The sequence below is a fragment of the Pararge aegeria genome, chromosome 24, assembly GCF_905163445.1.
Source record: "Pararge aegeria chromosome 24, ilParAegt1.1, whole genome shotgun sequence".
Classification (NCBI taxonomy): Eukaryota; Metazoa; Arthropoda; class Insecta; order Lepidoptera; family Nymphalidae; genus Pararge; species Pararge aegeria.
This window is the reverse complement of record NC_053203.1, coordinates 10,845,632-10,989,810: the sequence shown is the minus strand read 5'-3', so window position 1 is coordinate 10,989,810 and position 144,179 is coordinate 10,845,632. Positions and strand designations below refer to the sequence as shown.

At 35.1% G+C, this 144,179-nt stretch overlaps 3 protein-coding genes across 4 annotated transcripts in view; 1 reads left to right on the top strand and 2 right to left on the bottom strand.

The window, feature by feature from the left end:
- The first annotated feature begins 35,685 nt into the window (after positions 1–35,685).
- LOC120634517 (NACHT and WD repeat domain-containing protein 2) lies at positions 35,686–82,365 on the top strand. Its single transcript, XM_039905192.1, has 32 exons — positions 35,686–35,788; positions 45,966–46,054; positions 51,694–51,839; positions 52,421–52,595; positions 55,352–55,496; positions 57,405–57,630; positions 58,192–58,302; positions 59,175–59,350; positions 59,914–60,068; positions 60,501–60,704; positions 61,357–61,496; positions 62,335–62,446; positions 64,210–64,308; positions 65,225–65,394; positions 66,548–66,711; positions 69,654–69,817; positions 70,580–70,749; positions 71,708–71,927; positions 73,389–73,601; positions 73,946–74,006; positions 74,252–74,404; positions 74,944–75,131; positions 76,101–76,230; positions 76,560–76,675; positions 76,852–77,006; positions 77,412–77,630; positions 78,508–78,712; positions 79,275–79,419; positions 79,690–79,852; positions 80,018–80,149; positions 81,277–81,501; positions 82,221–82,365. The coding sequence occupies exons 1-32, from the start codon at positions 35,686–35,688 to the stop codon at positions 82,363–82,365; spliced, it is 5,019 nt and encodes a 1,672-aa protein (XP_039761126.1).
- Positions 82,366–84,766: 2,401 nt separating this feature from the next.
- On the bottom strand, positions 84,767–122,219 carry LOC120634463. Its single transcript, XM_039905067.1, has 28 exons — positions 121,880–122,219; positions 117,603–117,777; positions 115,426–115,504; positions 114,811–114,942; positions 113,578–113,650; positions 112,710–112,852; positions 112,175–112,298; positions 111,413–111,580; positions 110,471–110,653; positions 109,359–109,508; positions 108,386–108,485; positions 103,136–103,200; positions 97,808–97,936; positions 97,136–97,279; positions 96,883–97,021; positions 95,035–96,161; positions 94,472–94,699; positions 93,901–94,011; positions 93,260–93,439; positions 92,164–92,313; positions 91,455–91,612; positions 90,606–90,701; positions 90,100–90,227; positions 89,071–89,210; positions 87,717–87,861; positions 86,345–86,465; positions 85,784–85,905; positions 84,767–84,962 (listed from the first exon to the last, which is right to left on the bottom strand). Exons 1-28 carry the CDS (start codon positions 121,926–121,928, stop codon positions 84,800–84,802), a joined length of 4,722 nt encoding a protein of 1,573 aa, XP_039761001.1. The 5' UTR covers positions 121,929–122,219; the 3' UTR covers positions 84,767–84,799.
- A 12,077-nt stretch (positions 122,220–134,296) lies between these two features.
- LOC120634587 (sodium- and chloride-dependent GABA transporter 1) overlaps positions 134,297–144,179 on the bottom strand; it is a 15,015-nt gene continuing 5,132 nt past the window's right edge. For both annotated transcript variants that reach the window (XM_039905311.1, XM_039905310.1), the window contains exons 2-13: positions 142,350–142,607; positions 141,773–141,861; positions 140,435–140,617; positions 139,964–140,065; positions 139,441–139,612; positions 138,988–139,178; positions 138,651–138,831; positions 138,242–138,366; positions 137,770–138,014; positions 136,840–137,043; positions 135,845–136,012; positions 134,297–134,966 (exon numbers count right to left, since the gene is read on the bottom strand). In XM_039905311.1, coding sequence (XP_039761245.1) covers positions 134,877–134,966; positions 135,845–136,012; positions 136,840–137,043; positions 137,770–138,014; positions 138,242–138,366; positions 138,651–138,831; positions 138,988–139,178; positions 139,441–139,612; positions 139,964–140,065; positions 140,435–140,617; positions 141,773–141,861; positions 142,350–142,420 — 1,821 coding nt within the window. In that variant the 5' untranslated portion in view covers positions 142,421–142,607 and the 3' untranslated portion in view covers positions 134,297–134,876. The remainder of the gene's footprint in view (positions 134,967–135,844; positions 136,013–136,839; positions 137,044–137,769; positions 138,015–138,241; positions 138,367–138,650; positions 138,832–138,987; positions 139,179–139,440; positions 139,613–139,963; positions 140,066–140,434; positions 140,618–141,772; positions 141,862–142,349; positions 142,608–144,179) is intronic.

Below are 144,179 nucleotides of genomic sequence, written 5' to 3'. Positions count from 1 at the left end.
CCTTGTATTAAAAACCCCAAGCCTCAGCAACATTCCTGTTCCTATTTAAATAGCCATAACAAAATAAAAAAATACATTAAAATAAGTAAAATAATTAAAAAAACTCAAACTTTAATAAAAAAACAAAGGGCTGGCACAAAAAACCTGGCATTAAGAAAGGAACGCTCAGTTTTAGTAAATAAATTAAACACCCTTTCATTATCCTCTCAGAGAAGTAGAGAAAACTATGAAAGTGAAATTCAAAGCCTCAATGATGTAATTAAACAATTGGAGGACTCACTTAAAACTGTAACCATTAAATATGAGCTATCACAAAGGCAGATTGATGAACAAATTCTGGCAGCTGATGAGTTGTTAGCCCTAGGTACCTACAACATGGCTCGCTTTGAGTCTTTAGCAAATAAATGTAACTGTACTCATGAGATACCTATGACTAACCTAAAATTATGTGATACAGTATCTTCCAACCTATTAGAAACATGCCTGGAGCAGTGCTCAACTGTCATACCAGACCCTTCACCTTTATTAAAAAGTATGCCTGAAAAACAGACAATTATATTTTCCGACATGTTAGGTAAAGGTTTTGGACCTATTATGAACCATTACCTTGATCACTCAGTGACTAATAGATGTTCACCGGGGGCTAGTTTCGATTATCTTATTAATAGTTTGAATAGTGACTATTTAGATGTAAATAAAAATGTTGTTCTCTTAATAGGAGACAGTTTGAATGTCAAAAAGCATCAAATTATAAGATGCATTGATAAATTACTAGCTTTACATAGTAAAACTCAATGTAAATTCGTTATGTGTGCCTTTCCTTACTGTGGCACATTTAGTTCAAAGCAGAATGAACATATTTATAATTTAAATTTATTAATTTATAACCTGACATGCCGTCATAGTGACGCAGTTTTTTATTTTGACATCAATAAATCCATGTCATCCCTATTGTCTAGAGATAGTTTAATTTTATCTAAGAAAAGTAAGCATCACTTGGCATCTTTACTAGCTTACAACTTAAATGATACTGTTACAAGTATTGTAACTAAGTCTATTGACACCTCTACATATTGTACTTCAAGTACCACCAATATTTCTAATATTGACCCTAGTACTTGTTCTAGTACTATAATTAATTCAAATAGTTATTTAAACTAGACAGTGAGACAACGGGGAAGCTCTGTAATATGAACATTGTACATCAAAACATACAGAGCTTCACCGGCAAAGAATTAGAAATAGAACTGTTTGTTGAAAAATTCAATATACACATATTGTGTATAACTGAGCATTGGCTCACTGGAGCACAAATAGCAGTTAACATCAATAACTTCAAAATGTCAAGTGTGTTCTTTAGAAAGACTGCTATTCATGGTGGATCCTTAATTTTTGTACGCAATAATATAACATGTAAGGAGCGAAAAGATATAGTTAGTCTTTCTGTGGAGCGCATAATTGAACTGTCTTGTGTGGAGCTGGAGCGTTTTATAATAGTGTGTGTGTACCATCCCCCCTCAGGTGATTTCAACCAATTCGAGGATGTAATGGAAGATGTCCTTAAGCGATTGTGTATGTCTACTAAAAATGTAATAGTATGCGGGGATTTCAATGTTGATATCTTATTACATAATACTACTACGACTAGGTTGTTAAACTTATTTAAATGCTTTAATTTGAATAATGCTTTCGATGAACCTACTAGAATCACAGCAACTTCAGCATCTTGTTTAGATAATATTTTTTTTAACTGTGATATCTTAGGTAAATCGATATTAAACAATTTAAGGTCAGATCATTGTGGCCAACAAATTACTGTTGTTGGTACAAATAGAAATAAACATATTGTTAAGTACAGGCCGATAACTCAGAGTAAACTGACGCGATTTGAAGGTGAAATATCAGCCAAAATTCCTGCTCTCTTTTTTGAAAACTGTCATCCCGACAATCTTTATCGTACGCTTTTCAATGAAATAGAAAGTGCATTTAATAAAGTATTTACTTTTAAATACATAGATTCTAATAAAAAAATGAGGTTTAGTGATTGGGCGACAATAGGCATTTACAAAAGCAGGGATAAGTTGTATGAGCTATATGATGAAAAACAATACAATCAGACTCCAACCTTCCTTGAATATGTAAAAAGTTACTCCAAAACATTTAAAAATGTTTGTAGACAAGCTAAGTCGCTATACATTAAAGATCGGATAGTAAAATCTGAAAACAAAATACAAACAACCTGGAAAATTGTTAATAATGAATCTGGGAAAACTAAATCTCGAGACGGAAATTTTGAATTAATTATTAATAATAATATGGTAACTACTGATACAGAAGTTGCTAGTACTTTTGAAAACTTTTTTCAGAATGTTCCTATTTTGTTAACAGATTCACTAAATTCCTCACCTACTGCAGCTCAGAATTTATTAAGAGGCAACATTAATGAGTGCAAAGTTTTATTTCATTTCAAACATATAGATGCATCGGATATCAGTAAAAACTTCAAGTTGTTAAAATTAAAGAAAACAGGTGATATATGGGGAATGTCGGTAAAGGTAATATCTCAAATTATTGACGTCATTGCTCCTCTTTTAGCCATAATTTTCAATGAATGTGTTGATTTAGGTACTTTCCCGAACCTAATGAAACATAGTAAACTCATTCCTCTATTTAAATCTGGTAATAAAAATGATATAAACAATTACAGACCTATCTCAATCTTACCAGCTCTTAGTAAGATATTTGAAAAAATTATATTAAATCAACTCTTATATCATTTTAATGTAAATAACTTACTACACCCTGAGCAGTATGGCTTCACTAAAGGTCGTAGCACAACGGACGCAGGCGCTAAACTTATAAAACATGTTTATGATGCCTGGGAATGTTCACAGAACGCCATGGGTGTTTTTTGTGATCTATCTAAAGCTTTCGATTGTGTTGATCATAAAACCTTGCTTCTTAAGCTAAGCCACTATGGTATCCAAAACGTTGCACTAAATTTGGTTGCCTCTTATCTCAGCAATAGAACCCAAAGAGTTTGCATAAATGATGCAAAGTCTCAGGGTTCAAATACCTCAATGGGTGTCCCACAAGGCTCGATTTTGGGTCCTTTTCTATTTTTAGTGTATATAAATGATCTACCGTACCATGTCAGTGGAACATGCGACATTGTATTGTTTGCAGATGATACATCTCTAATTTTTAAGACTGATAGGAGTAAAGATAACTCTGACGAAGTAAACCGTGTTATGTCGCATGTGTCGCACTGGTTTACAGTTAACAACTTACTTTTAAATGCAAAAAAAACAAAGTGTGTCGAATTTATCTTACCAAATGTAAAGAAAATTGATAAAAATATAATGATAAATGGTGAATCACTAAAAATAGAGACTTCCACAGTTTTTCTGGGCGTGACCTTGGATAATAAGCTACAGTGGGGTGCCCATATAGATTCACTAGCGGGTAAACTAAGCTCGGCTGCCTACGCAGTCAGAAAAATTAGACAGATTACTGACGTTGAAATAGCTAGGCTAGTTTATTTTGCGTACTTTCATAGTGTTATGTCCTATGGAATCTTGTTATGGGGTAAAGCAGCTGATATCGAAACTATATTTATATTGCAGAAAAGAGCTGTACGGTCAATATATAAACTTAAATCACGCGAATCCCTCCGTGAGAAGTTTAAAGAAATAGGCATACTTACTGTAGCTTCACAATATATTTATAACAATATAGTATTTGTAAGACAACATATTAGTCTTTATACACAAAAAGTGGACATAAACAGTCGACTTACAAGAAATGGTCATAAATTAGTGTCATCTGCATATCGTCTGCGTAAGGTACAGGGATCATTTGTGGGATTGAGTATACGCTTTTATAATATGATTCCTAAGGTGATTTTGGACCTGCCAATGCACAAGTTTAAAGAATTTGTTAAAACACATTTATTAGAGCGAGGTTACTATACAATTGATGAATTTTTTAATGACAAGGTTGCTTGGAAGCATCCGGCTCCGCTTTCAGCTCTCACAAGATAGAAAAATGAATGTTAAAATACAAAATGTAAATTGTTGATGTTGGAAAAGAGCAACTGCTGAGTTTCTTGCCGGCTTCTTCTCGGTAGAATCTGCCTTCCGAACCGGTGGTAGAATCACTACAAACAGACAGACTTGACGTTTCAAAAGTGCTTATATTAGGCCTACTTGAAATAAATGAATTTTGAATTTTGAATAATGTACTTAAGTATATAATGTACTTAAGTATATAATGTACTTAAGTAAATAATATACTAAAGTTTATAATGTATTTAAGTATATAATGTACTTAAGTAAATAATGTACTGAAGTATATAATGTATTTAAGTAAATAATGTACTTTAGTATATAAGGTATTTAAGTATATACTGTATTTAAGTACATTATATACTTTAGTAAATAATGTACTTAAGTATATAATGTAAGTAAGTATAAAATGTATTTAAGAAAATAATGTACTCAAGTAAATAATGTACTTAAGTAAATAATGTGCTTAAGTATATAATGTATTTAAATATATAATGTATTTAAGTATATAATGTACTTAAGTAAATAATGTACTGAAGTATATAATGTATTTAAGTAAATAATGTACTTAAGTATATAAGGTATTTAAGTATATACTGTATTTAAGTACATTATATACTTTAGTAAATAATGTACTTAAGTATATAATGTAAGTAAGTATAAAATGTATTTAAGAAAATAATGTACTCAAGTAAATAATGTACTTAAGTAAATAATGTGCTTAAGTATATAATGTATTTAAATATATAATGTATTTAAGTATATAATGTATTTAAGTATAAAATGTATTTAAGAAAATAATGTACTCAAGTAAATAATGTACTTAAGTAAATAATGTGCTTAAGTATATAATGTATTTAAATATATAATGTATTTAAGTATATAATTTATTTAAGTATATAATGTACTTAAGTATATTATGTTTTTAAGTAAATAATGTACTTAAGTAAATAATATACTTAAGTATATAATGTAAATAAGTATATAACGTTCTTAAGTATTTATTTATTAGTAAATTAAAAAAATAACAAAATTTATAAGTAAATAATGTACTTAAGTATATAATGTTTTTAAGTATATAATGAATTTATTGTACAATGTACTTAAGTTAATATTGTTCTTAAGTAAATAATTTATTTAAGTATATAATGTATTTAATTGTATTATGTACATACGAAGAAATGTACTTAATTATATTATATATTTAAGTAAATAATGTCCATAAGTATATAATGTACTTAATTAAATAATGTACTTAAGTATATTATGTATTTAAGTACATAATGTCTATAAGTAAATGCCATGCATCAAAAGTGCCACCTGTGGGCCTACTTGAATAAAGATATTTTTGACTTTGACTTTGACTTTGACTTTAAATTATGTACTTAATTAAATAATGTACTTAAGAATACAATGTTCTTTAGTTAATAATGTACTTAAGTATATAATGTACTTAAGTAAATAATATACTAAAGTTTATAATGTATTTAAGTATATAATGTACTTAAGTAAATAATGTACTGAAGTATATAATGTATTTAAGTAAATAATGTACTTTAGTATATAAGGTATTTAAGTATATACTGTATTTAAGTACATTATATACTTTAGTAAATAATGTACTTAAGTATATAATGTAAGTAAGTATAAAATGTATTTAATAAAATAATGTACTCAAGTAAATAATGTACTTAAGTAAATAATGTACTTAAGTAAATAATGTGCTTAAGTATATAATGTATTTAAATATATAATGTATTTAAGTATATAATGTATTTAAGTATATAATGTACTTAAGTATATTATGTTTTTAAGTAAATAATGTACTTAAGTAAATAATATACTTAAGTATATAATGTAAATAAGTATATAACGTTCTTAAGTATTTATTTATTAGTAAATAAAAAAAATAACAAAATTTATAAGTAAATAATGTACTTAAGTATATAATGTTTTTAAGTATATAATGAATTTATTGTACAATGTACTTAAGTTAATATTGTTCTTAAGTAAATAATTTATTTAAGTATATAATGTATTTAATTGTATTATGTACATACGAAGAAATGTACTTAATTATATTATATATTTAAGTAAATAATGTCCATAAGTATATAATGTACTTAATTAAATAATGTACTTAAGTATATTATGTATTTAAGTACATAATGTCTATAAGTAAATGCCATGCATCAAAAGTGCCACCTGTGGGCCGGGCCTACTTGAATAAAAATATTTTTGACTTTGACTTTGACTTTGACTTTAAATTATGTACTTAATTAAATAATGTACTTAAGAATATAATGTTCTTTAGTTAATAATGTACTTAAGTATATAATGTACTTAAGTATATAATGTACTTAAGTAAATAATATACTAAAGTTTATAATGTATTTAAGTATATAATGTACTTAAGTAAATAATGTACTGAAGTATATAATGTACTTAAGTAAATAATGTACTTAAGTAAATAATGTACTGAAGTATATAATGTACTTAAGTAAATAATGTACTTAAGAATATAATGTTCTTAAGTTAATAATGTACTTAAGTTTATAATGTACTTAAGTATATAATGTACTTAAGTAAATAATATACTTAAATTTATTATGTATTTAAGTACATAATGTACATAAGGATATAATGGACTTAAGTAATTAATGTACTTAAGTATATAATGTACTTAAGTAAATAATGTACTTTAGTAAATAATGTACTGAAGTATATAATGTATTTAAGTAAATAATACACTTAAGAATATAATGTACTTAAGTAAATAATGTAATTAAGTATATAATGTACTGAGCTAAATAATGTACATAAGTAAATCAGTATATAATGTATTTATGTATATAATGTATTTAAGTACATAATGTACATAAGTAAATAATGGACTTAAGAAAATAATGTACTTAAGTATATAATGTACTTAAGTAAATAATGTATTTAGGTTTATAATGTTCTTAAGTATATAATGTATTTTAGTATATAATGTACCAAAGTAAATAATAGACTTGAGTAAATTATGTAAATAGGTCTATAATGTATTAAAGTATATAATGTACTTAAGTATATAATGTTTTAAAGTAAATAATGACCTCAAGTAAATAATGTACTTATGTATATAATATATTTAAGTTAATAATGTATTTAAGTAAATAATGTACTCAAGTAAATAATCTACTTAAGTATATAATGTATATAAGTATATATTGTACATTAGTAAATAATGTTCCCAAGTAAATAATGTAATTAAGTATATAATGTTCTTAAGTATATAATTAATTTAAGTAAATAATGTATTTAAGTATATAATGTACATAAGTATGTATTTAAGTATACAATGTATTTAAGTAAATAATGTACTTAAGTATATAATGTACTTAAGTAAATAATGTACTTAAGTATATATTGTACATTAGTAAATAATGTTCCCAAGTAAATAATGTAATTAAGTATATAATGTTCTTAAGTATATAATGTATTTAAATATATAATGTATTTAAGTATATAATGTATTTAAGTATATAATGTACTTAAGTATATTATGTTTTTAAGTAAATAATGTACTTAAGTAAATAATATACTTAAGTATATAATGTAAATAAGTATATAACGTTCTTAAGTATTTATTTATTAGTAAATAAAAAAATAACAAAATTTATAAGTAAATAATGTACTTAAGTATATAATGTTTTTAAGTATATAATGAATTTATTGTACAATGTACTTAAGTTAATATTGTTCTTAAGTAAATAATTTATTTAAGTATATAATGTATTTAATTGTATTATGTACATACGAAGAAATGTACTTAATTATATTATATATTTAAGTAAATAATGTCCATAAGTATATAATGTACTTAATTAAATAATGTACTTAAGTATATTATGTATTTAAGTACATAATGTCTATAAGTAAATGCCATGCATCAAAAGTGCCACCTGTGGGCCGGGCCTACTTGAATAAAAATATTTTTGACTTTGACTTTGACTTTGACTTTAAATTATGTACTTAATTAAATAATGTACTTAAGAATATAATGTTCTTTAGTTAATAATGTACTTAAGTATATAATGTACTTAAGTATATAATGTACTTAAGTAAATAATATACTAAAGTTTATAATGTATTTAAGTATATTATGTACTTAAGTAAATAATGTACTGAAGTATATAATGTACTTAAGTAAATAATGTACTTAAGTAAATAATGTACTGAAGTATATAATGTACTTAAGTAAATAATGTACTTAAGAATATAATGTTCTTAAGTTAATAATGTACTTAAGTTTATAATGTACTTAAGTATATAATGTACTTAAGTAAATAATATACTTAAATTTATTATGTATTTAAGTACATAATGTACATAAGGATATAATGGACTTAAGTAATTAATGTACTTAAGTATATAATGTACTTAAGTAAATAATGTACTTTAGTAAATAATGTACTGAAGTATATAATGTATTTAAGTAAATAATACACTTAAGAATATAATGTACTTAAGTAAATAATGTAATTAAGTATATAATGTACTGAGCTAAATAATGTACATAAGTAAATCAGTATATAATGTATTTATGTATATAATGTATTTAAGTACATAATGTACATAAGTAAATAATGGACTTAAGAAAATAATGTACTTAAGTATATAATGTACTTAAGTAAATAATGTATTTAGGTTTATAATGTTCTTAAGTATATAATGTATTTTAGTATATAATGTACCAAAGTAAATAATAGACTTGAGTAAATTATGTAAATAGGTCTATAATGTATTAAAGTATATAATGTACTTAAGTATATAATGTTTTAAAGTAAATAATGACCTCAAGTAAATAATGTACTTATGTATATAATATATTTAAGTTAATAATGTATTTAAGTAAATAATGTACTCAAGTAAATAATCTACTTAAGTATATAATGTATATAAGTATATATTGTACATTAGTAAATAATGTTCCCAAGTAAATAATGTAATTAAGTATATAATGTTCTTAAGTATATAATTAATTTAAGTAAATAATGTATTTAAGTATATAATGTACATAAGTATGTATTTAAGTATACAATGTATTTAAGTAAATAATGTACTTAAGTATATAATGTACTTAAGTAAATAATGTACTTAAGTATATATTGTACATTAGTAAATAATGTTCCCAAGTAAATAATGTAATTAAGTATATAATGTTCTTAAGTATATAATTAATTTAAGTAAATAATGTATTTAAGTATATAATGTACATAAGTATGTATTTAAGTATATAATGTATTTAAGTTAATATTGTTCTTAAGTAAATAATGTATTAAAATATATAATGTATTTAATTGTATAATGTACAAACGTTGAAATGTACTTAAGTATATAATGTACTTAATTAAATAATGTACTTAAATATATAATGTACATACAACAGTAATGTTCTTAAGTATATAATGTATTTAGGTACATAATGTCCATAAGTAAATTATGTACTTAAGTAAATAATGTACTTAAGAATTAAATGTTCTTAAGTTAATAATGTACTTAAGTTTATAATGTACTTAAGTATATAATGAACTTAAGTAAATAATATACTAAAATTTATAATGTATTTAAGTATATAATGTACTTAAGTAAATAATGTACTGAAGTATAAAATGTATTTAAGTAAATATTGTACTAAAGTAAATAATATACTAAAGAATATAATGTATTTAAGTATATAATATATTTAGGTAAATAATGTTCATAAGTAAATCAGTATATAATGTATTTAAGTACATAATCTACATAAGTAAATAATGGACTTAAGAAAATAATGTACTTAAGTATATTATGTACTTAAGTAAATAATATACTTAAGTATATACTGTATTTAAGTATATAATGTACTTTAGTAAATAATGTACTTAAGTATATAATGTATTTAAGAAAATAATGTACTGAAGTATATACTGTATTTAAGTATATAATGTAAATAAGTAAATAATGTACTTAAGTTAATAATATACTTAAGTATATAATGTACACAAGTATATAATGTGCTAAAGTATATAATGTACTTAAATAAATAATGTAATTAAGTATATAATGTACTTAAGTAAGTAGTGTACTGAGGTATATAATGTTCTTAAGTATATAATGTATTTTAGTATATAATGTACCAAAGTAAATAATAGACTTTAGTAAATAATGTAAATAGGTCTATAATGTATTTAAGTATATAATGTACTTAAGTATATAATGTATTTAAGTAAATAATGACCTCAAGTAAATAATGTACTTATGTATATAATGTATTTAAGTAAATAATGTATTTAAGTCAATTATGTATTTAAGTAAATAATGTACTCAAGTAAATAATCTAATTAAGTATATAATGTATTTAAGTATATATTGTACATTAGTAAATAATGTAATTAAGTATATAATGTTCTTAAGTATATAATTAATTTAAGTAAATAATGTATTCAAGTAAAAAATGTATTTAAGTATATAATGTACATAAGTATGTATTAATGTATATAATGTACTTAAGTATATATTACCTGTGTCAGGAGGCCTTAATGTATTTAAGGCCTCCTGACACAGGTATTTTGATGCTTACTAGGAGGTCTTCACAAATGTATCATTTACAATGTAAGAAACGAAATAAACGATTTTTATTTTTTTTAATTTTTAAATGTACTTAAGTAAATAATATACTAAAGTTTATAATGTATTTTAATATATAATGTACCAAAGTATATAATAGACTTCAGTAAATAATGTAAATAGGTCTATAATGTATTTAAGTATATTATGTATTAAAGTAAATAATGACCTTTAGTAAATAATGTACTTATGTATATAATGTATTTAAGTAAATAATGTACTCAAGTAAATAATCTACTTAAGTATATAATGTATTTAAGTATATATTGTATATTAGCAAATAATGTTCCCAAGTAAATAATGTAATTAAGTATATAACGTTCTTAAGTTATATACTTTTATTTATTTAAGTTAATAATGTACTCAAGTAAACAATGTACTTAAGTAAATAATAAACTTAAGTATATAATGGATTTAAGTATATAATGAATTTATTGTACAATGTACTTAAGTTAATATTGTTCTTAAGTAAATAATGTATTTAAGTATATATTGTATTTAATTGTATAATGTACATACGTTGAAATGTACTTAAGTATATTATATATTTAAGTACATAATGTCCATAAGTAAATTATGTACTTAAGTAAATAATGTACTTAAGAATATAATGTTCTTAAGTTAATAATGTACTTAAGTATATACTGTTCTTAAGTAAATAATATACTAAAGTTTATAATGTATTTAAGTATATAATGTACTAAAGTATATAATGTATTAAAGTATATAATGTACTTAGGTAAATATTGTTCATAAGTAAATCAGTATATAATGTATTTAAGTATATAATGTATTTAAGTAAATAATGTATTTAAGTAAATAATGTACTTAAGTATATAATGTACTTAAGTAAATAATGTACTTAAGTATATAATATATTTAAGAAAATAATGTACTTAAGTATATAATGTACTTAAGTTAATATAATACTTAAGTATATAATGTACACAAGTATATAATGTATCAAAGTATATAATGTACTTTAGTATGTAATGTACTGAAGTATATAATGTATTTAAGTAAATAAAGTACTTAAGTAAATAATATACTAATGTATATCATGTACTTAAGTATATAATGTTAAGTAAATAATGTTATGTATATAATGTATTTAAGTAAATAATGTATATAAGTAAATAATGTACTCAAGTAAATAATCTACTTAAGTATATAATGTATTTAAGTATATATTGTATATTAGTAAATAATGTAATTATTAGTAAATAATGTAACAAAATTTATAAGTAAATAATGTACTTAAGTATATAATGTATTTAAGTATATAATAAATTTATTGTACAATGTACTTAAGTTAATATTGTTCTTAAGTACATAATGTATTTAAGTACATAATGTATTAAATTTTATTATGTACATACGTTGAAATGTACTTAAGTATATTATATATTTAAGTTAATAATGTCCATAAGTATATAATGTACTTAATTAAATAATGTACTTAAGTATATAATGTAAGTGTGTATGTTCATAAGTAAATCAGTATATAATGGACTTAAGTAAATAATGTAATTAAGTATATAATGTACTTAAGTAAATAATGTACTTAAGTATATAATGCACTTAAGTAAATAATGTACTTAAGTATATAATGTATTTAAGAAAATAATGTTCTTAAGTATATAATGTACTTAAGTAAATAATGTACTGAAGTATATATTGTATTGTAGTATATAATGTAAATAAGTATATAATGTACACAAGTATATAATGTACTAAAGTATATAATGTACTTAAGTAAATAATGTACTTAAGTATGTTATATACTGAAGTATATAATGTTTCAAGTACATAATGTACTTTAGTAAATAATGTCCTCAAGTAAATAATGTACAGAAGTTTATAATGTATTTAAGTAAATAAAGTACTTAAGTAAATAATATACTAATGTATATCATGTACTTAAGTATATAATGTTAAGTAAATAATGTTATGTATATAATGTATTTAAGTAAATAATGTGTTTAAGTAAATAATGTACTCAAGTAAATAATCTACTTAAGTATATAATGTATTTAAGTATATATTGTAAATTAGTAAATAATGTTCCCAAGTAAATAATGTAATTAAGTATATAACGTTCTTAAGTATTTATTTATTAGTAAATTAAAAAAATAACAAAATTTATAAGTAAATAATGTACTTAAGTATATAATGAATTTATTGTACAATGTACTTATGTTAATATTGTTCTTAAGTAAATAATGTATTTAAGTATATAATGTATTTAATTGTATTATGTACATACGTTGAAATGTACTTAATTATATTATATATTTATGTAAATAATGTCCATAAGTATATAATGTACTTAATTAAATAATGTACTTAAGTATATAATGTATTTAAGTACATAATGTCCATAAGTAAATGCCATGCATCAAAAGTGCCACCTGTGGGCCTACTTGAATAAAGATATTTTTGACTTTGACTTTGACTTTGACTTTAAATTATGTACTTAAGTAAATAATGTACTTAAGAATATAATGTTCTTTAGTTTATAATGTATTTAAGTATATATTGTACTTAAGTAAATAATGTTCTGAAGTATATAATGTATTTAAGTAAATAATGTACTTTAGTAAATAATGTACTTAAGTATATAAGGTATTTAAGTATATACTGTATTTAAGTACATTATATACTTTAGTAAATAATGTACTTAAGTATATAATGTAAGTAAGTATAAAATGTATTTAAGAAAATAATGTACTCAAGTAAATAATGTACTTAAGTAAATAATGTGCTTAAGTATATAATGTATTTAAATATATAATGTATTTAAGTATAAAATGTATTTAAGTATAAAATGTATTTAAGAAAATAATGTACTCAAGTAAATAATGTACTTAAGTAAATAATGTGCTTAAGTATATAATGTATTTAAATATATAATGTATTTAAGTATATAATGTATTTAAGTATATAATGTACTTAAGTATATAATGTTAAGTAAATAATGTTATGTATATAATGTATTTAAGTAAATAATGTATTTAAGTAAATAATGTGCTCAAGTAAATAATCTACTTAAGTATATAATGTATTTAAGTATATATTGTAAATTAGTAAATAATGTTCCCAAGTAAATAATGTAATTAAGTATATAACGTTCTTAAGTATTTATTTATTAGTAAATTAAAAAAATAACAAAATTTATAAGTAAATAATGTACTTAAGTAAATAATGTACTTAAGTATATAATGAATTTATTGTACAATGTACTTATGTTAATATTGTTCTTAAGTAAATAATGTATTTAAGTATATAATGTATTTAATTGTATTATGTACATACGTTGAAATGTACTTAATTATATTATATATTTATGTAAATAATGTCCATAAGTATATAATGTACTTAAGTATATAATGTATTTAAGTACATAATGTCCATAAGTAAATGCCATGCATCAAAAGTGCCACCTGTGGGCCTACTTGAATAAAGATATTTTTGACTTTGACTTTGACTTTGACTTTAAATTATGTACTTAAGTAAATAATGTACTTAAGAATATAATGTTCTTTAGTTTATAATGTATTTAAGTATATATTGTACTTAAGTAAATAATGTACTGAAGTATATAATGTATTTAAGTAAATAATGTACTTTAGTAAATAATGTACTTAAGTATATAAGGTATTTAAGTATATACTGTATTTAAGTACATTATATACTTTAGTAAATAATGTACTTAAGTATATAATGTAAGTAAGTATAAAATGTATTTAAGAAAATAATGTACTCAAGTAAATAATGTACTTAAGTAAATAATGTGCTTAAGTATATAATGTATTTAAATATATAATGTATTTAAGTATAAAATGTATTTAAGTATAAAATGTATTTAAGAAAATAATGTACTCAAGTAAATAATGTACTTAAGTAAATAATGTGCTTAAGTATATAATGTATTTAAATATATAATGTATTTAAGTATATAATGTATTTAAGTATATAATGTACTTAAGTATATTATGTTTTTAAGTAAATAATGTACTTAAGTAAATAATATACTTAAGTATATAATGTAAATAAGTATATAACGTTCTTAAGTATTTATTTATTAGTAAATTAAAAAAATAACAAAATTTATAAGTAAATAATGTACTTAAGTATATAATGTTTTTAAGTATATAATGAATTTATTGTACAATGTACTTAAGTTAATATTGTTCTTAAGTAAATAATTTATTTAAGTATATAATGTATTTAATTGTATTATGTACATACGAAGAAATGTACTTAATTATATTATATATTTAAGTAAATAATGTCCATAAGTATATAATGTACTTAATTAAATAATGTACTTAAGTATATTATGTATTTAAGTACATAATGTCTATAAGTAAATGCCATGCATCAAAAGTGCCACCTGTGGGCCTACTTGAATAAAGATATTTTTGACTTTGACTTTGACTTTGACTTTAAATTATGTACTTAATTAAATAATGTACTTAAGAATATAATGTTCTTTAGTTAATAATGTACTTAAGTATATAATGTACTTAAGTATATAATGTACTTAAGTATATAATGTACTTAAGTAAATAATATACTAAAGTTTATAATGTATTTAAGTATATAATGTACTTAAGTAAATAATGTACTGAAGTATATAATGTATTTAAGTAAATAATGTACTTTAGTATATAAGGTATTTAAGTATATACTGTATTTAAGTACATTATATACTTTAGTAAATAATGTACTTAAGTATATAATGTAAGTAAGTATAAAATGTATTTAAGAAAATAATGTACTCAAGTAAATAATGTACTTAAGTAAATAATGTGCTTAAGTATATAATGTATTTAAATATATAATGTATTTAAGTATATAATGTACTTAAGTAAATAATGTACTGAAGTATATAATGTATTTAAGTAAATAATGTACTTTAGTAAATAATGTACTTAAGTATATAAGGTATTTAAGTATATACTGTATTTAAGTACATTATATACTTTAGTAAATAATGTACTTAAGTATATAATGTAAGTAAGTATAAAATGTATTTAAGAAAATAATGTACTCAAGTAAATAATGTACTTAATTAAATAATGTGCTTAAGTATATAATGTATTTAAATATATAATGTATTTAAGTATATAATGTATTTAAGTATAAAATGTATTTAAGAAAATAATGTACTCAAGTAAATAATGTACTTAAGTAAATAATGTGCTTAAGTATATAATGTATTTAAATATATAATGTATTTAAGTATATAATTTATTTAAGTATATAATGTACTTAAGTATATTATGTTTTTAAGTAAATAATGTACTTAAGTAAATAATATACTTAAGTATATAATGTAAATAAGTATATAACGTTCTTAAGTATTTATTTATTAGTAAATTAAAAAAATAACAAAATTTATAAGTAAATAATGTACTTAAGTATATAATGTTTTTAAGTATATAATGAATTTATTGTACAATGTACTTAAGTTAATATTGTTCTTAAGTAAATAATTTATTTAAGTATATAATGTATTTAATTGTATTATGTACATACGAAGAAATGTACTTAATTATATTATATATTTAAGTAAATAATGTCCATAAGTATATTATGTATTTAAGTACATAATGTCTATAAGTAAATGCCATGCATCAAAAGTGCCACCTGTGGGCCTACTTGAATAAAGATATTTTTGACTTTGACTTTGACTTTGACTTTAAATTATGTACTTAATTAAATAATGTACTTAAGAATATAATGTTCTTTAGTTAATAATGTACTTAAGTATATAATGTACTTAAGTATATAATGTACTTAAGTATATAATGTACTTAAGTAAATAATATACTAAAGTTTATAATGTATTTAAGTATATAATGTACTTAAGTAAATAATGTACTGAAGTATATAATGTATTTAAGTAAATAATGTACTTTAGTATATAAGGTATTTAAGTATATACTGTATTTAAGTACATTATATACTTTAGTAAATAATGTACTTAAGTATATAATGTAAGTAAGTATAAAATGTATTTAAGAAAATAATGTACTCAAGTAAATAATGTACTTAAGTAAATAATGTGCTTAAGTATATAATGTATTTAAATATATAATGTATTTAAGTATATAATGTATTTAAGTATATAATGTACTTAAGTATATTATATTTGTAAGTAAATAATGTACTTAAGTAAATAATATACTTAAGTATATAATGTTATCGTATTTAGGTCTCCCAAATACGATGAAATAGGGAGACCTAAATACGATGCTCGATGGCCTCAGCAGAGCTTCTCAACAGGTTGGCCTACGAATGAACATGAGCAAGACGAAGATTATGTCTAATGCTCATGTTCCGCTTCAACCAGTAATCGTTGAGAACACTGCACTCGAAATTGTTGACGAATACGTATACCTAGGACACACGATCCAGTTAGGTAGGTCCAATTTCGAGAAGGAGGTGAACCGCCGAATCCAACTCGGATGGGCAGCGTTCGGGAAACTCCGTGCCATCTTTTCGTCAGAAATCCCTCAGTGCCTGAAGACGAAAGTCTTCGAACAGTGCGTGTTGCCAGTGATGACCTATGGCTCTGAAACATGGTCGTTAACTATGGGCCTCATAAGAAGGCTTAGAGTCACTCAGCGGGCGATGGAGAGAGCTATGCTCGGAGTATCTCTACGCGATCGAATCAGAAATGTGGAGATTCGTAGAAGAACCAAAGTTACCGACATAGCTCAACGAGTCGCGAAGCTTAAGTGGCAATGGGCCGGGCACATAGTTCGGAGAAAGGATGGACGTTGGGGTCCCAAGGTGCTGGAATGGCAGCCCCGTACTGGTAAGCGCAGCGTTGGTCGACCCCCAACGAGGTGGACAGACGACATTAAGCGCGTCGCAGGTAGCCGTTGGATCCAAGCGGCTCAGAATCGTGGAACTTGGAACTCCCTACAAAAGACCTATGTCCAGCAGTGGACGTCTATCGGTTGATGTGATGATGATGATGATATAATGTAAATAAGTATATAATGTTCTTAAGTATATAATGTATTTAAGTATGTAATGTACATAAGTAAATAATGTACTTAAGTATATAATGTATTTAAGTATATAATGTATTGAAGTATATAATGTACATAAGTAAAATAATGTACCCAAGTAAATGATGTACTTAAATAATGTATATAAGTTATATACTTAATTTATTTGTAATGTATTGTATTTAATTGTATAATGTACATACGTAAATAATGTACTTAAGTAAATAATATACTTAAGTATGTAATTGTGCTTGTCACCACATTTGAATGACTTTTTACATACCAAAGGCATTTTGCCCTGCATTAAGGACTGTCTAAATAATAATACTAAGGAATACGCCAGCTGATAGCAACAGCTTTTCAAAAATATAGGAGGAATACAATCGGGTCCTGCTCCCTTACTAATATCTAATTGTTTTAAATACGAAGCTTCTAGGCGCACGCTGAAAGAAACAGAATTAACAAATATTGAAGTGAACGATGTTAAAGACTGAGTATCTCTAGGATAGTGCTTATTTTTGTCAAAAACCGAATTAAAATGACTATATTATTTAAAAGTATTTTTTTTTGAGAGTGGTTAAAAAAAATTTAGCGAGCGATAATGGGATTAAATGGGAATTTAGTGAGGTTGGGGACAAGTATTTTCGCATTATAGTATGTATGAACTTGTAATAAAATCTCTTTGGCTATACTATTTGTATCTGGGGTTTTGGTATCATTAAAAGTTAAAATTTTAAAGAAGATAATTCCAAATTCAAATTGGAAAAATGTGTGATTTTTATTTGTTTTTCGTACTGTGAAGATGAGCGAATCTAATGAAGAAATTAGATAGATTTTAAAATGTTACTACAAAAAAGTTAAAATGCAAAGCAAGCCGCACCTAGTGCATCCGCCGTATAGTCTTGACCTTCAGATTTCCACATGTTTCGGTCTCTTCAGAATTCTTTAGGCAGTGTCGGGTAAACACCACGAGAGGACTGCCAAAAATACTTGTCGCGGTTTTTTGATCAGAATCCCCAAAATTTCTATAGCAATGGGATTATGCCCCTACCTATAAGATGGCAAAAATTTATCGAACAAAATGGTACCTACATACTCTAGTTAAATGTAATTAAACTATATTAGAAAAATTTTAGAATTTTCTTAAAAAATGCGAAGAAACTTTTTCCCCAACCTTAACTGAACGGTATTTTGTACATGTTCAATACCAAGTTTTTTAAATATTGGTAAACTTTTAGTGTTAACGATTATCTCAGGTAAATTATTCTACCACAGCACTCCCTCATACATTTTCTTTCGATAAATGGTTCTAGTTTTAGATAGTAAAAATTTAGTTCGATTCCAGTAAAATCGATATGAACACATGAAAATTGATACCAATCCGCACGTAGATAATGAATAGGCGGAGTGTTGTTATCTGTTGAAAGTTTACGGGAACTAATCGCTTACGTAAGCACAATTTATAATGGTGCCAGGCCGTGTCTTAGCATATATAGCTGTTTGTAGCCAATAGCTTCGGTACACTCGCTATTAAAAGTCTTAATATGAATTTCTCTTACATACATTAAAGCGGTAATAGCCTAGTGGGTGAGGCTTCGGCTGCCCTTTCTCGGGGGCCGAGTTCGATCCCCTCTTTCAGAGTTATGTGCGTTCTAATTTAAGCAATTAGAATATCACTTCAGAAGGTGAAGGAAAAAACCGTGAGGAAGAGGATCTGTTCTTAAAGGCGTGTAAAGTCCGCCAATCAGCATATGGACTATAGTATTTTTTTTATTTAAACTATAAATTTACTTATTTATTTATTTTTATTAGGACTACCAACAAAATAACATGTATTATAGTTATGAATAAAGCTAGCCTTAGGTTACAAATGACACATAATTTCACTTATAGGTAGTCACAGCATGCACTGGTTAGTATGTACGATAACTCAATTTTATACAAGCATTATTAAAAGATATGTAAATTTATAATAATAAAATTTAAACAGAAAGCTTCATAAGTGCCTGTGATAGGCCTACATGAATAAAGAAATTTTGAATTTGAATTTGAAATAGAAACTAACATTACTAATGTTAATATTTTAGGAACTTAGAAAACAAAGTTGAGGTACCTATTTATCAGATTACGAGTCACCCTCTAGCGAAGTGCCAAACGTTACCTTTTACGTTACGTTAACTTTTGTGAGTTACGTTCGTTTTAAGCAATGAAATGTCACTTGCTTTAACGGTGAAGGAAAACATCGTGAGGAAACCTGCATGCCTGAGAATTCTCTGCGCTTAAAGGCGTGTGAAGTCCACCAATCAGTACTCGGACATTGATGTACCCAACATTATTTGTTCTGGGCATGGTAGGATAAAACGAGCTTAGGGTAAGCAGGGGGCTTACACTCGTAACGTATGTTGTTAGAGTACTGAGGGGACAAATATGTAATGCTGATGTGTTACGCCTGGTAAGCCTGCGTGCGCTGGACCGGTATGTTTGGCGGAGGCACCGGCCATCGCTGCTGGCGGTGCCGAACGGGCGCACCAAGCTACTGAAGGAGGCGCCACTGACGCGCGCACTCCGTACCCTCAATGTGATAGCCGAGAAGACGGATTTATTTTGTTGCACTCTGAGTGAACTCACAAATATAGCGATTTGGATTTTATCATAATTATACATTATAGTTATATATATTATTAAAATTTACATAAAATGCTGCATTGTCGTATAAGGATAACTTTTTCCTGTAATGACAAAAATGTAAGATGGGAATAAATAAATAAATAAATGTGCTTTGCTTTTTAGGCTTCGGTAAGTAGACTACCATCGCCAGTAAACGGAGCATAAACTGCTTAAATTTAAAACGCTCATAGCTCCGAATTGACAGATGCGTGCCGAGCTCTTACTACTAAGATATCAGTAAGCAAATCCCTTTGCAATTGATTTTTTTTTGGCAATTCTTAATGCATTCCATGAGTCAAGTATTTTATTAAACAAAAACTAAAAACCAAATTCCATTACGGAAAAATTTTCCATGCGAGTATACAATAAATAGATCAACCTCAAGTCTTCTAGCGTAAATATATTCGGAATCACGCCAGTACCTATTCCAACTTGACAGCTGCGCTATGCGCTATTTTTACGTATGGGGCACACTGAACTACGTTTAGGGTTCTGTACCCAAAGGGCGCCAACAGGAGTTCTTCAGACAGCATTCCAACAATGCTGCTTTGCAGCAGATATAAGCATAATTCCCCGGATGAGCACTCACAATTTTTTTTCTATAGGATTTATTTCGGAGAACGTGCTCAAGAACGGTTTGATCTATTTTCCCCCTCGCCTTTTTATCGAACCGCGAGGCACCGTAAGGATCTGCATCCCTACGTGGTCGACATACCGCGGACGCGTACGAAGCGCTTCACATCTTCGTTTCTGATCCGCACCGCTAGGATCTGGAATGCTCTTCCAGCTTCCATTTTCCCCAGTTCTTACAATATGAGTACCTTCAAATCAAGAGTGAGTGAACCAGGCATCTTCTAGGCAACCTTAGGCTGCATCATCGCTCACCATCAGTGTGATTGCAGTCAAGCGCTTGTCTATAAACATTTAAAAAAAAAATCTTCTACCGCTTTTATGTGCTGTATAATTAGGTGCTTATTTGACAGTGCCTCACACCGCGTAACTAACGGTGTATAGAAATATAAACGACGGTATGGTTATATGTTTTAATCTGTATCAATATTTTGTCAGTTTAACTATGTCATAAAAAGGGTATTGCCGGTAAAGTCGTAAAAGTATGCATATGGATTATTCCTGCACGGAATAAATAGTATGTATTTTAACACCCCTTTGAGGGGAAACATCTTAATGCGTAGTGTGCGTGTGTATGTCACTGAACTCCTCCTAGACGGCTGGACCGATTTGAATGAATTTTTTTGGTATACGTTTGGGTGGCACCCTGGATGGTTTAAATTCACAAATTAGCCCGACAGATGGCGCTGGAGTCCGCTTGTATAACATATAATAAAATAAAAAAATTAATACGACAATACACACATCACCATTTAGTCTTAAAGTAAGCGTAGCTTGTGTTATGGGTACTAAGATGACAGATGATTAATTTTGTAAATAATATACATAAATACTTATAAAATACAGATAAACACCCAGACTCTGAGGAACATTCATGTTCACCACAAAAATATTTCCAGTTGTGGTAATCGAACCCAAGGCCTTGGACTCATAAAGCAGGATCGCTGCCCACTGCGCCAATCGACCATAAAAAATTCGTAGAGGAAAACAGTAAGGGAAAAGAAATTAATAATAGGTATTATTTATTTATTTATATAAATTATTTATTACTATATAAAAACAAGGTTTACTATGACCCACAAATATTTGAATACGTTAAGGTAAAAAGGCGTAATTTGGCCATGGTGTGGGTGAGTATCTGACTCTTAATTAGTTAATACTGTATTTAGGATATCACATATTCTACCGCGGACTAGTGGCACGAACAGGATTCAAATTATAAATACTGTACTTATAAAACGCATAACTTATTTCTTAAAATTAAATAACTTAGTACCAAAACATAATTAAATAGTAGGTCTAAAAACGCAATAAACACAAAACTTAACAAACTGATATTAAAACAGAGAAAAACACTTTACTGCATTCATGTATATTCATATAAATATCCATCAGTCATCTTAGTACCCATAACACAAGCTACGCTTACTTTGGGACTAGATGGCGATTTGAGTATTGTCGTAGTATATTTATTTATTTTTTATCAATACCACAATAAATAATCTTTAGCTATGCAATAAAAAGCTCTAAATTTGCATTTGTTGATTATAATAAAGCATTTGATTCTTTAAAGCACACATACAAGCAGTTGAAAGTAAGTATATAGTCTAGAGACTTTTAAAACCTGGAGCCTAACGAAACAAAATATGCACAAACTTGAGCACCTATCAACACAGTATGGAGCGAAGCATGCCTAACGTCATATTAAAAGACAAAATAAATTTAGCAAAACTAAGGAATGTAACTAAATTTAAAGACGTTACATACTGCATAAGAAAACTAAAATAGAGGTGGGCAGGTTATATGACGAGGAGCAATAAGGAAAAATGGGCTAAGGATATAACCGAATGGTGTCCCAGACAAAATAAAAGAAAGAAAGGGAGGCAGCGTGTTAGATGGGAGGATGATATTAGAAACATGGCTGGTGTTATCTGGAAGGGGAAGACCTATAACAGGAAAGTGTAGCAAGCTGTAGGGGAGGCCTTTGCGGAAACGCAAGACAATCTTAAAACCGGTGTCCATTAGACTATTTAATATTTAAGTTTATTATTAAGTAACTTTAGATTAGGATAAATTTCATATTTTATTTTTTGTAAGATTGTTCAATAAAGGCTATTATTATTATTATTATAAAGCTCTAGATTGCCTATTACGTCATGAGTGCGGCCAAAATTAGTACCATGCCTATTATGAAACTAAAAACACGAAACGAAACATTTTACCAAGACATTGACCGGACAGTTCCATAACACCCTCTGTCTGAAACAACAAATACATATTACATATTGAACCCTCTATATTGATCTACTGTATCCATTGTTGGTTTTAACTACCAATAATTTAAACTTCCCTTAAATATATATTGTCTGTGTTTGTGGTAAACACGAACATTACTTAACTACTGTTATCTATATAATTATTTGAGACATTCTTCAAACTTCCAAAGGTAGTTTAATCTAATATTACCTTTGGTATAATATTATAAAAGCATATACCTACCTACTCAGTCCCACAAAGGCTTTCTGCACTTTCTTTAGACGATATGCTGATCACCAATTTTAAAGATATTCCACACGCATTTTAAGTACACCCGCTTGGAGCAGGTATTTTACGTGACCAATGAGATTTTTGGTAAACTTTTGGCCATCTTGGTGGTTGCGTGCTCTTTTCGGACTGCCACCGAGGATAATAATTTAATAAACTTCATACCATGCATACTCACCTTAACCTTCAATAATCACCACTTCATACAAAGCGAGCGCAAATAACACAATTCACGCGTAACCATGGCAACCGGATAACAATTCTGAATTATTCTATTTTCAAAACCACCACAGTACCTTTCCACAAAAGATCGGGGTCGCACGCATTCCAAATTCAAATATTTATTTTCATTCGGGATAACTGATGTTTTTTTATCTGTCCCTTCAGGACAGGCAAAGCTCACTGACCATACAGCCTTTATTCGCGATAATTCATCGTTCTCGATTCGAAGTTTTCACAGATGATATTTAATTTTGTATCAAAAGCGAGCGTAGAATATTTGGAAATACATAAAAATATGTTTATAGTGATTAAGTGAGAGTTTTACAAATAAATTAAAACATTAGTAACTTTAATGTTTTAATCTCTATTTCTGTTTCGGTGAGTAAATAGTTATAGTTGTACAAAATCATTATTTTAAATCACGGTATTTGCACGCTATGGTTGAAATTAGTATTCAGGTCAAGCTTAGCATTATGTGATTAGCATCCGCCGTAGAAAATGAAACCCCAGAAGATAAAAGATTTCAAAATGCACACAAGACGGCCGGCATCTTTTTAGCAACTATTTGACAAAGTCAACATCCACAATATTTTGGTAGATTATGTAAACTTCTTATGCTTCTTTTTATCTTGTTTTCAAAGTTTAGTAAGAATAATTAAATAGTTCAAACAAACTAAAAAAACACGCTTGGTATAAAAAACTAAACTAATTTATTTCTTTTAGTTTATTCATAATAGCGTTTTTTTTAGTTTTTCTTGATCTATTATTTTTATTAGAGCAAAATTAATCGGTAACCCGTCCACCATTAAAGAGATAAAATATTTTTTTTTTATTCAGTTTGCCCATCTCTCGAAATGCAAGTTCTAATTATTATTTAAAACAGGCCATTAAAAAGTAATAGCTAACGCCCTCTACCATCTAGCAGCTTAATGTTTTCTGTGGAATTTGTTAGGTACGCGAACGCCATAGGTTTTTTACATTTGGGTCTCGATGGCGCTGCAGTAATTAGTAAAAAACCTTATTTTTTATAGTGAAAATTGGAATAATCTTTTCAGATTAGTGTATTGTCATCGGTCCTCGATATGTCTACAAAGTTTGAAAGAAATCTGACCGTTTAAAGTGGGTCAAAATCGCGCCCAAAGAAGTCGGTTACAAACAAACATACAAGTGAAGCTAATATAAAGCGTGTAATAAAATTGAATTTCTTTATCTCCTCCTTCTCGCTTACTTCTTAACTACGCAATGTGTTTGTAAATGTTTAGGTAGCAGAATACCCTACTGACAATATGTTTCCTCGTATACCTACATTGCGACTGTTGTTACGTTTTATTTTAGTATTTAAGTACCTAATATCGTTTAAGAGGAATGTGCAGTAGGGTACTGTCGACAAGGTTTAAGGATGCGAAGAACCTATAAAATATGTTATGTTTTTGTGTCAATAAATAAATAAAATAAATAATCCATTGAAAAAATAATTCAATTGCACTGTTTCAAAAAAAAAGTCAAAAATGGCTAAACAGATTTCAATATACTTATTTTGTTTTGGTTCGCCTCATTACTGGGGTGAATAAGGAATAAGGTAAAAGGAAAAACCCCGAAGGAAAAGCCAATAAATCTGTGTTGATATCGGTAGATGACGTTTGGACATTTTATAGTTCATGAAGTCATGTAGTGTTAATATTAAGAAAAAAATTTACCCATGAGTTCAGTTCTTCATATTAATACACACTTTATAATAATAAACCAAAAAAAAACAACAAAGTTTTTAAGATATCTTTTGACGATGCGCCGGTATCTGAGCAAAAAGTTCGCAGAACACATTTTGAAATTTCTGTGGAAAAAAATATAGATTACACCACACAGATTTTATAGTATATAATCTGTGTAGATTTTGGTGCTATATTTGCTCATAAAACTTTTTTTTTTCTACATCGGTTGGTTATAACAAATAGTATTATGGAATACTAAGATTTATAAAAAAAAACGTGTGTGTACTTATGTAATGGCGTTAGAAGTTATACTTTTTTGTCGTAACAAAATAAAAATCTTTTTAAAAATTTTATCTTTCGCCTTATTCTACGTTCGTATAAAAAACAACACTAAACTTAAAAAAGGTATCTATTGAATTATTGAAAGTAAACTGTAATACCTTTTTTATAAAAACTAAAATGTTGACTATAGCTAACTTCATGGTGTCGGTTTTTTTGCGACGGTGTGCGCGCGCATCGTAAAAAAAAACTCTCACACATTTCTCACTAACCCGAAAAAGAAGTAGGTATAACTTCAAAAATATAGCGCTATATTTATTTAATGTTTTTTTTTTGACAATCTCCTTTGTGGATCGTCCAAGTATACGTGACATTAGCGAAATACAACGTGCTGATTTGGCACACCTAAAAGCCAAAAAAAGCAAAAGAAGATGATACTCTTTAGACGCTGTCGTCTCTCACAAGATAGAAAAATGAATGTTAAAATGTAAAATGTAAATTTTTGATGTTGGAAAAGAGCAACTGCTGAGTTTCTTGCCGGCTTCTTCTCGGTAGAATCTGCCTTACGAACCGGTGGTAGAGTCTTTAAAAGCAGACAGACTTGACGTTTTAAAAATGCTTATATTAGGCCTACGTGAAATAAATGAATTTTGAATTTGAATTTGATAGCAAATAGTTTAGCAATATATATTAAACGCATGCTGGGTGTACTGTGTATTTAATATAAATGAACAAATAAATATACTACGACAATACACACATCGCCATCTAGCCCCAAAGTAAGCGTAGCTTGTGTTATGGGTACCAAGATAGCTGATGAATATTTTTATGAATATGATACACATAAATACTTATAATATACAGATAAACACCCAGACACTGAAAAGCAATCATGTTCATCACACAAACTTTCCAGTTGTGGGAATCGAACCCACGGCCTAGGACTCATAAAGCAGGGTCGCTGCCCACTGCGCCAGTCGGCCGTCATATGTACGTAGTAGTAGAGCTTCTTGAGACAGAGCTTTCATGCTTATTTCTGTCTCTAAGCAGTATCGCTGTGTTCCGGTATAAAGGCCGTTATAGCCGGTGTAATTACAGGCATCTACGCTTCGGGTTTCTGAGCAAAAGGCGGCACTTTTCAGGACGTGTTTCTTGCATGCCCTTCGAACTGTTTCTCTGGTTATATGCAATGGTTTAAAGGAGCCATCAGCTCACTACGTCTTAACATACCAATACTTGGGGGCCTGTGACCAAAGGTCGAATTTAAATTACAAGTTGAAACAATTATTATTTGTCATTATTTCCATAGTTTAATAAAATAAAATGAATAAAAAAAAAAAAAAAGTTGATTCAGTATTAAGGCTATTGCCAAAAACTATACCTACTTCTATAGTCACAGATTTTGCTAAGGCACTGACATTGTTAATTTAGCTACAACACGACTGGAAAGAGATCATTCGCAGGACCGAATGCTTAACTTGCTTGCACGGGGATTTCTTGCCTCATTGGCCTGACACGCGAATCAAACCTAAGGCCTCGTGCTATGCAGTCAAACATGCTTACCTAGACCAACGAGGCAGTTAAATACACTAGATATACTGAGCATAACTCTCTCCATCGCGCACTTGTTCACTCTGAGCCAACTAATTTCATTGTTTAGCGAAAACACGATGATGACCTTAACATCGAATGGTGCATTGTATTGATTAAGGCGATACAAACTAGGGCAGGTGAGACGTCTTTCGTATCGTAGTTTATTATGGATTTAAAGTGTACAGTTTGTCTCTATCACACTCAGCTACGTTAAGTATTGCTGTCTCGTTTAGCAATCAAACTTTTATAAGATTGGTGCCTTTGTATCAAAGACAATTTTACTTTGACGTGGCAGGTTTAACGAGTTTTTTTTTTTTATTTGAGACTTTTATGACTAAAGTGCTTTTCTGCGATCGCTGTTGATGGTATACAACGTGTAACGGAATTACGAAACTCTATTGAAAGGTGAATAAGTATATTTCACAAGAAGTCACCCTGTAAAAACACTAAATCAAGAAAAGCATATTTATGTTTTCATACTAATTCAAAACATTATAAGTGCTTACTTATGACAAGTGATAACCCTATTGAAGATAAAAGATCGACACGTGCATAGTCACTTGATTTTACTTTTGCATGTGATCTGATTTATTTCAGTCAAAACGATGACAATGGTTTAACTCAAAAACTATTACCGTTTTGGTTAAACAGATTAGTCTCAGAGACAGTAAACAATACACCCCTAAAGCCTCTGAAGTATTATTTCGGTTTTCATTTACACGTTGTAAAATGATACCTATAGTTTTAATCCTAAAGACGGTACTAAACAAAAAGAGTACAGTATTTATAATGAGAAGTTCAAAGTTTATATAAAACGTAAGCTTACAGAAAAATTCTTTCATAAAGTTAAGGATTACTGAAACAATAAAAAAGGTTGGATATGAATTGCTCTGACTTCATTCCTTAATAATAATTGATTGTGAGATGGTGAATGCAAAAAAATACCTGGCTAAGTTTGTTGTGGGCTCTTCTTAGATCAGGATGTGTTTGAAACCCTAGTAGCTTTAGGTTTGAGTTGGCGAACGTTGTTATCACCAACTCCTTACAATTATGTAAACATATATGAACGCTTCATAAGTGCCCATGATAATTTTTGAACTTGAATTTGAATTTTGAATTTCAACTTGAATTTGCTGCTTGGCTGCAGAAATAAACCAAGTGGTAGTACTGCCTCGGACGAGCTCAGTCACAAAAAGCTGTACATTAGAAAAAAACTCTGTCTAACAAGCGTTTATCTTGTGAGCTTCTTTACAGTATAATGTCTAGTTCAACAGAAACTAGCTTATATACCGCATTAATACTTATTCATCATTATCAAGCAATTACCCACTCCAGAAGCTGTGATAGCCTAGTGGGTATGGCATCGGCTTTCCTTTCGTGGAGATGGTGTTCGAGTCCGGCACGCACCACTGACTTTTCTGAGCTTGCTTCAAGGGTGAAGGAAAACATCGTGAGCAAACCTGCATGTCTGAGATTTCTACATAACGGCGTGTGAAGTTGGCCGATCCGTAGTTGGCCAGTATGGTGGATTACGGCTTAAATACTTCTCATTCTGAGAGTTCGTTTGCAGCTAATGGTTTGATGATGACGATATTAAATATCCCAGATATACCTACCGCAGGAAGAGATTTTTCGGAAAAGGAATTCCGTGGCCAATTCAGATAACGTTTGTCTGTGGAGACCATAAATTTTGATAAGGAATAGGTACTGCTTTTAGTGTAATTGGCGGTCGTGATTAATAGGGGCTTTAGTTGATAGTTATACTAATATGTTAAGTGTTGATATATCTATTTAATAATGATATTGGAACCATTGTAGACTAGTGGTTAACCACTGGGCTATCACGGTCAATCAAGGTGCTTCGGCCTCCCTTCAGAGAGCACCGAGCTCGTTTCTCGGGGCGCGATTTTTCTGAGCTATGTGCGTTTTAAATCTAATCAATTAAAGAATCAGTTCATCTTCATCATATCTAGGTTTAGTTCAACTGAAACAAGTTACTTTTGTTTAATGTGTGTGTGCAATAAAGTTTTTTTTTCTTAATTTTTATGGAGGGTTTTTTCAATTCTGAACACGCCACCCTCATCGGAGCTACTTAAAGATATTCATTACTTGATTTTGTAGGATTGCCTGCTGATTTAAGATCATGTCGTGATCATGCTGACACTTCACATGCCTTTTCACAAGACGAAGTTCTATAAACTCTCGTTTACAGTGCAAGCTATTAATTTGTAGAATGCGCTCCCACTAAATACAAAGAGGCAATAGCCTCACGTATATTCAGCTTTGTAACATTTAATTATTTAATAAACATTTTGTAACTTTCGCTTGTAACATTCAAAACGCGGTAAAAGCATATTATCTTGCACAATAATGAAGACTTTTAGTACCTTGTTTATGTTTATTTTTATTATTGAGTATATATTAGTTTATGATTTTATATTTATTTATTATATTTTTCTTATTTGTGCAATTTTGTTTATGTATTTGTATTTAGCTATTTGAATGTAGGTTTATAATAATTTAACACCACCTGTCCTGTCCCGCTCATCTTGTCCTAATCCTAAGGCCGCCTTTTGTATTCTACTTCTGTCTTTGTATTTCTATTGTTTTTTTTATTTTCCTAACTTCATAGTTGTGTACAAATAAAGAGTTGAATAAATAAATAAAATTACAGATAAAAGTCACGAATCCTTAATCCTGCAACGCTAATAGTGACAAAATTGCAGAGATTATCAGCAACAAATTTATTACATCACGCTGGCACCTAATCTCTTATCTCCGAAGGTCCTGATAAGGTTTGCATGAAATTGCATTAATCGATTGCGGCGCTAATTTAGCTGTACACGACACTTTAACTCAATTTACATGACTACTATAGGGGAAAGTGGTTACCCTTCGTACACTTTTTAGATTTTATTTATTTTATTTATGATTAATTGTTGAATTTATCTAGTTTATGTACCTAAGTGTAACAAATACATTGTAGTTTGTTACAAAAAAGTCCGAAACTATTATGTCAAAAGGTTGAAGAATCATAGTAATTATTCTGCGATAAGATATTTGTACGAAGGTACCCCACGTATGGGGTACGTTCGTACAGTAGGTGGGGTACTTTCATACGCTATGGGGTACATTCATACAGGGTAATTAAAAAGCCTATTAAAGTCGTTAAATTTTTATTAATTATTATAAAAATATTTATTTATTAAAGAACTAACCTAATAATGTTTGACTTGACTCATAGTCGATAAATCTTTCTTTAGAAAAGTAACAAAAAATTAAATCGTTCATCCTTAGTTTACTTATTGATAAATTCTAAGCTTTACAATCAGTCTAAATGAGATCTTTACAATCATTTTCTATGAGATTGTTGTACAGTCTTTGACAATTTAAACTTAAAGGTAATCATATCTACATTTGATTCTTTCTTTGGAAGTTATTGCACGTTATAATTATTTAAATTAACTGCAAAAGTAAAAAGTCTAGCCATTCTAGCTGTACAACCCGCTCGTGGTTGTGGATCAGGGAGGATCATGGCGACATCGCTGATATACAGAGTGTGTATATCTTCTATATCAGGGAAAAAGAATGACCATGATCCCGGTTTCTTCCGAAGGTAAGATATTTTCAGCTCTGTAGGCGAATAATGACTGAGAACTTTTCCGATGTAATAAACAACAGAAGTCTTTTTTGCAAACTTTACCAAAAGAAAACAATTATCTTTGATTTTCTCTGGTGTCACATTTAAATTATCATTGATACTCCGATCATCAGTTTCTTCGTCCGTTTCGAAATCGATTGGAGATGTTGAACTCTCCCGCAAGCTAAATTGTGATCCTTCAGTTTCCTCTGAATCTTCATCACTTTCTATTTGCTTAGGTTTCTTTTTCTTTTGTCTTGAATTAAGTTCCTTCAAACTACGTTTCACTGCTTTGGCTCTGGCTTTCCTTTCCTGTTCTATTTTTTTCAATTCTTTCAGTCTATGTCTCTCTTCTAGTTCATTTTTTTCCGGTGTATCTGTATATATGCGGGATTTACCCGGTTTTCGTCCTTTATCGGTTTTTCTGGTTCTTGCCGCTGTAGGGTAAGGTCTTATGACTTCTGGTGTGATGGGAATATAAGCACTCGGTTCAGGTTGTGTCTCAGCCGCAGAGGTGGAAGGTTCGCCAATTCCGGTAAAAAGAGAATTTTGAAGCAGAGAAGGCGACTGCTCACGAATATCTGCCTCTGTCGATGGCACGCTGGTGGAAGGTTGTAGTTCTAGAGCGACAGTACTTGTATCCGGATTAGATGTCCTATTTACTGAATTATTTGATGCGTACACTTCAATGGGAGCGAAATCTTCATCACTGAAGGCCATTTCATTGAACGGCCATATACCTGGCTTTTAAAATGCACTTGTAATATTTTTGGCGGTAAAAGATTCAAAATATGCAAGTTTAACTAGTTTAGGTATATTATAAATGTTGATTGTTTTGCCAGGATTTGACATATGCCAATTATTGAACGCTATTTTCAACTTCGCCTTGAATGGGCCGAACACTCCAACGTCTAAAGGTTGCAATCGATGACTTGTGTGCGGGGGAAAAGACACAAAAATGATGCCATTATCTCTAGCGTATGTGATAGCCTGTAAGCTAATATGGCTTTCGTGATTATCACATAAAAGCAAAATTGGGTGCTCTTTAGAGCTCAGTGTGTGTTTCTGTATGTGTTTCAATACAGAAACAAATATGTCAGCATTTATCCACCCGCTTCTATTAGCAGCTCCGAGGCTTCCTTCAGGCGCACCTTCAAGGAAATGGTCCTTGTAGTGTACACGTGGAAATACAAATAGCGGAGGGATAGTATTTCCGCTTGCAGAAATAATTGCGCCAAATGTCATCAATTCGCCTCTTTCCGCCGACACGATTTGTCCCACTTGTTTCTGTGATTTAGGAGCCAAAATTTTAGGAGTTTCTAAAACTGTAGACACACCAGACTCGTCAAAGTTAAATATCCTGTCGGCAGCAAAATTATGTCGCTGTAACACATCAGCCAAATTACTATAGAACTCATGAACTGCAGTCTTATTGAAGGCGAACGATCTAGCTGCGCTTGTATTTTCCGGCTTTCGCAGACTGAGGTTGGCGTTTCTTTCTCTATACTTACGCATCCACTCTAAGCCGGCCGGTTTTCATCCCATTTCGTGGGATATTTTAAATTTAACGCTTTCGCGTATTAGTAGGCAAGTTTGCGAATTTGTACTGTTGTTAGCCCATAATGCATTTTGCAGCAATTAATAATGTAATCATTTAAGCGTGTCTCTTCTTCCAAGGAGAAGACTTGTAGACTTGTGAACTTAGAATGAAATGTTCGTGGGGGTCTATCGGTGTTAGAGCCATCTTTGAATTTCTTGACTCTGCTTTCTAACGTCGATGTCTTGATGTTATATTTCAACGCGGCTTTCCTATATGACAACCGTCCTTGAATTACGTCATCAGTTGCTAATTTCATGGACTCTTCATCCACCTCTTGAGTACGCGTACCCTTTTTTTTATATTTTCGCACCATGATTCTGCAAAAAAAATATTAATTATAAGGGTTATTTAATAAAAAAATTCATTTTGTTAGAAGTAGAATGATTCATAAAAGGAAAAATATGTTATTGTGCTGTCTGCACAATAATTTTAAAAGATTACTATATTTCATTTCATAAAAATCTAAAGGGGAGCATACGAATGTGCCCCCTGTTTGGCTGTCCGAATGCACCCCATGCTTTACACAAAATTAAAACACAACTTTATACAAATTCTAATTTAGTTTGAGAAATATAACAATTAAAGCTCAAAATAAACAATTTTAACATTAATTAACCATCACCATTTTGTCAAAAACAAAACAATTCTACTTACAATTGCGAATTAAACTTATGTAAAAAATTTACTCACCGCGCGCGAATAAACTTTACGTCTTGTCAGCCGAGACACCGTGGTGCGACTGGCGCGACACTCTGCTAGCAACATGGCGGCCGGTATGTCTATGCACGCAAGCAATGGCGTGTTTGTGTGCTGTTTAGTTTTTCTGTTATACTAACTGTACGAATGTGCCCCGCGTACGAATGGTGACCACTCTCCCCTAGTATTAAAAAAAAAAAAAAAATGAAATGGAATGAAATGGAATGAAATGGAATGAAATGGAATGAAATGAAATGAAATTTATTCGCTGAATATGAGCTTACATAGGGTCTTATTGTAATATAACATTCCTCCATATTCTACTATTAAGCATGCGAAATGTAAAATGCACAACAAGAACAATCATTACACATGTCTGCATAATCTTGTTGAGCAAGCATTGAGAAGTTATTTATTAAATTATACAGGTAATATCATTGTTATCATAATAATGTCAAAGTAATATCATTTTTCAAAAAGTCATTCTTATAAATTATTGACAATTAATTATTCATCATCATCATCATCATCACATCAACCGATAGACGTCCACTGCTGGACATAGGTCTTTTGTAGGGAGTTCCAAGTTCCACGGTTCTGAGCCGCTTTGATCCAGCGGCTACCTGCGACGCGCTTAATGTCGTCTGTCCACCTCGTTGGGGGTCGACCAATGCTGCGCTTACCAGTACGGGGCTGCCATTCCAGCACCTTGGGACCCCAACGTCCATCCTTTCTCCGAACTATGTGCCCGGCCCATTGCCACTTAAGCTTCGCGACTCGTTGAGCTATGTCGGTAACTTTGGTTCTTCTACGAATCTCCACATTTCTGATTCAATCGCGTAGAGATACTCCGAGCATAGCTCTCTCCATCGCCCGCTGAGTGACTCTAAGCCTTCTTATGAGGCCTATAGTTAACGACCATGTTTCAGAGCCATAGGTCATCACTGGCAACACGCACTGTTCGAAGACTTTCGTCTTCAGGCATTAATTATTAGTCAGTTAATATAAACCTTTAAAAGTATAAATATTTAAAGCTAAGTTACAATGAAAAATTTAACTTAATCAATTATTAGGGGACAAAAGAAAAATGAATTAAATCGGATTAAAATAATTAATATTGATGTCTTAAAAATAATAAATAAAATTAAACTTAAACTTAACTAACTAAAATGTAAGTCAGGCTAATTAGTAGAACAAATATCTATAAATTTCTGTCTAAATTCAATGTAACTGTCATGAAGAATGTCTAAGTCATTAATCACACACTTATTATAGCAATCCGAGATACGAGGTATAATTTTCCTAATTTGGTTCTGTCACATTATGGAGAACTCTAAGGGAATGCAGGTTTTCTCACAATATTTTCCTTCACCGTTAAAGCAAGTGATATTTCAATCAATTCAAGCCATTACCGGCCCACTACAGAGCACGGGCACCTCTCAGAATGAGAAGGGTTCAGGCCGTAGTCTAAACACTTCCAATGAAACATTTTACGCAAAAGTCGAAGAAATGGTTGCAAGGGAAAATTTTCTACTCCGAAGATGATTTTATCCAATATGAAAAAAAAAAAACTGTGACATTGAATACGAATTCAGTTAATGTTGCTGATTTTTTAAATTTTATTTTTTTTACTCCAATTATTTTTACCGCTATTATAATGTACTGTATTAAAATTGCCTGTTTTTTTTTAAATTGATTATATTTGGACGCCATCTAATGGCAATACACTGTGACTTCGTAATTGATATATAAATGACGAAGTCACAGTGTATTGCCATTAGATGGCGTTTATTATCATCATCATTAATATATAATATGTAGTAATTGATATATAAATGACATCTATGTAAACGTGTGTATTATGCAAATGAAGATCTATCTATCTATCACACCCACACACACACACACAAACAAACGCAGAAACACGCATACTTATTTTGGATATTATAGGTTGCAATTTTTATTATCATCTAAATTTCTTTATAACATGTCTGTCCTTTTGTATATTATTGTATCTCATTGCTCTGTTTGTTTACCTACCTTCATTTTATATGTATTTTGTTAAGTTCATTTTAATTGTAATGGAAGAGCGGAGTCTTCTCACACAGTGGTAGTAATATTACTCTTAAAAGAAGGCTTCAGCGATATATTGATACCACTTTGTTTCTTAGCGAAATAAACTACTTTTTTTTTTTTAATCTATAACGCTGGCCCAGTGCACTAACTCTGAAAAGTCACCCGGCGCGTGCCGGGGCTCGAACACAGTCGCCACGAAAGAATTGCCTTAACTACCGATCACCGTTTTCTAATAAGTATTAGTATGGATTTTTCAGAAAAAAGAAAATAAACCGAAGAAATGGACGACCGAACTGTGGACCTCATATTCACCGGCTCTTTGAAGCTACTGCCACCAGTCAGCTCCAAGATCGTGAGGATATTCACCAGTTCCACCTTCACAGGTACGTTTTTCACTGTACATTTTTTCAAAATTTAATAAAAAATGGTTACAAAAGGCGGACTAATACTAGAGCATATTTTTTTACCAGTTCCGCCTTCACAGGTTCGTTTCCACCGATTTTTTTTTTTAATTTAAGCTAGCACCATCATAAAAAACGGTTTACAAAAGGCGGTCTTAATGCTTTAGCTTTTTCTACCAGCCAATTTTCGGAACTCCTAGAGAAACGATTGTGGATGCGCCAAAAAAATACTTATGATATTATAAAATACCAGCTGTTGCCGCATCCAAACTCGTTTTTCTCGCACTTCCGAAGGTTGGCTGGTAGAGCTTTAGTTCGCTTTTTTGTTTTTTTTTTGTTTGTGTATGTAGCGTTTTTTTCATGAATCCTGCGGGAACCATATATTTTCCCGGGATATAAAGCAGCTTATGTGTCAATTCAGGGTATAATCTATCTCCTTTCCAAAATTCAGTCAAATTGGTTCAGTAGTTTTTGCGTGTAAGAGTAACAAACATACGTTTATAATATTAGTAGGATTACATGATATATATAGTAACTAGCTGTTGCCCGCGACTTCGTCTGCGTTTGATTTTGTTTTTTGATGTGGCATTAAATTTAGTTGTAGATCTAAAAAAATTAAAGTATTCAGCATCACTAAGCCTTAAATGAGGGGTTTGCTGCTGTCCGCTGAGGAGTTCTGTCGTCTATCTCCAACCACAGTTTGGCCAATATTAAACACATATTATTACCCCTATAGTACAAACGCAATTATTTAAATCGGTTATAATTTGTTTTAGTTATAAACACTCATCCCCTCTCCCAAAAGAACCGATCTTAATGTAGAGATAAAAAGTATCCTATATTACTTCTAACACTTCCAAGAATATGTGTACAAAGTTTCATGAGGATCGGTTAAGTAGTTTTTGCGTGAAAGCGTAACAAACAAACTTACATTCACATTCATAATATTAGTAGGGATAGGGATAGGAACAGACAGTCCACCTGATGTTAAGTGGAAAACCCTTGCTTTTAAATAGAGCAACAATTCACAGGGCATGCACGGATCAAGTCCTGCACCATGCCCCCTTGCGTCCATTAATTATAGACGAAGGTGTTAAGCCACATGAGCCTGTAACTACACCGGCAATTGCACCCTTCAGATCGGAACACAGCATTGCAACAATGCTGCTTAGTGGCAGGAATAAGCATAACGATAGTACTTTCCCGGACGAGCAAAAGCTCACGTAAACCTCACACAAAATTTCATAACAAACGCTCAAGCCGTTTCTAAGGAATTTGGTTATGAATTGAAATTTATATTTGCCCACAAAATTGCTTACGTATTTATTTATTAAACGCTTTATTTGTATACCACAACATTAACATATAGGTATAAAATATAATAAAAACAGAAACATATCGAAAGTAGTAAAATACAAAAAGGCGGCCTTATCGCTTGAAAGCGTTCCCTGCTAGGCAACGCATACAAAAATATACCTAACAAAATATACCTAGCAGAAAGCATGTGGACCGGTCGAGCAAAAGGTCACCTACTAAAAAATACAATATGTTCAAATGTTTAAGTAATGAACCAGTATACCAATATAGAACCATAATATTATATGTTATTACCCTTTGGGTGCGAAACCCTAAAAACATCCTTACAAATCCCTACATTCTAACAAACTTTCACTTTAATAACACTTGTAGTACCGACTAGCGGTTGAAATTGTCAGTTCGGTATGAGCACTAACTTAAAGAGTTGCTGTCATTTTTATAATGTTCCTGGAAATTACTTTATTAGACAAGCGAATTCAAATCATTACTTACATTAAAAAGTCAAATGTTTTCAGAAAATGTTTTCCATTATACTCAAAAAATATAATTACAGAAATTGCCGCAATAAATCTTTGCTTGCCGCTAAGTAATGTGAAGTTCGTTGGCAAAAGTCTCCATATTTAATGAATTTGGCCGGCTGCCATATTTTGCCAGGTAAAATAATTGTATGTGAAACGCTTGTAATCAATTTACAAACGCTAAAAGGTACTACTAGTGTTATAAAATTGAAAGTTTGTGAAAATGTACGGATATACATGGAGGTTGTATTAAAAACTACGTCAACGATAAAAATGCTTGGGTGTAAATTATTGATCTAACCAGGTTGCTTCTTTAACAGTCTTAAATGACTATCTGAGATGGTGATAACAAAAAAAACAACCGGCTAAGCTTGTTGTGGGCTTCTTCTTAGACCTGGGCGCGTTTGGAACCCTCGTAGGTTTAGTTAAAAGTTGACGAATTTAGTTATCGCCATCAACTCACTCCAGTGTCATAAATTACATGTTATATACGCATCAAAAGTGCCATCTATGTTCCTAGTTGAATAAAGAAATATTTGACTTTGACTTTGACTTTGTTTTTAGAGTTCCGTCCCCAAAGGGTAAATACATATAATTGTATACTAACACTTCATAAACATGGGAACATATTGTATTTTTAGTAGGAGAGATTTTGTGACAGCGCTCGTCCGGGAAAGTATGGCGATAGCGCCATGCTTATTTCTGCCTCTAAGTTCATAGGCGATGTTTTTCCACTTACCATCAGGTGTGCCATCTGCTTAGTCCATCAATTCTTAATATTTAAAAAAAAAATGTTACGCATGATGATAATGGGTTAATTGTGAGGTAAATCCGCGGTCCGTGCACTGTCCACACGACATTGACGAGCGATACTGTACGTACTCGTTGTCCTAATTTTCCATAATCTAGGTAATGGTAAAGCTGAATGGATGAGCACTCAACTTAAGTGGTCCTAAGGGGGTCTATTGGGATTTGAGTTTTCATTAACTGTGGCTAGTCATGGGAAAGAACGAGTAGTAAAAGTTAATGGGGTTCTTAAGCTACAACAATATTAAAACCTTTAAATATATTTTATATTATCATTCGATTTTGTAATAAGATATTTATACAATAACCAACGCTTCTTTTTCATTTTAAAACATATTTAATAAAAAAAATTACAATAGAAAAAGACTATTTTCCTTTGGGTGGACCAATCTCTTAGGGGTATGAAAAGTAGTTTACGTCCTACCCCCCCTATGCGGAATACGGAAGCAGTGATAGCGCAGTGGATATGAGCTCTTCACTTTCGCGGGGCCGAGTTCGAATCCCAGCACCTCTAACTTTTCTTAGTTATGTGCGTTTTAAGTAATTAAAAATATCACTTGCTTCGACGGTGTAGAAAACACCGTGAGGAATCCTGCATGCCTGAGAGTTTTACTTAATGTTCTCAAAGGTTGAGTCTGAATGTTGAGTCCACAAATCCGCACTGGGCCAGCGTGGTATACTACGACTATAACTCCTTCTCATTCTGCCCTGTAGTGGGCCGGTATTGGGTTTGTTATGATGATTATGATTAGACCCCCCCCCCCCCCCCCTGCATATACACACAAAATTTCATAACAAACACATAAGCCGTTTATAAGGAATTTGGTAACAAGCACTGGGACAGGATACTTAAAAAAAAAACCTGCTATTAATTATATACGGATTTCTAAAAACAAAGAAACAAGTAAAATGTTGTATGTGAAATTAAATTGTAACTGTTAAAGCAATTCGATCTTGATCTTCAACGGTGAAGAATCTGCATGGCTGAGAGTTCTCCATAATGTTGTCCAGAGTGCGTGAAATCTACCAATCCGCACTTGGCCAGCGTGATGGACTCGACCTAAACCCTTCCAATTTAGACAGGAGACCCGTGCGTTGTAGTGGGAGGGTAAGGGGAGTGAGACTAAATTAGCGAATTAAAAACTCTACCAATGACAAGGTAGATTGGAAGCAGCCAGCCTCGCTCTCATCTCCCGCAAAATAGAAAAATGATTGTAAATGTTGATGTTGGAAAAGAGCACCTACTGAGTTTCTTGCCGGCTCTTCGGTAGAATCTGCTTTCCGAACCGGTGGTAGAGTCACTACAAACAGACACACTTGACGTTTCAAAAGTGCTTATAAAGTAGGCCTACTTGAAATAAATGAATTTGAATTTGAATTTGAATCTCACATGGGAGCATTCTGAAAGTTATTATAGAAACTTAGTTTATAGTGATGTGTATAGGCGACATAGTGTTAGTTCATCATGTTTGTCAACCAATATAAGCTGTGTATGTGGACTACGGCCCATCAAATTCTGAGAGGAACCCGTGCCCTGTATTGGACCGGTATATGTCATGATAATGCACATTTAAAGGGCTTAAACATTACTTCCTAACTGGTAAAAGTTGAATTTCGAGATTTTTACATATAATTATTGTGCCTGGCCAAAGATGGCACCCGTCCAAATTCATTAAATACGGAGACTTATGCCAACCAACTTCACATTATACTTCATCGGCCAACAAAGATTAACTGTATCAATTTTTGTGATTATATTCCTTTTTGAAAATACTTTTCTTAATAATTCCTTTATCTTTTCTTGTAAAGGGCAGCCTTTTGTAAAGACGCAAACGTTTCTATAAAACTAAAATGTTCAGAATAGATCACAATGTTTATTTTCATCGGGAAGAATCAAATATTTATCGAATTAACATGACTATCCTATACCAATAATATTATAATCCTACTTGTACACACAGACCTATTTACTTAAAGGATAGGAATATAATATATGACAATATATTATTATAATATTTGACAGCCGATTGGCGCAGTGGGCAGCGACCCTGCTTTCTGAGTCCAAGGCCGTGGGTTCGATTCCCACAACTGGACAATATTTGTGTGATGAACACGAATGTTTTTCAGTGTCTGGGTGTTTATCTATATATTATAAGTATTTATGTATATTATTAATAAAAATTATTCATCAGTTATCCTAGTACCCATAACACAAGCTACGCTTACTTTGGGGCTAGATGGCGATGTGTGTATTGTCGTAGTATATTTATTTATTTATTTATAATAAGAGTGCGGAGTTAAGAACATAGAAAATCCTCATTCAGCCATTATTGCTTTCAGTGGTATGTGTCCAAAATCGAAGAAGACCTCCCGAGTACGTCTCTCTTTACACGGAATGTCCATCAACGTCATCCCATCAGCGCATCACCGGCCAATACAGAGCACTGGTCTTCTCCCACAATAAAAAGGGGTTAAAGCCGTAGTCCACCACGCTGGCTCAGTGCGGATTGGTGGACTTTACACACCTTTGAGAACATTCAGGCATGCAGGTTTCCTCACAATGTTTTACCTCACTGTTGAAGCAAGTGATATTTTAATTGCTTAAAACGCACATAACTTATGAAAGTTATAGGTGGCGTGCTGGGATTCGAACTCGGACCCCCGAAAGTGAAGTCGAGCTCCTACCCAATGCGTTATGACCGCTTCACGGAATTTCACGGAATGTTGCTAGTTCACATACTTTTCTCATTGTCCTCATTTTATAGTTAACGTTTAGAACATTAGAGTTTAGATAATTACTGGCAACTGCTAAATCGTAAGAAGTAACTAACCACCTGTTAGAGAAACACTTCTAAAGTGGAGTGGTTTTTGATGCTTCAATATCGGTCGTGTACACGGATTCTGTATGTTCTTAATTCTTTGAATAAAAGTTTACAATCACAATTCTCAATGGTTTCTCTTACTTAAATTAATTTACTTAATACAAGAACAAGTATATTTCTTACAAGCGTGCGAAATTCAAAGCATTTGCACACAATTATTATCGTAGGTACCTGATGAAAAATGGCACTCGTCCAAATTCATTAAATATGGAGACTTTTGCCAACAAACTTCACATGACTTGCCGGTGAGTAAAAATTTATCGCAGCATTTTGTGTAATTATATTCTGTTTTCGAACATTGGTATTTTCCTTGTAACTCCACTGAAATTAATATTGATTTTGGGTAAAATTGTCTCAAAATAATAACTATTAGTTTGGATACAACTTCAATCATCGTTACCATGATCAACCAATTTCCGGCCCACTGCAGGGCATGGGTCTCCTCCCACAATGAAAAGGATTCAGGTTATAGTCCACCAAGCTAGCCCAATGCGGATTGGTGGACTCCACACCTTTGACAACATTATGGAGAACTCTCAGACATGCTGGTTAACTCACGATGTTTTCTTCACCGCTATAGCGGTAACACTTAGCTGTAACACTTGCTATAGCAAGTGTTATTTTAAATTTCTTAAATTAAAAAAGCACACAACTCCGAGAAGTTACAAATGCTCGGCGGGGGTCGAACTTGGTTACCCCAAAATGGAGGCTCTAACCACAAGGCTATCAGCACTGCTTAAATCTTGAATACCGTCATTAACTAAATAAATATACTACGACAATACACACCACCATTTAGTCCCAAAGTAAGCGTAGCTTGTGTTATGGGTACTAAGATATCTGATGAATATTTTTATGAATAATATACATAAATACTTATAATATACATAAATACTAATAATATACATATAAACACCCAGACACTGAAAAACATTCATGTTCATCACACAAACATTTTCCAGTTGTGGGAATCGAACCCACGGCCTTGGACTCAGAAAGCAGGGTCGCTGCCCACTGCGCCATTCGGCCGTCATTAAAAGACAGGTAGGTTATTTTTCAGACGACTCTAGAATATAGTAATAAAATGACTACAGCGGAAAAATAAATTGTTTACAATCATCATCATGTCAACCCATTACTGGCCCTTTATTGGGGCACGAGTCTCCTCCCACATGAGAAGGAGTTTAGGCCGTAGTCCACCACGTTGGCCCAGTGCGGATTGGTGGAGTCCACACTCCTGTTAGTCTCTCAGGCAAGCGGGTTTCCTTACGATGTTATCCTTCCCCGTTAAAGCAAGTGATATTTTAATTACTTAAAACGCACATAATTTAGAAAAGAGGCGCCTGCTGGAATTCGAACTCAGCCCCCCGAAATTGAATTCGAAGTCCTACCCACTGGGTTATCACCGCTTTTCTTGTTTACAATAACTTTCAGCATTTTTCACTCTGCAGTAAAAGAGTTGAAAGGCGTATTTTAAATCGCGTGACTCGCGTCGGTAAATTATGACGAAGCCACCTTTTTTCCAACTAATATATTACGTACCTTCACTCGCGAGCTGGTTTCAGTCGTTTATTTATTCTGAACCTGGTTAACAGCCATAAATCGATCTTAGTACATGTTAAATTAGGTCACTTAATTTAATAAGCAGCTGTAATCGGGTTTGTGTGTCACTGTGCCGTGTAGCGACGGCAGATAAGGATAAAGCATTCAACACCCCTTCTTTTTCCGCGGGTGTTGTACAAGGTGACTAAGGGAATAACGTAGAACGGGCAGCAGGATCTGTGCTATTACTGCCATCTACAGCGATCCCTTGCAAACCCTTCCGGGAGAACCCTTTAGTCCAATTTTGACGCGAGGCCCATCGGACTTGACAACATCCCCGCGCGCGGGGTCGCTCGCAGCTAATGGCGGGTTCTAGCCCTTAGAATGGGACTAAAACAACAAGTACCAGGGCAGCATGGCAGCCCTGCGAATATGACCCGGGTAAGGAGGCGTTGCCTCGAGGCCCGTACCCCCGATTGGCCTATTGGCCGCTTGGAGATGATCCGGACGCGTCTTTAGTCCAACAGTTGACAGTTATAGGTTACTGATCGCAATATGCTGAGTTTCTTGCCGGCTCTTCTCAGTGGAATCTGCCTTCCGAACCGGTGGTAGAGTCACTACAAACAGACTGAATTGACGTTTCAAAAGTGCTTATTAATTAAGCCTACTTGAAATAAATGAATTTTGAATGGGCTTACTCAATAGATGTAGATATACAACGTGTAACTGAATTACGAAATACTGTTGAAGGATGCATAAGTATTATGAAAATTAAGCTTAATTTGCTATACGAAAAGCATTAGAATCTGTATGGCGTAATTTATAATTCCTTCAATCCTTATACTCCTCACCAAACAGATCTTCGGCAATCTACGCACATTTCGCTCTAAAACCGAAGCGTCCTCAGGAGATGTTGAGTTTACAATGAATAATTGTTACAATTATTCTTAGGATTGAATAAATTATAGATAACACCATAAAGATTCTCCTGCTTTTCGCGGAGTATAGCATATTAAGCTTAATTTTCAGAATATATATTGCATTTCCGCAAAGTAACGCCTGCTTCTATCCAATATTTAGAAACGGGTGCATAAGTATATTTATAGGTAAATTAAGGAATCAACCTGTTAAAATATTAAATGAAAAGAAGCATTTTTATTTTTCCATACAAACGCAAAATATTCTATGTGTTTATTGTGACAACCCTATTGAAGATAAAAGGCCGACACACGCATAGTACCTACGCTACGCGACGCGTACCTAATAAGTGACAGGAGTCACTTGATTTTGCTTTTACATGTGATGTTAGGGCTGTATCTGATTTATTTCAGTAAATTTGGCAGTGGTTTTCCCGACAACTATTAGCGTTTCGGTTTCACAGATAAGTCGTAGAGATAGTAAATAATGTACCTCTGAAGCATGTGAAGTTATATTTCTGTTCATTTACACGTCGTACATTTTGACGACCGTCCCGTCGCAGCGGTGAGCGCTATGTTGAAAGTCCCGGGCTCTATCCCCGGTCATTTGGGAATTAATAATTTCTGAAATTTTGTCTGGTCTGACTATGAATGAATTAATGAATACCATTGTACACCAAAGAAAAAAAAGTAGTTACAGAGATATAAATACATATCAAGAGAGTACAATTTTGTGGCCTTATCGCTACATAGCGATTTCTTTCAGGCAACCAATGGCGTAAAAGGAAAAAACATAGAAAAGAGGTAGGTGGTGCAATAAATAAGATTTAAAATTATACAAATATATAAATTATAAATATATATATATTTATAAATATATTACATATAAATACAAATAAAATATATAACATAAATACCTATATAAATAGATAACATATAACATCCTCTGACTATGTGGACGCTTACAACAAAAGTGCCGAAAAAAGTGGAAATGGAAAAGCGGCAACTTAGCATTTTAGGTCTCGTTTTGGTATGCAGCGTTCAGAAATCGAATCCGGTCATGTCACGTAAATTATAACGCTCAAAACATACGACAAATGTAACCTGAAACCATTGAATTGAACTAACCGCAACAGCGTACATCGCTTTGCGGCCATCCGCATACAGGTGCACTTGATGGTTAGTGAAAACAAATTGTTGCTAATAAACAACCTGTCCTTCTATTTGTCTACTTGTAATTGAATTTATCTCAGATCTCTATACAACACGATACTAATGTACTCGAAAGTAACGAAGATGGTTCCCATGTAAACTTTCTTCTACTTTACCACACAATAAACCCTGACCCAACGCGTCGTCTCGGCCGCCAGTTTGCCTTAAGAATTGGACTATCGTTTTTATTATTTATTTAACTCTTTATTTGTACACCACTATGAAGTTAGGAAAATAAAAGAAGAATGGAAATACAAAGACAGAAGTAGAATACAAAAGGCGGCCTTATCGTTTAGTAGCGATCTCGGCCAGGCAACCTTTGGATTAGGACAAGATGAGCGAGCGGAACGGTGGTGTAAAATTATTATAAACCTAAATACCTATCAGATTCCAAAAAGATTAATTAAATCGGACTAATATTTACTTAGCAAGGCGCCTTCTAAGAAACTAGCTTTTATCCCCTATCTAACCATTTGGGGGTATTAAAAACTCTTTAAACAGGTATTTGCTATTTTAATTGACAGTCTAAATTCCAATCTTTATATATATATTTCTTGTGTGCGTGTGTATGTCACTGAACTCCTCCTAAACGGCTGGACCGATTTGAATGAATTTTTTGGTATGCGTTTGGGTGGCACCCTGGATGGTTTAGATTCACAAATCAGCCCGACAGATGGCGCTGGGGTCCGCTAGTTTTCATATATATATATATATAACTTATTAAATTACAGACATTCGTGAAAACTTTCATATTTGATCCTCTTAAGGATGTTATATAAAAATAAATAGGGCCTATAGCTTTTCTTAGGAATTGGAGTATCAAATTCAAAAAGCATTTCACAAATAGGACTTGTAGTTATTTAGATTAACGTGTTCAAACCAACAAAAAAAAACTTTTATATATTATTATTAGCAGATATAGAAAGATACTAAAAGAAGTTGACAAATATATTTTTGTTTGCAGATACAACAATGGAAAGAAACACCCTAATGGCCAAATGTTATCCGCGGATCAAAGATTATTGCCGAGAGAAACACGGGCTGGAATTCCAGGCAAGTTTTCAAAGGTTTTCTTTTCTTATCTTATCTACTCTTTATGTAGCAGAGTTTCTCCCAAAAGTTTCCCTTTTATCTGATTATTTTACTTATATTTAACATTGCACATTTATTATAACGTGTGCACATATATACTTATATATAATAAATGCGAAAGTGTTTGGGTTTGTTTGTGTGTGGCGCAGTTGGCAGCGATCCTGCTTTCTAAGTACAAGGCCGTGGGTTTGATTCCCGCAACTAGAAAATGTTTGTTTGATGAACATGAATGTTTCTCAGTGTCTGGGTGTTACATTATAAGTATTTATGTATATTATTCATAAAGATATTCATCAGTCGTCTTAGTACCCATAACACAAGCTATGCTTACTTTGGGGCTAGATGGCGATGTGTATATTGTCGTAGTATATTTATTTTTTTATTGATTTCTGGTCTGTTTGCTAGTTACCTACCGCCACCCAAAAAAGGCGTGTCGCCAAACGATTTAGAATTTCGGTTCGATACCGCATAGAAACCAGTAAGGTGAATGGATCAAATTAAAAGATTCATAACAAAAATTCCAAATACAAAAATGTTTTATTTATGTAGACCTTATCACAGACACTTATGAAGCCTTCATGGTGATGGTGATAACAGAATTCGTTAACTTAAAACTAAAGCTAGGTGGGTTCCAAACATGCACGCAATATATACCCGATAAAAGGTCGAACCTAAAACCGCGCGAACAGTTTTCGAGCACTAAGCCAACGAGTCAGTCGCGCTGCTCAAAAGCATCGATTTCCTCGAAACAGTGATTATTTTCACGAGATGCTATAAAAATTTATATCTTCCGCTTCCCAGATTCTAAAATCCTTCGTTTGTGTTAAGGCGAATACTGTTCACCTTACTTAATAATTGTGTTTATGGCATTTCCAATGAACATGGAATAAAATTCAAAAAATTCAATATTCATTTTTTTCAAGTCGGCCTAATATAAGCAATTTTGAAACGTCAAGTCTGTCCGTTTGTAGAGACTCGTTTGTTCGTTTGTTTTGATATATGCCTTAAAGTTGGAATTAGTTATCTGGCGTGTCAAACTTCAAGTAAGAGCACCTTGCAAATATCAGAACGTGACAGACTGAATAACTATTCCCACGTTATTCCACATTTATTTGTACCTTATCCTATTAAAATAAGAGTACCACATAGTAGGCTATTTTTTTGCAGTACTTTTATCTGAATTTTTCGTAGTAGCATATTGTTGTTATGTTTGTTGTAAATATATTATGAAAATTACGCTTAATTTTTTTTTACTTTGCGAAAAGCAGGGGAATCTGTATGTATCTGTGTAATTGTTAAGAATCTTAATAAGCATTCATTGTAAAGTCAGCATCTCCTGAGGATGCTCTGGTTTCGGAGTGAAACGTGCGTAGTACATTGCCGAAGATCTGTTTGGTTTGGAATATAAGGATTGGAGAAGTTATAAATTACACCGTGCAGATTCTCCTGCATTTCGCGGAGTATAGGAAATGAAGCTTAATTTACATAATATATCATGGAATTCCGTAAAGTAACGCCTGCTTCTATCCAATGTTGTAAATATGTAAATATGTTGTCGGGATCTTAAATCTGCGCATTTACCAGTTGTATCTGAGTTAGTGAGTGTTGATTAAAAAAGACACATAATTTATTGCCAGGTTCTAAGACAACTTTTTCCTTTGTCTAAAACGGAGGTCGCATCTATTTTTTAAACCATACGACCTAATACAATTAGGATTGTGTTTTTAATTTATCCATACGGAGTAAAAATGGTTTCCTAAAAAACTACTAAAACTTTGTTTTCCTTATCCTAAGGTTGCCTGGAAGAGATAAGGTCGCCTTTTGTATACTGCTTCTGTCTGTGTTTTTTTTATTCTTTTTCTGTATTTTTTTTGTGTGCAAATAAAGAGGTATAAATAAATAAAAAGTAATTACCTTACAGAAGGAAATTAGAATAGATTTTTTGACATTTAATTAGCATGGTTGCTACCTATACCTAGTTTTAAAAAAAACTTAACGATTCCATTACAAAATTACACCCTAGCCTCCCCTTAACACCCTTTGATTTGTCTCTCATAATAATCCCGCAATAAAGACGAAGGTTTTCCATGGAAATGCAAAAGGGAGCTTTGCCCGTCAATCGAATGGAGAAACATTTTTAGAAGCGGCCATCTAAACCACAATTAATCTCGTGATCCCTTTTTGATAAGTTTTTCCTACGAATTGCATTAAAATTGTATTAAATAGTTAATATTTAAAATATCACTTGATTCAACAAGGTAATTTTGGACCTACCAATGCATAAGTTTAAAGAATGTGTTAAAACACATTTATTACAGAGAGGTTATTATACAATTGATGAGTTTCTTAATGACAAGGTTGCTTGGAAGAGTCCGGCTCCGCTTACATCTCTCACAAGATAGAAAAATGAATGTTAAAATGTAAAATGTAAATTTTTGATATTGGAAAAGAGCAACTGCTGAGTTTCTTGCCGGCTACCGAGAAGGTAGAATCTGCCTTCCGAACCGGTGGTAGAGTCACTACACACAGACAGACTTGACGTTTCACAAGTGCTTATATTAGGCCTACTTGAAATAAATGAATTTTGAATTTTGAATTTGAATTTAAATTTTGAATTTGAATTTAAACAGTGAAGTAAAACATCGTAAGGAAACCTGAGAGTACTCCATAATGTTCTCAAAGGTGTGTGAAGTCCACGAATCCGCACTGGGCCATCGTTGTAGACCACGGCGTTTCCCCCTTCTCATTGTGGGAGGACACCCGTGCTCTGTAGAGTGGTAATGGATTGGCTCTGGACCCTATACCTGCTCTGACCCTACCTCCGCAGAGTCAGGCTCTTATCATGAACGCCATCAGTTACAAGAACAGAGCGCTAGTGCAATGGGATTCGCCTTCTAACCCCGGACTGAGTACATCACGGATGCTCTGAGCTTCCCAGACCTTGTTCAAGAATGAAATCTTGGTCTTGGTCATCCACCTTCACAACAGTCTTTAGTTAGTTTTAGTTAGTTAGTTAATATTATCAGTGGAGTGCACAGGGTTTCTGACCAGGGTATGCATATAGAAGGAAGATGCCAGAAAACGGAAAAATCCTTCGCATTTATGAGTTATACAAAAATCTTAGGGTATGCAGAGCTTTTGTGCATGCATGAAGTGCACGCCACTGAATATTATAAGTAGTCGCCTTGGCCAGACAGCGTTAGTAAGGATAGCATGGATAAGCTTAAGGATCATAGCTTCGCTACGCTTAATTTAACGTAAAAGATACTAGCGGGTGCTGCGTGCTGCGATTGTGTCCCAGAGGTCGCAAAAAAAGGTCGACAAATAATAAATAGGCATGATGATCAATTTTGAAAAAGTGCCTTATGATATTCGGAAATATCTACTATATCCAAAATATATCTTATTTTTGCCGAAATTAAAGGTTAGGTTAGTTAAGCAACTGATAGTTTGAAATCACAAAATACTTAAAATACGCAGAGATTTTCAAATTTCAGCTTTATTAAATTATGTTCTTATATTATAAAATACTAGATATTCCCTGCGGCTTCGCCCGCGTAAATTTCGGGACGCAGCGTACATAGTCTACACCTATAGTCATACATGAGATTTTTGACAAACATTTTTTTATTTTACGTAAAAATTTATTTTTTGTTTTTTATAAAAAGTATCCTTCAAAGCTTCATGATGATCGGTTAAGTAGCTTTCGCGCGAAAGCGTAACAAACAAACTTACATTCACATTTATAATATTAGGAGGATATACTCTCCATAAAATTATATGGATCGCCAGATTTCGCAGATTTATTTGTTGAAATTAAATAACAAATCACACTTGGAATATAAATAAAAGTACGTTTTACACTAAACATGAATCTTATATCATAAGATAAATACAATGGTTTAGCGATTCTTTGTTACTGCCATCATTCCTATTCCACGGTTTCAAAGAGAATTATAAATGCCCATCTTGGTGGCAACCCTACACAGTATGACTTTACCGCAGTACCGGGATAAGTTTCATAGCTACGAAGTTTTAAATAGTACCTACGTTTAGTACAACACGTGGGTACGCTTCCGCCGACAGAAATACACCCGCAACTGTGGATTGTTGGTTTTCGTAACGCTGCTTCTACACGCACGGATCTAAGCGATAACATTTTTTAACTACATATTTTCCAAAAGGAATTACAGGCGTTGTTTGTCCGCCTTAAATTAATTTAATGTCATTATTTCAAATAAATTGACATTGTGTGGCCAATTTATCCGCGGATTAATTCGCCATAATAATTGTTACCCAAAAATGACATGTCGATCACCTAATAATCGGGGAGTCTTCTGTAAAAATTAACCAATCGGTGTTCCTGCCACCTGCAACCTGAATGCCTTAAAAGCAAGAGCGAATAGACATTTTCTAGGCAAGCGCGCCCCAACTTAGACCTCATTATTGCATTCATGACAGTCGTCAAGCGCAAGCCTTTCATGTGAAAATAAAATCGAAATAATTATTGAAATGTTTCAACTTGTAGTTAAAAAAAAACAAAATTTAGTTGAGTTAATATACATTACACACAAGAGTGAGCACGTAGCTCGGAGAACCGATGGATGTTGGGGTCCTAAGATGGTGGAATGGTGACCCCCGCACCGGTGAACGCAGCGTAGGTCGGCCCCTAGTGAGGTGGGCATACGACATCAGGCGAATCTTTGGGAGCTGCTGGAGGCATTTGGCCCAGGATCGAAGACTTTGGAACTCCCTACAAAAGACCTATATCAAGCAGAGGACGTCAATTGGTTTAATTGATGATGATGATAAGTTAAGATATATATAATTATAACAACTGAGTTTCTTGCCGGCTTCTTCTCGGTAGAATCTGCCTTCCGAACCGGTGGTAGAGTCACTACACACAGACAGACTTGACGTTTCAAAAGTGCTTATATTAGGCCTACTTGAAATAAATGAATTTTGAACATTTTTTGAACATTTTGAACAGAATTGACAGCAATGTCTACGATAGATTCCATTTGTAGCAAATTCGCAGTAAGACAAAAGTACAAGCTTTTAATGTAATTCAAGCTTTAAATGTTTACAAAACCTGCCCCGCGCTGGCTCAAGAATAGTTCTGTATTGTAGTATAGAGCATGCAAGTTGCAACGGGTAAACAATGAGCGCAATGGGGTTCCATTTTGGATTTTTTTTGTTCCCATAGTTCCTATATACTGGAGGTAATCTCGTTAATTTAAGTTAACATCTCCTGAGGATGCTCCGATCAGAGCGAAACGTGCGTAGAGTACATTGCAGAAGATCTGTGTGGACAATAATAATTGAGGAAATTATAAATTACATCGTACCAAATTCCCCTGCTTTTCGTGGAGTGTAGTAAATTACGCTTAATTTTCATTGTAACCAAATTGGTTTACAAACTGACGGAGTACTGAAGCAAAATATAAAATGTAAAAAAATGGAACTGTTGTTGTCTTTGTTTTTTATCTTTCAGAATTGAAGTCATTGATATTACAAGTAATTGTTAATTAGATTACATCGAACCGGACACCTATTCCGATAAAGCATGTGGAATAATTACTTTCAATTATCATTTCCAGGTTGTAGACATGAGATGGGGGGTGCGAGATGAAGCCACTGATGATCACATGACAACAGAGCTATGTATGAGAGAGATCAAGAACTGCCAGCGTTTATCCATGGGGCCAAACTTTGTAGTATTTCTAGGACAGAAATATGGATACCGGTAAGAAACAAAAACAAGCTTATATCTTTTGGTAGGAGGTCTCGACCGTGGCTACCTGGAATCCGTCTGACAAAGCCCTGCTGCAAAGCGATTCAGCGTTACGGTACGATGACGCGTAAAAACTGCATCAGCCTTGACAGGTTAGCCTGCTACCATTTTAGACTGCATGAACGGGTGAGATTCAACTGCATCTCTTACAATCAGGTGAGATTGTAGTAGAGGGCTGTATTGTGGTAGAAAAAAATCAACAATAGATTTAATTGAGTTCAATAAAATAAAGAACGCAAAGGTAGAATTTAGTTAATACATTTGAAAAAAAAAAAACACGCTGCTGCACACAACATTAAAAAATAATATTAACAACACATAAGAACCTGAAATCTGAGGCTACTGCTACTGATGTCTTAAACTCTTAAAAAGAGCAAATAATAGGAATACAAAACACTTGAAACATATACAAATATACAACTTTTAGACAGCTGAACTGCTTGGCAATTCGATTTATTGGGATCTCCCAATCTGTGCAATAATTAAGAAATGAAGAACATTTTCCAACTTCTTACAATACTATTTTATTTTAGGCCCATACCAACCTACGTGCTATCATCAGAACTGCAGATGTTAAGAGACGAGCTGGCAGCTGGTGGAGTTGATGTCATCCTGCTAGACACTTGGTATAAGAAGGACTCGAACGCCGTGCCCCCGGTGTCAGTTCTGCAGCCTATATCGTCTATATTGGTCAACTTTAATAACAAGGTCACCTAACCAATCCTGTCTGTTCTTATCTCTTATGCCACCCTGGTACTGCGGTGAATCTTGCAGCTTTCTATACAACAGCCGTAGAATCTTTTGGATAAGGTTTCCGGACTATGCGGAGTGTAAATAAAACAAAGGGACAGGTGAAATCTACTTGACCCCGAGGATAGTACGCTTTCGTCCTGTATTTATCCAGGAACTAGAAACGGTTATAAACTATTGAAGACTATATCGTCTGCGATAGGAACATAAGTAATTTATGGGGTTGAGTAAACATTTTTGTAATTTTATTCCCAAGGTATATTTTTGTCCTTTCAATTCATACGTATAAACATATTTACTATATTATTAAGTTCTTAGTAACAAGGTTGTTTAGAAGCACATCTCTCAATGGACAGAATAATGATGTGGAAAAAGATCAACTGCTGAGCTAATTGCCGGCTTCTTCTCCGTATAATCTGTCTTCTGACTCACTACAGACAGACTTGACGTTTCAAAATTGCTTATATTAAGATAGGACGACTTAAAGTAAATTAATTTAAAAATTTATTGAGTTAATTACAATCAAACTATTTCTCAACACCAGATTTTTGCGAAAGTTGTGTCATTTGAAAAGATTTGTAAAAGTTTTTCTTATCTGGTGCTTTTTTGAAATGTTCATGAGACCCATGATCGTAAATTCAATCAATAGTAATAATAATAGTTACTTTAAATGTCCATTGTGTATAACTTCTGTCATCATGTGTACTAATCTAGTGCTTATTTTGAAATGTTCATGAGACCCATGATTGTAAATTCAACTGTCCCACGCAATCAATAGTAGTAATAATAGTTACTTTAAATGTCCATTGTGTATAACTTCTGTCATCACGTGTACTAATCTAGTTCTTATTTTGAAATGTTCATGAGACCAATGAATGTAAATTCAACTGGCCCACGAATGCAGTTAGGTACTTTAAATGTTAATTTCTACTTCTATTATCATGTGTAACGAAAAGTACCTACTCATTACATCAAAAGTAAAGAAACAAAAAATGGTCGTAAAATGACCTGCAAAAGCGAACGAATTACGAGAAACTAGCAGTTCATCGGTTTAACCAATTGGCCGTAGAATGATTTGCCTATTCCGCAATTAACCTGTTATCTAACGCATGAAATTGTTTCTCAAAATGGATTGTTATTGAGGCAAGGGATGGGGAGTTTTCAACTCATTCAAAGTTAAATATCACTCTTCAGCTTATACACTGAACATTAAACCCATTTTGCTATACTCCGCCAAAAGCATCTTTACGGACTTTAAAATTTTTCATTGTAAAGTCAACCTCTCCCAGGATGCCTCGGTGCCGGAGTGAAAAGTGCATAGGGAACACCCAAATTATCCTGCAATTCGCGGAGTATAACAAATAAAGTTTATTATGGAATTTCGCAAAGTAACACCCGCTTCTATCCACTCCTCAGCTTTATAAAATTTGTGCTTAGAAATAAAAAATTCACGTGTCAGACGGAATTTAGATCACAACCTGAAAAACTAATTCCCGGCTCTTGCTTTCCAAAGTAACAACGTTAACAAATTACGATTGAGTTATTTGCTGCAGGCTGGTATTGTATTAAATATTATAACCACGCAATAAAGATAAACATTTCCTAAAACAAAGAGTAAATCATTAAAGGAAGCCGCATCCAAAACAATATTTACCTATTAAAAGTTGAAACTCTCGAAGTTAGAACGGGAACAAAATAAACTTTATCAATTTCAAATCCTTTCAATTTTTGCCCATTGAACAGTAGAGTTGATTTAAAGTTGTTCTTCTTTAGCTCGGCTCTAGAACCACTGACTTCATTAATTGCTCAGTGAGAGCAGTATTTATAGTCTTTGTTTAAGTGCGGAGTAAGTCTTGAGTCTTTTAATAGTTTTTCCTCCTGGCCTTTTCTTTTAAACCAACTATTTACTAACGCAATTAAGCAAACTGTTGCATTGATTAAGAGTTATATCTGCGGAGTTTATCTCTTTAACTTTTAAAATATTTATCAAATACCCACCGAATTAAAAAAAAATATAACGAATACGCTAGCAATTGAAAAATTAACTGTCAAAATAGGATTAGATTTGACAAATGTCAGAAACTTTTCCAGAAACCAATATTAATTCAAATCTGATCAGATTTATGTGATTTAGACCGGTTGGAACATTAATTAATTCGTTCGTTGTTAAAATGTTTGGTAATGAAGACGTTATTAATGTGAATTTACTTCTACCATTTGACATTATAATAATACTATAGACCTTATCTGGGTTACACTATCATCTATATTTAAAGACAAATATAATCAGCATCAGCACCCAAAAAAGTTGGTCCGGGCCCCTTTTTTAGTTATTTTACTTTATTTTTTCTGATCTCTCTTGACATGGGATAATAGTTTGCAAGTAGCAACATTTTTCAATAAGACGGCGACCTTTACTTGTACAACTCTTTCTCATCACCACCATCTCTCTCATATCACCCGGTGAACGTCTGGTTAAAATGAGGCATTTTATTTTATATCAAACTCAAAAAAATCTTCTTAATTGTATACTTCTGTTTTCGTAATAATGTCCATCATATTCACCATGTTGTTTTTTACGACATGTAATACAGGCAAAGTAAGCGTAGCTTTGTATAACAAAATCCAAAACCCCATGAAGCCCGTAAATCTATGAATATATTCATATATATCTAGACTGTTTGTTTAACAGGTGCCTTTTACATCTTTTCCAGAGAGTGCCAAAACTTCAGGCGGAGGATCAGGCGGTTTGGTGGGACACGCTCACCAAAATGCAGAAGCTATTCCGCAAAGCATCCTTACAACTTTACAATACTGGCAAAATGGATAAAGACGCTATGCATAATTACTTTATGTCCGGTAAATCATTTTTTAGATACAAAGTTTTATCATCATCATCATCGTTACATCAACCCATTACCGGCCCACTACAGAGCACGGGTCTCCTCCCACAATGAGAAGGGGTTGAGGACGTAGTCCACCACTTGAGAACATTATGTAGAACTCTCAGACATGCAGGTTTCCTCACGATGTTTCCTTCACCGTTGAAGTAAGTGATATTTTAATTACTTAAGTCATTAAAGTTTATATACTCCTATGTTATATATATATATTATATTTATATGTTGTATACAAGAAAACCCTGAAACTTCAATCATCAACATCAATAAATAAATAAATATACAATAGACACATCGTCACCTAGCCCCAAAGTAAGCGTAGCTTGTGTTATGGAAACTAAAATGACTGATGAATATTTTTATGAATAATATACATAAATACATAGAATATATAAATTTATGTAGGTATTTGTGTAGTTAATATGTAAATATAGTATGTATGTTCATGTAAGTTTATATTACATTTCTTTTTTTTGTTTTTTTTTTTTGTAACTTACTTTATGCACCATCCATTTCAACTCTTTTATCGGCTTCGTACGCTCAGGTTGCCTTTAAAAGATCACTTTTAGTGATAAGGCCGCCTTTGCACCCTAGCACTAAGTACTATTACTGTTTTCCTTGTATTTTCCTTTTTTTTGTTGTGTTGCAATAAAGTTTTTCTATTCTATTCTATTCTATACTTAGAATATACATATAAACACCCAGACACTGAAAAACATTCATACTCATCACACAAACATTTTCCAGTTGTGGGAATCGAACCCACGGCCTTGGACTCTGAAAGCAGGGTCGTGCCAGTTCACTGCTAGACTAAAGGCCTCTCCCATCGGGAGGGTTTACCAATAATCACAATGCTGCGCAGATGGGTTGTATTTTCCTTCAACGCATAAATAAGTTGCTCTGTACGATAATCTCATATAGGTAATATTGAAGTAAATAAAAAGTCTATGCATTAAGAAGCGCGCGCACAGAGTCACTCAGCGGGTAACGGAGAGAGTTATGCTAGGAGTATACGTGATCAAATCAAAAATGAGGAGATCCGCCGAAGAACAAGAGTTACCGACATAGCTCAGCGAGTCGCGAATCTTAACTGGCAATGGGCAGGGCACACCGCTCGGAGAACCAATGGACATTGGGATCTTAAACAGTTAGAATGGCGACCCCGCACCGATAATCGAAGCTTAGGTCAGCCCCCAACGAGGTGGACAGATGATACCAGGCGAGACGCTGGGAGCCGTTGGAGGCAAGCAGCCTAGGACCGTGCATTGTGTGAACAAAAGACTACTACTACTACTAGACCTATTACCAGTCTTTTAATAGTAGTAGAAATTCCGAAACAGAATCCCGACAGGTTCATTTGGGAATTAAAAATTTCTGGATTGATCTGACGGGTAACCCATTAGATAAATCCAGAAATTTTTACGGTTAAGCGTAGTTCTTATTTATCATTCTGATGTACAGTTTAATCAAAAATGTTATACTTCTTCTAAAGTAGCACGTAATCATTCTAGATTGCATTTCCACTTTTTTTTAGTAATTAATGACGGGCCAAGAATATACGAGTATTATTAAATAGAGCAAACAAGCAAATCTCTTCAACATTCACTATGCAAGGTATGCAAAGTGCTGCCTTGTGTCCATCAATCTTGGTGGTAACTCTGATATTGGTGGTGCCTGTAATCACAGCGGCACACACACCGTTTGGAATGGTACACAAAAATACTGCTTGGCGACAGTAAAGCTGCTCGGGCGCAGAAATAATCATGGCGGTAGTACTACCCCGGAATAGCTCTGTAACAAAAAGGTCTACACTACTACCTTAAAGCTTTAAGTTCCTTTTTAAAACTCTTGTTTATTATATTTACAGTAACTGAAAGAGAAGTAATAAACGGCGTTCTCAATGTAAAGAATACTAAAAACCACTGCCTCGCCTACGTAAGGTACATCAACAACATCAATCTACAGAACCTGAAGAAGGCCAGCAATTTTGTCGACATCCTTAACAGGAGTTTGGATGCTGAGGCTTCTAAACTTTTGGCTGATCTGAGGGATGTCAGATTACCAAATAAGATTGAGACTACTAATATACAAAAGTAAGTCATGTCACGTTTGGTCTATTAAAATCCTTTAGATAGATTAATGCTGATGCAGTTCAAAATGTCGTAATTGGATACACCAATCCGCACTGGAGCGGCTTGGTGGACTACGGCCTTAACCCTTTCTCATTGTGGGAGGAGACCCGTGCCCTGGTAGTGGGGTAGTAATGGGTCGATATGATGATGCTGATGCATTGAATACAAAACGAACAGAAATTATTGAAACTATTCCTTGCGAGAAACCTTTTGTGAAAGAATATTTATTGTGAGTCAAACTATTCCTTGCAAAGAAACCTTTACCTAACGAAAATTGATTTATGCATAAACACAACAACTAATAAATAAAAAAGAGCAACAAGATAGAAAACGACTTTTTGTTCTAAGAAGGTCTTCTAACGTAATGTTAGTAGCATAACTGGTATGACAGTATTTGCTGATCTGAGCTACTGATGTTGTTTGAAATCAAATCATTTTTAATATAACAAAACACAGCGAGATCTAGAGGTGAAATAGTTTGTCAAAATTCTAAGGTATTAATGTTTATTGATAAACTTACAGGTATACTGTAGAATGGATAGGACGTGATGGGCTGGACAATGAGACTCATGGCGAATACCTCAACCATTTTATATCACATTTCTATAAAAACATTATTAAGCTGGTTGATAGGTGAGTGCTTTGTGATATTAAAATAATCTACTCTGTTGTATAATTACAAATTATCACTATTAAAATTATTATTAATACAAATAACCTATGTGCCAAAATATAACTTAATAAAATCTAAAACGTCTCCGGAAAGACCTCCGCGAGGCATAGTGCCGATTGAGATGCAGGCAGCATTGCCTCTTCGAATCTCCAACTGTCAGCTCTAGGATCGCTGGTATACTCGTTAACTTTTTTAATAATTACTATGGAGGGTAGAGGTAAGGAGAGTCATCTGTGTATATGAAAAAGTGTCGTCAAAATGTATTAAATTAGGATGGCGCCACATTTGCATCAGGGTAACTCTTAAAAGAAGCGCCAAATATAAATATTGTTAGAGTAGGCTTGAATCACTCTAAATGCACGTTTGGTCATAATAAATCTGTAAGGTTATATTTACCACAATATTTTGTACAACGTAAATTGTTGAAATTCTCAATAATTAACTACTTTAGTCGATAATGACATTAAATTTTTTAACTCTGCATACTTCAATTCATCTACGATTGCTACATTCATACCATACCTTGTGCATCCACCAGCGCCATTGTGGAGGATTTTTGAACTGTTATTTAGCGCAACAACTGGACACTTTTCAACTTTTCTCCCATATAAGATGACTCTCCTTACCTCTACCCTCCATAATAATTACTTAAAAATAACTATCTTTTCATTTAAGCCTATGATTACCTCATCAAGTTTTCACTTCCTTATTTATTTATGTCATTAAAATCGCAACACAATCAGAATATTCAATCGTAAGTTACGTCTTCATAGTACTAAAATCCTCTGGTCTCTCTTACTGTCAACAACTTTTTTTAAATTTAATTTCAAAGGGCCATGCGTAAAGAGGACAGCAGTGCACAAGGACAGATAGTGACAGAGATATTGCAACATCTGCATGCGTGCAACAACTCGGTCAAAGTGTTTCATGGAAGGGAGGATGATCTGAACTTCATCGAGAACTACATGTTGAATGATTCCGACAAACCACTTGTTCTTTATGGAGAAGGTACAGATGAAGTGTGTAATAACAAAAAACCTAGTGTTTGAACATGAACTTCCCGGTGCTGTTTACTTGTGTTTTGTAGCAAAGTTTTTCTATTTCTTTTCCTATAAACTTGTCAAAATTGCTGCCAGACGAAACCTAAAATTTCTTGGCTTTATAGTACATTTAAGAAATCTTACATTTTTCCAAAATCCTTGCCTACATAGATTATCCAATTGTTATTTAGCCCTGTGTGTCGTGAGGAAACCTGCATGCCTGAGAACTCTCTTCCACCAATCCGCACTGGGCCAACGTCGTGGACTACGATCTTAATCCCTTTCTCATTGTGGGAGGAGACCCGTTTTCTGTAGTGGGCTGGTAATGATGATGAGTGTAGTGAAATGTTGTGAAATTTTATGTGTTATAAAATTAAATTGAAAGGGATAGAAATTAATTCTTAATTACATTCTCGCAACTTTAAAAATAATATTTTCTAATATCTACAAACTGTCAATGTTAACCCTTCGATTCGAATAATTATTTTATGAATAAGATTAAAGATTCTGTAGTCTAAAAATGTTTGCTAGGTGGATGCGGTAAGACCAGCTTGCTTGCTAAGAGTTCTGCGATGTCCTTAAATACATGGTTTGCTGAAGTTCGACCAACTAACATAATCAGATTCCTCGGAACTACTCCAGATTCCAGTGCATTGACGCCCACACTTATATCTATATGTCAACAGGTACAATATTATATAGTTTCAGGGTAAATTCATGTAAGTTCATTTATTCCGCCATAACTCCTAAATTTCTGAACAAATTTGGATGCATAGACGTATTTCTCTAGAACATCTTGATCGATACTGACTACCAAATTTTAAACAAAATCGATAGTAAGGTTGCAGAGCGCAATTTTAAAATGTGATTATTCTCACAGTATTCGGCAGTTATGTTACCTTGAACCTACAGTACAGTACTGCTTTTTCTGTTGTACACCAATCTTTGAACCAAACCAAATTAATAGGTCTACTTATAGTGTTTTTACTATTTTAGTTTTATTTAGAGCTAAGTATTTATCAGAATAAGCGCCAGTATTTCTTCAGGCTTATACAAAATACTATCTAAAATGTTAAGTGGCTGATGGAATACTTCAAATATTTCTGCAAACCTTTCAGATATCCTACAACTTCGCCTTACCTTTCGAGGGCATACCCGATGACCTTGTTCCCCTCACTGCGCACTTCAAGCAGCTTCTCACCATGGCATCACAGCAGCAACCATTGCTCTTGTACCTGGATTCCGTTGACCAACTCACTGGAATCGGCACTGAGAACAATAAAGTATCATGGCTTCCTACTAGACTGCCACCACATTGTAAGGTAAACCAGTCTTATCCACACCATTCAGATGCCATCTAACACGATCCTTGGACTCTACTCTTGGACTAGTCTCGAGCCTTCTTAAAGCCTTTAGTCATGAGCTGGGTTCGTGCAATGGGATAGCACTGAGTATGTGTTGTGCCGCGTTTAAAACGTCGGGGAATCCCCGACCAAAATGTACTTGAGTTTAACCGTCAATTATACATTTAAAATTAACTCAATAAAGTTAAAATTCCTTATTTTTTAACGAATTGCCATGTGGTGACGGCAGATCGGAGTTCAGCTATCATCACCTTTCTTCCTGCAGCTGTCGTACGAGGCGACTAAGGCAATATAGCGTAGATAGATTTGAATTTGAATTTAGATCGGGCAGCAGCGCTTCTATTGTGTTCATCAGTGCTTCTATAACTAGCAGTTGCAATCACCAACCGCCCCCTATCGGGAGGGGCATTAGTTCTTAATGTTAACCATAAAAATATGACAGCGTTTTCGAAGTTATAACTTCAAGAATTTCACAATATAAAGAGCTCTAGCTATCGAAACAAAATTGTGCTTTTTAAGTACTCACCCAATCGTTAAACTTTGATTGAAGTTTGTTCTCTAAAAAAAATTGTTTTTCTTATATCTCAGTCAGTATAAAAATTTCTTTCAGATTATAGTAACTTGTGCCTGCGAGGAAACCAACCCTGAAGTGTCAAAAGAATATGATGTCCTTCGGCGGATGATTGACTCGGAAGAAAATTTCCTAGAAGTTAAAGCTTTGGGTGAAGATTTGGCGATGCAGGTTTTGAAGTTAGTTTCAAAGTCTGCCATCTTACAGAGAACTAACTGTTGCCGTTTTAATCCGTTCTTTTCGGCTCTCTCAAGAACCGTTTGTTTTATCAGGAAAAAAAATCCTATGAGCGTGTTTCCAGCATGCAATCTCTATGCAAAAATTCGCCACGATCGTTTAAACTGTACAGCTATTCACAGTTAGCAAAGACTTTTATTAAAATCTCACGGGATCGTTATTTGGTGCTGCTTGGAATAAACCGTATCATACGTCTGCAGAAATAAAGCTATCATCGTCATTATCTGATTGATTGGACAGCCTGTTGGCGCAGTCGGCAGCGACCCTGCTTTCTGCGTCCAAGGCCGTGGGTTCGATTCCCACAACTGGAGAAAAAAAAATTGTGTGATGAACATGATTGTTTTTCAGTGACTGGGTTTTTATCTGTATATTATAAGTATTTATGTGTATTATTTTCTTAAAATAATATTTATAAGCTATCTTAGTAGCCATAACACCAGCTAAGCTTACTTTGGGGCTAGATGGGCTTTGTGTATTGTCGTAAGTATATTTATTTATTTATATTAAATGTACCCATTACCGGCCCACTACGGGGCACATGTCTCCTCCCCAATGAGAAGGGGTTAAGGCCTTAGCTGGGCCAGTACTGATTGGTGGACTCCACACACCTTTACGATTATTATGGAGAACTCTCAGACATGCACGTAAAAGCTGAAGGTTGTTCGACAACCTAAAAAATATGATATATTTTGTTTAAAAAAAAAAAAAAATTATTTCCCTCTACGTGAGATAAATATCAAGTAGCTAGATAGGTGTTGAAATTATTTCTTTGAATTGCAGACTTTGGATGGCGTCAGCCGCAAGAGATCTGTCAAACTACCAGTGGAGGTTGGTCTCCAATGCGATAGGCAGTTGCTCTTTACCCATATTCGTCAAGCTGGTGTTCGCTGAGGTAACATATTTCACTTAAAATACTGAGATTAGATTATGAAAATTAAGCTTAATTTGCTTTACTCCGCGAAAAGCAGGAGAAACTGTATTTTGTAATTTAAAATTTCTTGTAAATTCAAATTCAAAAAGTTTTATTCATGTAGATCTTATCACAGGCACTTATGAAGCATTCATACATTTAACATGTTACACTTATGTTTAGGTGATGGGGATAACTGCATTATTTAACTTAAAACTAAAGCTACGAGGGTTCCAAACGCACCCTGGTTTAAGAAGAGTCCACAACAAACTCAGCCAGGTTTTTTCTTTTGTTATCACCATCTCACAGTCGATTTAATGATCGAGCAATTCATACCCAAGCTTTTTTATCATACATGTAATCCTAAATATTATAATATGAATTCTATCTTCTATTCTTATACTCACCACCAAACAGATTGTCGGCAATGTACCCTCTACGCACATTTCGCTCCGAATCTGGAGCATCCTCAGGAGATGTTGGCTTTACAATGAATAATTGTTAAGTCATTCACCCGTAACACTAGCTACGCTTACTTTGGGGCAAGATGGCGATGTGTGTATTGTTGTAGTATATTTATTTATTTAACTACGCCGGCAACCACGCCCTTTTGACCAGAACACAGTAATGTTGCCTGGAAAAAGAAGCATGATGGCAGTACACCACTGGACGAGCTCTGTCACTCTCTCTACTACTACTAAACTGTTTATCACCGTATTTCATGCAACAAAGTATACGATCATCATAACGAAACAGCTTATGTAAGAAGAGCAACACTGGATCTTCATCAGAATTACTATGGGAATGACGAATTATTGAAACTGATGGTTTAATCGTTCGTACCATATACACACATAAATTTAAAATATAATGTTTGTGACATACATATCAATATCGATACCAGAAATTTGTACTCGGATAAGACATTTCCTACCTTTTTATTGCAGAGTTGAATAGTTTTATGTTAGGTTTACCTGCATGCCTGAGAGTTCTCCATAATATTCTCAAAGGCATGTGGAGTCCACCAATCCGCTCTGGGCCAGCGTTGTGGGCTATAGCCTTAACCCCTTCTCATTATGGGAGGTCATCCATGCCCTGTAGTGGACCGGTAATGGGTCGATATAATGGTAGAAATCAGCTGAGTTTCTTGCCGGCTTCTTCTTGGTACAATCTGCTACCCAAAAGTGGTAGAGTCACAGCAAACAGACTGACTTGACGGATAACTTAAACGATAAAAAAGCTTAAGTATGAATTGCTCTAACTTCATAGCTTAATATTAATATACTGTGAGATGGTGGTAACAAAAAAGATATTAAACGGCTAAGTTTGTTGTGGGCTCTTAGACCAGGGCGCGTTTGAAACCCTCGTAACTTTAGGTTTCAGTTGGCAAACGAAGTTATCGCCATCCCTTTACATTTATGTAAACATATATGTATGAACTCTTCATAAGAGCCTGTAATAGGCCTACATGAATAAAAAAAAAATTGAATTTGAATTTGCTGCACCTTTGAGAACATTATGTAGAACTCTCAGGCATGCAGGTTTCCTCACGATGTTTTCCTTCACCGTTGAAGCATGTGATATTTTAATTACTTAAAGCGCACATAACTTTTCCAAGTTAGAGATGCGTGCTGGGTTTAGAACTCGGACCCCCGAAAGGGAAGTCAGGCTCCTGCCCGCTACCACCACTTCTAAAACACTTCACATAGTATTTTCTCGGTTTAATTTAATTGTTAATTATACAGGTTTGCAGATGGCGTAGTTACACGAAACCTACGGACACTCACTTGGCATCCACAGTTATGGACTCCATCATGATGCTATTCGAGAGAATTGAGAAACAGGTAATATCCCGCAGGGCTGCCACTCATTGTGATAAAATCATCAGTGGCAGCCTTGACATCGGCGTGACTTTTCGTCTCCAAGTTTTTTTGAAATTGTATTCCTTTTGGCGCGTTAAGAAGAAATGATGAGAGTAAATTTAATAAACGCGCGTGCACGCTTCACAAACTGCACCCTGAAGTTAGCTATAAGGTTTAACAGTGTACACTTTCAATTGTCAAAGTCTGCGGGCTCATACCGGTGATTTAATTGATTCAATTGTACAAAGATCACAAATTTTAATGTTCAGTAAAACGGTTGTCCGATAATGAGATAGCTAGATAATGCGTTATATTGGCGCGACATAGTCCGAAAGGTTGTAATTGAAGAGAGAAAGACCAGTTAGCCCTTGACCGCAATCTCATCTGGTGGTTATTTATTTATTTATTTAATGAAAAATATACATTTTTATGTTAACGTAATAATATCTGTTACGGCGTAACAAAAACCCAATCGGGTTTATCCGTACACCCGTATTCATAGTTCAGCGCTCGGAATTATAAGTAGGTAAAGTATTTTAAAGCTACATACAAAATATGACGGGTAGTTCTAAAAAAATATAAAAAATAATGATCGCGTTTCAACCAGTTACACATATCGCACTTTATCGTTTGAGTCATCTTATGGTAAGTGATGATGCAGTTTTAGACGGTAGCCGGCTAACCTGACACTTATCTCAATCCTTAATCGGTTTCTACGCGACATCGTGCCGGAACGCTAAATCGTTTCGTTGTCGTAACTAGCCACGACCGAAGCAATTCAATTCGACTTCAATATAACTGCCCGTTAACATCCTAGACCGCACCATCACTTACAAGTGAGATAGCAGTCAGGGGCAAAGTTTTAGTGGAATAACAAAAACATTCGTTCCTCTTTCAGCACGGCAGACTTCTAGTATTCCACGCTTTGGCTTACATCACTGCAGCCAGAAGTGGTCTCTCCGAAACCGAACTAGAAGACTTGATATCCTTGGACGATAAGGTCCTTGATGACGTTTACCAGTACCATCTTCCTCCTGTGAGGAGGATACCACCTCTGCTGTGGACCAGGTTTGTGGTGGATTAATCTTAATTCTTCTTCTGGGCGCTGTCTCCTTACGAAGGTTAGCAATCATTTGGGCTATACATACTTTGGACGCCGCTGCTCTAAATAATGGTTTTGTGCTCTCTCCAAACCATTGCCGTAGGTTTTTGAGCCATGATATTCTTCTAGGCCAGGCCTTCTCTCTCTTAATCTTAATGAATATGCTATGATGCTTTTCATGAATCGATTACAATCTGCCCTCAGTGGCATAGAATTAAAAACAAATAGAACCCTCATTCAGCCATTATTCCATGCAGTGCATTGTGTCCAAAAACAGAGAAAAAACCCGACGCACGTCTCACTTCACATCCGCGGAATAGCTCACAAACTTTTTCCTATTTTCCCATTTGATGGTAAACGTATAGAAAATTAGAGGTAAAATAATTACTGTCAACTGCCAAATGGTATGAAGTGATTAACCGCCTGTTCGTGAAACACTACTAGAGTGGAGTGGTTTTAGATGCTTCAATATTAGTCGTGTACGCGGTTTCTGTATGTTCTTCTTCCTATGCTCAGTGGTCTGATGCCTTTTTCAAATCGCCATTTTTTTAGGTAATTTTTTTAAGACATCGAAGGTATTCTTAACACCGTGATTATTCACGCTGAAATAAATTTGTTATGACTACAATTTAACGGAATCGAAATCTGTAACCTTACAGGAAACTTAACTATAATGATTTAACTACAATTTCTCAGTTCGTCTGTATGGATTTTCATTTATATCACATTCACATTGTTTCATTACCACATATATATCACATTTTCATTTATTTCATTTTACTTACAGTTACAAACACATAGATTTCAGGCACAGTTTCATTTTTATCTATAAGATATTTTTGCATTTGAATGGGTTAAATCAGATGTAGAATATCAGTTTTAAGTATCAAGACATGAGTGTCTTGTCATTTTGATAACGAGCAGGTATGAAAAATAGCTATAAAAACTACACTTTATTCACAATAGCATCTTATTTAAATTGAAATGATGAAAAGTTTTATGAAAACCTTTGGCTCTGGAATTCAGAACTCTTCACCGCACAGTAGCACATCATTTAATATTAGTTCATTAAATACTCTACTTTTCTATAATTATAATTTATTTATTTTTATTATCTAGGATCCGAAACGATCTACCGAACTACCTGTCCGAGCGCGAGGCAGATGGTGTTTCCGTGATGAACTGGTACCATCGCCAGTTCCGGGACACGGCCCGCGAGAGATACTTCAAGAATATGAACATGGCTATGTACTTCCATTCCATGATTGCTGATTATTACCTGGGTAAGTATTCCTGAGGTGAGCCTAGTGGGTAAGGCTTCGGCTTTCCTTTCGTGGAGACCGAGTTCGAGCCCCGGTACGCACCAATGACTTTTCGGAGTTATGTGCTTTTTTAATGTAAGCAATTGAAATATAACTAGCTTTAAACGGTGAAGGAAAACATCGTAAAGACACCTGCATGCTTGAGTTCTCTATAACGTTCTCGAGGGCGTGTGAAGTCTAACAATCCGCACTTATCCAGCGTGGTAGACTACGGCCCTTCTCTTATTCTGAGGGGATTCTCCCTTCTCTCCCACAGGGCACGGGTCTCCTACCCGTGTCAACTTTTTTTTTTTGACGACCGACTGGCGCAGATAGCTGTGACCCTGCTTCCAAGGCCGTGGGTTCGATTCCCACAACTGGAAAATAGTTATGTGATGAACATGAATGTTTTTCAGTGGCTGGGTGTTTATCTGTATATTATAAGTATTTATGTATATTATTCATAGAAATATTCATCAGCTACTCAGTACCCATAACACAAGCTACGCTTACGTCTACATGGCGATGTGTGTATTGTCGTAGTATATTTATTATTTATTTAGGCAGTTGGCCACTACGGCCTAAACACTTCTCATTCTGAGGGACACCCGGTCGCAATAAGAGTACATTACAGCATAAGACTATGGTTTCTGGATGATTTCGGGCTAGTCGCTATTTTGCTCAGCGTCAGGCATGTTTGCAAAAGAGCAAACCGATAACTTTTATGTAATCTTACAAAAAAACTTATGTAATCGCGTTAAACGCGTTAGAAGTTATACTTCTTGGGCGTAACAAGATAAAAATCTTCTCAAAAATTTTATTTACACCTTTTCTACGTTTGTAGAGAAAACGACACTAACAATAGAAAAAAGGTATTTAATTGGCAAGTTGAAAGATTATAACGCATTATCTAGTTATCTTATTATCGGACCACCAAGTTTCACTGAACATTCAAAATTGAGATTTTTTTTTATTTGACCGGAATGAGCCCGCAGACTTTGACAATTGAAAGTGTAAACTTTCAAACCTTTTTGAAAAACTAAAATGTCAAACAATCTTCAGGGTGTCGGTTTTTTGTGACGGTGTGCGCGCGCATCGAATAATGTGAGCTGGCGAATGATGTATTCGCCTCTCACTCAGTTTCGCATTTACCTTCATCCTGTTAAAATGTGCGCGCGCATTTCGTAACATCGTATAATTTCGATTTTTTCGTAAAGCCGCCAAATAAGTATCTATAACTTCAAAAAGACTTCGTCGCTACTGATGCTAAAGCTCCAATGGTATCCTAACCATGCTAGCTTTTTATGGAACCATGTTTGACTTTGTATGGAAACTGTGAAACTGTTGAATAAGGTTAGTAACGTTAAGGTTTAACCAAATTACAATAAATGATAATTCACCATTGCAATTTCAACAGGGCTACGGACTTACGGCGATTTCGTTAACCTTTCCGATCCCAACATTTCCTACTAGATTGGCTATAGAAAATCAATCGAAATCGTCTCGATTGATTTTGTATAGCGGTACATTATACAAAAGGTACGGTTGCAATAAATTGTTTGCTGAAAGTCCAAGTTTGGTTTTTAAATTTAAATTAAAGGATGAACACTTCCATCGACCTACGCTACGCGACGCGTATCTAATAAAGGGACAGGAATCACTAGATTTTACTTTTGCATTTGCTGTTAGGGCTGCATCTGATTCTTTTCAGTAAAAAATATCAGCGTTTCGGTTTCACAGATCAGTTTCAGAGACATTAAATAAATAAATATACTACGACAATACACACATCGCCTTCTAGCCCCAAAGTAAGCGTAGCTTGTGTTATGGGTACTAAGATGACTGATGAATAGTTTTATGAATAATATACAAAAATACTTAGAATATACTTATAAACACCGAGACACTGAAAAACATTCATGCTCATCACACAAACCTTTTCCAGTAGTGGGAATCGAACCCACCGCCTTGGGCTCAGAAAGCAGGGTCGCTGCAAATTGCGCCAATCGGCCGTCAAATAATGTACCGCTATAGTCTCTGAAGTTTTAGTTTTAGTTTTTTTCGGTTTTTATTTGCACGGTGTATATCTGATGTTATACGCTTGGCGGCTCTTCATAATCGGTAGAGTGGTAACTTGCCAAGGTCAAAGTTTTACACCAGACCAGACAAAAATCAGAAAATTTATTCCCCAAATTACCCCTCCAGCAGGGCTAGCACAGGCGGGAGATAAAAATTATATCCCCCGATTATATCCCCTTACAAGGTATATAATTAATGTGCCCCACCTGCTAAATCACTGGAACATGGAATAGGAGAAGTTGGCCTCCGTTTATTAATACACATATATGTCGGCGCGAAGGTGTTCTACACCTTATTTACCGGCGTCAAAATAATTAAGATTTATTAATTAACTTCTTTTAAACTGTTTCAATCACAAACTAAGCTTTTACTGACAATCATGTGTTAAAACTCACAACATAATTTTGTAAACACAACTAGTCGGTGTCAACAAGTTTTTACAACAGATGATTGTACAAGCATGCTTTGGTATAAGTACCGGTGGCCGATATCTCGCAAGGGATTATTACTCGAGACGTCGGACCGTTCGGACGTCTGAAAGTATTCGTAATAAAAACAGAAAACAACAAGTTGTGGTTTTAATCGTGATGGATGGAAATATTGACGTTAGTGACGTCAGTATCGCGGACGTCACTCTTTCTAAAAACGTCATATATTATTTGGATATTATTTCCACTTGCGCGCCAGTGCTCTGAGAGTTGATAAAGCTGTGGGAGAACATCAATTTATATCCTTTCCCCGGAGATATAATTGCCTCCTGCCCATGCTAGCCGTGCTAAGGATTGAACTCAAGACTTTCCACAGCGACAGGGAGGTGAACGTAATGTATGGTTTCCACTTTCCAGGGATATGGGGTGGTGGTACTCCCAAGCCCTTCAAGTATACGGAGATACAACGTCACAGATTCAATCTCGCGGATAGGGAAGGTGTGGCTGACAGGAAGGTGCCGTTACAGCCTCTCGTGTTCACATCTGCTGATGGCTCATCGAAGAGATACAATTTGCGAAAGGTGAGATTTTAATGTAACAGTATTTATGAAGGAAGTAGCTACTAGAATAGTTTTTAAAAGCGTGCTATCAATTGCGGCGGTTCTCTACATACGTCATCCACCTGCTCTAAGGTAAAATTTTAGGACTTAATGATATTTCCGCTCGCGTTTTACTTTCCTTGGATATTATCATGAAAAATCAAGCTTAGTTTGCTATACTCCGCGAAAAGCAGTAATAATATGGTTGATTTATAATTTCTTTAATCTTTACCATCCTCAGAAGATGTTGAACTTACAATAAACTGAATAATTATTTATTGTAAAGTCAATATCTCCTAAGGATGCTCCGGTGTCCGAGTGAAACGTGCGTAAAGAGTTAATTGCTTTGCTAAAGATATGTTTGGTGTGGGCTACAAAGATTAAAGCAATAAATTATACCATACAGATTCTCCAGCTTTTTGCGTAGTATAAAGTCAAAGTCAAAGTCAAAAATATCTTTATTCAAGTAGGCCCATAGGTGGCACTTTTGATGCGTACATAAGAATTACACGGTAGTGAGATGATGGCGATAACCACATTCGTAAACTTAAAACTAAAGCTACGAGGGTTTCAAACGCGTCCTGGTCTAAGAAGAAGCCAATGAAGCTTCATTTTCATAACATATCATGGAATTCCGCAGTGTACTAACGTCTACTTCTATCCAATGATCCAAGGTCATTGTGTGGTCATGTTTTAATCCAAGCGAAATCAACAAAGCCAGTGATTTGTTCTATTATTTTTCAGTTCGGCGAACTGCCCTTTCATCTCGTCCGCTCAAAGCGCTTCACGGACCTGTACGCTGAGGTGCTGTTCAATTATGAATGGCTCCACGCCAAGCTCAACTGCTGCCCGCTCCAAGCCGTGCTCGCCGACTTTGAGGACGCTAAGCTGCATGTGAATAAGGATGCTGTCAGGTTTGACATTTTACCTATCTAACCTAATGTGGAAGACAATCTGTCGTTTTTATACTTCCTTCTAAAATACCTCGTCTCTTAAATGTCGAGTGTGTTTTAACGTCAGTTTATTGGTATCTTAAATATCTATGTTAATTTATCACAATAAACAAATTGAAATTATGGTTTTTATATTTCTATAAAAATAATTTAGTCTTTATTATAGTAATATTGTTTCTTTAAAATATAGATATAACCTAAAATAAACTATTTAAAACTAAATAAAACCTAAAACGTTCTCGAAACCACCGAAGCGAGGCACAGTTCCTAAGATGCTGGCAGCATTGCCCCTTTGGATGACCAAACTAATTCGTTGGCCAAGGTAACTGCCCGCTCTAGGATCACCGGTAGACTCTATAACCCTTTTCGATAATTCTTTGAAAAGGGCTCTTGCCTCTGGACCCCACGGTCCCAAAGTCTCTACTCCAAAAGGCACAAAAATTAAGCTGCTATCCAGGTTTCCATATTTACGCCTCTTGGCCTGCTCGGCACTGGAAGCAGCCGCACCTACCATTTTATATTTTTATATTTTGTATTTCAATTTTTATTTAATTTTCAAATAATCGTACCTAGTCCATTTCACTAATAACTACTATTGAATGACAAAGTTATGAAATAGACATTTAGTTTTTCTTTACTGACAACTCTGGTTCGTGCCTTTTCCAAACTTTTTACACTAGCAAAGTACATTGTGCTGTTTGGCACTACGAAAAGCCATTAATCAAAAGTCTGACTCCCTGACGCTGTTATGACATGGCATCGCATGACATTGACAATGATATTATGTTTTTAAATTCTATGACACAGGCTACTTTGTATCCCGGGAAAACGAACGGTTCCCATGTTGGTTTTAAAAAACCGTAACAAACGCGGGCAAAGAACGTTGGCAACAGCTGGTAACTTCATAATTATGTTTCAGAGAGCTAATGTTAGTAGCTGATGCTCTACGTCTCGGAGGTGCGATATTGGGAGCATACCCAGACATGTTAGCTCCACAGCTGGTCGGAAGGTTGTTACCAGAAGCTCCTCACAACCCTGCTGTGTCATCCCTATTGCACCAGTGCCACGACAAAGGAAAAAACCATTGCGCTTTATTGCCATCCCATCATTGTCTTCATACTCCTGGAGGGCCTTTGAAGGTATGTGACTCTGTTAGTAAAAGCTCTACTACTAATAGGATTTCAAACCTCAGGGATCGGTTCTTTCCGCTACGCTTTTCCAGCTGCATATAAATGATCTGCTAAAACCCGGCATCTTTGGGTATGCAGATGACAGCACTGTGACAGTTAGATACATGTCCAGTCCATGAGCTAGTGGAGACGAAACTCTTGTGCTCAGAGAGGCCTTCGTAAAACGCGTAAATCTGGCCTTAAGCGTGGTTTTCGATTGGGGTGGCACTAATCTGGTACAGTTTAATGCTTCCAAAACCCAAGCGTGTTTGTGTTCTGCCAAACGGAGTCCGTTCCCCCTAACTCTGACTTTTCGAAATGTATCTGTGCCAACCATGAAAAGTATTGAGCTCTTAGGTATCAGCATTTCGACCAATGTAAGCTTTGGACAATGCATCGAATCCAAAGCTAAAACTGCTGCCAACAACTTGGCATCCTCAAAAAAGTTAAGCGCTACTTCACGCCGGAACAGCATCTAACCCTGTCACAAGCTCAAGTTCGGTCATGCATGGAGTACTGCAGCCATTTATGGGATGGCTCTGCCAAGTACCAGCTCGATGCTTTGGATTCGGTGGATCGTCGTGCTAGGAGACTCATTGGCAACGACCTTGTAGTCAGTAGACTTCAAAGCCTTGTACACCGGCGCAAGGTTGCTTGTCTGGCTGTATTCTACAAGATAAATTTCGTAGAGTGTGCTCAGGAGCTATTCGATTTGGTCAAACCATCTCCTTTCTACCATAGAACGGCAAGGTACCAAAAGAATCTGCACCGTCACGTTGTTGAAATACCATCAACACGTATGAAGCGTTTTGCTTCTTCCCTTCTGATCCGCACCGCAAAGGCCTGGAATGCCATCATCCGTCTTCCCAGAAACCTATAATCTGGGTACCATCAAATCGAGAGTGAATAGGCATCTTCTAGGCAAGCACGCTTCATCTTAGGCTGCATCATCACTTACCATCGGGTGTGATTGCAGTCAAGCACTTGTCTACATATTAAATAAAAAAATATATATTTATAAAAAAAAATTAATGGTTGGTTGACAATTTATCTGAGTACCACTGGTTCAGAAAGCCCCCCATATTCAGATCATTATATTATCTGCACCATAGTCAGGTGACTGAATTGTTCTACCATACGCTTTCATTACATATTCAGATAAATTGAGAAGAAAACAACGATTGGTAAACTATTCTTTGAAAGTGAAAAGATAAACTTTTAATATCCATCTGGCAAATAATAATTACTTTATTTATTATAGTATTAAACATTTATAATTAGGATTAAAAAAAGAAAATCTCTTTAGGCTAAATATTGTATAGTATAAATGGTCCCTCCACCTATAAAGTTTTACTGCCATGCTTATTTCTGGTCTTGGGTAATTTTAATTTATTCATTGTTTTATATAGAAAAGTACATATTTTGTTTCAGTATTCATTAGAAGGGCATCAGTTTGCAGTCTTTGGAATCCGTCTTAGCTCGGACAAACGTTACGTGGTCTCCATATCCAGTAGAGTCATATCTTGGGACCTCTCGACTTCAGATCTAGCTAGAGATCTATGTCCACAACTAGAAGGAATTATGCAGAATCTAGAGCTATCTCCAGATAATAAATGGGCGGCAGCGTGCACAAATAACTCTGTCGTAAGTAACACAACAATAAAAAACCATTCAGTTTTTTTTTTTAGTTTTTCTTAAGACTTTGGCCGCAGTGCAGTGCCTGTTGAATAAAGAATTTATTAATTTGAATTTACTGTCTTCTTCAAATTTTGAAACAGAATTACTATTTTTTAACTCCCAACTGACTTTAATCTGCATATATCCGATAAGTTGGACCTGTCAACGGTCTTTAGCTGGTAGTATTTCTTACTTATAAAAACTCGTATTCTTATTCTGCGATTGTGCGAAACATTAACACCAGTTTAAACCAGTGTTTTTTATCAGAAATAATTAGTTACCTAACTAATCTTTTCAATGTTTTGTTTCAGTCGATCCTTCTAAACATGTTGACGAGTGAATACATCACAATTGAAAATCCGTTGGACGAAGGTACGTCATTTCTTTTCAGACATTTACTAGGAAGTCTTATTTATTTATTTATTTATTTATTCATAAGACACACCAGCAATTAATTGTAACCCCGTCCATTCATAAAAAAAAATTATGTGTTAGTCTTAACTGCTGTACATTGAGTGTTAGAACATTTTACATTTTCCTTTAAACCATACTCACCGCCGCTACTAGCCTGCTTCTCTAGTCCTGGTCTATCTACAACATTATATTTTGTGTTTTAGGTGAGACAGTTAGAGGTGTATATGCACTAAACCATCACTTCTTCATCTACGGCCCAAGCTCCTGGGTCCAGTACAGCATGAGAGGAGAGATTGAAGACACCAAACCTGCTCCAGATGCTACTCCTTACGATGATGTTACTTGGGAGATATTATGTGAGTAATGTTCTGGTAATATACATTAGTTACGTGAAAAACTAAACCTATAAATATATTAATAGGAAGGAATCACTAGTGATCCACAGAAAATATGTATGTAAAGATATTGAATGTAGCTAGTAATTGAAGCAGTGATAGCCAAGCAAAATTCAAACTCAAAATTCATTTATTTCAAGTAGGCCTAATATGAGCACTTTTGAAACGTCGAGTCTGTGTGTAGGTAGTGACTCTACCACCGGTTCGGAAGACAGATTCTACCGAGAAGAAGCCGGCAAGAAACTCAGCAGTTGCTCTTTTCTAACATAAATAATTTACATTTTAAATTTTAACTTTCATTTTTCTATCTTGTGAGAGATGAAAGCGGAGCCGCATGCTTCCAAGCAACCTTGTCATTAAATATATAAATAAATTCATCAATTGTATAGTAACCTCGCTGTAATAAATGTGTTTTAACATATTCTTTAAACTTCCTGATCGTCATTATCATCATTCATATCAACAATACATTTCACAGAATTAAATTTGTTTTCCCCCAGTAATGGAGTTTCGGGATCTAGAGAACTTTGTCGTGGTGATGTGGAGCGGCGACCTAGATGATGATCGGTTACTGGTACACTTCTGCAAATCTGGGGAATGGATCCAGCCCTTGAGATGTAGGGGAGCTATGACCCTCAACAAACACTGGACTAGAATTTACACTAGTGACCCTGAAAGAGGATATCAGGTAAGGTATCGCAATTTATCTTCAGTACTCGTAAGCGCAGTTTTCACTAATATATAGTCAACATTTACGTCAAAATCTGCAATTACAAATGTATGAAAATTTAAGTGTCTTATCCAACATCGGATCTGGTTTGTTAAGATAACAACGTATATTTAAACACCAACTCCACGTTTTTGGACCTTATTTCAGCTTTTCAAAAATAGAAACATCCGTCTGTTTGCAGAAATGTCTTTCTTGCCAAAGCCATATTAATATGTACCGAGCGTGTACTACTACGCTACAAAAAAGAATGAATTGTTTTAGTGGTCTAAAAACATATTTACATTTCAAATAAAACTAGTTGGTTTCAAAGTCGATTACGGAGTCTATATGGAATACGGAGATAGAAACAATTATGGTTTATAATGTACATGTTACGGGTAATGTTAAAAGATGTAGTAAACCTAGGTTTCCACGGTTTTACTTAGTATTACCCAAAAATTTTAGGTAAAGTTCGAATAATGAGTAAAAAAATAATTTTTAATTCGGATTTTACTCATACTCACCTATGTCTAACCAACTCTGGTTCTGTCGCCCGTCGGAGTTAAGTCCCTTGAGTTGAAAGGCATACCCCGTGTTCCTGGTGTGCGTTCGATGGTGTTTAGTGGTAACCGACGTTTTTACAGAGGAGTGCCTCGGTAGGCACCGCTGGCTGGGTTGCGGTTGTGTGCGAGAGCGTTTCCATGACCCTGTCACCAGACAATGAGTTGGAACACCGTGGGGTTTTAGTCTGCACCTCCCCGTAGTGTAGTGGTATCCATGAGGATTTCCGCAAGTGAAAAATAAAGTTTATTTTAGGTTATTTCATTATTATTTGGACATTACCCAAAAACCTTGGGTATTACTAAGTAAACCCGGGTAAACCTTAGTTTATGCCAACTTCCAACCTACCCGGTTGGTAACATATATAAATATGTATTAAAATTTCAGATTTCAATATACGAGCTTAATGAAGAACAATCATGTTGGGACAAGGTGGAAGAACTGAATCACCGAGAAACTGACACCGCTGAAGCAATGCTACAGTTGAAGAGAGGGAAGAAAGACAGAATGTTATTAGGTACCTATAGCTAACTCAGCTCTCATAGCGGTGATAGCCTACTGTTATTAAATTTCAGCCTCCCTTTCGTGGGGACCGAGTTCTCCAGCACCTGTAACTTGTCACAGCAATGTGTAATGATATCGATGAAGGAAATAATCTTGAGGTATGCCTGAGAGTTTTCCATAACGTTCTCATAGACGTGTGATGTCTAACCATCCGCACTTGGTCCCGAGCCCCGAGACCCGAGCTCTGTAGTGAGCCAGCGATGGATTTACAATGATCGTGATAGGTAACTCTAACCAAATCTAGTAGTAGATAGAATAACTTGATCTTACTTTTTTTCACAGCTACCACTACGTATAGTTTTGTGGTTTGGGACTTTAATAATGTTATACCAAGAGGAAACCACGAATCTGAAAAAAAGAATGAAGAAGACAATGACAAGAAAGAAGATGAGGAAGAAGTAGGTTACATTGAAAGATCTATTTTCAGTTACAAATAAAACTGTTATAACAAAATATAATAATTTAACTTAGAAGAAATAGAAAACGAATAAGTTATTTGACATTCACTATAAAAATTAATACATTTTATTAGTTTTAAAATTTTAGAACTACCCAATAATGTTAAATTTTGTAGGCGGAAAAGCAAGACACAGTTGCAGAAAAGGACATGCGTTTGGACGGGATTGTTCTGAAATTGCCACATACTATCAGAAATATATCAACAAAGATGACTTTATCTAATTCTTTTATGATCAGTAATAATAACACTTATGCGGTCGCTGGTGTCAGGTTTGTTATTAGCTCTTCTTATTTACCTGGAGGCTCATAATATCAAATTATTAGATGATAGTTTTGTTTTAATTGGACACAATATCACATGTTTTTTCATAATTGTCATTTCACACGTTGCATATTGTTCAATATCTCAGATCAGAATGTATTTTTCCCACATACTTCAATATTTGGGTCAACAGAATCTAACCGCAGATACGGAGACCCATGGAGATATGGAGACCTGTACATGTTATAAAAATGGGGGAATTTTCCATCCTTGGATCTCTCTTTGATATTTGCTTGTGTACATATGACCATTTTTCTATTTATTCTTTTGAACAGATTAATTTAAAATTACTTGAAAATATGTAGAACAGTGCAGCATATTCGTCTACAGAGTAATATCGTACCCAATTCCAGAAAGAGCTTATACGTATGGAGTTTGGAAACAACAAAGTTGATCAAGATTCTAGACGCCCATTTTGGCAGAATCGTCCAACTAGAACCGCTCACTGTGGGAGCTTGGAACAACGTTATAACCTCCTCAATCGACAGGACTGTAAAAATATGGAATATTGACAACATTTTCGAGCAAGTCCATAAAATTGATAGACAAGAGTTGCCTATTGATTCTATCAGGTTAGTATTCAGGCCCATGATAATAATGTTTTAATAAAAATAGAGATATAACTATGTTTAGGTTAAATATAATTCCAATTAGTAAATACTTAATTTCAAAGTAACATTAATATTTACATAAAATATAAGCCTTCTAACTTTTCACTTATGGGGTTGGTACCCAAAGTGCCGGCGCTATTGCCCCTTTAAATTGCTAGATAAAATGTGCATATTTTATCTAATTCGTATATAATTTCGAGGAATTTAGAAACGATGCAAGGAATACTTCCCAATCTCATATTCAGTTGGTTTGTCACTATTGTAATTTGTTCTACGAATATCTTTGTAATACTTTTTTGAATTCTTCTGCTTATAAAGAAGAAGCATTGGTAGCTTAGTGGTTAAAATTTTGGCTTCCTTTTCGGGACTAAGTTCGATTCGTTCGCTCCTCTCCACAAATTTTACTTGCTTTTACTGTAAATTGAACTATCGTAAGGAAATTAACTTTCATACACTGACACCTCTATTCGAAGACGAATATACGGGAATGGTATTAAAATGAATTATAGATGATCATTGTGAGATTACTAGTAATAAAACCGATTTCCTGTGATAATCGATACAGAAACCTCCACTTTGGTTGATTGAATTTGAGTTGAGTTGACAGTTTAGCACAGAGTTAAGTAACAATTGTACTATCTTGCTCTGTATTTATATCTCTGTAACTACTTTTTTTTCTTTAGTGTACAATAAAAGTGTATTAATTCATTCATTGTCATATAATCATTGGGTATACCAAAATGCACTGATTTTCCTAAGCTCAAAAATAGCTAAAGCCATAAAATAAAAATCCTAGTTAAAAAAATCTTGTTTTAAGTTTTGAACGTAACTTTTTCAGTTTAGCTAGAGACCAACAACTAGCTGTAACCGTGACCCGAAGCTGCTGGGGCCTTTGGGACACCAGCACGGGAAGGCTTCTGGCCCAACTAGCGGACGCTCCTCTTGGGGCCATAGTGACCCACGCTGTTATAACACCCACTGGAGACAATGTCATCACTGCTGAGTCGGGCAACGTGGTCATGTGGGATACTCCTGAAAAACAGGTGTGCAAGTATATTCATAGGATTCTAATCAATATTCTTTAAAAGTTTGAAGAGTATTTCTGCTTATAACTTCTGTTCCCCTGGTGGTTTCTAACCCTTTGTCAGTTTTATGACAGACAGAGTTAAAGTTTAATATAACTGTCGTATTCCTTACATGTTAATCCGCTACTTGAGAGATTGCAGTCATGTGCAACAACCGGTGTGTCTTAGTGGAATAAAATAAGTTTTTAGGGTTTTTTTAAACCACTGTACTACCATACTCACTCGCCATAGTTATATATATAAAAAGATTTTCCTACACCAATGGCTTTAGATATTGTGTATAGTGTAAAGGAACATGTCCTAAATCCAAAAAACAGTAAGATAAGCCTGGCACTGGAGTTCAAAAGGATGCAATTGTGGTGACACTGCAGAGGGAAGCAAAAAGTAAAAATATCAGGGACGCAGAATACTAATTTGGCAAATATTTTGCTCCATAACTAACCCAGAAAAGTTTTACAAACAAAAATATTGTTGCTCGCTAATTTGAATCTTATTTCTTGTATCCTTCTTAATAATTCAGGTAATATTCAAAGAAGAGCAGAAGGGTGTAAAGCAACTTCTCCTTCTAGAGGATGGAACGAAACTTATAACTATTTCAATGGTAGTCAGTGCTGCCAATGTAGACAACGTGGCCATAGCTCATATAGTTGCTAGAACTATACCTGGTGAGTACTATACAGTTATCTGTTTTTATTGCAAGTAAGATGCAAGGATGTTGTGTGATGTGTCTGAGCGAAACCTGCGTGGAGAGTGCATATTGGAAAATGTGTGTTATGCGGCGTTTAAAAATTAAATCATGCAATTTTGCCTGCTTTTTGTGGATTACAGCCAACTAAACTTAATTTTCGTTCGTAGGTGACTCGATTGTAAACCTTCGACCCTTACTATTTTATTCCCGACTCACAAAAATACTCTCTCAACCTCGTTTATTCTAGATGGAGAAAGAATCTACACAGTGGACTATGAGGTCCGTGGTACGGGATACAGAGCAGCGGTAGTATCAGCTGACGAGCATCACATCGTTGCGCCCGGGATGGACAAGTCTTCCAGGGAGTGTCTGCACGTGTTCCACGCTAGGACTGGTGCTAGACTACACAGGTACGCGAATTCGCTTAGAATTAAGAGCAGAGCACGGGTTTCCTCCTACACGGGCTGGCAGGCGGTAAATCAGCCTGATAACAAAGACGCAAAAAGATGCAGGAAACCCAAAAATTGGTATCACTCGGTGACAGGAAACAATCATAAATCGCCTGTTCCTTTCAGGATTCCCATCAAGAACAGTGGTATCAAAGACATGCAGTCAATAGTGGCTTTGCCTCACAAGCCACATTGGGTTGCCGTGGTGGGAAACGACAAAGCTGGAATATTAGATATCAAGACGAAGAGGCATGTCAGGTAAGATAGTATCTTTTTTTCTTTCCTTAATGAAATAATTCCCATTTCTGCCTATCAATCTTGATAGCCTATACTTTTAACACTATAAATAATTGAAGTCCCTACTTATTTAAATACATTTTTTTTTAATTTTTACCTATGTAACATAAAAAAAACCACTACTCCGCTTGCCGCTTTTGAGTACCCAAGCTATCGACGGGCAGGGCTCCAGAGTGAAGAACCTCCTCACAATACAGGCCGTTTAAAGAACTAATGCTTTCGAAAGCTTCTTAAGATGTTGTTCGAAGCATTTCGCGAGAAACCATTGACTGAAACAACTATCTGAACAATAACTGTCGAATAACTCAACACTACATGGCGGTAATCTCCTGAGCAAGGTCCAAGTATTTCGATACTTTTTTATTTTCTGCCTTCACCAGATTATCGTCATGTGGAATCGTAATGTCAACAATGATGACACGGCGCACTGATTAATTGACTAGCAGTATTTCAGGCCTCATCATCATCACATCTACCCATTACCGACCCACTACAGAGCACGGGTCTCCCCCTACAATGAGAAGGGGTAAGGCTGTAGTCCACCAGGCTGGCCATGTGCGGATTCGTGGACTCCACACACCTTTAAGAACATTATGTAAAACTCTCAGGCATGCAGGTTTCCTCACGATGTTTTCCTTCGCCATTGAAGCAAGTGATATTTTAATTACATAAAACGCACATAACTTAGAAAAGTTAGAGGGGGATTCGAACTCGGCCCCCCGAAAGTGAAGTCGAGCTCCTACCCAATGCACTATTTCAAGTCTATTAGCTGTAATATACCTGTCGGTGATAAGCGTTCGATCTCGGCAGACCCATGTTCTGCTATTTTAAGGAACTGACGCTGCATCGTACCTATACGGTAACTCAAAATCGAAGAGGCCATTCATGCTAAAGATAAATTTGTTGATGGATTATGTCTGTGCAAGTATTCGCAAATAAATTATTTTTTTACACACATCGTAATCTTCTATTGATTTATATGAAATACCTATATCCAGCAGTGGACTTCAATTGGTTGAAATTATGATGATGATAAATACTTCCTGCACTTACATCAATACTATATTCCTTCACACATCTTGCTTCAGATTCGTCCCCCGATGGAACGGGGCTTGCACGAGAGATGGAAAGACCGGTCTTTGCGCACCTTCACGAGGAGGCCTGGACCTGATTGAGCTGAAACGAGGCTCATCAGTCCAGCAACTCATATCCCGCGCCGCTGAGGGTGTGTTCTCCATCATCACGATGTTCAGCTCCACGGATGACTACGTGTTCTACTACCACAGTGGGAGAAAGACCTTGAGGGTTTTCAGGTGATAACATTTTACATGTACCTTTACGACTTAGCAGATCTATAAGTCAAAGTCAAACCGAAATAATATTTGGATGGCACTTTTGATAGAAACATACCAAAAAAATATTGTACATTGCAGTGAGATGATGGCGATAACTATATACGTACACTTAAAACTAAAGCTGCGAGGGTTCTAAATGCGTTCTGGTCTAAGATCAAGCTCACAACAAACTTTCCTTATGCTATCACCATCTCACATATTTTATTACGGTTATTCAAATGCTGGTGCTAATATAGCAAAAAGAATTAGCATTGCAATCCATTAGGCAAATCCTTATTCATATTATAAATGCGAAAGTGTGTTTCCTCGCCCTTACTTTACGCCCTAACTAAGCAACAAATTGGAATGATTTTTGGCATAGAGATAGTTTAATAAATTGTATATATATATTTTTACCTTTTTAAAAATATATTGTTTTCTACGACCTTAACTTTTTGGTCAGACCTTCACTTGTTATTCTCGCACGTCCGAAGGTTTGCTGGTAGAAAATGCTTTAGCAATAAGTCCGCCTTATGTAAACCATTTTTTTTTGGTTGTATAAAAAAAATATAAAGTGAATAAAAAAAACTGTTCACTCGGCAATTTTAAAAAACCGTAATAAGCGCGGTCGAAGAACGCAGGCAACGGTTCGTGGATTAATACAGAGACAAAGTAAATATTGTACTTTTTCATTCCAGAACTCTGGATGGTAAAGCAATAGCGGAGTATAGGGCTCCAGCTGAGGTGACGGGAGTGGCGAGCGCGCACGCGGGCAAAGCCCTAGCTATCGCCTCGCAAGATGGATGCCTTACTGTACTCAATATCGTTGACCCGCATGAGTAGAAATATTTGCTTCCTAGGTTATACTAGACGGTTCATCTTACGTGAACCATTTTTTGCTGTACGCTCGACAATGCCTTATACACAGCCTAGTATTGAAAGGTTAAGTACGTCAATACTTTATGAAAATAAGCTTAATTTGCTATACTCCGCGAACAGCAGGAAAATCTGTATGGTGTAATTTATGATTACTTCAATCCGCACCAAACAGATCCTCGATCGTCCAGATCCTAACAAAAACAATTATTCATTGTAAAGTCGACATCTCCTGAGGATGCTCCGGTTTCGGAGCAAAACGTGCGTAGAGGGTACATTGCCGAGGATCTGTATGGTGTGGAGTATACGGATTGAAGTAATTATAAATTACACCATAAAGATTCTCCTGCTGTTCGCGGAGTATAGCAAATTAAGCTTAATTTTCATAATATATTATGGATTTCCGCAAAGTAACGCCTGCTTCTATCCAATATTTACGTCAGTACATCCTACAGGCTTAGCGGGTAAGTAATGTTGTGCTGGAGTCCCCAGGGTCCCTAGGGGCTTTTATGGTGTGTATAAGGAACATCGCGCACGGCGTTTCTAATTAAAAGCTGTTCATTCTAATATTGCTATCTCGGTCTAACGTATGATGGCGTCACTGTCACTCTCCAAAGCCTGTGGAGCACGAACCGTAGAGTATAGATTGTAAAAATCGCGAGATGTGAAAAGTAGAGTATTTAACTCAGTTAAAACTGCCTTCGTTTTGGGCGCCCCTAAAACCTCGCTACACTCAGGATTCTAGATGCAACACCCTCGCTTCGCTAAGGAGTTTCTCGTTTGCTTGGGATTTGTCCCGGCGCCCGTAATGTAAGGCTTTACCCCCTTGTTGAACAATCTACTATACTGCAAAACTAGCTGTAAGACTACATATATAAATGTCTACGGGCAAAATATGCCCGTAGACATTTATATACATTTAAAGACAGTGGTAAGTACCATGTCTTTTAAGTAAAAGGTCCCGTGTTCGATCAGGGACAATTCAGAAATTTATAACTCAATTTTCTCTGGTCTGCACCACCCTACCGACAAAAATGTGCCGCCAAGCTATTAATCGTTCTCGTACGTAGAAACTGATTAGAAGTACCTTTTGCTTTAATACAACTGCTATAACAGGTTGGCCCGTTCACTTCATCATCACTTACCATCAGGTGGGATTGCAGTCAAACTTATAGAGCCATTTAAAAAAAACGGTGCTGTAATATTTTTACAGCATAGCTAAGCTAGGTGTTAATCTATTTTAAAGATTCTACGATAAAAATATGTATTGGAAAACAAATTATTAAATTATCTCTGTTCAAGTACAAAAATATTTACATGCTATCTAAGTCGGCCTGTGATTACAAATACCTCAGTTTAACTTATGAATTCTTATTTTACAGCGCGGAGCCCTGTAATTATTGAATATGCAAAATATGATTCATTTACATATACATTATCTGGCTATATTTAGTAGCGTTAAATAAAATTAAATAAGCAACTTAGCAAGATTTAGAGTTTATGTAGTAGCTTATAAATGTGTTTAGGATTTAAGTAAGTTCTTCTATCTTATAAAGGCAGTAAGATCGGTTGTAGTAGTGCAGAGCAACCTAATTTGTTCGAGCTGTATGTAGGGAATCTTCGGACGAGAAATCCGGACCAAATTAAAGCTAAAAGGATAAGTTTACTGCAAACTATTCAGACCTAAAAAAGACGCCAACGACGATTCGTTGTCGTCGTCGTCGTCGTCGTCGTCGTCGTCGTCGTCGTCGTCGTCGTCGTCGTCGTCGTCGTCGTCGTAGATATTTTAAGTGAATTTCTAATTTCTGATTTGATCAAGTTGAGATATCTGCGCGTAAATTTCTCCAAGAAATCCGTAGGAGACCAAATTCACTGATAAATTCTAAAGAATAAGATAAACAACCATAGATCATAGCTTCATGCACTCTGGTAACTCTATTTAAACTGTCTTCGTGAGATAGAAATACATTATATTAAAATAATAAAATGTAAAAGGTTAGAAGGAAGCTGTGATATGAATCCATCTTGTATTTAGTTTGGAAAAAATGACTGTTTTTTATCTCTTAGAAAAGTACGATGATACGATAAGGTTGTATTTGGAATATTTGAAATTTAATACAATTATAAAGATTGCTTTATTTGTAGTCGCTTAATATACTAAGCTTAAATTGATGTCAATAATAAATATATTAAAATATTGGCCGGTTTTTTTTTTGAATATTCATCACATTTACTTAAAAGCATGGGTGTAAAAACTGTCATAGCCCTTCCAGATTCCAGATTAGCGCTGTTCATTTTAGTTAAGCAATTATAACTATAGAAAAATTTACAATTAACGATAGCAAGATATGGAATAAGAAACACTTCATAATTTTAAAATTTTATTATCTACATTTAATACCTAAAATTCATATTCCGATACGTGTATGTATATTTTCGCCACTGCTATACCACCGAACTGTCCCCTGCTATACAGCTCCATAGATAGCTCGAGCTCAATGCTCTGGAGTCCTTGCAAGGGTTTCACTAGGGACATCACCGCTTGGTTAGCTGTTTGAACCAATCTGGAATCGTAAAAATAGTATTACTACTACAGCGTCGAGTTTAAGAGGTATTGGTGGACGAGGTACACATACGTAAGTCCATCAATACCTAGTTTTGGTCAAGGCTTATATAGTACTTTACTCATAGATGTCTTCACTTGAACTATCTTTGTCAATTATTAGCCGGTTGGTGCAATGGGCAGCGACCTTCCTTCCCTTACTGCGTCCAAGGCCGTGGGTTCGATAAACAACAGACAAGTGGAAAAATGTTTGTGCGATGAACATGAATCTTTTTTAGTGTCTGTGTTTTTATCTGTATATTATTAGTATTTACGTGTATATGTACGTTTATATTCAATTAATTTTTGCTTTCACTCCGGGAGGAAACCAACGGCGGCGATTTTCCGCTCGTCCGCTTCCCTTGGGAGGTCGCGAATAGCTATTGAGCTACTCCCCCGTCACTTTACAAGTCTCCCTACTGTCTGAGTCGGGGGTTCAAGCTGTCCCGATCCTCTCCTCATTAGCGTGGGAGCCCCGACAACCGGCTGTTCCCCAGCCGATTGCTAGTGTGGGAAGTAATGTTCCCAACGCGTCTATTAAAGCCAACGAGAGGGGGCATGGAGTGACGGTTTCTAGCTCGGGTATAATCCCTTAAGAGGGGAGGAGTCCCATTTAACCGCCTTTCTGTCCAAAGGTATCCAATAAGCTTATCCACCACGCCAAAGAAAAAAAGGACGAATGTCTGGTCAGAAATCAGGACTGTGTTGATGTGATAGTGACTGTGGACTATCCTCAAAGTGTTTTTGTAATCAGATTCTCGGACAAACAAAAAATAGACTCACAGGAAAGAGTTAACGTCTGCCTTCTCCTTGACTGAAGGTGGTGCGTCCACGTTCACTACCCTCAGCTGGAACCTCATCGTGGCTGCGGGCCACGCTGGTCCACGCATCGTGAACAGGTCCACCTGGAAATCATAAGGACCTACTATAATCTTCGAAGTCCTTATGTGGTATACTCAAAGCCCTGATTCTAAAACTAGAGTTATAAATTACAGCCGTGTTCGAGATGTCTCCTTTGAAAATGGATGAATGGAAAATGGGAAAATGTTTGTGCGATGAGCATAAATGTTTTTCAGTGTCTGGGTGTTCATCTGTATATTATTCATAAAAATATTCATCAGTCATCTCAATGCCCATAACACAAGCTACGTTTAATTTGGGGCTAGATGGCGATGTGTGTATTATCAGAGATGATTATTGATTTATATTTATAGTAGAATAGTTTTAATCAACAGAAGATGTACGGGAAACCAATAATAAATGGATAAGAAAACATAAATTCTGCGAACTGCTGCTAAAAACGTGATACCTTTTACCAATCCACCATTTTAAATTGATACTCACTTTAGATTCCGGTATATAAAGGTTGGACACGAAGGTGATGAAGTTGTAAGAGTACGTGCTCGGTTGATGGGCACACTCCCAATCGGAAGGCGGACAGTTCCTTTGGATTTTAGTGCACCGACTGGAATATTAGATAGAAGCAGGCATTACTTTGCGGCATTCCGTGGTATATAATGAAAATTAAGCTTAATTTGCTATACTCCGCGAAAATGAGGAAAATCTGTATTCATGGCCAGCGGCGTGCATAGAGGGTATGCACAGAGTATGCAGATGCTATAGAATGAAGAAAATCTCTAGTACGAGTTATAAGCATGCATTTTAAGAGTTATAAAAAGCCTACCGTTGAGTATTTATAACTCGCACTGGAGATTTCCTTCATTTCATATCATCTACATACCCTGTGCATACCCTCTATGCACGCCACTGTTCATGGCTATGCTTCAGTGACATATCCGTTTCATGAAATTTTCCATCACCAAATTGCAAAGAGGTTGCTGTAAGCACTCAATAGCTTCACGAATTCTATCTTTGAGGTTTTGAATCGACGCTGGGCTGTTTGCCTAATTCTATCCCCTGACAAGGGTTATAATTAACGTGCCCACCTGCTAAATCACGGGAGTATGGAATAGGAGAAGTTAGATAAACGGAGTTACCGTTTATTATTACATTTTTGTTATTTGAATATAATTTCCACTGCCAGTGCTCTTAAAGTTGATTAAGTTGTGGGAGAAGAAAAGTTTTTATGCTTTGCCCGGGGATATAATTGTCTTCTGTCCATGTTAGCCGTGCAGGGTAGGCATGATTCGGAAACGTTGTAAAAAATGAAAAAATCCTCCTCCTCTTTCACGAGTGATAGATTTTTTTTAGGGAAGGCAGTGCTTCTATGCATGTAAGAAGTGCACGCTACTGCGTGTGATCTTCGAGAGATAACACGGTCAACAATTTGAATAATTTAAATGCGTTGTTGAAGCGTGTTACCGTCATCATCATCAAATAAACCGACAGACGCCCACTGCTGGACATAGGTCTTTTGTAGAGAGTTTTGTAGAGAAATTCCACGGTTTTGTGCCGCTTGGATCCAGCTGCTACCTGCGACGAGCTTAATCTCTGTCCATCTCGACCAACAGTGCGGGGCTGCCATTCCAGCACCTTGAGATCCCAACGTCCATCCTTTCTCCGAACTATGTTGAAGCGTGTATCGTTTTAATAGCGTAGTTTCTACTTGTCAAATGTCAAAAATCCAAGCTTCAAAAGCGACATCTCAATAGCGGGCTATTCAAAATAGTACCTCTTATTGGATAGTTTTATTATCTGACGCGGGCATCAACTAGTACTATAATAGTTAGTTAATGTATTAGTTAGTTCTACTTACTGTTTGTGCTCGAGCTGGTATCCCTGTGGGCAGGTGATCTTGTGGCAACGGTAGCCGCCTCGGGTGTTGAGGCAGACGTCACTGGAGCCCTTGTACTGGCTGCCGTGAGAACACGGCGCCTCGCCGGTCTCACATTCGTCGATATCTATAACAATTTACTTATCATTCTAATTTCTTTATTTTCCATCATCATATCAACCCTATATCAATCAGCCCACTACAGGGCACGGATCTCCTTCCACAATGAGAAGAGGCCGTAGTCCACCACTCTAGCCCAGTTCGGACTGGTGGACGCCACACACCTTCGAGAACATTATGAAGAACTCTCAGGCATGCAGGTTTCTTTTCAAAAAAGAGTAACCTCAGATTAAGGGGCTATGGTCTCAAACTTGTATTTGAGCAGGCATCGTCTAATCCTTCCAAGCACTTTATTAGCAATAGAGCTATACAAATTTGGAATGCCTTGCCTGAAGATGTAGTGACTGCAGTATCACTGAACCAGTTAAAGAATAGGCTGAACAGACATCAAAAAAAGACAAAGGTCACAAAAAATTATATGCATCAGCGAAAGCTTTTTAGTCTATTATATAATAATAATAAGAAGCTTTCGCTTAGTTGTTGGATCAAGGGTCGGATACAGAAGGCAGTAGTCCTTGAAACGGCGCGTAATGTGAGGAGGTTCCTCACTCTGGAGCCCTGACCGCCGGCTGCTTGGGCATTTAAAAGCCCCGCAAGAGAAGGGTGACTGAATGAATGAATGAATACACTTTTATTGTACACCAAAGAGAAAAAAGTAGTTACAGAGATATAAATACATATCAAGAGAGTACAATTTGGTGGCCTTATCGCTGCATAGCGATTTCTTCCAGGCAACCAATGGCGTAAAAGGAAAAAAACATAGAAAAGAGGTAGCTGGTGCAATAAATAAGATTAAAAATTATACAAATATATAAATAAAATATATAAATTTAACTACAATATATATATATATATATATATACATATTACATATAAATACAAATAAAATATATAACATAAATACCTATAGAGGGTGAATGATTTTCTTTTAAATTTTTAATCGTGTTTTATATTTTTTTAAGCAATGTTAAGAATTTAAAAAAAAATTAAAAAGAATAAATGATAGAAATAATAATAATGTTTTCCTTCAGCGTTGAAAAGACGTGATATTCTATAACGAATGGTTGGCTCCAGGCACATGAGGCTTAACACCTACGTCTCAGGTTTATGGACACAGAGCGGCACTTTACAGGCCGTGTCCATCGAAGTGTTGCTCTGTCTATAGACGATGGGTCTCCCCTTACCACAGGCGGTATTAAAAAAAAACAATTTATACCAATGCAACTCCTCTTGTCTTCAGACAGCCGATACCCCGAGGGACAGGAACACCGGTAGCTTCCGGGCTCGTTGTGACACCTCCCGATGCAGAGGTTCTTATTCTTGAACTCAGTACATTCGTCGACGTCATGGCAAGTCCTGTTAAAAACGTTTTAGTTTTATTAAAGACGATGTGAACAAGTGAGTGAGCAAGCACAACTGCACTGTCTATTAAGACACATTCTAAGGCCGACGGGGCGCATGCTCCGACACGATCGGAATGAGATCAGTGTGCTGAGTGCGAGAGTTTGCACGTCTCATTAGCATTGGGGTTATGCTCTAATCCCGATATATGAAAGTCAAAGACTTTTCGAAACTAAAAATGACTGTATTTTTCTCACATTGCATTTGTAGGATAATATTATAATACATGTATCAAGAAAAAACATTTAATCATTTATTTTTAAAAAACACTTATTTTGTTAAAAGTAAAAAAAATTCAATTCCAAAAATATTCGAAGACGTTCGGATGTCTGTCCGAACTGTGGATCTGGCACGACCGTAAAAATTGACGTTTCGAAGTTTTTTTTTTGTTTCATAATCGCAGCGCGCTTTTTGCTATTGAAAAAAGGTACTATTTTTGCTTAGTTTTCTTTTTTTATCTTTATTGATCTTTAGTTTATATAAATTTATTTTATAACTTTTGCAGTCAAGGGCTAACTTGTAGTGGATAATAGCTTAAAAGTAACTGCTATGCTAGAAGGTTCACAAAACTTAACTGTTTTCGAATAACAAAAACCCTGACTTTCAATAAAGTGCAAATTATTCTACTAGTCCAGCCCTTATATTTATTACAGATATTGAGAAAACATAAATAAGCCACTTCATTGCGGCGGCCACCTTGGACAGATTTTCTTCATATCTATGAGAGCTATAGCTAAGAACACTCCCGGATCATCTACACACACACACGCACGCACACACACACACACACACACACACACACATAACCGCACACACGACAAACTTATAACACATTAAAACTTACAGATTGTCAGCGTTAAGCCTGTATCCCCTAAAGCACGAGCATCGGTAACTGCCCCAGACGTTGTTGCAACGCTGCTGGCAAAGTGAACCCAAGTATGACTCGGAACACTCGTCTACGTCCACACACACCTGGAAAGCAAAACAGAAGCCTCATTCATATGATAGAAGACTACTTTTTATACTTAGTACAATTTTTTCGCCAATGAAATTATATGATAATGACATAATTCTCTACGTACTAAGGTATAGGTACTGGAAGATATAATAAAAATTAAACTCACTGCCCTTTTACTACTATTTATATTACACAGTAAAAAAGTTTTGATAAAACACTGGGAAGTTTTCACTGCAGACGCAGATTCTTGATGAACTCTGTCACAAAAAGCTCTTTACTAAATTTACTTTCTTGTTTTTCTTTATTTTTTGTATACTTATATAAATTACGAAATAAAAGGATTGTTTAGGTTATCCATTCATATGGACAGACATTTTTGTGTTGTCGTTCACCTTATCGTTGGCGGGAGCTGTTCTAAACCCTTCATGGCAGCGACATTGGTAGGATCCTATGCTGTTCACACATTCTGCGTTTTCTGAGCAAGTTGGCTGAAAACAACAACAAAATATAAAGTTCCAACGTTACATAAAACACACGTGTACATGGTAGTGGCGATAACCTAATTCGCTAACTTAAAACTAAAGCTGCGAGGGTTCCAAAAGCGCCTCGTCAAAGAAGAAGCCCACCACAAACTTAGCCGGGTGTATTGGATAGAAGAAGGCGTTACTTTTCGGAAATCCATTATATATTATGAAAATTAAGCTTAATTTTCATAACTAGCCGGGTATTCTTGTTACCATCATTAACATTTGAAACTAAAAGCAACCTGGTTAGAGTGTACGACTTAGAACGTGTCCCTTAAGCAAAATTCACAGGGTAATAGGTAGATCATTTATAAGAGTTTTTTTTTTTCATAATGGTATATAGTGACGAAGCGAAGATATCGCATTGGATAGGAGCTCGACTTTACTTTTGGGGGGCCGAGTTCGAATCCCAGCACGCACCTCTAATTTTTCTAAGTTATGTGCGTTTTAAGTAATAAAAATATCACTTGCTTCAACGGTGAAGGAAAACATCGTGAGGAAACCTGCAAGTCGGAGAGTTCTACACTGGTCTAGTGGGAGGCTTCTGCCGTGGCTAGATTTTGCGTTCTGGTACGATGTCGCCTAGAAACCGATTAGGGGTATAGGTTTAATATAACTGCCACTCCCCTAACAGGTTAGCCCGTTACCGAGTTAGATTGCATCATCACTTGGTAAGAATGCAGTCAAAAAAGTACAAAAAGAAGAAGAATATCGTACCACCGATCCACCCTGCGCGCACTCATCAATGTCTTCGCACTGATGGTCACCGATCAGCCGGTGTCCAACCGGACAGCTGCACGTATAGCCACCGTGCAGGTTTGTGCAGATCTGTAGAGGTCCGCACTGAGCCTCGCCTGTTACGCATTCGTCTATATCTGCAAATTGTAATAAAAACTTATGAAATTTATTTATTTATTTACATTTGACTTATGATTCCACTTATAGGTAGCTACATGCTTAGTAACTATTTAAGTCGACTCTCAATGAAGAAAGAAACTATAAAACGAAAAGAAAATGTAAAATGGAAAAAAAAAGGAAAGAGAAACGAAATATATAATATAAAATAAAATAGTTGAATTTAAATTGTAATTTAATTTATTCCAATTTTAATTCTAGATTTTAATTAATTACTGTTTTTTTTTCTTAATTTATTTATTTTTAAAATTCGAGTGGTAAACACACTAGGCAATGCCTAAGTGATTATCACCAAATTTAAGGATATTCCTAGCCCCAATTTACGTTTCACTAATCAATTTTTACTAGACAAATCATAATAAGCTAACTTGTCTATGATTCTTGCCACAAGTTGTCATATATTTGATGTAAATTAATTGACGCCTCAGTATTAGTCGTGTACACACGGCTTAATTCTATGACTACTTCCAATTATGTCTGCTTATATCTGCGTATGTGTATATCTGCTTACCTTCGCAAGTTTGATCATCACCAAGCTTGGTTCCCCAGGGACACTTGAACACTAGCCCTCTGTCTTCAATTTGCGTGATCTCCGGTTCGCCCATTACCTTAGGCCCTCTTGGACCCGGGATTATCTCATTGGGATCCACTGGAGGATATACTGTTACAAAAAAAAAAAAAATATTTACTGTCTGCTCTCTTACTCTTTTTTCTTTTTATAGTATATATGTATATTATTCATAAAAATATGATCAGTAATTTTAGTAACCATAACACCAGCTACTTTGAGGCTGGATGGCGATGTGTGTGTGTGTATTTTCGTAGTATATTTATTATTTGTACACCACTACACATTTAGAAAAATAAAAAAGGACTAGAGAGAAAAACAAAGACTGGAGTAGAATACAAAAGGCGGCCCTATCGCTTAGAAGCAATTTCTGCCAGGCAACATTAGGATTAGGACAAAAAGAGCGAGAAAAAATAGGTGGTGTAAATAAATATACTACAAAAATACATACATCGCCATCTAGCCCCAAAGTAAGCATAGCTTATTGTATGGGTACTAATTTCATATTTATATAAAGATAAACACCCAGAAACTGAAAAACATTCTTGTTCATCACACAAACATTTTCCAGTTTCGGGAATCGAACCCACAGCTTAGGACTCAGAAAGCCGGGTCGGTGCCTACTGCACCAATCGGCTGTTAAAACGGATTGTTGAAATCTACTTTGAAGTTTTATAAATAAAATCCCTATCCTATGAGACTCTCCATCCTTTCAAGTAATTATATTATGCTAAAAATCAAGTTCATTGGTAAAGGACAGACACACAAGCACACTTTGGCATTTATAATATATCATCGTCATCATCATCATATCAACAGATAGACGTCCACTGCTGAACATAGGTCTTTTGTAAGCAGTTTTGTGCCGCTTGAATCCAGCGGCTACCTGCGACGCGCCTAATGTCGTCCGTCCAACTCGTCGGGGGTCGACCAACGTTATAACGTACATATAATATTAATTAAATAGATCCCTCCCCCCCCTCTGAAGCAATGAAGCGCTATTAGGAAGAAATATGCGAAAGTAAGAGTTGAAACTAACTCGGATGATTCCTATATCCTGTCGGGAACAAGTCCGGGTATTTCCTGATGGGAACGCATCTGTGTCTGTCAGAGTCAAGCCTCCAGTTTGGAAGGCATTCACACCGGAACCCGCCATCTGTATTGACACAGATTTCCGCCGCAGCGCAGTTCGCTTGACCGTTTAAGCACTCGTCTACATCTGTGGGCAAACACATTGACGTCCGTTTGTAAAATTAGATTTTATCCAACGCTTCGAAAATTGGGAAAGTATATCATATGTAGGTACTATATAGTGACAGCAGATAAAAAAACCAACTCCCCTTCGCGTGGGTGTCGTACGAGACAACTAAGGGTAGATAACGGAGAACGGAGAGCAGAGTCCTTTGTGCTACTGCAACGAGCTACTGCAATTACTGACCCGTATACTCAGTGTGGTTTTGGATAGACAAACGTCCCATTTAGAGAGACGCTTGTGCGGTCAATTATCATTATGAAAATTAGGCATAATTTGCTATACTCCGCGAAAAGTAGGAGACACTGTCTGTCTGATTTCTTCAATCCTTATACTCCGCACCACATAGATCTTCGGCAATGCACCCTCTATGCTTCTATCCAATACGGTCAATTATCCCCGGAAATAAAATATAACAAAAGTTTTACCTTCACATTTTCCATTTTCTGAATTGAGATGATAGCCGACGTCGCAAGAGCTTCTTGGCTTGAAAGGTCTTTTAATCGGCCTTTTGTATCCTGTGTATTCCCAGAAGTTACCTGTATATAACCTTTTATTACACATCAATCTACCAATAATCTCGAAAGTAAATTTCATCTGTTTGAGTTCGAAATTCAAAATAACTGAGACAAATTCCTTGATCAACAATATTATTCATGGTTTTATAAACAACCGGCTTACTTTGCGGAAAACCATCATAACACGCACACAAATAGCATCGTGTTCAAATTTGTCATAATCCGCAACAGCCAGGCAAATCAGAATCATTACTCAGATGTAGATATCAGACTATATTGACATTTATACTAATACTGAAATGGAATGTGATCGTACGCAGAAGTGGTTGACTTTACTACGGGCCATTGCAAATGAAAAAGAAAAAATATTTAACAAACAAACTTGAGAACATAGTATGTAATTGACTTCCGCAAGTTAATGTCTAGTTTTATCAATATCACTGACGTTGTAAATAAATAAAAAAAATATTGTAAAATTTACTTCTAGTAGAAGATGTAGTGGGAGCCGAACTAGTACTCGTAGTAGTAGTTGTACTTGTTGAAGTAGACGTTGTAGTGGATGATGAAGTGGTGACTGGAGTGCAAGCCATAGATAGTAGATCTCTACGGAAACCGTATGCGCAATCACATAAGTATCCCCCCATCGTATTGCGACATACTTCGGTGAGGCCAGAACAGCTGTGGCGGTTTGTGACACATTCATCGATATCTGAAATAATTTTCACGGCATTATTAATTTAGATTCAGCAGATTAAAACAAGATATCGGGGCTGGATATTATTACGCTCAATGCATATATTACACTATTTAAGTTTTTGTACTTTGTATACGTGCTTATGTTTGGAATAAATGAGATAACAATGCATGATCTCATCTTAGTTCATGTTTAAAAATGTATTGTTTATCATTTTTTTTATTATCTATGGAATTATGTCATAAACAAAGTCAGTGTTCTAGAAAAGCGTGGCCTAGATTCTACAAATCAGGTTTGTGCTATCTGTTACATATAAAATTGGATGTAAAGACTTCAAGATAATAACGTACCAAAACAAGCGCCATACTGATCCAATTCAAAACCAGTTTGGCAATTTGGCTTTTCATTGATCTTAGTCCACTCGTTTTTCGCTAAATCTTTTGTATCAACTGAAACTGATCCGTCCTCGTTCTTTGCTCCTATAACAGTTGCTGTTTCGTGGCCAACATATACGTTTACAAACTTAGGAGACGTTGGATATTCCGGAATCGGGCTATATGTGGTTTCTATCATTCCGGGATACCTTATCGGAATGCTATTATCAATTTCGTATGTTACTTGGTCAACTATTCTTGTTGATTCAGTTGGTTCGTAATAATTAGGCTGTGTTGGCTCACTAGGGATATATTCTTGGGGTCGAGTTTGCTCGTAACTTGGTTCTCTCCGTTCACTAGGGGTATTCTCTTGAGGTTTGTTTTGTTCATAATTTGTCTGCCTTGGGTCTTTAGGTTCAGATAGATCGTAATAATTAGGCTGTCTTGGTTCACTGGGGTTGTATTCTTGAGGTCGACTTTTCTCATAATTTGGTTCTCTCGGTTCATTAGGGGTATTTTCTCGAGGTTTGTTTTGTTCATAATTTGGCTGCCTTGGATCTTTGGGTTCAGATGGTTCGTAATAATTAGGCTGTGTTGGCTGACTGGGGATATATTCTTGGGGTCGAGTTTGCTCATAATTTGGTTCACTAGGGTTATGTTCTTGAGGTTTTTTTTGATCATAATTTGGCTGCCTTGGATCTTTAGGTTCAGATGGCTCGTAGTAGTTTGGCTGTCTTGGTTCGCTAGGGGCATGCTCTTGAGTTTGAGTTGGTTCGTAATAGTTTTTCTGTCTTGGTTCTTGAGGTTGAACTTCTTCTCTTGGTATTGGTTCAGGATTTTCATGATTTGGATTTGGGTATTCAGGTTGTCTAGGGTGTTCAGGTTCAGATTTCTCTGGGTGATTATTTATGTTCGTATTTATGCCATTATCTATGGAATTATCTTCTGTCCTTTCTGGTTGTAACACTTTGGGTTCTTCTGGTTTTGCCTCTGTGGGTATTGTTATCGGTACAGGCGTTGTTTTAGGTATTTCCATTGTTGTAGGCGCAAGTGTTGTAGTTGTTATAACTCGGGTCTCATTCGTACTGGGATCGACTTCTTCACTAAAACCAATAAATCATTCAGATAAATCTAAGATAATAGTTTACTGTTAAAACTGTTGGAATAAACTTAAAATCATCATAAGTTTTTGAAATCCAACGAGTGGTTAATTCTTATGACTCTGTTACACAAACAACAAGAAAACGCTATGGAGTACTATTTATTAGTATAAATAAAGATAGTCCACCAATCCGCAATGCGCCAGCGTGGTACAGTCTCAACTCTTCTCATTGTAAGCCGTGCCCTGTAGCGGGCCGGTAATATGTTGATATGATGATGTAGATGAGCAACATATAAGAAGGTCCATTTAATAACAGGACAAGTCACTTTCTGCCGTATGTCTTAACTTATGCCATATTTTCATTTTCTTTTTGAAAATGTTATCATCGATTCCTCGAAACAGTAGTGCTCCATTGTTCATAGCATTATTAATATTTTTAATGATGGAATCTGGTTGTTGCATCCATTTCATAATTTAAATAACCTCTCCCTTGAAGCCCCGGAGTTTTCTTTTTGGCATGCTTTAAAAAACTGTTTTGCTGAGTAAGGAGCCTTTTCTAAAATAGCGTGCCTAACATAATCTGCGTTTCGCATGAGGAAAGCGCGTGTGAAAAGAATAAGGTATATGAAATTATGAATTATGGGTGACCAGATCTGCACGCGGGCAGAAATTAGCACGGTAGGAAAAGAACCCTAAAAACAAGAATTAAGATTAGAACTTACTCTATTTCATAATATTCGTCGTAGTCATACTCAGGTGGGGTGGGTTTTTGGCACCGGAACGACCCTGGTAGGTTCAGGCACTGATACTCAGGACCTGCCCTGGCGCAATTGTGTATCCCAAGCGCACACTCATCGATGTCTGCAAAAATTATTAAACGATAAAACTCATTATGTTTTAGAGCATATAGAAGGAAAGAGAGAAACAAAAATCAACCTAAAGGAGCAGCTCTAAAACTTAAGTTTTAGGTTATACCTTCACAGGTGCTGGTAGAATGATGTAGGGTGTAGCCAGTGCCGCAGGAAAGGAACCTGATGCACAGGAACGACCCAACAGTGTTGTCACACCGTTGGGTTTCGGGTATGCAGTTGTTCAGATCGGTCGCGCATTCGTTGATATCTGAAGACATAATCCCATAAGAATTTTAAAATGTACATAAACCATCGAAAAAATGTAAAGAGAAATATTAAAAACACACAAAAAAATCAACGCCATCTCTTAGAATGGTCATCACCACGGACCACGAATTAACTACATGGTACAATTAAGTAAATACGGTAGTTTGGAGACCGCTTATTGTAATTAGTTCAATCGTACTGTCAAGTCGAAAATTATCCAGTTAACCCGCATGGTACTCGTTTAACGTTTAAAGAGTCGGTGCCATTTTGGTTATTCCCATAATAAATATTTTAAGGCATTGTCAACATTTATCTTTACTTTTCAACTGATGAAGCGATATGTAAGAGCGTTATATTATCTATTAATTATATACCTGATACCATATGTACATCTTTCGCTTCTCTACTTTATATATCTCTACTCTCTCATGTAACGAAATGTGCTTAAGCGTGACACTTCCTTGAAATACTGGTCCAAAAATACACAGAATTACCGCTTATGAAGTTTCACTAAATAATCAAATCTTACCAGTGCAAGCTCTCGTCTTAGGATCCAACTCAAACCCTTTAATACAGTGGCATTCGTGACTGCCGTTCGTATTCAAGCAGTTCTGATAAAGGTCACAGAGATGCGTTCCTTCCGTACATTCATCAATATCTGGAACACAAATGATTCAAAATTCAAATTCAAAATTCATTCATTTCAAGTAGGAAAAGTAAATTTAGTCTTGTTTCTAGTGACTATACCACCGGTTCGGAAGGCAGATTCTACTGAGAAGAGCCGGAACTCAGCAGATTGCTTCTTTTCCAACATAATTTTATAGTTCAACAATCTTTAAATTTTTTCTGTTTTGTGAGAGATGAGAGCGGAGTGGCATGCTTCCAAGCACGCTTTGTCGTTAAGAAATTCATCAATCGTGTAGTAACCACTATTGGTTAAATGTGTTTAAACTTAGGTAAAGGTAGATCTAATGTTACCTTCGGTATCATTTTTTAGAAGCATATACCCAATCCACGGATTTCTGTACTCGGCACGGAATTAAAATATCAAATTTTCTCAGTTCCCTAGTAACTCTGGTAGTGGAACTATGTGTGTTGTGGCTGTGAGTGTGTTTTATAACTCCGAAATATGTTCGAGCTATGGCCTTCATAAGAAATTTCTGAAGAAACCTATGCTCCAAGTATAGTCTCGGAGTCTATGCGATCAGAATGCCAAGTTTGAAATTTTCTACCTACGATTATTTACTCGATAACGTGAAAGTTATGTACGATTTTGATGGTATCATAGAAGCGCCATCTGGTGACATTACTGGGAAACCGCACTGTCACTAGATGGCGCTCTTCCAGTACCATACAAATCGTAGTTAACTTTCACGCGTTCGAATAAGTAAAAACCCAGACAAAGATGAGCCCAGTGCTTTAGTGTGTAAATTTTTATCCGGGCACCTTAAAGTGTCAAAACTGTCCCCAGACTCTTTAAGCCGCTGTCATCGCTTGGGTCGTATGGGTGGTAACAAGCCTCGTGCTGTTCTTATTAAATTCAGAGACTCGTCACTCAGGGATGCAGTTTGGTCGGCTAAGACTAACTTGAAGGGCACCGGGGTAACCATCTCTGAATTCCTTATTAAAAGTCGCCACTCTACATTCCTTGCGGCTCGACAGCGATTTGGTGTGGCGAGGTGTTGGACCAGGAACGGGACCATTATGGTGCTTGACTCCAGTGGGAAACGGCATCGCGTCACGACTATGACCGAGCTGAACGCTATCCCGTCTTCCATTCAGGATGTGCCTGTGCCTGCCGTTGCGCCTGCCGTTGCGCCTGCTACTTCGTTTGAAGCCCCCAAGGACACCAGAGCCGCCAACACAAGAATGAAGCGTATCATTAAAAAATGAATACAACTAGTTTCTTTTAAAATTACAGTTCTTGGCACTGTTCTGTTTGGCTCGCTTTGTATTTGTTCTGTTATGAAATAATTAGTATAATCTTTTTTGGTAGTAGCTTCTAATCAATTTATTATGTTCTTTGTTGTAGTTTACTTTATACTTTCATTTAATTATTTAGGTTTTGTTATTGTGGGTAAGAGCACTCTCAATGTCTGACAATGACATCTGACAAGCGGTGACAGATGACTTTGACTGACGTGTATTTGGTAGTTCGTTTAGAAACATTGAAGCATAGACTTTATAAGGCCTGCAACACACTGTTATGTTTTATTTTTATTTTGTTATACGCAATTTTGTTAATTGTTTTTTTTTTGTTTAACTTCAATATTTTCTGTGCAAATGTTTTAATTGTCTAGTATTCTTATATTTTCAAGATGCAGCTGGCGGATTAGGAAAATCTATATATTAATACCATAGTTAGTATTCTTTTTTTTTCTTTTACTCTTTAAGTTTATATATATATTGCTTTATATTTGTTATTTTTATTGTTTTTTTTTTTTTTATATTTATTATTTGATATATTATTTTATTCTATACAATGTCGTTGAACAGTATGGACAGTGATGTTTTTCTGTCTATGTCGTCTAGTGATGATAGTTTCCACAGTACATCTTTCCTTCCACTTGATAAAACTCTTGATTCTTGCTTCTCAGATTGTTTGAAGAACCTTAATGTCATTCATATTAATGCACAAAGTATCCCAGCTCATTATCCTGATATGCTTGCATCTTTTGATTCCCGTAACATACATGCTATACTAGTGTCTGAGTCTTGGCTTAAAACTTGTTTACCTTCTACCTCTTATTCGCTGCCAGGTTTTAGGCTTATTCGCAATGACCGTGTTGGTAAGGGGGGTGGTGGAGTAGCGATCTACTTGCGTTCTTATATTCCTTTTACTGTTATTAGTATGTCTTCACAACCCCCCTTACCTGATGCTGCTGAGCACCTACTTGTTGAAGTTCTTATTTCCCATACCAAAATTCTTCTTGGAGTGTTCTATTGTCCACCATACGTTTCTGATTACTTTCGTTCATTTGAATCCTTATTAGAGAAAGAAGTTCCTCTTTATAGCCACTCCATTATTTTTGGAGATTTTAATACTTGTTTACTCAAAAATGATTATCGCAGCAAGAAATTTTTGACTACAGTGGAATCCTGTAATTTGTCTGTCCTGCCCCTTGCTGCTACGCATTATTCTCCTGGTTGTACTCCTTCTCTTCTTGACCTTATTATGGTATCTTCTCCGGATTTCGTCTTTAAGCATGGCCAGTGTCCTGCCGATGCATTTTCTTATCATGATTTGATTTATCTTTCATATAAAATACGTCCACTTAAAGCAAAATCGAGGGTACTTCTGCGGCGTAACTTTGGAGGAATTGACAGCCGTCGCTTGTGTGATGATGCTAGTCATCTGGACTGGGCGGCTATCGCTGCTGTTGACTCAGTTGACCGCAAAATTGAGATATTTAATTCCCTGATAACGCAACTCTACGATACGCATGCTCCGTTAAGACCAATCAAGCTGAAACATCTACCGGCGCCTTGGTTATCAGAAGAGATAAAAATTTTAATGGACAAAAAGATTGCGGCGAAATATAAATACAAAACAAATAATACTGACGCTAACCGGGAAAAATATCATAAAGCACGGAATCGCTGTAATACATTGTGTAGGGATGCTCAACGACGCCATATTCATAAGTCTGTTGAAAGTGGTGACACTGCTAAAACCTGGAAGTTTCTTGAGTCTCTTGGAGTTGGTAAATCATCTCATAGATCTTCTATTAACGTTGATATCGAACTCCTAAATAAACATTTTTCTACTTCTGATACAATTAATAGTTCCGATAAAGAACGTACTCTTAGTATTCTTTCTTCCCACTCAACTCCTAACTTTTTACCATTTACCTTCGAGTCTTTTACTGAATGTGATGTTAAGAAGAGCATAATATCCATTGCATCGAATGCTGTTGGTGTAGATAGCATTACCCGTAATATGATCATTCCAATTCTTGACGTTGTTTCCCCTATTCTAACCCATATCTTAAACTCTTCCATTCTCTGTAGCAAATTCCCTGAAGAATGGAAGTTTGCTCAGATTATTCCTCTACCTAAAAAAAACAACCCTTCATCGTTTTCTGATTTTCGCCCCATTTCTATATTACCATTTCTCTCAAAAGTTCTTGAAAAACTCGTATCTCAACAACTTAGTCTCTTTCTTAATAAGAATAACCTTCTCAGTTCTTTGCAATCTGGCTTTCGTCCTGGTCATAGTACGGCTACTGCTCTTGCTAAAGTAACTGATGATATTCGATGGGCGATGGATAACAAGCAGCTAACAATTCTTATTCTGCTTGACTTTAGCAATGCCTTTAATACAGTTGACTTTGACATCTTGCTTAGTCTTTTACGCTCTATTAACATATCTCCATCAGTAATAGACTGGTTTCGGAGTTACCTCAATGGCCGTCGACAGCGCATTCAGATTGACGAGTCCTTTTCGTCTTGGTGTGATGTAGCGGCTGGGGTACCTCAGGGTGGCGTGTTATCTCCTTTACTTTTTTCTATTTTCATTAACTCTATTACTCAAAACATCTCTTCTCTCTATCACATGTATGCAGATGATATCCAAATATATCGCTCATCTACCCTTCAAAATCTTGGTTCTGCTATTGCAGCTATAAATAATGATATGGCTGCAATTTCTGAGTGGAGCAGGCAATATGGGCTAAAGGTCAATCCTGCAAAATCAAAAGCTATCGTTATTGGTAGCTCAGGAATGATCGCGAGGGTTGATTGGCTGAGCATTCCTTCTGTTATTTATAATGGCATCGCTATTCCTTTTTGTGACTCTGTGAAAGATCTTGGTGTATACCTCGACCGGGAATTGTCATGGACAGTGCATGTCAAAGAGCTGAGTCAGAAAGTGTTTGTGGCGATGAGCTCGTTGCGAAGGCTGCAATCATTTCTTCCAATTCCGACCAAAGTTATGCTAGCACATTCTCTTTTTCTATCTATTCTCGATTATGCGGATGCAAGCTTTCTTAATCTGACCGAGGATCAGCTTAATAAACTTGAGCGTCTTCAAAATCTGGCTATTCGGTTCATATTTGGCCTTCGCAAATATGACCATGTTTCCGTATTTCGACAAAAACTCAAGTGGCTTCCTATTCGTCGTCGCCGGGATATGCATGTACTTTCTCTTCTGTACTGTGTGTTATTTCATCTAAATACTCCCTCGTATTTAAAAGAGAAGTTCACTTTTCTTGGTGAGCAATCTGGTGTAAGATCGTGCCGTGCGCTGACGCTGTGTATGCCTTATCATAAGACAAAATTTTATAAGCGTTCGTTTAGCGTACGAGCTGTGGAATTGTGGAATGCGCTTCCATTGAGCATACGACGATCCAAATCACTGGCGATATTTAAAAGAGCAGTTAAGGCCCTTATATATTGGTAACGACTTTTAATAGTATGTATATATGTACTTACTCATTTATTGTATGTTAAAGTATTTAATTATGTAAGTGTTGTTATTATATATATTAGTTTATTTTTATATTTATTTATTTATTATATTATTTACTTTTTATCTATTTGTGCACACTAGTTTATGTATTGGCATGTAGTTATTTGCATGTATGTATTTTAATATTTGTACCACCAGCAGTCTATTCTCCTCTTCTTTTTTTTTTCCTAATTCTAAGGTTGCCTGGCAGAGATCGCTATTAAGCGATAAGGCCGCCTTTTGTATTACTACTTCTTTCGATGTTTCTGTTTTTGTTACATTTTAAATGTTGTGGTATACAAATAAAGAGTTTAATAAATAAATAAATAAATAAATAAAAGTAAACGGGACCCATGTTCAGCATTAACAGGCTGAGAATGGTAATCAAACAAGTTAAAATTAACTTACCTTCACATAAACTATTTGCTTTGTTTTTTCTCATGCCATCTGGACACTCATATTTACTGCTTGTCCTAGAGCAGTTTGGAAAATATACTATTAAAACATACAATATCATCTATAAGTAATTTTAGCATTAAAAAAAGCATTCTAGCATTTTAAATCATTGAATTCACTTTCAATTCACGTCCAATTTTTGAATCACTGCCAAGTTTCATTTCAAGCATATCGAACCGTAAACAACCAACTTTGTGGATAATCTGTGTATTGATGTGCCTCCGGAAAACATACAGCATTGATGTGAAGAAGCAGTTAGTACTTTACCGATTGTCTGCGGTCTATCTATAAACAAAGCAGTTCATCTTACCGATATAGATGGCGCTAGTGTCTCACCCAGCAAGGTAGCGGGTACCCGCTGTCACTTTGAACGTCATAGCTTTGTGTACTTTCGCCGCATGCGCGTCGAATCTAATATTATATCGTTAATCCGTCTTCATTTTCAAAAGTTATTACCAAAATATTTTAAGAAATATAGTTATCCAGTGATAATAGTTCATATTTTTGATCGTGGGGGAATTTTGGCTACATCGCGTAATGGACCCCACGTGCAAGAACGTTGGCGATGAGGCTGCGGAAACAAATCAATCAGTAGCTTCGGATTCACTGGCGCCGGAGAGGGACCCTGATCAAGAAGAAACCTCAAGTTCCAACAGCGATTCCAGCAGCGAGCAGGAACAAGAGGGGCCACGACGAAAGAAACTTAAACGAGACTCACAGGTAACGGTCGATCCGCGGATCGATGCGTTATACAACCAGGTGAGTTTTCTTACAAATCTTATAATGCATCAACCATGTGTTTCTAACTTAAACGCTCATCAAAATGAGATATTAATTGAGAAATCTAATGAGGTCAATAGCGATTTTCTAACTAATCCGTCTACAGCTAAATCTAAATCTTTGGATCTAGGCTTTTGTAAGACCGACTTTGACGAGAAAAAAGTCCTAAAACCAGCTGACGATAAACGTTTACGCCAATTAATGGAATTACAACATTTTAAATCACCCACTTGGCAACATATACGTTATAAAAAGACATTAGCGGAATTGCTGGCATCACCAGGGTTTTGCAAATTAAAAATTAACGATGAAATGTGCTCCCTAAATAAGGGAAAAGATTTCCTTGCACCTACTGAGGATATCATGGCCGCAACCACCAATGCCTTGCTACACCAGAGAGAACTGTTACAATTCGGCTTGCAGGGGATTATTGATTGGGCGCACAAAAATCCAGCTGAGTTAAACCCTGATAGACTTTTTAGTAAATTTACCGAAGCATTCGGCAAATCGTCTTCGTCTTACAAATTATCAGAACAAACTTTACAAATTGTTTGCGGCAAAAGGGCCGAATGTATAGAACTTAGGCGTAGGAGATTAATAGCAGAAATCTCGGACAAAAGTATTCAAGCGGCTCTTAACAATATACCTCCTAGTGAGGAATTCTTATTTGATAAAACAACTCTTAATACATTAATTCAATCCCTTGGGGGCCCACATTTTTGGATACAGCCACAAGCACCTAAAATAAGAGAACACTTAAAAAGAAAATACAAAGAACCAACTCCTTCTACGTCAAGAGCACAAACACAAAATAAAAATAATTTTCGCGATAATTACAAAAAACAACAGACACAACATACATACAAGGGTAAAAATGAGAGTTACAAACAAAATAAAAACACTACATTTCGAAACAAGGATACAAAAAAGTGACTATCCGACACATTTCAGGGGAGGGTATTTAAAGATGTTCAAAAAACGGTGGCAAGCGATGGGCGCAAACAAGTTTATAATGTCAATAATAACGGGCTTTCGAATACCTTTATACAAGAAACCTCCTCTGGTAATGCCCACCAAAAGCATAATGCGTCAATATGCAACCAAACCATCATCTGCCATGACTCTAATGATACAAGATCTATTGGACCAACGTGTACTACAAATTGCTCACAAAAAATCGCCCAGTTTTATCTCCAAGCTCTTCCTGCGAAAGAAAAACGATGGATCGATGCGTCCGATCTTCGACCTTCGCGAATTAAACAAATTTGTGAAACCAAAACAGTTTCGTCTGATCTCTCATGCATCAGTTCCAAGTTTTCTACAACCAGGAGATTGGATGATAAAACTAGATATTTCTCAGGCTTACTTTCACATTCCGGCTGCAAAATCTCATCGACCTTTTTTGAGAATAAGCTACAAAAACCAATTGTATCAGATGACATGTCTACCTTTTGGTCTGGCTTCAGCACCTCACCTTTTCTCTTCTGTAACATGTTGGGTTGCGGAAACCCTCCGTGCGAAGGGATGTCGAGTCCTAGTGTACCTAGACGACTTCCTTCTGGTCCACCAAGACCAATCCAAGTTATGTCTTCAGGCTGCGGAAGCCGTGAGGCACTTGGAACATTTGGGCTGGCAAATCAATTATCAGAAATCGATTTTGACACCCACGCAAGACCTAGAATACCTGGGTATTCGATGGCAGACCATAGCAAATTCAATGTCCTTGCCTACGAGAAGGATAAATATTCTCAACGAGGCCTTAAAAGACTCATTACTGAAGAGTCGGATCAGTCTCCGCGAGTTGCAACGGTTGCTGGGGCAATTAAATTTCGCCAACTTTGTGATTCCCAGGGGCCGACTTCATTGCCGCAACATCCAAATATTCCTGCGACATTTCGACAGGAACCGCCCTCGACTAAAACTGTTCACTCCACAAGTCGTGGAACAGGAAATGATATGGTGGTGCAGAGCCACAAATCTCTCCAAAAACCTGCCACCCATTTCCTGGCCACGGATGCCTCAGATTGGGGTTGGGGTGCCCAATTAGACGGGAAATTAATGTCAGGAGCCTGGTCAGCTCAGCAAAAAGCATGGCACAGCAACAAAAAGGAGCTCTTTGCAGTTATAATGGCAATCACAAGCAACACAAGGACCCTGCGAAGATCCCACGTCTTAGTTCAATCAGACAACCGAACGCTCATAGCATACATTCGGAAGGAGGGGGGAACGAGATCACTCGCTTTACTGACTCTAACATTCGATCTCCTAAACATAACAGACAAGTTTCAGATTACACTATCTGCTCATTACCTTCCAGGACGATACAACATAATCGCGGACAAGCTGTCTCGAGGAAAACCGCCCGCAGAGTGGCACCTTCTTCCTCAGGCTACACGGGAGGTCTTTATAAGATGGGGGAGACCCGAGATCGACCTGTTCGCGACAAAACAGACTGCCGTAGTAAAGAACTACGTCTCAATAGACTGCAAAGATCGATCAGCAAACTATATAGATGCCTTCAGCAGACCATGGAGACACCAATTAGCGTGGGTGTTTCCTCCTCCAAATCTATTGCCAAAAGTACTAACACATTTGAACAGTGCGACTGGGGTATACCTGATAGTAGCGCCCGAATGGCCTCGAGCTTTTTGGCTTCAAGATCTGAAATCCAGGGCATTAGATCACCCACACGAATTACAGAACCTGAACGAGACCCTGATAGATGCCACGACGTCACAGGTTCCGCCTCAAGTGCAGACATTGACCCTGAAAGTCTGGAAAATTGGGGGTGGGGTAGCCAAATAAAAGATTGGTCTACTCGGGAAAAAGACCTATTAAAAAACAGTTGGAGGCAATCTACCTTATGTACCTACTTACCAGCCATCAAAAGATGGCTAAGTTGGTGCAAGAGCCTCCAAATAAATCCTAAATTTCCTCAGCCTGCAGAAGTAGCAAAATTTTTGATAAATCTTTTTTTACATGAAAATCTATCTTATAGTACCATTCTCGTACACAAATCAGCTGTCTTAACCTTCTGCGGTCCCCATGCAGAACAACAATCATTTTCAAATTTTATAGTAAAACACGCCCTTAAGGCAATCAGCGTTGCTAAACCTAAAGCTCCCAGACTAACGCTCATATGGGACCCAAATGTCGTGCTTGAGTGGCTTTCATCTAACCCACCTAAAGATACTCTTTTCGAAATATCTAGACGAACCGCTACTATACTTTTGCTAGCCTCGGGACGTAGGGTTCACGACCTAACTTTGCTAAAAATTTCTAGCGATTTTTTTTGTGACTCCGGGGATAATATATACTTAATACCAGCATTTGGCTCAAAGACTGACACACACTCTTATCGACAATCTGCGTGGAAGCTTTCAAAACATAATGATAAAAACTTATGTCCAGTAACATTGGTCAGGTTTTTGATAGAGAAAAATAGGTCAAGGAGATTGGAAGTTGAGGGCTTAGATAATCTCTTTATTACTGTCTGCAATAAAACTAAAGCTGCATCGCGCACAGTAATAGGCAACTGGGTTCGTACGGTTCTTAAGCAAAGTGGCATTAATGCACCCCCAGGGAGCTGCAGATCAGCAGTAGCTTCCTTAGGATGGTCAGATAACCAACCAATTGACGATATATTGTCTCGGGGTAACTGGAGATCATCAGAAACATTTTTTAATCATTACTGTCGTGAGATTGACTTACCTATAAATAACCGAAACTTATTTTTTGGTACCTTTAATCCAGTTTGAATTTTAATAATATGTGCGCTGATTCTTACAGCACTTAAATTATTTTTGTCATAATGTGTATAAATTATTTGTATTTAATTATTGCAATATGATTAGATAATAGAAAGAAATAAGAATAATTAACTATTATTCTCACTTAATTTCTTAATCCTGATTAAATATTAATTCATCATAGCGTTGTGTTTACATTTCACCAGCAGATAACAAACACGTCTTCACATCAATGCTGTATGTTTTCCGGAGGCACATCAATATGACGGTTTTACAAAACAATAAAACCGATATTATGTGCCGAGAGGGAAAACATACAGCATTGCAGGAAGTTCTTCCTGGTGGAAACTATGACGTTCAAAGTGACAGCGGGTACCCGCTACCTTGCTGGGTGAGACACTAGCGCCATCTATATCGGTAAGATGAACTGCTTTGTTTATAGATAGACCGCAGACAATCGGTAAAGTACTAACTGCTTCTTCACATCAATGCTGTATGTTTTCCCTCTCGGCACATAATATCGGTTTTATTGTTTTGTAAAACCGTCATATTATTTGAAATAGCAGATTCAAAGCAGATCAAATTTCAATCAATTTCCAATCCTTTACTGGGAAGTTAGTTAGGACTTACTTTAAGCCTTAATCGACCGAAAAGTCTCTAAAATCAATCTTACCTTGAATCAACTTTTGCCTTACAGTCGTACTCTCCTAGTACATTGACACAGATTTGATCCGGTCTGCAGATATCTTGACCGTCATCACACTCGTTAATATCTGAAATAACAAATATAATTTCTTAAAAATAGTTCAACGGGTACATACCACGATAATATTTTATAATAGGATTTTATAAAATATTATCGTGGAGTTGAAATATTACCCAGTTGCATGGATCGCGGTCATCTTCGCTAATGTCGCTATCAATGACTGTTTGAAGGAGATTAATAGGAAATTACAGGGAAATGATATCCCTGCGGAATATATCACATGACTACGGCATTTCTTGGTATGAAATTTCTTCCTTTATAAGGGTCAATATCTTATTGTTATTAAAGTTGAGATTTAGGTTATAGTTGAACTCCTTAGGTAACTCTTTATTAAACTAAGAATGTAAAATATCTGAAACTCATTTTTGAATATCATCATATCAACTCATTACCGGCCTACTACAAAGTACGATTCTTCTCCCACAATAAGAAGGGGCTAAGGTCGTAGTCCACCACGGTGGCCCAGTGCGGATTCGTTCTTGAATATAATACTTTCATTTATTGATTTTCATCTTTTTTGAAAAACCACCCTCCGCTTGCGGGGCTTTTGAATGCCCAAGCAACCGGCGGTCAGGGCACCAGAGTGAGGAAGCTCCTCCCAATACGCGCCGTTTCAAGGACTACTGCCTTCTTTTTCCGACCCTTGATCCAACAACCAAGCGAAAGCTTCTTAAGATGTTGGTCGAAGCTTTTCGCGAGAAGACCGTTGACTGAAACGACGATCGGAACAATAACGATCGACTCAACATAATATAATAAAATACTTATTATTTAAAATTCTATCTCATATAGTAAATCTCACGAATTACATAATAAACACATTATCCGAAATGATTAAACGTTCTTTGCTTATACATAAGCCTGAAAAAACTTAACATACCTTCACATTTGTTGGTGATGGAGTTAGTTTTGAAACCCGGTGGACAATGCTTGGAGCCCTTGTCTTGACAGTGGAAGGAACCGCGTATATTTATACAGAACTGCGACATTTTGTTGCAGTCGTCCTTGCCTAAAGCGCATTCGTCGATATCTGCAATTTAACATGTGTTGGAACTTGGACTCACTTGTGCCATAAGGTGACGGTAGATTAGAATACAGTACGATCAATATATAAACTTGGATCACGCGAATCGCTTCGTGAAAAATTTTAACAAATAGGTATTCTTACAGTAGGTTCGCAATATATATAGTCTTATTTTATAAATTTAAAATGCATATAAAAAATTTCGGAACCGACAGGATTTAAACCTGCGACTCTCGGGCAATCGCGGCCAGAGCGCTTTCACCAATTAAGCTGCGATACTCCTACCGTCGATGCCGAAATTAGTATATGCCTTTCACATCAGTCTTATAGCGACTGTAGGTTCATCTAGTAGGAAACGTTGCAACCTTTGAAAAAGTAGATTGAACTACTTTTTCAAAGGTCCATATTACAATGAGACACGTTTGAAACAAGAGATGACACATTGCTTTTTTATATTTTATAATTTTTATTTGTGTTTGTGAATACGATATATTTCAATATTATAGCCCAAAAGTGATTGCGCTAGATGGAACTAGTAGCACAAAAGACGCTGCTACCCGTTTTCCGTGATATACCCTTAGTTCCGTGGTAAGAAAAGGGGTGGTGACAACAGAAATCTGATCTGCTGTGACCACATGGCAGCAATGTAAGAAACAGTGTTTCTTGAATTGTCGTCTAAATTTTACCATGAATCAGTCTCAAGGTTAATGTCCGAGACATTTACACAGGTTTAAATGATGAGATAAGTTAAACCAACAATGAGAAGAAGAAGAAACACTTTATACAGGAAAAGAAACAGTCAGGAGTATACAGTCAACAAGACATGCGAAGGCGGCCTTATTTCCGCAAGCAATCTCTTACAGTCAACCTTTGTAGACAGGACTCACAGCAGGAGAACGGATATGAATGAGATAGAGTTTCGATTCCAACGTCTGAAACCTTAAAACATAACTTAGAGTATACTCTACCTTCACATTCCTCATTGAAGCCGCTTATAAAGCCGGGGGGGCATCCATCTTCTACCGGCGTTTTTGGTTTACTGGGCATGCTGCCGGGGTCACCAGAGATGCCACCGCATTTGTAACCTCCTATGGTATTTTCACATATATAGCTTGGGCAAGGCGGACTAGGTAGGTTGCATTCGTTTATATCTGTAAATAACAAACACCCGGATTTATCCATAAATGCTGCAAAGTACAAAATACTTAGTCTTTGTAAAGTGAAATCTATCTATTTGTGCCCATATCACCAGTTTGGAATACAGATTCATTGAAGGAATACAGCTAGCTACTTAGAACTTCCAAGATCGAATCGATCGATCCTTTATTGTAAAGGATCGATCGATTCGATAATATATTGTAATATATTGTATACCGTGTGAAGAAGCATGTGAAGATGCAATATGCTTTCATGATCTTTTTCCATTAAAAAAATTATAGTTCGCATCGATGGATGTTCAACTGACTTTAAATTCAGATTATAAAAGATGATGTCATATTCAAAATAGTTATAATTCGAAACGTTTCTAGATCGTTCCTTTTGTTTACGACTTCCGAGTAAAGTTCTAGGACTCCGATAAGTGGCATAAAGGCGAGCACCCTTCGTGACCGAGCTAGGCCCCGATTGCTGCCGTTGCTTCCACGATCATGAGGGCATTCGAACTTAGCCACTATAAATAATACAGTCCAAAAGTCCACCAAGTCCGACTGGCATCGAACCGAGCCCGAGTCCTCGAAGGAGGCACCCTCGGCTCGATGTCCCCCTTCCCCCCGATATCGTCGATCCCTGGGGCTCTTCTCATGGCGAGCTTTCGCGCTCGCCATGAGAAGAGCCCCCCTTGCAACCCCTCAGGTGGTTATCGGAAAGTGTCCTTCCGAAACAGATATTCAAATTTTCGATAGATATCTTACCATCGCAAGCATTATTCGCGAGATTCTTCGTGAATCCAGAAGGGCATTTTCCTTTATCAACATTGCTTTTTCCATTTTTAATCGGAATGCATTTGTATGAGCCGACGATGTTGAAGCATTTTGTGTTCGGAAGACATACTGGGGGATCCAGGACACACTCGTCGATATCTAGAATAATTTAGAGGAAAATATAGGTTGTTACATAGATATTAGTTAGAAGCTTGCGAAAAGAAGCTTGTTAGTTTGCGAAAATACATAATATGTAATGGGCACTAAGCTTAATTGCTATAATTTGACGGCCGAGTGGCGCAGTGGGCAGCGACCCTGCTTTCTGAGCCCAAGGTCGTGGGTTCGATTCCCACAACTGGAAAGTATTTGTGTGATGAACATGAATGTTTTTCAGTGTCTGGGTGTTTATCTGTATATTATAAGTATTTATGTGTATTATATTCATAAAAAAATATTCATCAGCTATCTCAGTACCCATAACACAAGCTACGCTTACTTTGGGGCTAGATGGCGATGTGTGTATTGTCGTAGTATATTTATTCATTTATTTATTTATAATCCGGAAAACCAGGTCAGCTTGCTTTAAAAGTGAAGAAATAAAATATCTTTCAATAAGTTCTTAAAGCATTATGAAGTCTACCAATGCACTTGGCCAGCATGGTAGACTACGGCCTACACTCTTCTAATCCTGAGAGGAGACCCGTACCCTGAACGTTAGCAGGTTAACTGAAAGAAAAGCTATTAACTCCATACCTTCGCAAGACTTTCCATCGGCCATGAGTTGGTATCCTCGCCGGCAGGAGCATTTCACGCTGACCCCATTGTCATTGCATTTGTGTTGGCACGGATTGTGTGGCTTACACCTGTTCTTCGTGACCTTAAGAAAATGGAGCCATAAAAGGATATTACATACATTAGTTTCCCCGAAGAGACTGTGTATTTAGGAGAGAAATTATTGCTAAAAAAAGTTCACAGAGCAAGAATATAATGAATCAAAGGGAGTAGCGATGTGTCTCAGGTAAGTACTAACTTGTAGAGAGTTCTAAATACCACGGTTTTATGCCGCTTGCACCTTGCGACTCGTATCCATGTCATTGGTCCACCTCGTCAGGGGTCTACTAACAATGTGCTTTGCGGTGCGGTTTCGCCATTCCAGCACCTTGGGACCCCCACGGCCATCGATGTGCCCATTGCTTCGCGAGTCTGTTGTTCTAAAGATCTCCTCATTTCTGATAAGATCACGTAGATATACTCCCAGTAAAGCCCTCTCCATTCGCCATTAGCTTACCTCTCGGCAATTCCTCCCGTCAGCCATCAGCATGAACCCTGGATTGCACTCGCACTTATAGGCACCGGGTATCGGTATGCAATGGTGGGCGCACAGCTCATTAGGCGCATATTCTTCACACACAGAAGCCATTGGAGATAAATCTGTAATTGATAGAAAATACTGATAATATTCATCGTCATCATCAGTATCGACGGCCGAGTGGCGCAGTGGGCAGCGACCCTGCTTTCTGAGTCCAAGGTCGTGGTTTCGATTCCAACAATTGGAAAATGGTTGTGTGATGAACATTAATGTTTTTCAGTGTCTGGGTGTTTATCTGTATATTGTAAGTATTTTTGTGTATTATATTCATAAAAAAATATTCATCCGCTATCTTAGTACCCATAACACAAGCTACGCTTCCTTTGGGGCTAGATGGCGATGTGTATTGTCGTAGTATATTTATTTATTTATTTAAATATTACCACGGCACGAGTCACCTCTCAGAACGAGAAAGGTCTCATAGCACAGGTTTAGAGCGTAGAGCCTCTACGCTATTCCAAAACAAGTTTAACAAGGCTTTAACGATTTGTATCATATATATGTACCTTTTCGTGACAATAATCGGGAACGACAGCTTATCGTGCTCTCCGCGACATGGGGGTGACCACCACCGTTTTTCCTAAATACCTAAAAAATCTTGCCCATGATGATCGAACCCAGGATCTCAAGAATCGTAGTAGAACATTCTAACAACTAGAGCAACAATGCAGTGGGTAAGTTTTTACCACCTATCTATGACACACATGGCTAGTGGTGTAGAATTTTGGATCATATAATACTTCTTCCCGGAGGTCAACAAAACAGAAAAGTCAATAAATACACGTACCGTATTCCGTTAGTTTTTTGGATACTGTTGTAGTATTGCGGCTTGGAGCTCTGCTGTTATTTTCCACTTCATTCTAAAACAGACAAAATTATATTTATTTACGGACGATGACTGTCAACAAGCCATCTATAAAATGATGGTCTTTCTAAGCGTAATAAACTATTGCCTGATATTGGCAGCGAGAGGCAAGCAGTAAACATAAACAGAACGCCCTTGATTTTCATTAGGTATTGAAGTTTAGAATAAAATAAAATAGCACATACAAAAAGACTTCTCGTGATTAAGTCTGGACAAATTTAAGGACACTCGTTGTATCAATGAAAGACTACAATGAACAATGATTGTAATATTGTAAAATGATGTTGGAAAAGAGCAACTGCTAAGTTTCGCGCTGGCTTTTTCTCGGTAGAATCTGCCTTCTGAGTCACCAGAAATAGACATACTCGACATTTCAAAAGTGCTTTATTAGGCCTACTTGAAATAAATGAATTTTGAGCTATTCTAAAGAATAAGGGTTATACAAAAAGTTTGTAGACGCGAAGTGAGAATGAGGCGATTACCCTTGATGTAGGAAATATTGACTTTACAATGAACAGTTGCTAAAAGTTACTTGGCAATGATTGTTCATTAGGAATAAAGATATTGCAAAAGTCAATGCTCCGTTGTCCGAGCGAGCCGAGCGCGTGAGTAGGTACTATTTTGGAAGAGCTGTGAAGTGTGGAGTGAAAAGATTGAAGATATTATAAATTGTACCGTACAGATTTTCCTTGTTATCGCGAATTATTGCAACTGAATGTTAATACTTAATTGTAAAGTTAAATTTTGTGCAAAACCCCATCCTCAATGCCAACGGCAGCGCAGATGTGCGATTATCATTATTAAATAGAACGACCAAAAGCCACTAAAAGCCACAAAAAATTACACTAATTTAAAAAAAAACAATACAACAAAAAGGAAAAAAAACAAACATTAACCAACATTCAAAATATAAAACATAATAAATCGAAAAAAAATCTTCATTAACGCCGAACGCCGTCTCTCAAAACTCCAAACAATCGCGTATGATCTTCTTCTATTCATCAGAAATCACATCGACATCCGTTTTAGTCTTCATGACAGCAGTAATCGCAGACAATGTGCGAGGTATCACGCGCTAATGGACGCAAGGAATTCGATATCCGCTTAATCCAGCTACATGGCTAATCCAGCACTGCAATTCTCAAAGATGGCTACCTTGCAACACTGGGTGAACGCGTCTCCAGCTAACAGCTGCTCTCCACTCTTTCCGTTCACAAGCGCTGTGCAGGCGGTAGCTCCTCGCGTCCTCCCCACTGCTTTCCCGGACATGCACTGGTCGCAGCATCTCTGAAACAGTTTAGCCAAATTACGAAAACCCTGGTGCAGCAGGGTCCCACCCCTGACTGGACATAATAATTTGAATTTGAGACTTCCAACTCCCTTTCGGGGGATCGACTCCGTTCACACCAGTAAATTTTTGGACCTATTTGCGTTTTTCATTTTGGTAATGGTTTGGTAATTATTGAAGTTTACCAATCCGCACTTCGATCCAGCACGGTGGATTAGGGCCCAAAACCTTTTCACTCTGCGTGCCAGTGGAATATGGTGATGATGAATATTACAATAGCTAGCAGTTGCTCTCTTCATCCGGGTTTGTGTCAGTTTTGTTAGAGATCCGTACCCGAACAGGACTAATGACGAATAAGGCAGACAGATTGGCTGTCTGTCAGCGGGTTGTGTCTCATAAACAGTAATAGGCAGAGTATCGATATAAACGTACGAGCTAATAACTGGAGGAAGTAAATGTTACAAATAGAGAATTTCACTTACTTTTCCCGTGTCTTTCATTGAAGAACAAGTTTTAGAACTGGTCGCCAGATCAATTCCACCTTCGCAGTCTACTTTCTTCCTGAAAACCAAAAGCACCTTTTAATCTGGATGTTAACTTTTTCCAATTAGTTAATTTAATAGTTCAACTTAGACCCCTAATTCTTTATGATATTCTGTACCCCTGTTCAATAACTTTTCTGACAAGCGCTAATCGAGGTTAATTTGCATACAATATTTGCTACTAAATAGGCAAATTATACATTTTGTAGGAAGATGATCAGTTAGTAATTTTTTGGAAAAGTTACTGAACCGGGCAGTAACTCTGTTTGTAACTTATGTCAGGTTTTTTGGGTTATAAATTGTTTTTGGTTTCTTTGAGGCAACACTCCACACTCAATATGCTCGTGCGTTTGTATATTGGCTGGTAAAAAATTCGCATTAAAGTCTCCTTTGTTGTGAAGTAAAGGTAAAAATTACGGTTGAAGCAATTTGTCACCAAATAAAAACTATATGAATACGCCCCTTAATGAATTATAACCTCGCCCCCCCATTTTCATCCCCTTATTGTTAGATTTTCAATATAGCTTCACCTGGTTGTCTAAACTCTTGCTTCACTGATTTAGTCTTTTCACCGAATCAGTTTTGTTGTTTGTCGGATACAAGTACTTTAGCCGAAGTTCAACTTGTTATGGTACGATTTTGATTCAAATTACTCATTAACAAACGTTTTTAGAGAATTACGGTTTATTTATCTGTGCTCTTGACACCATTTATTAAAATAGACTGTTTTAACCCCAGCTTCTCATTAATGTTTATTTTCCTCAAGACAACAATGCCACATGTATTTTGTTTACAAAATAAACTCAAATAAAATCACCCGGGATTAGAACGTTGGATATTTTGTATTTCACGATGTCCTTCAGGGTAAATAAGCTTGGTACCTTTAATAGGTTTTTTAGTAATATATCATTATATTTCACACAGGACGATGCTGTTTGGTCTGATGCAGTTTCTGTCAAGTGAGTTTATTTATGGTCTTAAGATCAACTCATTTATATTTCTGTGAATAACACTAATTTTAGTCATAACAATTGAGTGTTTTGTTATTTGGAGTTTGTTAAGTTGGCACCATTTTTTTCGTGAATAATATATAATGTATGGAATATGCTGAGCTGTACACGCTTTCTGTCTGGTGTTAAAGACAAACATTCTGTTTCTATGTTAATATAAGGTGAACTGTTTGTAGACCTTAACGTGACTTGGTTACTTTACTGACGGCCGATTGGCGCAGTTTGCAGCGACCCTGCTTTCTGAGTCCAAGGCCGTGGGTTCGATTCCCACTACTGGAAAATGTTTGTGTGATGAGCATGAATATTTTTCAGTGTCTGGGTGTTTATATGTATATTCTAAGCATTTATTTATATTATTTATAAATATTTTCGTCAGTCATCTAGTACCCATAACACAAGCTACGCTTACTTTGGGGCTAGATGGCGATGTGTGCGTTATCGTAATATATTTATTTATTATATTTACTTACTTTGGAGGTTATGATTTTTTTTTTTAATAATTTACTATAATGATATACATATCGCCATCTAGCTCCAATATTTTTATGCATTATAACTTATAATATGCAGATAAACATTGCAAAAAAAATAATGCTCATCACACAAACATTGCCCAAATTGCCAAACAATTGAAAGGGACGAAAGAGAAGGAAGGTAGGACAACGATGTTAATGGAATACCAAATGGCAGGTACACTAACGTTTAGAAGGCAGCAGGGGTTTTTAGTCGGTAGGAGTCCGGCACTATCCATAGGGATGTCCATGAGGATTTTCCCCTCCTAATATAAAAAAAAAAAAAAAAAAAAACATTGCCCAGTTGTGGGAATCGAACCCACGGCCTTGTACTTAGAGAGCAGGGATGTTGCCTACTGCGTCATCATCATCCATGCCTAATGAAGATGATGATGACGTGACTATACGACACTATGATGGTGAGTTAAATTTTTCGTCAAATTAAGTTTACATGACGCTTTGTCAATGCTTAGTGCACTTGTAATTGAAGTGCATATCAGTGCATGTTTGTGTGTGTGCTATATTTAAAAACGTGTAATATGCATCTTGTTAGTGCTCTTAATAAAAAATAATTAAGTAAATTTTAAGTACTTACGTAAAGTATTCCTTGCAACACTGGTCCATAGCAAAGATACAAAGTGTACCAAAAGTGGTGGGCACGTCAGGTGGGCTGGAAGAGGAGCAGTCTTCGGAAGAGTGATTACGAGCGTAAGTCGTACCTTGACTGCAGCACAGCTGGGTGATCTCTGACATCTGGTCTGCCAGAGAGCCTGAAAAGATATAAATGTTTAAGTTACCAGGCGCACATAGCTGGGAAGGCGTTGACGGACATGACCTCGTTGAATATACAATAAATAAATATACTATGACAATACACACATCGCCGACTAGCCCCAAAGTAAGCGTACCTTGTGTTATGGGTACTAAGATAGCTGATGAATAATAAACACATAAATACTTATTATATACAGATAAACACCCGGACACTGACAAACATTCATGTTCATCACATAAACATTTTCCGATCGTGGGAATCGAATCGAATGTTTTTCAGTGTCTGGTTGTTTATCTGTATTTTCTAAGTATTTATGTATATTATTCATAAAATCATACATCAGTCATCTATTACCCATAACACAAGCTACGCTTACTTTGGGACTAGATGGCGATGTTTGTATTGTCGTAGTATATTTATTATATATTTGTTACATATTTAATCACTCGAACTCCCGAGAGTGAAGTCGAGCTCCTACCCAATGCGATATCACCGCTTCTCTTGCTGTACCTTGCCTGAAAGATAAGCAATAGGTAAAGGCGGCCAAATTGTACACGCTGAGTATTGTACTGTACTAGTTTCTTTAATTTACCGTGAAATACGTACGTTATTTAAGTGTCTATTGTTCAAACTTTCATACTATACTTACTTACTTACTAATATTATAAATGCGAAAGTATGTTTGTTTGTCCATAAATAACGCAGCAACGGAGCAACGGATTGATGTGATTTTTTGCTTAGAGATAGTATATGGTCCGGAGAGTGACATAAGTTACGTTTTCAGACGGCCGATTTGCGCAGTTTACAGCGACCCTGCTTTCTGAGTCAAAGGCCGTGGGTTCGATTCCCACTACTGGAAAATGTTTGAGTGATGAGCATGAATGTTTTTCAATGCTCTTTCTTTTTTTTTTTTCAATGTGTTTCTATGTATATTCTAAGTATTTATTTATATTATTCATAAAAATATTCATCAGTCATCTTAGTGCCCATAACACAAGCTACGCTTACTTTGGTGCTAGATTTCGATGCGTGTATTGTCGTAGTATATAGTTTATATATAGTATTTTTATCCCGGAAAAATGCACAGTTCCTGTCGAAAGAAACGCTTACGCTTACGTTTTGTTTCTCAATTAAGCAGCAACGGAGCAATGGATTGACGTGATTTTTAGCATGGCGATAGTTTATGAGCCCTAGAGTTGCATGGGCGACTTTTTATCCCAGAAAAGAAAAAGTTCCTGTGGATAGAAACGCTTAAGCTTACGTTTTGTCCCTCAATAACGCAGCAACGGAGCAACGGATTGATGTGAATTTTTGCATAGGGATAGTTTATGGGCCGGAGAGTGACATAAGCAACTTTATATCCCGGATAAATGCACAGTTCCTGTGGGAAGAAACGCTTACGCATACGTTTTGTCCTTCAATCATGCAGTGCATGTGTTGCCAGTGATGACCTATGGCTCTGAAACATGGTCGTTAACTATGGGCCTCATAAGAAGGCTTAGAGTCACTCAGCGGGCGATGGAGAGAGCTATGCTCGGAGTATCTCTACGCGATCGAATCAGAAATGTGGAGATTCGTAGAAGAACCAAAGTTACCGACATAGCTCAACGAGTCGCGAAGCTAAAGTGGCAATGGGCCGGGCACATAGTTCGGAGAAAGGATGGACGTTGGGGTCCCAAGGTGCTGGAATGGCAGCCTCGTACTGGTAAGCGCAGCGTTGGTCGACCCCCAACGAGGTGGATAGACGACATTAAGCGCGTCGCAGGTAGCCGCTGGATCCAAGCGGCTCAGAATCGTGGAACTTGGAACTCCCTACAAAAGACCTATGTACAGCAGTGGACGTCTATCGGTTGATGTGATGAATTCACGAACCAAGCAGTTGTTCACCAGATAGTAAGTGGAAAATTGGTTGTAACAAAAGTTTGCTCTCAAAATAAAATGCCTTCTATTTGATAACTTTTTGAAAAACAAATTTTAAGGGTGGAGGTAGCATTAGGGATGAAAGTTTGTATGTAAAAAAAACATTAATGAACTGAAAGCGAACAAAGCCACGGGCAACTAGTTATATTAATAAGATGAAAGATCTACTTACAGCATCTAGAGTTATTACAAAAGCCGTTATCAGAAAAGCGATCGTAAATCTCATTCCATACAAATTCTGTTATCAAACGCATGGTTTTGTAGTTATCACTGAACAAACAGTGTTACAGATACAAACCACTACAGTTTCCTAGTTACTATGTTATATATAGGGCAAGAATCGTTTAACATTAGGCGTTGAATTTTATATGTTGTATGTATATGTTGGCCATTATACTTGTACTTAATATTTAAATGGGAAAGGAGTTTTTTGTTTGTTTGTTTGTACCAAATGCGCCGAAACTACTGAACCGATTTGAGCCATTTTTCCCCAATAGGTTTTATTACTATCACGAAGTAACTAGTTAGTAAGAAGGCTATAATAAAAAAAAGAGTGTGTGTACTTATGGACACGCGTTACAAGCTATACTTCTTTGGCGGATGGAAAAAAAAATAACTAAAATGCAGTAGTGATTAGCGATAAATATGAAAATTAATCAAAAAGATTTTATTTTAATTAAAAAGGTTTTATTAACGTAATAATATATATATTTACTAGCTGTTGCCCGCGACTTCATCTGCGTTTGATTTTGTTTTTAAAGTATTCAGTATCGCTAAGCCTTAAATGAGTATAGTAGTATATATATATATATATATATAACATGTGACTGTCAATTAATTATAGACAAAAAATTTGCAATAAAATAAAATTGCGACTATAATTAAAGATCTAAGCTATCCTATCTCTTAAGTCGGACCAGACTGCTCACGGAGTGCCAATTTAATTTAAAATCGGTTAAGTAGTTTAAGAGTCCATCGCGGACAAACATCGTGACAGGAGATTTATATATATTAAGATTTATTCACACTGTTTGTACTGTTACGAAACACGTGATCTCAATATAAAAATACTAGAATATACAACTTGAACGTATTTATCGATTTTCATGCCACCTAGAACTAACGTTACGATGTAGAATTCAGGTGTCGGTGTGCGCGCGCATCGTAAAAATTCACTCTCATCATTTTTCTACATCGCGCCAAAAGAAGTATAACCAGAGGCAAACCAGAGGTTGGTGCCGTGGTGGTTTTCAGTTTGTGTATTCCCCTTTTAGAGGGAGCAGTCCCACATAACCTCCGTCCTGCCCGAGAGTCGGAGGTAGCAATAAAGCTTTTCCACCACGCCAAAAAAAAAGAGTGATTCATTATTAAATATACTTATGGACCCCAACAGTATTTTGTAATTCCGTTACACGCTGTATATTATAGTCGCTTACTTCCTTTGTTCGGACATGAAGGAAAGACGATATTTCGTGTAGAAATAAAATGTTCTAAATGTTCCTTTAAACTACCCTTGGCAATTTGTAATTTTTCCTAAGATATAGGGAACTTCTTAATCACTAAGTATAACTTAGTGATTAAGAAGTTCCCTATATCGAGTGTAAGCGGTGCGATGCGGTGGCGTTAACGATTCAACGAATATCGAGTGTTTAAATCATAAAAATCGAATACGATCAGCTTTTTTTAAATTTCTTAACGCAGAAATAATTTTAATTTTTTAACACATGTACGTAAGTAAACTTAATTTAATTTAAATACTGCTTGGAGTTAATGTAGATTAGATAAACAGGGATCAGGGATTAAAATGTGAAACATCAACCTTAAAAGGTTTTTGCCTATGTATTAAAGTTTTATTACCTACAATTTGAGGAAATATCAGTATAAAAGTTATTAAAAAAACACATTAATCAATCAATAAATATATTTTTTAATTTTATCCCAAAATTTTAATAAATGACTTAGAAAAACGTACTTCAAATTGTAATTCCAATTTTTTTCTATAAAGAAAATATTTCTTATTTTTTCAAGAGGAACACCATTTACTTGGAAAAATGCACCAGAATAGCATAATTTTTGTTTCACTTTGAAGAACTTGTTGATTGTTAATAGTTTAAGTTATTTCAACCTCATTCAGCTGCTCTCGGAACCTTAAATACATAAGTTAAGCAGGTACTTACCATCTGCATACCTCAATGGCACAATAAACAAACACAAAACTAACCACATTATCACTATATAATAAACAAACAAAACACTAAAGTACACCAATTAATTACTCTATGATCACTTATCCCATTTCACTCTATCACTATACATTGGAAAGGGACACTAATATTTTAAATGGTATCCCATTTTTGTTTAATGCCTAATTTGTTTCTTAGTATTTAACAAATTTATCTTTAGGGCTGATACAGAGTCACTGCTTTATATTTTAAACTAGGGCTGCTACAAGTTAATTTATTGTTTGTTAAGTTTATTATGGGATCCTTTCCTTCGCAGGAGTCCGTTGTGCGTGCGTACGCGACGCAATCTATTTTCGGTCGCCGTATGCCGCAGCCGTCTCCGTCTTGTCAAAGATTAAGCGTCTCAGATACGTCTTGTGTGTTGTACACTTGATTTATGGTTATTTCGGTTAAAAATACTTTTCTTCTTCCATTCACCTTGTGGAAAGTGATGATGCAGTCTATTTATTTATTTTGGGAAACCAACAGCTAATAACTTTTTTATCTATGGTTTATACATTGTTGGCTATAGTGAATTTTCAGCTTCTCACAGATCATCACAACGTCGGCAATAGTTTAAATAAGATATGTTTTAAGTCACAATTATATTGGTTTGAGTTTGTTTATATAGGTGACTAAAATAGAATCGGGCTTACTAGTTAAGGGTATTTTAATTAAATAACCCATATCAGTATTGTACCGGAAAGCTAAATCGCCTGAAACCGTGCCGTGGCACAGCTTTGTCAGTAGGGTGACTACTAGCGTCAGCCAAAGTGTCCCACAAGACCAAACCAAAAAAAAAAACGTTATTTTTTCTTAAACGAACGTTTTTTAAACAGCTACCCTCACAGATAACATTAAACTTGGAAAGAAGAGTTAAACGTCTTACTCAGCAGTTTCTTGCGACAAATTTTAACTCAATCTCTGCAAAAACTCACTGTCACTAATAGAAAATCACAGCTCTACAATCTACATATTAGAAACTAGCTACTGTCCGGGCTTTTTCCACGTTTATTTTTCCTTCATTATTAATAAATTATAAATATATATATAAATATAAATGTATAAATTAAATAATTATATAAATAAATAAATTCCCAGTATAAATTCCTATGCCCGTTTCCAGGTTACGATCTATTACTACGCTAAATTTCACCACGATAAGTTAAACGATGCATAAGTATTTTTGCAATGGTATTTTGACATCCCAAACTTTTTCGAGACAAGTTGGTACTTCAGGATGCGGGTCACATGTGTGTCAAATTTCATCAAGATCGGTTCAACGGTTAAGCCATAGGTGACAAACAAACACACTCTCGCATTAATAATATAGTATAGATACATTCTACGTAGTTAAAAAAAATATGCTCGCTTTGTATCTGTAGGCATATATCTTTAGTTTGTAGGTGCTTCTGACACAAACTGATCTACAGTATCCCTCCTACAAGATAAAGTCTGCACGCGAGATGCTGCACTGCAGGACATTGAATGCCTAAGGGCCTCGGAGATTTAGTGAAAACTCACTTTGCATTTCTCTTCGTAAATTAGTGCAAACAGCTTAAGGAACCTAAATACTTATTTAAAAAGACTGATTATCGTATGGCCTTCGCACAGCATATGGATTAGACATTTAAAAAACGAATTTAGAAAGCGGCGAGGAGGACGGATGAGCAGTGGGTAGGACTTCGACTTCAATTTCGGTGGGCCGAGTTCGAATCCCAGCGCCTCTAACTTTTCTAAGTAATTTGCGTTCAAAGCAATTAAAATATCACTTGCTTCTACGGTGAGAAAACATGCATGCCTGAGAGATCTCCATACTGTTCTCAAAGGTGTGTGGAGTCCACCAATCCACACTGGGCCAGCGTGGTGGATTACGGCCTTAACCCCTCCTCATTGTGGGAGGAGACCCGTGCCTTGTAGTGGGCCGGTAATAGGTTGATATGATGATGATGATGATGATTCAACTCTCAGTGGTTTTTTGATGTTACGGTTTTGGCTACGCATTCATTCGGAATATCTTTCCATTAATAACAACCTGACAACAAATCAAACAAAATATATAGACAGACAAATATTTGTATTGATATAACAAAAGTGTTTCTTAGAAAGAGATAACGTCAACAAATAAGTATAAGGTAGCGATAAGAATACTGGGTAGTCTTAACGTTTAGTTTGGCAGACTATATTGAATCCCGAAGGAAAAGGCGGGTTTTATAAGTTGTATTACTTTATTTTTCTGTGTGCCTGTGCCATTCTAACCTACAAACCGACGGAACGATTTGATTGCTTAAAGCGTACATAATCGGATCAAAATCGGTACTCTTAAATGCGAGACCGAAATCTTACCTACTAGTCTATCCCCGCTTAAAATCGAATCAGGTAACCCCCATTTGTGAGGCCACAGCTGCTGCGTTAATAAAGCCGTCAACTTGATCGAAAATAAAACATGGCTGCAATTCACGGAAGGTTTGCGCATTGTTTATTTATGTCTGCGCAGACGAGACGCGAACCTGCGACCCTTAAGTTGTTATTGTATTACGCCAATAACCTTGGGCGTTCGCACCGTTTATGGGCTACCGCAGGCTTTCCACAGACATATAAATTAATCAAATCGTTTGCTAAATATTGATTTTGTTTTTGAAGTTATACTTCTTTTGGCGCATTAGGAAAAAAAGATGAGAGTAAATTTTTACGATGCGCGCGCACACCGTCACAAAAAAACGACACCCTTAAGTTAGCTCAATTCAATTCAGTTCTTGTATATGGCTGAAACTAACTATAACCAACATTTTAGTTTTACTTTAAAAAGGTTTGACAGTGTACACTTTCAATTGTCTAAGTCTGCTGGCTCAATCCGGTGATTTAATTGATTCAATTGTAAAAAAATCTCAAATTTAAATGTTCACTGAAACTTGGTTGTCCGACAATGAAATAACTAGATCATGCGTTATAATAAAACTTTTAATTTTAACTTTTGAATTAAATACCGTTTTTCTATTTTTCTAAAAAGATAACGACCTCCTGGCGCAGCGTGTGAGCTGTGTTTTGTTAGAGTGAAGGTCCCGGGTTCATTGCCCGTCTGGGGCAATTTGGGAATTTATTGCTTCTGAATTTACTCTGGTCTGGTCTGGTCTGACATAGACGTGACGCTAAGCGATTTACCGTTCCGGTACGATGTCACGAAGAAACCTATTGGGGTATCAGTTTTATACTAGGTACCATACCGCTACCAGGCTAGCCCGTTACAATCTTAGACTGCATCATCACTTACCAGCAAGTGAGATTTCAGTTAAGGACTGGCTTTTTAAATAAAAAACAAACAGACACGCATTTAACATTAATCCTTAAAGCCTTAAAGTGGATTTCAGAATCGCGCACGATAGTCGTCAAGACCTAAAGATGAAGGACATGACATAATCGATTCTACTCAGAATTGATTAATATTCGAGACGCACTGCGACCTTCACCGAGAGAATGGATGCTTTAAATCAAAACATGCGAAAGTATGTTTGTTTGTCCTTCCTTGACACTTTAACTAAACACCAAATATATAAACTACGACAATCTAGCCCCAAAGTAAGCATAGCTTGTGTTATGGGTACTAAGATAACTGATGAATAATTTTATTTATAATATAAATAAATACTTATAATATACATATAAACACCCAGAAACTGGAAAAGCATTCATATTCATGACACAAACATTATCCAGTTGTGGGAATCGAACCCACGGCCTTGGTCTCAGAAAGCAGGGTCGCTGCCCACTGCGCCAATCGGCCGTCACTCGTGTAATCTTTTCTTTATGCCACATCTGATTCCTGTTGTAATTTGTTCTTTTATATAACTTATTCAAAACAATTTCGATGTTTCACATCACGCATTTTTTTCACGTTAAATCGCTTTCCTTCACTTCTTTGCGGTTAAAAGAAAGATATAACTATACCATTATTTAATATGCTATACTCCGCGAAAAGCATCCGGATATATTATTAAAATTAAGCATGTTGACTTTACAATGAATAATTGTTAACACTTAACAATTATTCATTATAAAGTCCACATCACCTGAGGATGCTCCGGTTTCGGAAAGAAATGTGCCAGAGGGTACATTGCCAGAGATCTGTTTGGTGTGGAGTATAATGATTGAAGAAATTAGAAGTTACACCATACAGATTCTCCTGCTTTTCGCGGAGTATAGCAAATTCACCTTAATTTTCATAATATGTCATGGAATTCCGCAAAGTTACGCCTGCTTCTATCCCATATATAACATTGTTCATCCACCATCTGACAGAATTTTCGAAATGACCACGCGACTAAAGTCGCAGATAAAAACTATCTATACTTCTAATAGGAACATCTGTAACTAGAAGATTTCTGTACATTTAATATATTTTGAAATTTTTTACCGGGGGATGCTTTATAATCGATCTGAGTACAAAACAGATTTTTATTAATTTTTGTCTGTCTGTCTGTCTGTCTGTCTTTCTGGGCATCACGTCAAAACTACTGAACGGATTTAAATAAAATTTGCTACAGTTGTAGCTGATATTCCGGGTCAACATATAATGATATAGTATACTTTTATATATATAAGTTAAGTTTCCTCCGGGAAATGGGATAAAAAAATTTATCAATTTAATTTCATACCTCCGGTAAATTTGAATCGATTTTAATAATTCTTTTTTATTTGAAAGTGTATACTGTTATGCATATGTATAGCATGTATTGTCTAATTTTAATCTTAGAGATCTGATAAATATTTTCAGAGATAAAGGAAAGGTGAAGAGTTCTTCACAGATAACAGCACGTCGCAAGAAATATGGGACAACGATCGAATGCATGCGTATCATCCTGGAATAGCTCATAGGCTTCTTTTTATCCCGGAAAAGCAAACAGGTCGTACAGGATAGCATCGCTATTATTCCCGCATTAGTCTTTCAAAATCCGCGCAACGGAGTTTTAGATTGACGTGGTTTTTTAGATAGGCATTGTTGAAATATAATCAACCTTTTGAGTTTGTTTGGTTGAACGCGCTATTCTCAGAAAATGTTGTTTCTATTTTGATTTTTTTTGTATAGGTAGTATCAATTAAGGTTATATAAAATCACGCTACAAACAATGGCTACCATCATTCATGAGAAATGTTGCAAAAACTGCAAAAAAATATTCTTTTTGAAAGATTCCGATGCTTGCGATGCGTGAACGGTAAACGTTACGCCAAACGACGGAAATATGTAGTTAGTATATCGGAATAGTAGTTTTTTTAAAGTTCTTTTTGAAGTTGACTCATTGCTTGTCCGCTAGTATAAAATAAACGCAGACATAGCAGCGGGCAATGCTTGTACCTACTAAATACGTATTTTATGCAAACTAGTGTCTTGAATGAACTTACAACCGAAATTGCGTGTCGTAGAATATTAATCGGTTTATTGTTGATTCGGTATTTACCGATTTATGAGGGCTCCATATAAAACCTGCGACCTGCCTGATGCGGTGAGCGCTGGGGCTTTTAAGAGGCAATTTGGGAATTTATTGTTTCTGTATTTTTTTTGGTCTGGTCTGGTGGGAGGCTTCTGCCGTGGCTGGTTACCACCCTACCCACAAAGACGTGCCGCTAAGCGATTGTAGTGTTTAGATGCGATGTCGCATAGAAACTAATTAGGGGTACTTCATCATCATCATCACATCAACCGATAGACGTCCACTGCTGGACATAGGTCTTTTGTAGGGAGTTCCAAGTTCCACGATTCTGAGCCGCTTTGATCCAACGGCTACCTGCGACGCGCTTAATGTCGTCTGTCCACCTCGTTGGGGGTCGACCAACGCTGCGCTTACCAGTACGGGGCTGCCATTCCAGCACCTTGGGACCCCAACGTCCATCCTTTCTCCGAACTATGTGCCCGGCCCATTGCCACTTAAGCTTCGCCACTCGTTGAGCTATGTCGGTAACTTTGGTTCTTCTACGAATCTCCACATTTCTGATTCGATCGCGTAGAGATACTCCGAGCATAGCTCTCTCCATCGCCCGCTGAGTGACTCTAAGCCTTCTTATTAGGCCCATAGTTAACGACCATGTTTCAGAGCCATAGGTCATCACTGGCAACACGCAATGTTCGAAGACTTTCGTCTTCAGGCACGCGGGGTACTTGTTGTTTTAATATACCTGCCATACTCTCTTACCCTTGACTGCAATTTCACCTGATGGTAAGCGATTATACAGTCGAAGATGGGCTCTTCTCTTATCGGTTTCTACGTCACGCTGAAGCGCTGAAGCGCGTGTTTATCGGTACGGTGGTGCCTAGCCACTGCCGAAGCCTCCCAGAGAAAATCAGAGAGAATTCAGAAATTATAGATTCTTCAATGCTACGTGTAGGCGAAAGTAGTCCGAGCCAAAAAGAAACAAAAAAAAATTACTATTGATTTATACGTCAGCATTATGGGCAATAAATTAAGACGCCTACATAAAAAATGCATGATTTTTGAACAGGATTCCTTAAAAGGTATTTTTATAGTAATATTTGAAGCAGATGGCCCACCTGATGGTAAGTAGAAGCCTATAAACAGAGCAGCAACTTCCGAACACGTCCTGCAAAGTACCGCCCTGTGTTTATCAACCTTAGGTCTAATTACCTTCTCAACCTCACCCATATTTCAGACAACCGGTTGGCGCAGTGGGCAGCGACCCAAGGCTGTCGCGTCGGTTCGATTCCCACAACTGGAAAAATGTTTGTGTGATTAGAATGAATGTTTTTCAATGTCTGAGTGTTTATCTGTATATTATAAGTGTTTATGTGTATTATATTCATAAAAATTTTCATCAGCTATCTTAGTACCCATAACACAAGCTACGCTTACTTTGGGGCTAGATGGCGATGTGTGTATTGTCGTAGTACCTATATTTATTATTATTATTTAAACCGGCAAAGCAAGTTTTTAAATTTTGATGTTGAAAAAGAGCAACTACTGAGTTTCTTGCCGGCTCTTCTCGGTAGAATCTGCCTGCCTTTCCAAACCGGTGGTAGAGTCACTACAAACATACATACTTGTAGTTTCAAAAGTGCTTATAAAGTAGGTCTACTTGAAAGAAATGATTTTTGAATATTGAATTTTTTGAATTTAACATATAGACCCACTTTATTGTACTACTGTGTATATTACTGCATATATTTATGAATATAAAAGGCCTACTTGAAATAAAGGAATTTTATTAATTTAAATTAACTTTTTGTTACATGGCTCTGCAATAACGTAGTAAGCATCACGACGGCAACAAATATCTATCAACTACAATATTGCAGGCATCAAGGCAAACGGCAACGCGGTTACATCATAGTTTCATAAGACATTGTTAACTTTATTATTGAGTGGAAGCGCTAAAATCACCCGAAATAGGTGTTAACGCCTACGACATGTGGCTTAGGTGTAAAGCTACGGTCAAACAGACAGCGTTTGTGACTTAATTATCTCTCTATACACAGGGTCTCAGTCCTTCCAATCAAAGGTCGAAAAAAGATTACGCTTTTACCACAGTGTTAGGAACTGATTTAATTCTCTTGACGCCAGTTCTATCAATCGAAGGTATAAGAGTTTGATTGCAACCATATATGTGCAAGCAGTAAAGTCGGCCGAGAAGGTTTTACCGCTTTCTATATGTGGCTTAGGTGTAAAGCTTCGGTCTTATGGATTAGTTTTAAATTTATTTCGTTTGTTCCACTAATAATAGTCATGATTTTAATATTCTACAACGCTCTTAAAGGACTTAAAAGATTTTACAAATTCATTTAGTAGTTCCAGACATTAGCATGTTCAAACAAACAAACTGTTCAACTTGTTATTAGTTTATACATCCATAGCTTTAGATTGGAAAGCAATGATGAGTCTTAGGTTGGAGCGCACCTGCCTATATTCACTCTTGCCTCGGTAATCAAGTTATACGTGGCAGGAAAGGTTATTGCCAAAAGGGCATCAAAAATCTGAGCGGTACGTATCAGAAACATGGATTAAAAAAATATGTTTCATGCGCGTTGTTTTGGGACTCTTACTAAGGCCTATTGTTAACCTCCACTGTCCGTCGCCACTACAAAAACAAAAAAAAAATGTTGAAGATGAAGTGTAATTTAAGAAACATATTTTTTTGGTGTTTTTTGCTCGTTTTTGTTTTTTATTTCACTATGAGTTAGCTCAGCTATATATGGCAGTTATATTCAAACCCTCTAATACTAATACTATGTTAAAACTTTGTAGCGTTTCTTATTGCACTTTGATAGACAAACCTTCGTTCCTTCGTAATTTTATTAACTTTCCACATACACATTTGGTTTTCGAATAAAACGCTCGCTCTCTGAGACCTGGTTTAGAACATAAAGTGATAAGTAATTCTTAAACAACTTACTTAACTGCTACTCACTTCTACAGCTGCCTTGGCCTAGTACTTACCTTGTTCGAGTACGAATAACGATCTTTGGTTCGATTCTCGGGTCAAAACTAACGAGAATTTTGACGAATCTTCTGAATCAAAATACGCGCTTTTCGCACCTCCTGTATCGAAACCAGGACCTGGCGATCTGAAGCCAACCAAGCTCACTACTAACCAACGGCAATAAAGAGCTAAAACCATAATAACGACACAAAGTAATGACTTCTGCGTTTTTCGCAGATGATATGCATTTGTCACTTATAGTACATGACCATTTGTAAAAAGACGTTACTTATTGTTTTAAAAGGCTAATGTAATGAAGCGGTAACAGTCCAGTGAGTAGGACTTCGCCTTCACTTTCGGAGAGGGCTGGGATTCGTACTCACACAACGTGAGTACACGTTGTGTGAGTACGAATCCCAGCCCTGTTAACGTGTTAAGCAATAAAAAGATCACTTGCTTTAACTTGAGGAGCATCGTGAGAAAACCTGCATGCCTGAGAGTTCTACATAATAAATAATAAATATACTACGACAATACACACATCTCCATCTAGCCCCAATGTAAGCGTAGCTTGTGTTATGGGTACTAAGATGACTGATGAATATTTTTTATGAATAATATACATAAATACATAGAATATACATATAAACACCCAGACACTGAAAAACATTTATGTTCATCACACAAAAATTTTCCATTAGTGGGAATCGAACCCACGGCCTTGGACTCAGAAAGCAGGGTCGCTGCAAACTGCGCCAATCGGCCGTCATAATGTTCTCAAAGGTGGGTGGAGTCCACCAATCCACACTGGGCCAACGTGGTGGACTACGGCCTTAACCCCTTCTCATTGTGGGAGACCCGTGCCTAATAGTGGGCGGTAATGGGTCGATATGATCATGATGGTGAATGTCATATCTGACAAATACTATACATATTCGTATAATAGGTCGAATTATTAATTACAAAACTACGATAAATTTAGAAGTAAAGTGGACAAATAACATAAAATAGAAGAAAACGAACGGAACACACTGAAAATAATGAAAACAACAAATATCGTTTAGTATATTTTAATGAAATAAATAAATTATTTTCTAAAATTACATCGTTACCTTTGGCATAAAGTGTTGGCATAATATGTCTTATAAATAAACAAAATGGATATGTTATTACTACATTTATATTTAATAACTTTACAGCGGGTAATCAAATCATACTTTATGAATGACTCACTCATATTATTTCACAATAAACATTGCATGATTTATTAGAATTATAGTGAGTAAATATATTAATATAAATCTGGATTCACAAAATATTATTTCAATTAATTAATTTATTCAAAACTGTTGTTTATACGTTATGATATTATATTAAAATATAAAGTACAAGCGATACGTTACTTAAAACCTAAAACTAATTTTAACAGCCTACATTCATTATTTAACATGTTTCAAAGAATATATTTGGAAGCACGATATTGAGTTATTAATAAAATACGTAAATAAGCAGCAGATAAATAATTTACTTCAATTCGATTTTGAAACCGACTGAATATTGAATAATAATTAAAATAATTTGAAGAAAATATCTGCACTTTACATAACCGCAGAGTACACAAAATTGACATTTGACATTGTGTTTAGTTGCTAAAAGATGAAATCTTATGCGTGAAGAATCTTTAATATTGTGCTATGTTTTTGGCTGAATATTTAATTTGACAAAATTTTATTTTATTTTCTTTCGTTTAATAGGTTCATGGAATGGCTTAAAACCAGCATTAAATGTTATAAATTAACTCTCGTTATTATGTATTTCAGTTAACAATACTTAGCTATTCTTTAGCGAGAGTGAATTACTCATTTATATAAAAAATGTATAACAAACCGCTACTCGATTACGAAAAATATAATACATATTTTTTTTCTTAAAAGCAAATTTTGGCATCGATTTCAATAAAATGTCTACATATTGAGTAAATATTTTTTTTTTTGGTTTCTAATCTCTTAATATCTAAGCTACCATTTTCACTTAAACGTTTAATAATATATTGTATTAAATATTACATATTAGAAATTGACGATATAAATAGACATCAATAGATAGAAAATAATTGAACACGCTTAGTTTTTTGGAAATCCACACATTCCTTTATAATAATTTGATGAGTATATATTCATTTAATTTTGTAAATATATGAAGTTGTAAAAGAGAGAGAAATATATTGTCCCCTATACGTTTTTGATATACAGATAGTAAAAATATTTGAATATGTTTTCAGTGTTAGGCCAATTTATTATGGAGTAATATAAAAGACAACAGTATAGTATGTTCTTATTATCCAGCCGCTAAAAGAAAGCGCTCCTGTCATTTTATAATATAAAACAAAAATAAATAGTTGCCTTAACATTGTAAAAAATTTTTTCTCCACTAAATCATTTTTCTTTAATAGGTCAAAAAAGCAATAAAAACATTTTTAATATGACCCAAACGCTGTCAGGAACCCGTTGCTTCAACGGCTGAACTATAATTCTTTATTTTATTACGAATTCCAATATTTAACTAATTAATAAATTTATTTATAAATTTGGTCTCGAATTTATACTTTGTCTGTAGTTGTTAAATTTTAATTTATGATTATTTTAAAAACCTGGTCTTGATATCGTAACTGCTGCTTGACTTCATAGATTGCAGTAATGAGTGTGATAACATCTGATTGTCGAAGCTAATAAATAAGCTGTGATCATTAAATGTAACACAACAGAACAATATAAGTATCATGGTAATACATTAAAAAAATTTAAAAAACTTGCATATACTAGAATGGAACACAATTCAAACTTGTATCTCATGATATATTATATAAAAGCAATAATTCAAATTATCCTATTAAAGCTTATAAACCAAAGAATAAAATAAAGACGTTGTCAGTCTCTCTTAAAAATAAGAATACAACAGAAATATTTAACTCCACAGACCACATCGGAAACAGCCATTCTATCGTAGGTACACATAACAATAATTTTACTATGATCACAATATATTAGTTATAATCTATTTTAATACTTTAACGGAATTAAGTAAACATTCATAAAGAAAATATTACTTTTTATTTCTTCATTGAACTTAATCATTTTCTGTAACATAAAATTGATATTTCGGTCGGTTTTTTATTTTTGGGTAATGGTTTCTTTAAAAAAAATTACTTTACGTACTTCCAAAATTTAATTTTTTTTTTAAATTTTAAATCCACTATCCTTGCTTTAATAATATGACACTATTTTAAACGATTCTATTTTTCAAGGACACATCAAATATATGCTATTTGCATTTAATTTAATAACTCTATGTATGTTCTAAAAGGAGGTTCTCTTTGGAACATTCTTAAAAAAAATCGAATTGCATTTCTAATATTTTATTTTTAATTGTTGTTTTATATTTTATGGTGTCATTAAAATGCAATATTTTCTTTATCCTGAATATGTTCTTAATCATTCTACTAACAAAGCGTGAGTCACCGGCTTTTAATTAAAGTACGAATATTGTAACGCCTAACATCGGGGCCGCCGCCTTATGGTTCTCTACACATTCATTCATAGACTTATTTTTATAGACTTTGGAAAGACGCATGTCCTGAAGCGATTTCCATTCATTATTCATACACTCTAACCAATATATATATATTAACTTAATTCTAAGTCCTTTAAGAATAAAATTAATCATTTTAAGCAGTATAGATACTATTTTCCTAAATTCCTCTATATATATTTAGGTATTGATTAAAATAATTTCTTTATGTATATATTTCATACTTTTTATCTTGTGTCCAATTAAGCTACTAAAAATGCTACAAAACATTTAGTATATTGTTTTAACAACAAAATTTTATGATTACCAATAATTCGCTGTATAATATTTGTTATTAATAAAACTCATAAAATACTGCAGACAGATAGATATCTACGTGATAATAGTGAATATTTTCAAAGCAAATTTAAGTTTACATTTACAATAATAAAATAGATAAATGTATTCGAATTCACTATATTAATATAATTAAATGTATTATTGACTATATATGGAAGACACCAATAATCATACAGTTAACTTTTAACACACACACACACAACATGCACTAAGCTAGCAGTTAAAACCTAGAAACATAGCGTAATGCACAAAGATACATGAACGCGTCGCAACGCACCCAAATTTTCCTTAAAGTCACAAACAATAATGAGACTAAAACACCATTTCGATCACAAAACTTAGACTGATAAAAATAATTAAATTACTAACAAAAAAAAACTTAAAATATCCAAATAAAAATTCCATTAATTAATTAATTGAGTAAATGATAAAGCTACACATTTAAATTCTAATTTAAATAATATGGCACACATAAATAATAATGCTAAAATTGTGCGCGTACTTATTTATATAAAGTTTTCGTTTAGAAGTACCAGAATTCAGCAATCCTATATTCGCATTGTTGTATCTCTCACCCATTAAATGATGATAGGATTCTGATTTAAGACGCGTGTTTGGCTTGTTCTTCTGCTCGCATTTTTGTACGTAACGTTGGTACGTCTTCGGGGATTCGGACGATCGTGTGGAATTTCTGTAAATACAAATAAAAACATAATACAATTATACACGTTGCGTGGTGTTGGAACGGCGACACTGCATTGGTAAAGACTATTGGTAGATAGCGTTGGTTGACCCCCAACTAGGTGGACAGACGAAATCAGGTGAGTCTTTGGTAGCCGCTGGAAATAAGCGGCCAAGAACTGTTTATTTACTTTCAAGAAAAGACCTTTGTTCAGCAGTGGAAGTCAATAGGTCGAAGAGATGATGATGATACTTATAGAAGAGCAATTTTTTTTATTTTATGATCTTAACTTTATCATGATTTGGAATATAATACTTTCAAACGATTTAATAATATTTGAGATAACATTTAAACTATCATATAAGATAAACGGATATAATATAATGTGCATAGCTGGTATGGTCATGTTAAAAAGCCTCAAAAAGAAGATATTAATCTATAGTCAAAGCAAGAATAGAAAATGGAATAATATAAATTATTAATTAAATTTTATTTCATTAATAATCCAACATAATCCAAGATAAAAAGTAATGCAAGAACATAAATGATATCAAATTTATTACTGTAAAGTAATACATTATTAAACAATAGAAAAAGTAAAGAGGATCGTAAAAATTCCAAGAAAATTTATTGTTATAAAAATACTTTTTTACAGAAATATAAATACTATAGAGCGAAATAGAAAAAAGGTATAATTTGGTGGCCTCAACGCTACGCGTGATTTCTTTCAGGCAACCAAAGGCGTAAAAGGAAATAACAATAACAACGTAGAAGGTATTATAAATTACATACGAAAATTAATCAATAAATATTATGTACAATCTGTAAACATTAAAGCTGTTTTACAAAATGTATGCAAAAAAGAACATAAAAATTGGTCAACTTACCTCCATTTTAGTACCAGGGGTTACTCTCCATAGATATATCATGTACCCAGGGATGCACAGCATGGAGGAAAGCGCAGTGAACCAACCGAACGCATGTGACCACCATGGGTATTCGTAAGTCATATATTTTATTGGTTTCCATTGCACCAGATTAAAGATGAAAACGCTCTGCATGAAGGAAAAATAAATTAGATATAACTTCAATCATTATACAACGTGTAACCGAATTACGAAATACTGTTGAAGGATGCATAAGTCTATTTCATAAGGAATAAAAAAATATAAAATCTAAAATCGAAAAAACCCTGTAAAAATATAAAATCGAAAGCAGCATATTTATTTTTCCATACAAACAAATTCAAATCGTGTTTACTTATAACAACCCTATTGAAAGTAAGAGACCGACACGCGCATAGTACCTTGTCCGAGTCACACGATTTTAATTTTGCATGTGATATTAGGGCTGTTTCTGATTTCTTTCAGTAAAAAATATGGCAGTGGTTTACTCAAAACTATAAGGTTTTCGGTTTCACAGATAAATTTCAGAGACAATACGTAATGTAGCTCTTAAGGCTGTGAAGTATTATATCGATTTTCATTTACACGTTGTATACAAAATTGAATGCCTACACGAAAACTTACATAATTATAATTATGTTGTTTTTTGTTTCTTTTTCTGTATGTGCAATAAAGACTTTCTATCTATCTATCTATGTTTCAAAATAATATTATAAATGCTATAGTGTGTTTATTTGTTAGTTTGTCCTTCCTTCCCGACCTAACTAAGCAACCAATCAACTCCATTTTTGGCATAAAGTTAGTTTTAAAGACAGAGTAGTATAGGCCACTTTTTATCCGGAAAAACAAACTTTTCCACGGGATTTGTAATAAGCCGTAATTAAGGCGGATAACAGCTAGTATTTATATATATTTATCTTTCAAACCAATCTCACAAAAACTTAAAAGGATATACAATAATGTAAATTAATACTCACAATACAAATAGCGGGCGTGAAACCAACCCAGCAGAACTTCCACCAGATAGTAGGATAGTAACCGATCATTTCCTTAATGCCATCATAGAATCGATTGACGCCAAAGGCCCAGGATATGGAGACGCACTCGAAGAATATGAGGAAAAGGAGACAGAAGCCGGACACAGCATAAGAATCCAGAATTTGGAAGACGTACATACCACCCTAGAAGTATAATATTGAAAAATACATTAATTACAGTATAAAAGCATAAATGTTTTATAACTCTTAATAGGTTCCTAAATAACAGCTCTATTTAGTAAAATTAAGATTTGTTTTTGAATAAAACTTAATTTTAGTTGAATTTGAAATATGAATCTAAAATTAAAAAATAGCTACTTCCTGATACAGATTTTGTTTATTTCCTTAACATGGTTATAAGAATGTAACTACATCCATAATAATAAGGAATTTAGTTACAAAAATTATCGACAAATTAAAATAATACTCATACTTAATATCAATGTCTATATTAAAGAATAAAATCGTAGATAATCCACGAAAGTTTCAGTTAGAAATTGGCGGATTTCGTACGTTAGGCTAAACTATTGGTCATATTTATATAATAATAATATTTTTGTCCGTCGACTTTCGTGGTGTTATGATAATAATATTACGATCGAAAAGTGATAATTAAGTGCTAAGTATATTATCACATGTCTACGACAACATTTAAACACAATATTACGTAAGAGGTAAAATGAGAAAACCTACAAATTTAATGATTTAACCAAAAAAACAAATACCAGACCTAATATCACGACCATTTCGTAAAACATTTTACTCCGTTCAGTATACTACAAATCCCTTATCCCTTTCTCCCTTTGTATTTTTCATTTTTTAAATCAAAGTTTGCAAACATAAGGTAATAGGTGTAAACAATAATCTTACCTCGGAAATACACGATAATCCAACCAAATATGATATAACGCAAGTAATAGCAATGAATATCTCCTTCCTTCGCCTCAATAGCTTGGGCCACTCATCTATAACAGCCGTTATAAAACCTTCCATGGTACAGAATTGACTGTCCAATCCAATAAGAAGCAACATGAAGAAGAACAGACAAGACCACAATGGAGCTCCTGGTAACTGAAGCACTGCTGATGGGTACGCTAAGAAAGCTAAGCCAGGACCTAAAGAAACAAAATATAGTTTTTATTAAACAATTTCATTTATGGATAAAAGCAATGAAATAAATGACGAATATTTAATGCATTGAAATAGTCTATAGTATATTGAATAAACTTTACTCCGAAGAAAGCAGATTATGTATCAACCAGAATAAATCATTGTATAATGAAACTGATATCAAAATTTAAACTAAAAATATTGCTGTTAGTTATTGAAAATCTTAGGATACCTGATGCTGCTACTTCAGCAACTGGTCGTTGTTGCTCGTGAGCCATAAAACCGACGACTGAGAATATAACGAAACCGGCAAACATCGACGTACTTGAGTTCACTGAACATACTATTAATGCATCCCTGAAATAAATGTAAATAATGTTTTATCATGAATTATTATTAATATTCTTCTGATTTTAAAAAGAACGTTCAATATAAAAGACCAACAACTATTAAATATTTTATGAATGTGTACGAGTAAAAGTAAAATTTACGGCAGCAAAGAGTCAACCTAGACTATATTTAAGGGCCAGCTTTTTCGCCTTCTGTAGTGGATTGTTTATGGTGCATTCTCAACATTATCTTGATAAATCAACTGTTATTTGTATATTATTGTATAGCTGTAGCTTATAAACCTAACTTACTTGTATACATTGTTAGTAAACTTGTTGTAACTTCCCAAAGCAACTAAAGTGCCTAATCCAAGACCATACGAGAAGAATATTTGTGTCACAGCGTCAATCCACACTTCGGATTCCAGAAGTTTAGACATGTTTGGCATTACGTAGAATTTGATTCCTTCTATCGCACCGGGAAGAGTTATACCTGGCCAAATATTTTATCATTACGCATATGGATATTTAAAACAAATTACTAATTTTACCACTCGGTGGGACGACACTGATAAAATTTATTATTTTCAAAAAATTATATGAAAAACATAATTTATAGTCATTGAACTATAAATGATTAAAATCTCACCTCTTATAAGTAGAACGGTGAGCAAGAAATAGGGGAACAGGGCGGTAAAGTAAACGACCTTCCCAGTCCATCGGACACCCTTCCAGATGCAAAAGTAGCAAAGGATCCACACCAATAACAGGGTACCGGCAAGCTCCCAGCGAATGTTGCCGATGTGTTCGATACCACTAGAGATTTGGAGAGCGCGGCGCCTGTAAGATTTTAAAAAGTTTAAAATTGATTCTAAATATTAGCTATTACTATCGGTGACTCAATAGCAAAGCGTATGTTCATCGGAACTATCAAACTATTCAGAATTCTATTGTAACTCTATATCAAGTAGGAATGCGTCAAAAGCATGAGTGAAATCTGCATCAGTCTCGTAGTCTTGGCTTCAATGTTTTTAAATAGTAATAAGCTAAAACCTTTGAAAAAGTCTCAGATAACCAAAGTAGTTCCGTCCAAAATACTTACTCCCAGAACTCCTTGACGGGATCAGATAGGATAGCTTTGCTGACGTTTTTGCCATTAAGCGTACAGAAGGTCGTCATGTCCATGTCGGACCAGCAAGTTAGGTTCGTTCTGTCGTAAGGATTAACGCATGTCTCCGTGTTCCAGTAATTATCGCATGTGCGCCAAGGGACATCTGTGGAATTCGTAGATTAAAAAATAACCGAAATTCATTTGTTTCAACATCTATAATATACGAACTTTATAAACGTCTAGATTTTTTATTTGTCTGACTCTGCCGCTTGTTAAGAATGCGGATTTCGACGGGAATAAGCAAACAATACACAGATTTTAGATTGCTGTTTTCCTAATTCCAATCATAAAACTCTATAATCGTTATTTTACCGTGTGAGATGAACACATAGCCGCTTTCGATCATTAAGCTACCTTTTTATTAGTGAAAAATAAAATTGTACGTATATAAAGCTAAAATTAAAAAGCAATAGGTATCAACAGTAATACGTAACTAATATAGTTATAAACTCACCAGATCTCATTGACATGAAGAAGTAAAAGATAGCCCAAGCAAGGATGACGATGTAGTAGACGTTCATCCAGCAAGACATCACCGCGGCCGCGTATCCGATACCTATAATTTAACATTATTTATTTTCATAACATTTATAATTAATTTCCAAGTAATATTAAGACAAATCGCGGTTTAACAGTGAGCAAGACTTAATTAAAAACTGAATACAACATTTAAGCGAGCTTAACTTTTAACTTTAAGTTATCAAATACAATTTTAGAAGTTACATGTACAAATTGTTTTTTTACACTCGAGTAAAGCCAATTTTCTGCATCCATAGGATCTTAACAAAAACCCACGCTAGAGATGCAATCAAAGCCGAGATGTCTCGTTTAATACAGCGGCTTAGGAAGTTTTGTATCAAAAATACAACAAATACTTACAGAATAATTAAGAGATAGGTCAAAAATTTCGAAAAAGTTAACTAACCTTTGAAAATTGGTGCAATCTTGAAGACGCCCAAACCACCAATAGTGAGCATCTGTCCCATTGCCAGTTCCATGAAGAACATCGGGATACCAGCAAGGATAAGTGTGAGGAAGTAGGGAATGAGAAAGGCACCACCGCCATTCTTGTAGCAGAGGTAAGGGAAACGCCAGACATTGCCGAGACCTGCATAACGCACAATACACATGTTATTTTTTTTTACCATTATTTATTAAAAACCCATAAAGTCTACGCTGGTTTTTTTTAATATAATTAATAATTGATGGACCCAGCAGAAAGCCCACCTGATGATAAGTGGAATACCATTGCCTATAACCAGAGCAACAATTCCTAGGGCATGCAACGAAGACATCCTACAAAGTGTTGCCATGTGCCCATTAACCTTAGGCGTTGGTGGTTAGCGTCATGTGTTTGTAATTACACCTTCAACCACGCTCTGCAGACCGGAACACAGCATTACGATAACACTGCTTAGCGGCACAGATACGGCTCTACTACTACTAAAAAGGTTTACTAGGAAAATTAAACGAGTTACTGAGGCACCGACATTTAAGCAAAATATAATTTAAAAATAATTTCTTTAATAACATTCTATAAACAATTTCCTTCTAGCCTACCGAGTTCGATCCCGCCTCTAACTTTTTACGGGTTATTTGCTTTTTTAATTTAAGCAATTAAAATTTTACGCGTTCATTATAATGCAGTTTGAAGTCTACCAATCCGCACTTGGCCAGCGTGGTGGACAACGGCCTAAACACTTCTCACTACACTTAAGAGGAGATCCATGCCCTATTGTGGGAACGATGAATATCTCAATATGTTGATGATGATGAATGTCTCAAAATGCGATTAGTATATTTTGTGATCTGTCGAAAGCGTTTGACTATGTAAAACATACTTAAGAATCAATTTTATGTAGAGTCAATGCTAAAGCTATTTCACACTTTACTAAACGTTGAAAAAGTAAATGCAACAAATGAGAATGATGTTCGGAGTCCTACAGGTATCTCTTCTTGGTCCCATTTTGTTTCTCTTGTAATTTATTTGGTGAAAAATTTACAAAGCCAGATCATCTTCGTTCAGGACCAAAGAAAGGATAACCATACCGTTAAGAGGATATATATACAAAGAAAATTTATCGTGATTGTATTTTAAAGAGCTTATTGATACTGAACTTATCGTTTGTGGCCAGAGTTCTTTACCACACATTCGATGGCCTTCCCACTCAACCTTATATGATTTTCATCTAAATGATAGTTACTCAGATACTTTATCATGTGCACTAACTATTGGTATCTCAGAATAAACTGATTGACTCACCTATGGCCAAGCCAATCACTGAGAGGATGAAGTCAAGTTTGCTGGCCCAGGACCCTCGTTCAGGTAAGTCCGATTTGGTCGCTACATCGCTGAAAAGAAGAACATAATAAAATGAACCTCAAGTGATTGTTTTGTACGTGCCGTTGTTCGTAGTTTTAATATTACCTACATAAAATAATTTGTAAATATTCTCATTGAGTGAAATTGTAATTTCTTTTGAGAAGAATAAACGTCTTTAACCACAAGTGATAAATAAATTGCAATAAACATACAACCAGTGATGTAATAATTTGGTATCATTTTTGTAGTCTATATATCAAAGTTTGTTTGGTGGATCGCGTCAATCTGGGGAACGACGGGTTCAAATTGTAAACATTACGCTAAGACGGGGCGACAATAGGACAAAAATATTAAATGTCGCAGTAAACGATGAGTGCGATACGTTAAATGTTCCTTTTAAAATTGAATGCATACCCTGGTCAAAAGCCTGTGCACGCCACTGGCCGTACGTCTGCCTAGTAAGTTGATGAACACGCAGACCGAGTCTCGCTTTTTATAATTCAAATTGCCAACTCACCTGGGCTTACTGCTGGCTCCTTGAACACTCAGTTCGATGTCATCACCACGGCCGTCATTTTTGGTGTCCATCTCTCTTTTTTCTCTGATAACTTTTTCTCTACTCTCTCTCTGTCTTCTTGTTTATCCTTACTCCAATGTCTCTTGTTTCCCTCACCGGCTAACGATATATCAGTCAAGTGAACTGTATTAACATTTTTTTAGAACTACGCGGACTGGATGAGTATTACTGGTATACTGTACTGTTTTCAATTATCACCTGCAACAAAGTTTTCATACACTGGTTATGTTTGTTAAGATGTTAAACAAAGAAGATAGAACACTCATATACACAACAGCGACAAATGTGTAATTTTACTTAATATTAATTTCGATTTCTCTTTTCATTTATAATAAATGAATTTCGAATTCTATTTTGTGTACTACCTACTTACAATTTCAAATTCAGATTTTAGGTCGCAGATTGCAGAAAAACTTTGTGGTGATGTGTATATGCTTTAAAGACATAATACCGAAGGTAATATACGATTTACCATTACATGAGTTTAAAGAATGTATCAAAAAACATTTATTACATCGAGGTTACTATAACTATTGATCAATTTCTTAATGACAAGTATGCTTGGAAGCAATGATTTTTAAATTGTAAAATGATTTTTCAAAAGAGTAACTGCTGAGTTTTTTACCGGCTCAGTACAATCTGCCTTTCGGACCGGTGGTAGAGTCACTACAAACAGACAGACTTGAGATTTCAAATAAATAAAAATAAATGAATTATGAATTAGAATTTTGTCAATATATAAACAAGTAATCGCTATAAACATTCACTGTAAGCTACCTCTGATAACTACAATGGCTATTTCGATTGATATAAACGCTACATATAGCCACATATACTTCATATAGTGGGTGACTGACAAACAAATTGAATAACAAGCGTTGATGTTACAGGTTGGGAGCAGGCAATAACCGACCGTGCCCCCCGCTCAGGAAATGTTTAAACTAGACCCCCCCTAGTTCCGAAACCTATAAATTCTTGTCACATCACATTCAATAATGTACCTGCGACGAACTGTCAGCTACGCTTCCCATTGGTCTAGTGGTCTAGTAGTTTTCAGGTTTGATTACGGATTCGAACTCGGCCCGAGTGAAGTCGAGCTCCTACCCTATGCGCTATCACCGCCTACCATATAATATTGTTGTAGTTTTGTAACAGAATTATTTTTATTATTAGGGCGTAAATCTAGTCAAGCTATCTCAAAAGTACTGTCTTTTTAATTTTCATTGTGGTAAATTTTAAGTTTTGGAGGTGGGCGTGATCACTGTTACGCAGTTTCATACTTTTACACTGATCATCGTTTCATTGATTAGTGGTTAAGATATGTTATTTTTCACAAATAAATAAATAAATCGTAATAAAGTGCTCAAGCGATGGTTGATACCTCGAAGGTTATTTGTAGTGCGGTACAATTTGGCCGGTAACGATAACCGTTTAACCGGTTAATCAGTTAACCGGTTAACTAGTTAACTAATTTAACCGGTTAACTAGTTAATTAATTTAACCGGTTAGTTTAAGATAATTAGTTGGCTGCTGAACTAATTAACCTGGTTAAATTTTATGGCCGGTTTGAACGGCCAAATTGTACAGCACTAGTTATTTGTTCCACATACACTCTTGTTGTCACACCAGATTCAATCTGCGGTATTTTAACTTTATTTAAATAATCTAAGAGGGGTATAAAAAATGTTGCATGAAATGAATTGGCAGTTCACCTCACTTCACTTCGCTTCACTTGCTTTAACGGCGAAGGAAAACATCGCGAGGAAACCT

Excerpts from the sequence above, each read along its gene's own strand:
- LOC120634463 (XM_039905067.1), bottom strand. The coding sequence starts at position 121,928 with ATGTGGTTAGTTTTGTGTTTGTTTATTGTGCCATTGAGGTATGCAGAT. Across the intron at positions 93,440-93,900 it reads AGAAAATGGAAAATGTGAAG|ATGTAGACGAGTGCTTAAAC; the intron begins GTAAAACTTTTG and ends GTTTGCCCACAG. Across the intron at positions 90,702-91,454 it reads GCGCGCAGGGTGGATCGGTG|CCAACTTGCTCAGAAAACGC; the intron begins GTACGATATTCT and ends TGTTGTTTTCAG.
- LOC120634517 (XM_039905192.1), top strand. The coding sequence starts at position 35,686 with ATGGACGACCGAACTGTGGACCTCATATTCACCGGCTCTTTGAAGCTA. Across the intron at positions 60,069-60,500 it reads TTATATCTATATGTCAACAG|ATATCCTACAACTTCGCCTT; the intron begins GTACAATATTAT and ends CAAACCTTTCAG. Across the intron at positions 76,231-76,559 it reads GAAAGACAGAATGTTATTAG|CTACCACTACGTATAGTTTT; the intron begins GTACCTATAGCT and ends TTTTTTTCACAG.